The following is a 144,179-nucleotide window of genomic DNA, read 5'->3' on the forward strand; positions in this document are numbered from 1 at the left end:
ACTTCAAGTGGAGGGAGCCTCAACAACCATCACAACAAGGAGGCTTTAGGCAACAACCTCCGGGCTTCTTCACCAAGCCATTCGCACCCACACAAGCGCCTCCACAACCTGACCAAACAAGTTCAGGTAACACTTTAGACAATGGTACACTTCTTAAGTTACTAACGAATTTGTCTCAGGGGCAAGAGAATCAGGCTAAAGCAATGCAAAATCAAGAAAAGAGGGTGGACCAATTGGAGAAGCAAATTGGGCAGATTGCGGAGTTTGTAGGGCAATTCCGAGACCAAGGCAAGCTCCCTAGCTCAACCATTCCAAATCCGAAGGGAGGCTTCGAAACGGCCAACGCAATCACCTTGAGAAGTGGAAAAGAAGTTGGCATTACATCCAAACCATCACCATCAAGCCCCGAAGAGGAGGAAAAATTGAGAATCGAAGAGGAGGAGATAGGCCAACCCACGGCAAAGGTGTTTCACCCTTTGCCGCAAGTTTGTATTGATCCAAACTTGTCTAATTCGGCCAAAAAGAGTAAGAATGTGTCAAATTCGGTTCCGACTAATGTTTTTCCTTTCAATGTGCCTTTTCCTAGTAGGTTCATGCAAACAAAGAAGGAGGAGCAGGAAAAAGACATTCTGGAGACGTTTCGGAAAGTCCAAGTAAACATTCCTTTACTTGATGCCATTAAGCAAGTGCCCAGGTATGCAAAGTTTCTAAAAGAGTTATGCACAACTAGGAAAAGAATTGCAAACAAAGAAGTTGTGAAAGTGAGTGAAAATGTATCAGCGGTTTTGCAACGAAAGTTGCCTCCAAAGTGTAAGGATCCAGGGAGCTTTACTATCCCATGCACAATTGGAAACACGAGATTTAAACAATGCATGTTAGATTTAGGAGCTTCTATTAATGTCATGCCATATTCCATTTATGCATCTATGAACCTTGGTGAGTTAAAACAAGATGGTGTTATAATTCAGTTGGCAGATCGTTCTAATGTTTATCCCAAGGGAGTCCTTGAGGATGTTTTAGTGCAGGTCAATCATCTCATCTTTCCTGCAGATTTTTATGTCTTAGATATGGAGGATTCGAGCGATGCTCCATCATTGCCACTCTTGCTAGGCCGTCCGTTTATGAAAACAGCTCAAACAAAGATTGATGTGGCCAAAGGAGCACTAACAATGGAGTTTGGTGGTGACATAATTAAATTCAATGTTTATGATTCTGTTAAGACTCCTAATGATAGCCATTCTTGTTTTGTTGTAGATGTGTCTAAGGATAAAGGGCCGAAAGGATCCACACTCACTACGAAGGATGTATTGAGAACTACCGTTGGAGAAGAACTTGGAGTGATTGCCCTACAGCCACCAAATATGGCCGAAACTTCAAATAGAAACATTGTTGATAGGGCTGCCACTTTTGAGCCTTCACCACACTATTTTTGTAAGTCTTCAATTCCAATCTCAATTCCTATTTCCACTAATAGGTTGTTACCTTCGTTGATGCAGGAGCCCAATCGATATAAAGGTGGTGGGAGCAGTTACATGGAGTGTCGGAATCGAAACACCACCATCAGGGAGGATCACTATCCCCTCCCATTCATTGAGCCATACTACGAGAAATTTCAAGGAGTATACTGTGGAGGACATAACCCTCCATTCCGTGAGCCAGAGTGAAGAGTGAAAGAAAGTTTCGTCCGGCTGGAAGACGTTAAAGCAAGCGCTTCGTGGGAGGCAACCCATGCAATCAACAAAGGAAGAACTTGGGAATCGCTCCACACTCAGATTTGCGTCCCTAAACCCTTTCCTTTGTTGCTTATTTTATGTTATATGTATTATGTTTTTAATTGTGTCTAAAACATTGAGGACAATGTTTAGTTTAAGTGTGGGGGGGTAACATTCTGTTGTGAGATTGTGTGCATGAAATTCGTAGAGTTTTACCACCTAACATGTCTAAACTTGTTCTTTGCTGTTTTTAAGTGTTTTTAAGCTATTTTAAAGTGTTTTAGAGTGTGTTGACTTAAAAATCCGAAAATACCATAAAAATTTGAAAAATTGTTTTGAAAAACCCAAAAAGAGTTGTTTTTGTGTGTTTGTTTGTGTCGTAGGTCACCTTCCAACGCAATGATGAGGATTTGGTTTTTAATTGCATGATGGTTAAAGAAAGTTACAAACATGGTTGGACGTTTGATATACTCTTTGGTTTATGCTTGGTTGTAGTTATAGTTTACGAATTCACATGTAATCGCAAAAGAAAAAAAAAAATTAGTTTTTGTAACATGCTTGAAGGAAGGAACTTAAACAAACGCTACATCCCTGTGAGACTTGAGCCTAAACGTTATTTGGAGAGTAATAATCTGTGCGTCATTGTTTTCTAAAGTCGTTGCATGATCTCATTATTCTTTGCTTGGTTACTACTTAGAAGGCGTTTTATCACTTAGTTCCAAATGCTAGAACTCATGCCCATTTCATTCAAAGCATGTCATTGATTTGCATAACACATATTCAAGATGAAGTTGTGTAGTGACCACCACAAAAGCCAAACAGCCATGTGCCCTTCACTCATTTTGTGTTTAAGTTTAACCCCGTTGAGCCTTGTGTAGCCTACTGTCTTTGTTAACCCACATTATCTTCACCTAGCCTAGATTAGGACCATCTGTACCCTTGTTCTTGAAGCATAGTAAGCATGAATGAATTCCCTTTGATTAATGTGTGCAGAAAATAAGTGTGGGGGAAAGTGTATTCATGTGAGTTTTTGTGCCATAGGCACGGTTAGAAAAGAAAAAAAAAAGAAAAAAAAAAAAGAGAAAAAGAAAGAAAAAGAAGTGAAAAAGAGTTGAAAAGTATTGTTTGTTGAAGTAAGGGCCCAAAACAATGAATTAGGCCCTAAGAGTTGTTTAAATCTCCCCTGTTTGTCTAAAAGTTGATTTCTGCATTCTAAGGGAATTCTAAGTCTTAATTTCATTACTTTACTTGCCAATGCTTAAAGAACGTTTGTTTATCCCTACCTTTCCTTGTTAGCCAACACCCCAAGCCCCGTTACAACCCTCTACTTCTATCTTGAGTGTTGTGCATTTCAATTGTGGAGTTTGAATTTGGTATGAGCATATGGTGTCACTGGTTCTCGCATCTAAGTAGTAGCATTCCATTCATGAGATCATATCTAAACATGTTTAATTACTCCAGAAATTGCGTTCTTTGTTATAACATATGTGAGTACTAGTCTTTCATGTTCACATCAATCTTCTCACATATAACTAGTGTAGGGTGTGTAGTCAGAAAATCTGAGTGAAAATTGAGTGCATAACTAGTGAGGAATTGAGGGAATTCTCTAAGGCATGTTACTACATTCAAAATGTGTTTTAATTGATTAAATGCGAACTAGTGAATGGTGACTATAATTAAGTATGTGCTCGAGGGGAAGGAGGACTAAAAGCTATGTGTGTAATGATCTTAGACATGTCATGTTTCATTGGAAATCCCTGAGGCAAACGTTGGAAGGTTTAGGTTATGTTTTGTTTGTTTTGTTGCGTTTTGTTTACTTTAGTTGCTTTGTTTTGCTCGAGGACTAGCAAAAGTTAAGTGTGGGGGAATTTGATAGGAGCATATTCATGCGACTTAATTAGCTTATTCTCGTGTATTTATGTTGTGTTTACTTAGTTGTTTTAGTGTTTGAGGTATTCTTCATATTTTATAAAAATTACTTCTAAAATTAATGTAATTAAATAGATTGAGCTTAATTACTAATGTTAATGATTTGTTTTTAGAATTTCTTGGGGGCATTGGATGGGACTTACATTAACGTTCATGCCCTTGAGAGCGATAAACCAAGATACCGATCAAGGAAGGGAGAGATTGCTACCAATATGTTGGAAGTTTGTAATCTAGACATGAATTTTATACTTGTATACCCAGGTTGGGATAGGTCAGCCTCTGATTCTAGAGTACTCCGAGATGCGATAAGAAGACCATTGGGATTAAAAGTTCCCATGGGTAACAATAGATTATTTGTTTATATTAGTAATTTGAATCCTCAATTTTCTTATATATTGTAATATACATTTTTTGGTGTGTTAGGGTGTTACTACCTTGTCGATGGTGGGTACACAAATGGTCCAGGATACCTTGCACCATATAGGGGAGTGTGTTACCATCTCTCGGAGTGGAGAAATAGAAGACTCCCAATTAATCATGAGGAGTATTTCAATATGAAACATATTGCAGCTAGAAATGTCATTGAGAGATGTTTTGGACTACTTAAGATGCGTTGGAGCATCTTAAGGGGTCCATCATTTTTCCCAATTAAAACACAACTTAGGATTATGACAGCCTGCTGCCTATTACATAATCTTATTAGAAGACATATGTCAGCTGATCCAATAGAAAATGAAATCCTAAACTTGGACAAATTTGAAAGTGATGATGATGATGATATGATTGAGACTGTTCAACCTACACAAGAATGGATTGCATGGAGAAACACTTTGGCTATGAATATGTACAATGAGTGGCATGCACTAGTGTGATTTGATTAAATTTTCTTATGTATGCATGTTGTGATTTGGTTATGGTTTGTTATTTGAACAAATAGTGATTTCTTATGTATTGTGGGACAAAGTATGATTCGGTTATGATACTTTATTCAAACAAAGTGTGACCTAGTTATGTATTTATTTAAAAAGTGTGATGATTTGCTTATGGTTTTTATCATTTACTATTAATTATATGCACAATTGATTATATGCTATCTTATTGTGTATGTAATTATTGGAATGGAAAGTGAACAAAGTAGTCAACCAAAAGGAAGTAGAAGGGTTTGGAAACAATATGAAGAAGATACATTGTTGTCCATACTTGAGGAGGCAGTTGTTAAGAATTTGTGAGGTGATAATGGTTGCTTCAAACCCGGAACAATGGCTCAGTTTGAAATAGCTATTAAAATTTGAAATGTTCTAATGCCAATATAAAGGCAGTTCCACATATTGAGTCCAAAATGAGGAGGTGGAAAAAAGAATATGCAATAGTTTACGACATGGTTAATAAAATTGGTTTTGCATGGAATGATGTACAAAAATGTATGGAGGTTGATAGCACTAAAGTATGGCAATCTTATGTGAAGGTAATTCTCTAACATAATACTAGAATTTAACTTTACATATTTGATTACATAAAATGTTCCTTGACATACATTTTAATAGTATTATTGTGTCTACCAAACCATATCCTCTAGCCTCATTCATTATAGTAGCTTAATTAAATTAATGGATGCTTGATTATATCAAGACAGGTTGAAGGGAACAAAATAAGATTATTTGTATTTTGTGGATAGTGTGATTTGTTTTCTCATTGTAGGTTAACAAAGAAGCAGATGGCTGGCTAGGCAAATCATATCCCATGTATGACAGATTGAATGCTATTTTTGGGAAAGACCGAGCAACCGGAGTAGGACCTACAACTCTTACTGAGATGATGAATGAGCCTGAGCAAATTAATGAAGATGAAGATGAAGCTGAAGTGGAGACTAGTTTTCCCTCTATTGCTCGACGTTCTAGCAATTCAAGTACCAAGAAAAGGAAGAGGTCAGCTACTAATGATAATGATCATGCTATGACATTTAAAGAAATGCTTTCTAAAGCAGTTGATAAGTTGGGTGAAGTTTACAAGCTACTTTTGGGAAAGGAGTGCATCCAAAACCTAAGATTGCTTCAGAATTGTCAAAGATGGATTTTTCTATTGAGGATTAAATCAAGGCACTAAATATCCTTTTCGAAAAGCCACAAAATGAGAGGACATCTTGTCTTTGGATGGTGCAATGAAAAAAATCCTTCGTACTCATGTTACTTGGACAAAGTATCACAATTGACATTGGAAAACAACAACAATATATTTTGTTAAAACAACATGCATATCTTTTGTTAAAAGCTGCAGCATGTATATATTTTGGGTACTTGGACAAATTGCTTCTTACTGAAAGTAAAGCAGCAACATGCATATATTTTGGCTATCTGGATAAACTATTTCTTGTTGAAACCAACTTGCATTTGTATATTTTGTGAACTTGGATATGTGGTTGGATTAATCTATATAACGTAACGAGTGTAGTTGTGTTTTGTGAACCTTCTTTTATGTTATTGGAAAATATTTTGAATTTGATGTATGGAATTCACTATTTTTCTTTGTTATTTGAAAATTTGTGTGGTTTTCAATGGGTATAAATATGAGAAAAGTTCAACAAACAAACAAAGATTTGTCATTTTTTTTCCTTCCCTTTTCTTATCTAGTTCAGTACCAAACACAATATAAATAAGTCATTAGTCTGATACTATACCAAACACCCGACTAATTTAGTTAGTACTATCTGGTGGCTATTTATCACAAATAGTCAGTACAGTCCGAGTTGCTAAACAAGGCCTTAATGTACTTATCTTCCACACTATCTTTAATGTAGCACATTTGGGTCACAAGCCCACATTATTGTGTATATTTACGCAGTTAAATATAAAAGGTATGGATAAAATCAAAGATTGGACCAGTTGGTTGCTTCTGCAAAAGTATGGCTAATATGCAATTATAATTTCAAGTTGTGCAAATACTTACATTTGTTCTAACCTTGTATTGGAGAAAATTTTGAGATCTTTGTACATCAGCAAGCTCAATGGGGAAGTTCATCGGCATATCAATTTTTTTTTTTTTTGACAAGCAATAGGTGCCAATTGGGTACAATCTCCAGTGACCAAGAAAATGATTTGGAGGTGAATTTGCACAAACAAGACAACAATAGTGAAACCCCTAAATGGCTACCACATGTATGAGAACTTTGTACATCACCCCTACAAATCTGTCACAAAGCGATATATATAACAGATTTATATTTGCGAATTCCAAATGGTCACCGCCGAATAGTGCAGCCACATAAAGTCATCGCGGAAGTGAGATCACATAAAGTCATCATTAGTAGATGAGACCACATAACTCATCGCTCAAAGAGAAAACCAAATTCAACCATCGTTGAAGCAAGGCTACAACACACATTAGGCGAGACAATAGAACTAGACAAAACTAAAGTAAAGCTAAACTAAATTACTCCAAGAAGGGAATCATAGCACATCACAATCTGATGGGCGGATATAACAACTCAGGCAAAGACAACCACTGTGACACTGCATAAATGAGATCAGAAACATCAACAAGTCAAAACAAAGCAATGGAGCTGCAAACATTTTTTATATCTAAAAGATTCTAGTGGGGTAACCGCCAAAACAGAGCGGCCCAGGTGATGGAACCGTCAAATTTGCTCGCCAAAGGCAATGTAATACTCGACCAAGGTGGCGCTGCAACAAATCTAAGAGTAGAGGCAACACATTTACAACAGAAGTCGAAGAGAGAATCATTATACTGAATCAGTTTGTGGAACTGGCTTCAACCCATCAACAACCTCAATCCAAGCCCAAATCACGAATCAATCCCCAAAATCAAGGAAGAATCCTTGATAATGATAGAACCTGGATTTGGGTAGGAGGCGTGAAGCCATGGGACAGCTGAACATAATGGTGGGTAAGAACAACGGGAAATGGTGTGGTTGGAGCAAAGAGCTTCAGAGAGAATGTCGTTTCCCTTTGAAGTTTTGGAGTTGAGGTCGACGATTTTGACCTGGAACACGTCGAATCGGATCAGCATCTTGACTAAGTAGCGTGCCGCGAAGCCTTGAACTCTAGTGACCACGAACCATTATTCGTCGTCGAACATGGCAGGAGGATGGCAGTGGTTAGTGGAGGTAACAAAATGTAGAAACACTAAGAAAAAGAGTTGGCGGAGCAAATTGGAGGAGAAAGCTGGGGGAAGAAAGGAAAGAAAAAAAGGAGAAAAGGAAGAAGAAAATGATGGGCTGCCACCGACCCCAAGCCATAGCAAGTGGTCGACGGCTATGGCAGTTTTAGGTTAGGGTTTGCTGGGGAGGGAAAGAGGCGAAAGCGTTTTTCTTCTAGGGTTTCTCACTTTCTTTTTTAATATGTAATTTTCATAATATGAGATCCTGGTATGATGTTTTCTTTTGGTCATCGTGTTCAATTATATACAAGAATGGTTGTGTTGGATTCAAGAACCATTGCTTGATGATCTAAGCAAGCGAATTTCTTCATCGTCCATGAATGTTGTAACCATGGTATATGATTGAACATACTGAAGCATAAAATTTAAATAACAGTGATGATCCAAATATGGAATAAGCCTCCAATCTCAACAGTTTTCCAAACTATACCAATTTATAATTACATATAATATGGGTTGGTTGATAGCATTTTTATGCATGCATTTTATTGCACATAATATGTATTGGTCGAACCACCAAAATTTGGAGGTTGCTAATATTTTGATCAAGCAAGCACATGTAAATTTCAAAGCCAATTACACATATAGAGCTTGCATTGCATGTTTAAATTTTATCATAACACCAGTATCCAAATTGTATGCATAAAGAAGGCATACCGAGAATTGTCAAAGATGGATTTTTCTTTCGAGGATCAAATCAAGGCACTACATATCCTTTTTAAAAAGTCACAAAATGAGAGGATATTCTTGTCTTTGGATAGTGCAAAAAATCCTTCGTACTCATGTTACTTGGACAAAGTAATCACAATTGACATTGGAAAACAACAACAATATATTTATTAAAACAACATGCATATCTTTTGTTAAAAGCTGCAACATGTATATATTTTGGGTACTTGGACAAATTGCTTCTTACTGAAAGTAAAGCAGCAACATGCATATATTTTGGCTATCTGGATAAACTATTTCTTACTGAAACCAACTTGCATTTGTATATTTTGTGAACTTGGATATGTGGTTGGATTAATCTATATAACGTAACGACTGTAGTTGTGTTTTGTGAACCTTCTTTTATGTTATTGGAAAATATTTTAAATTTGATGTATGGAATTCACTATTTTTCTTTGTTATTTGAAAATTTGTGTGGTTTTCAATGGGTATAAATATGAGAAAAGTTCAACAAACAAACAAATGTGTCATTTTTTTTCCTTCCCTTTTCTTATCTAGTTCAATACCAAACACAATATAAATAATAGTCATTAGTCTGATACTATACCAAACACCCAACTAATTTAGTTAGTACTATTTGGTGGCTATTTATCACAAATAGTCAGTACAGTCCGAGTTGCTAAACAAGGCCTTAATGTACTTATCTTCCACACTATCTTTAATGCCGCACATTTGGGTCACAAGCCCACATTATTGTGTATATTTACGCAGTTAAATATAAAAGGTATGGATAAAATCAAAGATTGGACTAGTTGGTTGCTTCTGCAAAAGTATGGCTAATATACAATTATAATTTCAAGTTGTGCAAATACTTACATTTGTTCTAACCTTGTATTGGAGAAAATTTTGAGATCCCTGTACATCAACAAGCTCAATGGGCAAGTTCATCGGCATATCAAATTTTTTTTTTTTTTTTTTGACAAGCAATAGGTGCCAATTGGGTACAATCTCCAATGACCAAGAAAATGATCTGGAGGCATAAACAAGACAACAATAGTGAAACCCCTAAATGGCTACCACTTGTACGAGAACTTTGCACATCACCCCTACAAATCTGTCACAAAACGATATATATAACAGATTTGTATTAGCGAATTCCAAATGGTCACTGCCGAATAATGCGGCCACATAAAGTCATCGCGGAAGTGAGACCACATAAAGTCATCATTAGTAGATGAGACCACATAACTTATTCCTCAAAGCAAAAACCAAATTCAACCATCGTTGAAGCGAGGCTACAACACACACTAGGCGAGACAATAGAACTAGACAAAACTAAAGTAAAGCTAAACTAAATTACTCCAAGAAGGGAACCGTAGCACATCACAATCTGATGGGCGGATATAACAACTCAGGCGAAGACAACCACTATGACATTGCATAAATGAGATTAGCAACATCAACAAGTCAAAACAAAGCAACGGAGCTGCAAACATTTTTTAGATCTGAAAGTTTCCAGCGGGGCAACCCCGAAAACAGAGCTGCCCAGGTGATGGAACCATCAAATTTGCTTGCCAAAGGCAATGCAATACTCGACCAAGGTAGCGCTGCAAAAAATCTAAGAGCAGAGGTGACACATTTGCAGCAGAAGTCGAAGAGAAAATCATTATACCGAATCAGTTTGCGGAACTGGCTTCAACCCACCAACAACCCCAATCCAAGCCCAAATCAAGAATCAATCTCTAAAATCAAGGAAGAAACCTTGATAATGATAGAACCCGGATCTGGGTAGGAGGCGCGAAGCCATGGGACAACCAAACACAACGGTGGGTAAAAACAACAGGAAAGGGTGCGGTTGGAGCATAGAGCTTCAGAAAGAATGTCGTTTTCCTAGGAAGTTTTGGAGTCGGGGTCCCAAAACACATCAAATCTGATCAGTATCTTGACTAACTGGCGTGCCGCGAAGCATTGACCTCTGGTGACCACGTACCATTATTCGTTGTCGGACATGGTTGGAAGATGGCAGTGGTTAGTAGAGGTAACAAAATGTAGAAACACTAAGAAAAATAGGAGGCAAAGCAAATTGGAGGAGAGGGCTGAGGGAAGAAAGGAAAGAAAAGAAGGAGAAAAGGAAGAAGAAAAGGATGGGCTGCCACCGGCCCCAAGCCATAGCAAGGGGCCGGCAACTATGGCAATTTCAGGTTAGGGTTTGCTGGAGAGGGAAAATGGCGAGAGCGTTTTTCCTTTATGCTTTCTCACTCTCTTTTTTAATATGTAATTTTCATAATATGAGATCCTAGTATGATGTTTTCTTTTGGTCATCGTGTTCAATTATATACAAGAATGGTTGTGTTGGATTCAAGAACAATTGCTTGATGATCTAAGCAAGCAAATTTCTTCATCGTCCATGAATGTTGTAACCATGGTATATGATTGAACATACTGAAGCATAAAATTTAAATAATGGTGATGATCCAAATATGGAATAAGCCTCCAATCTCAACAGTTTTCCAAACTATACCAATTTATAATTACATATAATATGGGTTGGTTGATAGCATTTTTATGCATGCATGTCGAACCACCGAAATTTGGAGGTTGCTAATATTTTGATCAAGCAAGCACATGTAAATTTCAAAGCCAATTACACATATAGAGCTTGCATGCATGTTTAAATTTTATCATAACACCAGTATCCAAATTGTATGCATAAAGAAGGCACACTGAGAAGCATATATATAAATATGCATGGATTATCATATTTGTTTGAGATTGTTTTGTCAAAATAGTTTGGGTATTCTGACACTAGTGCAAGGGCGTATATGTTGCCTATGGGCTTCATGTTTGAAAGGTAAATTAAATTAAGTTCAAATCCAATTGCCTTGTTATTACAGTTAAGAGATGGGCATGAGATTTCGAATGCTGTTTGACATGCTGAGATGGAATTGGTTCACTTTTAGGTTGCCTCAATACTATTGTGATAGATTGATAGATTGTGCCTATATATATGATTGTGAAAACATATTATTAAAGTTGCGTTGCAAGGATACATATGCTAAGTTTTACATGTATCTATATATGAAAGTAAGTCAACATAAATTTTGACAATTTTTATTATGGCGTGAATAGCATTACAGGTACGACTATTTTGTTCAAGGATGTGTAAGTTTTATGCCAATAATATCACCAGAAATCTGCATGACGAATTAATCGAGTTTATCTACAATTTTGTTTTGTTAACTCAGTAGTCATTTAATTATACTTGACTAGTTAATTGGGTTTGTCTACAATTATGAAGAATTGATGCATAACTTGTTGATTGACTGAGAATGACAAAAAAGTATCCAGTGGCAAGGACAAGAATACTATACAAATGAATGAGGTTTACAGTAATTATGTGATGATTCTCATTTGTATTTTATTTATTCTTACATGAGAATTATGGTTGGTCATGTGATTATGTATATGTTTATAAAGAAGTAGTGAACATATGAAGGCGTGAGGTATGTATTTCATTCAAAGCATGTGACTTAGCATAAGTTTTCAAACTTGTATATAGTTTGTTAGTTTTTTTTTCCCTATGCCTTAAGAATTTAAACAATCCTTTGATCTCAAGGCTAATGTTTGTCAATATATTAGAGATGTTGCTTTTGGAAGAAAAGAATTTTGGTTGTTCCTTTATTTAATTTGGTATTTACACGGCTAATGCATGATTTTGATGCTAATGTTGTAGTAGTCTTGTACTATGGAAAGAAATGTACAAAAGTTAAGGAACCCATTTGACTTACGAAAGCATTTTGGTGATATGACAATTTGGCTTTTGAATTAAAGCGACTGTATTGTTTATACAAAAGTGTTTCTATTTTGAATCAATTAGCTCCATCATGTTCTCTCATATGTCTTAACATCCTTGTGGTGAAAGACTGATATTACAATTCTTATACAACATTTTCTATATGTGTTTAATCTCTTCAAGTATCTCTTTTAAGTAAGTTGTCAGGTTTCTTGAGATTAATTGAATATCAAAGGGAGTCATGAAGGAATTTATAATATTAATGCCATTTGTTGGCAAGACTCAAAGCTTGAATCAGATTATCATAATTGTGTCACTTACAATTAATTAATCCATGTGACGTCTATATTGTTTCAAGCTAGAGTTGATCAATGTCTTGTCAACTAAGCAAGCCATAGAGGCTTAGTTGATGATGGGACTGTGATTTTAAGTTACTTCGATCAACATTGCATCTTAATTAGAATAAAATGGATAATCTTCTTGTCCATAGATATAGATTGTTTCTTTTGTTTTAATTAAGATGGCATAGTATGAGTTTTATTTCACAGGAGCTTGTGAAAGCTTCATCCTGCCCGAAGGTATTGAAGTTTTTTCATGAAGGCAACTCTGATGACATATAATCCAATACTACAAACTAATTAATTTGTTTGCCCGTATGTGTAAATTAATCTAATTTCATGAAATTTATTAGGATAAAGTTTCATGTCATCAGTTACAAATATTTCCACTATGAGCCCCATAATAGGTTGTGGTTTTAAGGCATGGAAATCGGTGGCATAATGATTTATTTTGGTGTTTCTTGGGGGCCCAGGATGCCAACTTTGGTGATCACATACATTAGCAGCTAGCCAATTATCTGCCCCAACACATAGGCATGGCAGACCACTTGGTTCAAAGGATTCACATCCCCAGAAGAAGAAACCCACAACACAAGCCCCTGAAAAACCCACCATGAATCCGACTGTCACTTACTCATACTCATGAGGAAATTCTAGATTATGGAAGTGTCATTGAAAAGATGAATCCACCTCTCGAGAATCGTGATATTTCAGTCTATTATGCTAGCTTAGATGATATTTGGTGTAGAAATGAGATGATTATCGACGATGCATTATCATATGCAGTAGCTACTGAGATCATGTTGAGCGATGACAATGAACCCCGTTCTATTGATGAATGTCGACGTAAAACCGATTGGTTAAACTGGAAAAAAGCAATCCAAGTTGAACTCGATTCACTTGTGAAACGTAAGATGTTTGGACCTATAGCTCCTACTCCTCTATATGTGAAGCCTATTATCTACAAGTGGGCTTTTGTTCGGAAGCGTAAGGAAAAGAACGAAATTGTATATTACAAAGCTCGTCATGTTGCGCAAGGCTTCTCACAACGCTCCAGGATTAACTATGACGAAACTTATTCACCCATTATGGATGTGATTACTTTTCGCTACCTTATCAGTTTGATAGTTTTCAAAAAACTGAGTATGCATGCAGTTAATGGACGTAGTAATTGCGTATCTTTATGGGGATCTTGATACTGAAATTTATATGAAAGTTCAAAGGACTTACGTTGACTATATGAAATATTTCTAAACCCCATAACACGCTCTCAATTCAGCTAAAACTTTCACTTTATGGTTTGAATCACTCTTGAATGATGTGGTATAACCATTTGTGTGAGTATTTGACTAGTTAGGGATATGGAAACAATGAACTATGCCTTTGTGTGTTCATTAAGAAGTCACATTCTAATTTTTATATAGTTGTAGTATATGTCGACGACATCAATCTTATCGAAACTCCTGAAGAGCTTGCGAGAACTGCTGCACACCTGAGGTCGGAATTTAAGATGAAAGATCTAGGAAAAACTTGATACTGTCTCAGTCTCGAGGTAGAGCACCGTTAGGATGGGGTCTTAGTACATCAAACAAACTACACCCATAAGGTGTTGCACTGCTTTAACAAGGATAAAGTGAAGCCTTGAGTACTCATATGGTCGTTCGATCGCTAGATGCAAAACAAGATCCCTTCCATTCGAAGGAAAATGATGAAGAGATTTTGGAGCCTGAAGTTCCTTATCCAAGTGTGATAAGTGGTTTATTGTACTTAGCTCAATGCACTAGACCCGACATCTCCTTCACTATTAATCTTTGGGTAAGATACAGTAATGCACCAACACGCAAACACTTTACTTGTGTTAAAGACATTTTCCGCTACCTTAAAGGTACTACGGATTCGGGATTGTTCTATCCTTATGGATCCTCGAGTGATGATGCACCCTTCGCTTCTCAAGTTGATTCTCGCCTTTTTGGTTATGCCGACGCATGATACTTATCTAATCCGCACAAGGTGCACTTTCAAACAGGTTATGTCTTTACCGTTGGAGATACCGCAATCTCTTGGATATCAACTAAACAGACCTTAGTTGCCACTTTGTCTAACCGTGCTGAAATTCTCGCCTTACATGAAGTAACTCGGGAATGCTTTTGGTTGAGAGTAGTTGTGGGCTATATTCGAAGCTTCTGTGATCTTTACCCATTCGTTAATGTCCCGACGACGATCTATGAAGACAATGCAGCATGCATCGAATAGCTCAAGAATGGTTACATCAATGGAGCTAACACCAAGCACATTGCATCGAAGTTCTTCTTCTCACATCAACAACAAGAGCATCAAAAGATTAAAGTCATGCAAATTCGTTCACAAGACAATCTGGCCGACGTCTTCACTAAATCATTATTGAAGGCGACGTTTCAGAAACTTGTTCAAGGAATTGATATGCATAACTTTCTGAGTTGTAACATTGCTAATTCTCTTTGGAATTGTGTCAAACTCAGGGGGAGTATCTGATATTGTGGTGATGATTCAAGTGCAGCCACCATCTCGCCAACTTCATCATCATGCACGGCCAGATTGGGTTTTAAGCCTACTCCATCGGCAATTGTTGTTTCAAGGGGATCTTTGTCCAACGAATCAAGAAAGTCCTACGCTAATGAATCAAATATATCAATAGAGAAACAAGAATGATCATCTTTAGGATATTTAATAGTTTCAAAAGGATTGAAATCAATAACTTCCCCATCAAATTCCATCGTTAAAGTCTCTTTGAACATATCGATCTTGGTACGGGCTGTTTTCATGAAAGGTCTCCCAAGTAGGATCAGCAATGGTGTAAAATAGGTTGAATCTTCCATGTCAAGCATGTAAAAGTCCGCTAGAAAGATCAAATTGTTAACCTGCACCAAAACATCTTCCAAAACTCCTTTTGGATAGGAATTAGAACGATCGTCCAATTGGATAATCATCATCATTTTTAAGCTCTCCTAGGTTCATAGATGCATAAATTGAGTAAGGCATGACATTAATTGAAGCTCCTAAGTCTAGCATAGCATGTTCAAACTTAGTATTGCCAATAACACAAGGAATTGTAAAACTACCCAGATCTTTGCATTTAGGTGGTAGTTTTCTTTGTAACACCGCAGAAACATTCTCACTTACCTGGACCACCTCCTTGTTCGAAATCCTCTTCCTTGTTGTGCAAAGCTCTTTCAAGAATTTAGCATACTTAGGAACTTGATTGTATCAAGGAGCGGGATATTGACTTGAACTTTCCTAAAGGTTTCCAAAATGTCCTTCCCATTCTTTTCTTTCTTTGATTGCCTAAACCTGCTAGGAAAGGGCACATTTAGTGGAATAGAACTAGAAAAATTCAAATTTGGACTTACCTTGGTGGTGTTGGACGGTTTTGGGACACTAGCGGGCTGTAGCAAGGTTTGTTCCACCCTTGCCGTGGCCTTTGCTCCTTGTTCATCCTCTTCTTGCAGCAGCTTTTCCTCCTCTTGGCTTGTTTTGGACAGTTTTGGGATGGTTCCAACCTCTTTACCATTTCTTAACGTGATTACCTTGGCGGTTTCAAAACCTCCCTTTGGATTGGCAATTGTTGAACTAGGCAATTTACCTTCCTCTCTGAATGGGCCCATGAATTCCGCCATTTGCCCCATTTGCTTCTTCAACTCTCCCATCTCCTTGGCTTAATTTTGATAACCCTGCGACAAGGTAGTTAGTAATTAAAGAACATTATCATTATTCATTGACAAACCTAAATTTGGTTGGGTAGGTTGTGATTGAGGTTGAGATTGTGTGAATGGCTTTTGATATATCCCAGGAGGTGGTGGACGAAATCCTCCACCATTTCCGTGAGTTTAAGGTTGTTGAGGCTCCCTTCACTTGAAATTTGGGTGATCTCTTCATCCCGGATTGTATGTATTTAAGTATGAATCATTCCTTTGCGGATTTTGGCCTTGATAACCTATGGCATTGGCACTTTCCCATCCTTCATTCTCTATCAATTGAGGACATTAATCATTGAGGTGCCCTTGCATAGAGCACATGCCACACACGCTTGGTGTACTTCCTTGCACTTTGGATCTTTCAACAACCTGAGACACAAGCAGAGTGAGATTAGCTAATTGAGATTGAATTTTAGAAATTGCACTTACCTCATTCACTTGTTGTTGCTGTGGGCTGTCTTTTTGTCCAACACCTTCATATCGTTATGCATTCAAGGCTCGATTTGCAATTAAGACCTTGGCAGCCACCGGTGTTTTGTCAAACAAAGCACCCCCTGCTGAGGCATCTAGCATTTGTCTCTCAATTGGAAGGAGTCCTTCGTAGAAATATTGAACTAAAAGTTCTTCCTTCATTTGATGTTGAAGGCATGATGCAACTAGAGTCTTGAAATGTTCATAATATGCTGGAAAAAACTCCTCTTGGTTTTGTTGAATGCCACTAATTTTCTTCCTCAAAAGAATCACTCTTGAAGTTAGGAAGAATTTCTCTAAGAATGCCCGCTTCATACTTTCCCAAGAAGTGATGGTTCCGGGTGCCAATTCATATAGCCAATCTTTAGCCTTTTCCAAAAGAGAGAATGGAAAGGCCTTCATCTTCAAAATGTTCCCATTGACATTGATGGGTGTCATGCATGAACATACCATTTCAAACTCCTTAAGATGCTTGTTTGGATCTTCCATGGACAGCCTATGGTATTTGGGAATGTGATGCAACAAGCTAGACTTCAATTCGAACTCATCGGTCTTACCTTGGGCTGCCATAGGATATTGAATGCATAAGGGCACAACATTGTCTAATCCCGAGGCTGAAAGTTCTTTGATTGTTCGATTGTCCGCCACCATGCTTTCTTCTTCTTCAAATTCAGATTCGAACTCTGAACTTGAACTAGGTGGATTAGGTTCCGGTTGCTTCCTCTTTCTTCTCAAAGTTCGTTCAAAATCGTCGTCAAAATCAAATATGTTTGCACAAATAGGTTAAGAATGACGAGTCATAAACTAGTACCTGAAACAAAGAACAAAAACAAATCAGCAACCACTTTAAAGGGGCACGGCAACCACAAACAAAAAGACACAAAGACACGACACAAACAAAAGGGATTAGCAAGTTTGCTAATCCCCGGCAACGGCGCCAAAATTTGATGTGAAAATTAACTTGACACACAAATTAAACCCTATTTGTGAGAAGTGTAGTATATATGCAAGTAGGGATCATTCTAGACCGGGGATTAACTAGGGATGCTAATCAACACAATTAAGACTCAAAAACACTAAACTAGACTCTATAGACTCAAAACTAACTTAAAACACTCAAAACAGCAACAAACACTCAAAAAGACTCAATTCTAGACCTAACAAGTGATTTTGGCGAAAATAGAACTTAACTTGACTCAAGAGACTAAAAGAAAACAAATTTTGACTTAAATAACAAGACTAAATGAAAAAGGGATTGTTTTTGACGAATTTAAAACTTAAAACAGAAACTTTGCATAAAACACTTTGTAAAAACGAATTTGGGTGAATTAAATGGGTGACGGGCTAGTTAGAGGGTCCTTCTCCACACATGATATATGCATACAAACCAATTTCTAGTTATTATTTCTTTAGACTATGAATGACAACACCCCAAGTTAGTTGTATCGCACAACTAACCATCAAATTTTCCTTATTCCATTGAATTGAATGAATACGCATTACAACCAAATTATCTTTCTCAAGTTCTTTATATGAAACACATAATAAAGATACATATCAAAAGTCATTAAGTTTTGTGAAAATCATAAGCATTGACAAGGCATTCATCACTATGAAACACATGAGACTCATACCAAGGATTTACTTAACACGAGTGTGACTAGTAACCTCTACTACTTGTGAATATAAGTAAATAACTATTACGTAAAACTCCCTTATACTCTAGCATCAAATTCATGCATGCAAATTAAGTGTCGACCCTCAACCAACACACATAAACAAGCTTTAATAACTTAGATAAGGAAATCACATTCAAGGCTTAAGAAACAATAACTGGATGTAATCAATTCATATAAAACATATAATAATGGCTTCGAATTCACCTCTAACTAAAAAGAAATTAGTTCCATATGTTCATCATAATTGAAAACCAAATTAACATAAACATTGAACTAAAACTAAGCATAGAAAGAACCGAGAAACGCTCCACACTCCAATGGCATGCACGTCACTTCCTTGGATGGCAGATTGCACAAGTCCTCTTCTCTTTCCTTCCTTGCTTGCGGCACTAGGGTGATGTGGTGTGAATTGTGGTGTTTGATGGCTGAATATATGAATGAATGAATGAATGAGTGAATGGATAATTGAATGGTGTGGAAAACACTTGTATTTATAGGCTAGGTTTTTCACAATTTTTGAAGGAAAAAGATTGCACATTCCAATGGGAAAAGGATTAAGGTTTGGCATAAACCAAGGGAAAAAGGGATAAGGAATACACGACAAGGATTTGGGGTTTCTAGAGGGATAGTTGTGGCACCTTTTTAGGAGGAAGATAGGGCTTCTAGAAAGGATGTTTTAGGGCAGATTTCATGACCTAAATGGACAAGGACTCACGGCATAGATGTAGAAAAGGGATTTCAACTCCTAAACCTCCAAGGAATGGCCTATATGTGGCACACAAAGGTATTAGGCTTCTAGAATCTGAATTATGTGTTTAAATGTATAACTAATCCCTTCTAAATAGCTAGAATTAAGGCACAAACTGATTTGGATAAGATAAGATAGGATAATGCTAGATTTAGGAAAGGATAAGGTTGGTTAGGATAGGATAAGATAAGGTTGGATAATGTTCCTTATTTCTTGCTCTCTCCTTATCTTCTTTGTATTTGAACTTCTTTCTCTAGATTTGTAGCATTTCCTAGCCTCTCTTGACTTCAATTTCGTCCATCCATTTTGCTCCATAGTTAAGCTATCCAATCCATGCCCAAAACTGCTCCAAATGGCTCCAAAATGCACTTTCCTGCTCCTTTTGCCATTAGGACCTACAAACATATGAAAATAGCTTAAAAGACTATAATAAGTAGTAATTAACTAACTAAATGCAAGTAAACAACATAACTAAATAGCATAAATATGCTCCTATTGATAGGAGCATATTCATGTGACTTAATTAGCTTGTTCTCGTGCATTTATGTTGTGTTTACTTATCTATTTTAGTGTTTAAGGCCACTTTTGTGTATTTTCAGATTAAAAGGCCGAAGTGTGCAAGAAGATGCAAATTGGAGCCTTTTGGAGCGAAAGAGGAATGAATGAGTTGAAGACGTGAAGAAACGATGAATTCCTACCAAAACGAGGAATCCTACTCAAACAAGGTTTCCTATTTTAGGAAAGTTGACCCTAAGTTTCCCGTTTTGGTAACCTATCCTAATCTTAAACGTCCATATTTTCTAGCCACTTTGTAACCCTTTGCCTAGCCCTATTTCCCTTCCTAGCCGCACCTTTATATTTATATTTTAATTTCCTATTTTCGTAAGCCTTTGATTTATTTTTAAATAAGCTAGGGTTAGTTTTCTGAAACCCTACACATTTTTACTTCCTAGCCGCACCTATTATTCAACTATCTTCCATTTTTCTATCATCCGTAGCCACAACCATAATTCCCACTTAACCATCGCATCATCCATTATCCCATCCACCATCCACATTAAGCCATCCACTTCCCATGTTTAATTGTCCATTCCCATTATCCAATTCAAAACCGTGCATTGCCATAATCATTCCCATCATCCGCACTATATCCCATTTTTTATTGTGCATTACCATTAAGCCATGCACTAACCTATAACAAATAAGCCATTATCCTTTCCTTTGGCCTTTAGCTATCCCACCATATCCCACAATTCTCCCATTAATCCGCATTACCTTTTTCCCTTCCACCATCCCTTAAACAATTATCCAATTCCCATCCGTAGCAACCATATGATAGAATTCTGATCTTCCACATATTTTCCCCCCCCTAAGCCGCAACACCACACTTCCACAATCCATTTCAAAACCTCCCGTAGCCTTACCATCCAAACTCCCTGCGATTCTAACCATTTTCCACTTAAAAAAAAATCCAACCTTCCACACCATTACAAACCACCCAACCTCCATAAATCCATCCCTAAACCCGCAAATCATCCACCAACACCATTTAATCAATCTGCCGCAGAAGGAGAAGAGGAAAGAGGAGCTTCGACGCGCACCAATTCACGTGGATTCGTTGGGCGTTCTAGGTGTAATCAATCCTTTGTGCTTTATGTTTAAATTCATTTGTAATTCTCTTTTTGTGAACATGAGAGGCTAAATCCCCCTAGTTAGCTAGGGGGTGATTCGAAACCATGATTATACTTGCAATATGAATTGATTACTTTTGGTTGGGATTTCATGAATGTTGGATTCAATTTGTTTAACCGTTTGATTGATAACTTATTTATGAATGTTTATTAAGAATGCGCGCTTAATTTTCATGCATAAATATGACGCTAGAATATAAGTGAATTTCACCTAATCGTTATGAACTTATATTCACAAGTAGTGGAGGTTGCTTATAAACAATCGCGTTAAATGAATTCTTGGCACGAGTATCATGCTTTTCATAGTTACAAATGCCTTGTCGATGCTTATAATTTCCAAAGAACGTAATGATTCTAACTTGTATCTTTATCATGCTGTTCATATAGAGAACTTGTTAGGAATAATTTGTTTGCGATGCATATTCATCCAATTCAATGATTCTAGGGAAATTTGAAGGTTAATTTAAGCGGACCTAATTAACTTGGAGTGTCGAGTTTCATAATTTATCGAAAGACCAACTGAGAATCAATTTTGTATGCAAGTATAACATGTGTGGAGATGAACCCCTTGGCTATTCCATCATCCATATTTTCATCTCATTCATATTTACGTTTTGCTTTTAATTACAATTTGTCCATTTAATTTAATATCGTCCAAACACAATCCCCCCTTTACTTTATTGTCAAATTAGTTAGAAATCAATTTAGTTTGTGTTTTTAAAGAATTTTGAATTTAGTTTAGTGTTTTATATTGTTTTTACGTTTTTGAGTCAAAAATCCAAGTGATTAACAATCCCTCCTAATCCCCGGTCCAGAACGATCCCTACTTATACTTATACTACAATTGACAAAAAGAGGGTTTAATTTGTGTGTCAAGTAATTCTCGCATCAAATTTTGGCGCCGTTGCCGGGGATTAGCAACTTTGCTAATCCCTTGGATTGTTTTATTTTCGTTTGTTTTTATTTTTCTAGATTCTTAAATTTGTTTTGTTTCTTGTTTTAGGTACTAATTCATGACTCGGAGTTCTCATCCGATTCGTGAACATATCCTGGAGTGATTGAGTTCTTCGTCCGGCTGCAAGACGTAAAAGAAAGCGCTACTTGGGAGGCAACCCAATACAGTGAATAAAGCTTGTTTATTGATTTCCGAGTGATGAAAAAAAAAAAAAAAAAAAAAAAAAAAAAAAAAAAAACATGGCAGAAAAATGGAGTCTTCACAAAGGTTGTGTACTTGAGGCCCCACTAAGTGGCAACACTCTCGGAGCAAGAGGTCTCGGAGCAGAAGGCATCGGAACAGGAGGTCTCGGAGCAGAAGGCATAGGAGCAGGAGGCATCGAAGCGGGAGGCACCGAAGATAGATCATTCAAGGCCTCAAACCTTGGTGGAACGCTGGATGACCCAGGAAAGAGGTGCCTCTGGAAGAAAGCTGCAAACCGTTGACGGTCATCAAGCTCGTCAAGTTTCCTCTTCATGCCTGACGAATAATTGTTGGCAAGCACGTGCAAACTTCGGTTCTCGTACTTAAGCTGTTTGATCTCCTGCTTAAGACTCTCCACCTCCGCCATCAAGGATTCAACCTGACGGGAACGAGCAAGAAGGCGTTGGCCCATGTTGGACACAGAGCCAGCGCACTGAACGCTAAGAGCCAAGGACTCTTGAACGGCCAACTCATCGGACCGTCCAGAAAGCAGCTGACTGTCTTTGGGAGTGAGGAGGTTCCGAGCCACTATCGTAGCCGTTGTGGGATCCGTCATCACAGAGTCCTCATCTGTAAGAAGGCCATGGGAAGATAAGAAAGACGGGCACCATACCTTACCCTGACGAGACGCGATCGGATCACTGCTTAGACTCAAATCTAAGCAAAGGTTCGATGGGTTGGATGAGCTAGCCATTGTTCACGAAGTTAAAAGAGAAGGGGTGGACGGAGTAGATTTTCAAACGGGCCGGAGAAGATTTCTGGGCAATTTTCAAGTGTGCATGCTAGAGGTGATCAATTACCTCTATTAAAGGAGAGGCGTTCACAAATTCAGAATGAAGAGACACCACTCTTCTCGTCAGACGCAATCCCAGCTTTTCAGAAGACGCGTGGAAGGCGAGAAATCAGCTGCACACTTTAGCTGACAAATGTGGGAGACAAAGCCGAAAGCTCCCGGCTTTCCAGAAAGCTCCCGGCTTTCCAGAAAGCGTGTGCATATTTGTCGAAAACTCCCGGCTTTGCAGAAAACGCGTGCCACTTGTCAAAAGATCTCAGACAGAGCCGCATCCGCGTTGCTACGTGTCGTTCAGAAAGCGAAGGGCGTCGTTCAGAAATCGAAGGGGCGACTGCTCAAAAATCGAAGAGGCAAATTCAAAGATCGAAGAGTCGTCACTATTTCAAAAAGCCGGATTTGCGGGATCAAAACGTTTGTCGACAACGGTAAAAGAACAGTACCACCACTTGTTATTGAATTCCCTATATATGTCGACCTTCATTTTTTGGCAAAGCAGAACTGAAGAAAATGCCCAACTCTTTTTCACCTCTGAGGGCGCACTCCCAGCAAAGCCTTTCAAAATACTCTATTCTTTCTTCTTCCCCAAAGATGATACCAGATGCCTAGAGTACAGATAACCCAGGAGGAAACAGCACCACAAATACATGTGCTGATTCATTCACCGCTTCTTCAAAAGCAAAGGTATCTCATATCATCAAGGTCAAAAGCAAAAGTATCTCATATCATGCTCTTTCCCTGTCCTTTTCTTTGTCCTTGTTATTACTTGCATGGCAAAGTGAAAGAAGCAATCAGCCGACACTTGGAGTCTATCTGGACTCTATTCCCTGGTTGCTTACCTAGCTTTGCCGAGCTATCCTCTAACCCTCTTCAATACGAATTGGAGAGATTAAACAAAGAAACAGATAAAAGGAGGAAGCTCAGACCTTCGGGGGAGACCAAAGGAAGCCTGCTACCCAGTTCAAGAGTAGCACAAAGGAAAATCAACGATGGGAGCAGCGCATTTCAAGAGTAAGCCTGTGGAATCACTCAAGATGGAGTCTCACTGCAATCACCAAGGAGAAGATGGAATTTACACTCCACAACCAGATTTGCATCTCTAAAACTCTTCTCTTTGATAGATACATTCTGCCATGTTTAGTATGTTTAGTTGTTGTTTTATATGTTTTCTTTTGTTTGGTGTGTTTTAAGCTTAAAACATTGAGGACAATGTTTGATTTAAGTGTGGGGGGGTAACTAAGTATGTTGATGCAAATTTGTTGGATTTTATCACCCATAACTTCAAGTATTGATCCTTGCTGTTTTAAAATGTTTTTAAACTGTTTTAATGTGTTTTGACTTAAAAATTCGAAAATCCCATAAAAATTTGAAAAATTGTTTTGAAAAACCCAAAAAGAGTTGTTTTTGTGTGTTTGTGTCGTAGGTTACCTTCCAACACAATAATGAGGATTTGGTTTTTAATTGCATGACGGTTAAAGAAAGTTACAAACATGGATGGACGTTTGATATACTCTTTGGTTTATGCTTGGTTGTAGTTATAGTTCACGAATTCACATGTAATCACAAAGAAAAAAAAATTAGTTTTTGTAACATGCTTGAAGGAATGAGCTCAAACTAACACTACATCCCTGTGAGACTTGAGCTTAAACGTTTATTTGGAGAGTTAAAATCTGTGCATTCTTTGTTTTCTAAAGTCGTTGCATGATCTCATTATTCTTTGCTTGGTTGCTACTTAGAAGGCGTTTCATCACTTAGTTCCAAATGCTAGAACTCATGCCCATTTCATTCAAAGCATGTCATTGATTTGCATAACACGTATTCAAGATGAAGTTGTGTAGTGAACACCATAGCCAAATTGCCATATTTCCCTTTTCATTTGTTTTATAGGATTTAACCCCGTTGAGCCTTGTGTAACCTACTTTCTTTGTTAACCCACATTATCCTCACCTAGCCTAGATTAGGACCATCCTTACCCTTGTTCTTGAAGCATAGTAAGCAATGAATTCCTTTTGATTAATGTGTTGCAGGAAATAAGTGTGGGGGAAAGAGTATTTATGTGAGTTTTTGTGCCATAGGCACGGTTAAAAAAAAAAAATGAAAAAGAGTTGAAAAGAAGTGAAAAAGAGTTCTAAAGTATTGGTTGTTGAAGTAAGGGCCCAAAACATTGAATTAGGCCCTAAGAGTTGTTTGAATCTTCCCCATTTGTCTAAAAATTGATTTCTGCATTCTAAGGGAATTCTAGGACTTAATTTCAATACTTTGCTTGCTATTGCTTAAAGAACTTTTGTTTATCCCTACCTTTCGTTGTTAGCCAATACCCCAAGCCCTGTTACAACCCTTGACTTCTATCTTGAGTGTTGTGCATTTCAATTGTGGAGTTTGAATTTGGTATGAGCATATGGTGTCACTGGTTCTCGCATCTAAGTAGTAGCATTCTATTCATGAGATCATATCTAAACATGCTTCTTAACTCTAGAAATTGCATTCGTTGTGAAACATATATGTGAGCATTCGTTTTCATATCTACATCAATCTTCTCACATATGACTAGTTTAGGGTGTGGAGTTAGAAAATCTGAGTGAAAATAGAGTGTATATCTTGTAAGGAATTGAGGGAATTCTCTAAGGCATGTTACTACATTCATAATATGTTTTAATTGATTAAATGCGAACTAGTGAATGGTGACTATGATTAAGTATGTGCTTAAGGGGAAGTAGGACTAAAAGCTATGTGAGTAATGATCTTTGACGTGTCATGTTTCATTAGAAATCCCTGAGGCAAACATTGGAAGGTTTAGGTTGTTTTGTATGTTTTGTTGCGTTTTGTTTACTGTAGTTGTTTTGTTTTGCTCGAGGACTAGCAAAAGTTAAGTGTGGGGGAATTTGATAGGAGCATATTCATGTGACTTAATTAGCTTGTTCTCGTGCATTTATGTTGTGTTTACTTATCTATTTTAGTGTTTAAGGCCACTTTTGTGTATTTTCAGATTAAAAGGCCGAAGTGTGCAAGAAGATGCAAATTGGAGCCTTTTGGAGCGAAAGAGGAATGAATGAGTTGAAGACGTGAAGAAACGATGAATTCCTACCAAAACGAGGAATCCTACTCAAACAAGGTTTCCTATTTTAGGAAAGTTGACCCTAAGTTTCCCGTTTTGGTAACCTATCCTAATCTTAAACGTCCATATTTTCTAGCCACTTTGTAACCCTTTGCCTAGCCCTATTTCCCTTCCTAGCCGCACCTTTATATTTATATTTTAATTTCCTATTTTCGTAAGCCTTTGATTTATTTTTAAATAAGCTAGGGTTAGTTTTCTGAAACCCTACACATTTTTACTTCCTAGCCGCACCTATTATTCAACTATCTTCCATTTTTCTATCATCCGTAGCCACAACCATAATTCCCACTTAACCATCGCATCATCCATTATCCCATCCACCATCCACATTAAGCCATCCACTTCCCATGTTTAATTGTCCATTCCCATTATCCAATTCAAAACCGTGCATTGCCATAATCATTCCCATCATCCGCACTATATCCCATTTTTTATTGTGCATTACCATTAAGCCATGCACTAACCTATAACAAATAAGCCATTATCCTTTCCTTTGGCCTTTAGCTATCCCACCATATCCCACAATTCTCCCATTAATCCGCATTACCTTTTTCCCTTCCACCATCCCTTAAACAATTATCCAATTCCCATCCGTAGCAACCATATGATAGAATTCTGATCTTCCACATATTTTCCCCCCCCCTAAGCCGCAACACCACACTTCCACAATCCATTTCAAAACCTCCCGTAGCCTTACCATCCAAACTCCCTGCGATTCTAACCATTTTCCACTTAAAAAAAAATCCAACCTTCCACACCATTACAAACCACCCAACCTCCATAAATCCATCCCTAAACCCGCAAATCATCCACCAACACCATTTAATCAATCTGCCGCAGAAGGAGAAGAGGAAAGAGGAGCTTCGACGCGCACCAATTCACGTGGATTCGTTGGGCGTTCTAGGTGTAATCAATCCTTTGTGCTTTATGTTTAAATTCATTTGTAATTCTCTTTTTGTGAACATGAGAGGCTAAATCCCCCTAGTTAGCTAGGGGGTGATTCGAAACCATGATTATACTTGCAATATGAATTGATTACTTTTGGTTGGGATTTCATGAATGTTGGATTCAATTTGTTTAACCGTTTGATTGATAACTTATTTATGAATGTTTATTAAGAATGCGCGCTTAATTTTCATGCATAAATATGACGCTAGAATATAAGTGAATTTCACCTAATCGTTATGAACTTATATTCACAAGTAGTGGAGGTTGCTTATAAACAATCGCGTTAAATGAATTCTTGGCACGAGTATCATGCTTTTCATAGTTACAAATGCCTTGTCGATGCTTATAATTTCCAAAGAACGTAATGATTCTAACTTGTATCTTTATCATGCTGTTCATATAGAGAACTTGTTAGGAATAATTTGTTTGCGATGCATATTCATCCAATTCAATGATTCTAGGGAAATTTGAAGGTTAATTTAAGCGGACCTAATTAACTTGGAGTGTCGAGTTTCATAATTTATCGAAAGACCAACTGAGAATCAATTTTGTATGCAAGTATAACATGTGTGGAGATGAACCCCTTGGCTATTCCATCATCCATATTTTCATCTCATTCATATTTACGTTTTGCTTTTAATTACAATTTGTCCATTTAATTTAATATCGTCCAAACACAATCCCCCCTTTACTTTATTGTCAAATTAGTTAGAAATCAATTTAGTTTGTGTTTTTAAAGAATTTTGAATTTAGTTTAGTGTTTTATATTGTTTTTACGTTTTTGAGTCAAAAATCCAAGTGATTAACAATCCCTCCTAATCCCCGGTCCAGAACGATCCCTACTTATACTTATACTACAATTGACAAAAAGAGGGTTTAATTTGTGTGTCAAGTAATTCTCGCATCACCTATCAGTATCCTGAAGTATACTTGCTTGATCTTAATGTACTCTTTTTTCCTATAATTAGGAGCATTTTTCCCACTAGGTTTTTGCTACCTAACTAGGTTTTAATGAGGCACCCACCTTGGGCCGATCATATCTCTAATGACGTCCCGTAGACGTTTCATTTGACTTTGCATTTCTCATGCATTTTTCCTTAGACTATGGATTTTGTCCCTACTCAAGTTTTTGCCATAACCATAGGTTTTTTTAGTGAGACATACTTCCTTATGCAAGTTCCTAATTGAGAATAGCTTGTTCCTAGAATCGGTGCCGACGAGTCATACATGATGCCAAATCTACCTCGAATATTTACATACTCAAGGGGAGTGTTGTAAACTTTCCTAGTTTAAGTGTGATTGTGTAAATTCTAAATTAGATTTAATTCTAATTATTCTTTTCTAAATGGACTTGTATTCCTTGGAGATGAATGATTTCTTTTTCCTCTTATTACTATAAATAAAGGCACTACGTAAGAAGAATAACACATACATTCCTCTAAACAATTCTACAAATACATCTTTCTTCTCTCTTTGCTGTCAGCCCTCTTTCCCTTGTTAAATAAAATTGGCCATAACAAAGGAGATATTCTTACCGAAGCAAGTCAATGCCCCAAAAGATAGAAAACCCTCAAGGACTAGAACTTCCAAAAGACAAAGCCCCTCCAATAAAGCAACCCCACTTCCTCTTTTCTTTCTTTCTCGAACTGAAGTCTCGAACCTCAACTCCAGCTAGCCACGACCACCCTCTCCAGCCTCCCTCCACCACACCGATTGGCTCCAAGCTTCCGGTAACCTTTTCTTTTTGTTGTTATTTTTTTAAATGGATTTTGTTTTGGGTTCTGAGAATTCTTACATACAAAAAGAATTAGAAAAACTCAGATTGTAATTTTGGGTTCAAAGCTGTTTTTAATTTGGTCCACAATGTTATTTTTCTTAATAGGAATTGAATGAATCGAGGTCTGAGCTACTTGGTAGAATTCAAGGGTTGAAGCAGGTGAAACAATTGACAACGACTTTATCTCATCTGATCATAGAATGGTGCTTGTGCTTAATTTGCTTGTTTGCTGATCTCGGTAATTAGGATTTGCAAAGTTGGAGATCAAAGTTAGACACTCAAGTGAAAGTCTACCGCACAGCAAGTGTTTATATAAATTTTTTTTATACATTTGGAAAAGCATGCATTTGGATTCAGTTTATAGATAATCTTGGTGGGATGATTTGTTCTTGCTAATGTATGTGTGGTTAATGTATGCTTTGGGTCCCTGTTCTTTGGAAAGTAAGATGATTTAGTTGGAGGGCTAGTTCAATTGAGGTCTGTCTTTGATCACCGCATCAAAGTTTACCAAAAATTATGTTAGTTGATGTTTGTGTTGTGTTTAGGCGTGCATGGAGAGGGAGGGTGAATTCGTGTGTTTCAACTTTTAATTTGTTTAGAACACTTACAAGTTACATCAACAAACCATTTCCTTTGTTCATATTCTGAAACCTGGACAAAACCACAACTATTGTTGTTTAATTAAGCCAGGCTGCAGCCTGCAAGTGCAAGGTATTTTTAATTGAATTGTGAATTTGAATGTAAATTTGAATTGGATTGTGATTTGTGGATATGTTAATTGGATTTTGAAATTGAATTGGACATGTGAATTTGAAATGGATATAGATAGGCAAAATCGAATTGGATATGTGAAAGTGAAATTGAAACTGAAATGGATTTGTGAATTTGAAATTGATATGGTATGAAATTGGTATGAGAAAGATTTACAGTTTTTTTTTTTTCCTTTCTTGAAGCAATGGATGCTACAGAGCAAGATTTTATGAACCTTAGTGATAGAGTGTCAGTAAAAGTTAAAATGGGAAAACAACCTGATCTTGGAAGTGAAAACTCAGAAGATACAAATACAAGTTCCACAAAGAAAAAGCTTAGAGTGATCAAAGTAGGTAAGTGACCACTCAGGTCTCCTATTTGGAAAACTTTCAATAAATTGACTACTATTTTTGAAGATGGTAAAAGTTGTGCTCAATGTAAATTGACTACTCTTCCTCCTCATCATCAGCAACAATCCAAGCATCCCAAGCAATCCAATCCAACATGGCACAAGAGAACTCATCAGCGTCTGATGATCTTCATCTGAATGTAGATGATTTCTACTTTTCCGCACTCTTTGATGATGAAACTTATGACGAGTCTGAGCCAGTTTCAGATTCCAAGTACGCACAAGAGTTGCAGTTCCAAGAGGCTCTAATGTCCTCTTCTGCAATCACCTCCCAATCAACGCACAATGATGGTTCCTCTTCCTCTTCATCATCAGCAACAATCCAAGCAACCCAATCAATCCAATCCAACCCAATCCATGAAATCCTATTCCCAATTCAGGACACGCAAGAGTCTGGTGAATCGTCGTCACCACAACCATCAACACAAATCCTTTGTGGGATTTGTTTTGAAATGAAAGAGGCTGACGAGATGTTTCGAAACGAGGGATGCGTTCACTCCTTCTGCTCTGACTGCATAACCAAGCATGTAGCATCCAAAATCCAAGCAAACATTCACGTAGTTTCGTGTCCCAGCTTGGACTGCAGGGCTGTGCTGGAACTTGATGCCTGTATGCCAATGCTTCCCAAAGAAGTCATAGAAAGGTGGAATGATGCCCTTTGTGAAGCTATGGTTTTAGGGGCACAAAGACTCTACTGTCCATTCAGTGACTGCTCAACGGTTTTGATGATCGACATCGAAGGTGAGGAGGCTATAAGAGAGTCGGAGTGTCCCATTTGCCATAGACTGTTCTGTGCACGATGTCAAATCCCTTGGCATCCAGGAGTTGATTGTGAGGAGTTTCAGAGGCTTAACGAGAGCGAGCGAGGGAGGGCGGATCTTATGGTTAGGGAACTTGCAAAGCAGAAGAAGTGGAAGCGGTGCCCTAGGTGCAAATATTATGTGGAGAAGACTCAAGGTTGTTTGCATATTACTTGCAGGTCAGTTTGCTTAATTTGGTATTATCTGCACAAAGTATATTAGGCATAGGCAATTGTTGTTTATTTAGGGCATTTTATCTTTAATTGACATAAAAATTTCATCAATAATTCTCTTTATCATCACAATTATGGTATATCTTGTTGAGATTATTATCTAACACAATATAATAGTATCAGAGCAGATTAGCCACAAGTTAAACTTGGTAGCGACACATTTTCTTATATTTGGTTTGAGTGACTCCACATATGATGAGGCATGTCGATAGTGTAGTACTCTACATCGGCAATGGAAGCCTTGCCATTAGTAGTTTTAAAATTCTCAGTCGTCTCCACAAATTGCCAATTAGTTATCAGCTGGATGCACGTTCTAACACACAAGTACTTTTATCCTTAAGAGGATTTAGATGATGAATGCTTTTAGTGATGGAATAAGTTTAATGGGTTAAACAGCTAATTAGTTTTGGCTGATGATATTGAAATACTTTATTTAATTGTGATTAATATAAGGTTTAATGATTTTTGATAGATTACTTGGTGGGAGTTGTGTTTACTGTATATTGTATTTGCAGGTGCCAATACCACTTCTGCTATAGATGTGGAGCAGAATGGACAAGTACTCATGGTGGTTGCCAGTGAGATTAAGTTGCAGAAGGCACTTGGATTGAAGGCGTGTTACTTGTTTTATGATCTAGAACTTTAATTTATATACAGAATCATCAAAAGTGCAGCAATACGAGGGGACTTTTGCTAGTAGATTTGTAACATTGCCTTGAATTCCCTTATTAATGTTATGGAGTTTTCTCTTTTCTTTTGTTTTCTTCTTTAAAAGTTGGGTGACATCTTTGACCAAGTTTCACAAAACCCCGTCTCCAAAATTTTCCTGGAAAGAGGGCAAAATAAAAAGAAATCTGAAAAAAAAAATTCCGGAAAGAGGAGCTGAAAGAAAAAAGACTACCCTTTGATGTCATCTGAAGAATAAGAAAGAAGAGTCTCTGCTAATGATTGGGAAACAGTGGTTAAAATTGGAAGTGAGTATTTCGAAATCCCGGTCGCAACTCTTCATGGTCTATTGGTGTTCTGTTGAGGTTGTATTTTACTAGAAGTATGATTATAAAAGAAAATTTTAAGATTTGGCCGCATAACTGCGTTAATGTGGTTCCTTTTGGTTCGTATGAAGTTTTCAATCCTCTGTTTCTCTTTGGTTTTTGGATCATTTTTCCTCTCAATTCAGAGTTTAATTGAGCTAATCAAAGGAAGATTAGAAGTATGATTACAAGAAGAACCTCTTAAGAGTTGGTTTGGGATTGTAATGCTTTTAAAAAAAAACACTAAATGTGTTTGGTAAAACAAAATAAAAATGTTTCTTTTAAAAAAAAAAAAAACTGTTATAAATGAAAGTAGAAAAGCATGGTTTACCATGCTTCTAAAAAAATGTATTTTTATTCAATGTTCATTTAATGACGATTTCAAATAGCAAGTATACCCCACATGTTATACAAAATTACAATCTTTGCTCCTACATTGTTGTCTTTGAAAATTATTATAACACATTAAATGTCATATCCTTTTTAGTCATTTAACATATTCAAAGCAATTTATATAAAAGTTTACCAAACACTCAGACACCGCTTTTTTTTTTATTATTAAAAGCACTTTTACAAAAAAATTTACCAAACACTCAACAACTTTATTTTACAGCTGTTTATTCTCACAGCACAACATAATCAGTTTTTTATTAAAAGCACAACAATACCAAACTAGCCCTAAAATTATGGATTTGGCTTGCATCAAGAATTTAACAGAATTGGGGTACTTCGAAGGGATTCTTGAGTACAATCGGGTTATATCCTCTTATTAAAATCATGTGACATGTAATAAGAGAGACGCTAATAGAGTGATATATACGCAATTAATTTCGTTAGATTCTCTATAATATTTCAGTAGCTACAACTTTTTATCTCTTACTGAATCAACTGTATTACTTTTGTCCCAAGTAATTGAACCTAAAATCTTGATGCAGAAATTAAATAAATAAAAACAAGGGTCTAATGCTCATAAGTAGTCCTCCAAGTCAAACCTACAGTCTCAATGCGTGCATGAGATGAATATACTATATCAAAAATTAATATGCATGGTGAATCAGTGATGCGTCTCGCTCATCGGCGGACGGCACACTGAGGATTGTCTCACCCAATGGGAAGCTGTAATCACTGCCAGTATATGCAGTTGTTCTGCATTCTTTACCTTTCCAACTATGATCAGCCGGAGGAAGAAGAAAAATTTACTGATATGTGGGTGTCTATTTTTCAAGTATGTGCGTGCCACACTGGAACTGGATGCCTTCTGTACACTGTTCTAAAAATTTCCGTCTAGCACCGCCTAGGTCCAATTTAGATGTAAGGCGGCTGATCACCACCCTGATTAATTCTTAGGCATTGAAAATTAAGAAAATGTGTCTAGACCTGCTTAGGCACCTGCCTAAACTCTACCTGGCTGCCTAAGCGCTAGGCTCCAAACCCCCACTTGACTAGCGGCTAACGTCTTTTAGAAGTTTGCTTCTGTATAGATTATTGGTGACCTGCGGGAGAAGGGTTTGCTTTGATGAATCCACACGCTTTCTTCCAGCTACAATTTCAAAAAGAAGACAACAAAGCAATTTCCCAAATGAGGTATTTTCTTTTTCAGATTAACATATCATTTTATCTATTCCTTTTTACTTTGCTAAATCTTCACTTGAAGCTATATTTATCAAAATGCCATTTATTAAGGAGGAAAAAACACTTGAAGCTATATTTCATTTTCATCTTTTCCTTTTTACTTTGTTACATTATTTGTATTCCTCACATCCGTCTATTAAATCTTTAACTTTCAAATTCTAAATATTTAAATCTTCATCTATAATTATTGATATTGTGTTGGCATGTTAATATGGACGGCAATCCAAACATTGACATTCTATATGTTGTTACAGCAGTGCTCTCCTAAGGTCCTCTTTTTGAGGACCTGTAAGGACCTCTTTTATATTAGTCATAGGATTAATCTATACTAAAACAAAATCAAAACACCAAAATAAATAAAAATAGGGTTCATGCTCAAATTTTCGATGTTGAAGGAGATCAATGCGACCCGATTTCACAGTGCTCTCGGAAAATTAAAATTCACTTCGAAACTACGAAAAGGTATTTCCTTTGTGGTTATATTGATTTCAATTTCTCCCAATTTCTCCCTCCCCGCTGTTGAAAAAAAAGTAGAATGAAAACTGTAATTTAATAGAGAGCACCATTCTTCTTTTAATTGGGTTTCATCTAATGCTCTCCTAATAGCACCATTCTATTTTATATTCCTTTGTGGTGATGGTCCTCGACTCCATTCTTCCTTTTTTTCTTTTTTCTTTTTTTTTTTAGCTTCACTTTTAATTCTAATTACAGATTGTTGTATAATGGAAGAACAATCTTCCCTGGGACGATCTCGAATTGTTAGCGATGATCTTTAAGTGTGGGAGCGTAGCAGTAGAGAGGGAGGGTCGGGACGACGTCCTTGACAAAAGATTTCCTCTGAGATTGAATGGTTTGCAATTTTGCTCCTCTCTTGCAAAGCAGGAAGGAATGATGAGCGTGAAGCCTATTAGCGTGTTTTGATTTTGTTTAGGTGTAATAGGTTTATATAAACTTATAAAATTTTTTACCGTAAGATTAATCATATGACTCATATAAAAAAGATCATCACATGCCCTCAAAAAAAGGAACTTGGGAGAGCATTGCTGATATTGTTAATATATATATTTTTGGCACGTGTGTTGGGTCTCGTCCCACTCCACAAGCAGCGAAGCAAAAGTCAATGGTCAATAGATGGAGTTTGACAGACTGAGGTAATATACTAATATTTAAATAAAATAGAATTTTTACTATTTTTACCCGTTTTCTTAAAATGCTCATAAAGTTTACTAGCCTTGTCAATCTCTGTTGGAGAAAAAAAAATAAAAAATTACGTCCCTATTGCCCTTTATTTACAGTAAACGACAAAATATGGACACCCACTTTTGACAAATGCATAACGAACTACCATTGCCATTTATTGTGAAATTGAAAATATGTGTGCAGTGGAATATGAAGTAAATAAAAAACAATACTTATAAGGTTCGGCAAACATAACACACTCCGATCCGGAATGTTCACTAGGACTCCTAATCGAGTTGTGCTGGCCGACATCAGGAAGGTGACGAAGTCATAAAGTGTGATGATGTGGAAAAATGTGAATAAATTTAAACTTAAGAGTGCCTAAATACCAGAGTACACTAGTGAGTAGGAATGACCTCATTTCACACGTGACATTAGAGCATAAGTAAGTACAGTGGAGTGGATAAGAATTATACCCTCAAAAGTAACCACCTATCCTGAGATTTGCCAAGAATCCTCGTCGATACGAACTTTCAACAATTAAAACCTGGAGGGGCGCAAAACAGAAAGTGTGAGTAGGCAAAAACAAAGCTTTTTAAAAACCATTATCAAAGGTAGTAATCTCTCGCCGTAAAACTTATATAATTTCCCAGAAAATAGAATATATACATATATCGAAACCATACTCAAATTAGCAAAATCCACATATATGCCATGTCAAATATCTCAGCATAAAATATGTAAGCCAGGTGATATCAATCAATGCAAATGATATGTCAGCCGGAGTCACCTAACGTGACCTGTATGGCTCAAATCCACATCTCAACAAATATACCTACACACAAGTCGAAACCACCTAAAGTGATTTGTACGATAGGGCTGGTTGTAAATAAATACGCTCAAGTGCTACGATCACATGAAGACTGTGTGAATGATCGCAAGTCACCTACGAGTCGGAACCACCTATAGTGGTCTATACGACAGGACTGTGTACCTAACTTGGATCCAAGATGAGCATATGGTGCGAGAGGTGAACATCACGTGAAGGATTGTGCCCTAACCACGGGCGGGAGCACTAACACCGGGGTGCAGGTTTATGAGCTCTCAACACATCTCACATAATCATCAATTTACATAAACAATCTACAACTTACCTGGTACTTACATGAGTGTCCACAGCGTCAAATCACATTTATGCATACTATACTAACTCATAATCTACGTATAAATCATGAGGCATGGCATTTCAAAACATAATTCCATTTAAACGCATTTTTTGGGAAAAATACCAAGCATACATATATATACTGAAAACAAAAGCCCACTCACCTAGAGTTCACGCTACAACTTCCTAGCACAACCATAGAGGCGTCACGAACGATTTGCGCCTTGAACAATTATCAAATCACAACTCAGAATTCTTATCAATAAAATATGTAACTTACATAACACACATCCATACGTAGTTAGATTCGGAAGATCCGCATTATACTTCACCTAGAGTTCACGCTACAACTTCCTAGCACAACCATAGAGGCGTCACGAACGATTTGCGCCTAGAACAATTATCAAATCACAACTCAGAATTCTTATCAATAAAATATGTAACTTACATAACACACATCCATACGTAGTTAGATTTGGAAGATCCGCATTATACTTCTAGAACAACATCCTAAAGTTCCATTATGATCCAATAGTTGGATCTCCGCCAATTGCCAAAACCAAGTGGCGGTTAACATTTTATTTTATGAACTTACAAATCCAATTCAGGAAGATCCGTATATCGGATTCCCTATCCGTAAGTTCCTATGGTCCTCAAGTAATATGTACTATAACGTATTAAAGTTTGGTGACGATCCAACGGTCAGATCGTTGATTCACATCTTTACCAAGTAACGTATCTTAATGAATTTAGGTCCAAACGATCAACCTACATTATAAAATTACCAAAACTGAACTCAAGACAACTAATTTAGCCTAAGAATAACATCAACGGCCCCTGGCCACGTGCCGTTGCACACGCCGCCTTGGGTGGCGGTCGGTCGCCCCGACTCGCCGAAAAATCTAACTATTTCCAAAAATCCCAAACTTCATAGAAATGAAGATCTCAATGAGTAGAGCAAGTTTTTTACCTGTAGCCAAGACCAATTTGGCCAGGAAGAGCTTCAATTTCACTCAAACCCACCAGAAACCCTAGAATGAGTGTGCTTCGATTCAACCTCCATACGCGCTCCAACGCCTCCATCAATGCTTGGGTTATGTTCCTTACCTTCAGAGAAGCTGTTTGATGGTGGAGATCGATGAGAAGGGTTGCAGAAAAACAGTGGATTATCGCCGGGTGTCCTTGAAGTCGTCGGCTTCGTTCCTCGCGAAATAGAGGCCAAAACCCTCAGATTTTTAAGTGGAAATGAGAGAATGGTGGTTAGGATTGCGTATGCAGGTAAGGGTTGGGTAGAATTTATGGGAAAAATCGATGGAGAACGCTGGATTTCGCCACCCAAAATCGGGTCTGCTGTCGGGTCAACGAGATGGATTGTCCAGAACCCAATTTGCTGCCTCTCACCTCCTCTCCTTTCCCTTCTTTTCCATCTCTCAGATTGGCCCTCTACTCTTTTCTCCTTCCTGATTCGTTATGTTTTCCCAAATCAATGGGGTTCTTTCTCTTCTCCTCATTCTCATACTCCATCCGCCACCTCCTCTTTTCCTTTCTCAACTAAAATGAAATAAAATAGTAACATAATTATAAATATATATATATATAATAGTAAAGATAACCTTTACAAAAATACTTTTCGGGTTTGTAATTACGTAAAATTTTAATCGTAGCTCCCAATTCACTTCTGCTTGCGCCTATACGTCTGTATCATTAAGTACTTTAGGAATACGCTAAAGGAATATTTCATATCATAACAATGGGTTATCGGTCTTCTACTAGCCTTTTCGTTTCACAAGCATTTCAAATATGCATAACAAACCACATTTGATAAAACTAGATTAATGACTAAAGTTAAAAGCAACAATTGAATCGAAATCATATTTTATAAATAAATGACATATCCACTAAATATCCAGCATGAGAATCTCAGGGTAATAATCAAAACCATATATATTAAAGTCACTTACACACAAGCAATTACAAATTATCAATACTCTTAGTTAGAAGTCCAATAAACATGTAAAGCATGGTCACCCCGAGAATACTTATGGTACCCCATCGTGGATTAACCAAGCATGAACATTCATATACCACACTGCTACATGATGTAGTCGCATCATCACACATCATACCCTATACATCAACATTTATGATTTACAGCATAAGCATACACAGTATCAATTTCACATGACAACCAAATTTCTTGTCATACAAACGTACAAGTTATACAAAACACTTCTAATATGGTTGTCGACTCATTTTTCATATTAGTAATCATACATTATCTTTACTCTCCTTTAAAAGTCAAACACACACTTAAATCTTGGAAAGGTGCAACTTACATGCAAGCCATGAAGTACAAACCCAGGATTTCCTGCTAACCAAAGTAGGCTCGTGTAGCTCCATCAGGTCTTTACTCATATTAATCGTGGTAACATGATCAAAAGTCAACTCTCAGCCAACACAGTCAACAATAGGGTCAACAGCCCTAGTAATCCAATCTGGAAGATCCACACATCGGATTTTTGATTTGTAAATTCCTAAGATCAACAAATAACACACACGTTAACATGCTATAATTTTATAACAATCCAACGGTCAGATCTTCGCCTACTACAAAGATCAAGTGGTGGTCATTTACGAAAGTATGTTTTAACAGCATAATCATAACCAATAGATATTAAAAATATACTCAAAGCATTGAATTTAACCTAGGGAGACAAAGTCAAGTGACTGGTCACGCGACGATCGGCCATCACAACTCGCTGGAGTTTTCAACCAATGCTAAAATGGCTTGTAACAAATTGAAGAACGATAAGAGTGGATCAATTTTTATACTTGAGATGAAGATTAGTTCCACCGCAAGAAAACCCAAGTAACCTCTAACCTCGATTCGCTGCCATCGAAGCTCAAATTGTTTGAAACTTGGTTGGGTTTTGCTGCTAAGGTCGAAATGAGTTGATTCGGTTAGTGGCTGACTTTGAGGTGCACAGAGGAGGACGACTGCCAGGTTGAAAGTTCGTTAAAATTCGAGGTCATGTCACCGTGAGAAGGTGGCTAAACAATAAAAACTTTGGTTGGGTTTTATTCGTGAGGTTGCGAGGAGTGGAACGATGGTGGTGGTAACTTGATTCACCCTCGCAATTGGCTGAAAAATGGCTGGGAAAACTTGCCAAGAAGCAGGTCGACTCAAAGGTTCAGTAGGTGGAAAACTAGTCACACAAATTCGGATTTCAATTTCGGAATCCCCATCCAGCTTTGTTATGGTTGCTATAATCTACGAGCGGTTATCGCTTACAACTCCAATCTGCGAACGGTTGTCTCTTACATGCTTGTGGATTGTGTTTTATCCAAAAGAATTAAGAGTGACCTTGAAATCTACAAATTTTAATGAGTAATTATTAAAATTTAAATTTTGTAACTGGTTAATTAAAGCTCTAAAGTAATGAAAATAATATAAAATTATGCAAATATGATATACATAAGGCTTTTTAGCCAAAATGGTCCTTGAGATTTGCATAACTCCTCACTTTGGTCCCTGAGATTTGAAATCAATAGAATTAGTCCCTGAGTTTGTCCACCATCAATCATTTTGGTCATTCCTTGAAAAATCTCCATTAAAGAAGAATATAATGACCAAAATATCCTTAATTTTGTCAAATCATTTTGGCCTATTGTTTTTTTAAATTGAGGGCATATTTGTCATTTTGATCCTTATTTAACATAATTTTGAAACGGAAGTACCAAAATGATTGATGGTAGACAATCTCAGAAATCATTTCTATTAATTTCAAACCTCAGGGATCAAAGTGATGTGTTATGTAAATCTCATAGAATATTTTAGCTAAAAAGCCTGTACATAAATTACAATATTAAAATCCTGAACGAGGTTTCACAGTACTTGTGTCAATAGACAATAGATGATTAATGAAACTCCACGTCAGCATATGTTTCATGCACGTACCTAGAAAAATTTCTTCTTCCATCACCATGTTGGAATTTGTAGAACCTACATATTCAACCAATAAATTCTTCCATCTTTATCATTACATCATCTAATCATTCACTTTGAGGCGACCAAAAGTGCTTTAATAAGGACTAGAAACCATGAACAAGAAAGAAAAAAAAGTAAAGACTTTAAACCATGACCAAAAAAATAAAAACAACAAAACTTCAAATACTAACTGGAATAAGAGACAAGTGAAATAACAAATTCAGCCGCATCCCAATAAAAACCCTTGCCAATACACAAAATATATTTTGAAGGCAATAAGTATATATTAAGAAACCATCAAGAGGGTGCACATTATATACATGTCAAAAGAAACTAAGAGGTCACACACAGCAAAAGAAATATCGCACAATTTCCCAACTACAAACTCATGAGTACCATACAATTCTTTAACTACCACGAATGAACCACATCTAACCTACAAGAAAGATAACAATCACGAAGACTAAACCTTATAAGTGGTAGAACCATCGTAATGATATCATGAGGAAAGAGTTGCACTACCCTTTGATGATCTTGCAATCATCAGCAAAGAAGAATGCTATGAGTCGCCTCTAATAAAATGTCGAGTTTCCTCCTAATAGCCCTTTTCCATGGGTACATACCAAAAGAAAAACAAAAACGAACCTTAACTCTGAACAATAACCACTGCTCAAAGATCTGAGTTTAATTCGTAAGCCATAGATGTCATTAAGGCTCTCCTCACCATGCAAGGGAGCGACAACAACCATGAAAACTGTTCAGCAACCATAACCAATTGATAAAGATCATTTCAATATAGAAGAAACATGAAAGGAAGAATAAGGAAGAAACCAAGAAAGAATGTTGATGACCCAAAGCAACGGCCAGCGTCAACAATGACCATGGATGTTTTCCTTCAGTTTTAATTTCTCTCCAGACAGTGGTTATGGTTTTTGTATTTTCTAAGTTTGTGTCACACAATGCTCCTATATAAACCATTAATGATAAAAAGTTGTCAGACGCGTATTATTTTAAGAAGACAAAATAAAAAAAGTCTCGTGCAACAATATTTGTTTTTAATTTTCAAATTTCAGTTTCGAAAAAATTTGGTAACTACTTTCATTGTTAGTTTTCGAAAAAATAAACACTCTAAATTAAAAGTGAAAGCCAGGGAGGGTCGTTTGATGAATATTTCATTTTCTGTATTTATTTTTACTTTTTCTTAAAACTAAAAACTTGTTTGTTATTTATTTAAACAAATTTTCTTTAATAGTCCAAATCACTCAGTAGTATGGGAAATGAACGATCAAGATTAGAAGGAGAAAATACTATTTTTACTTGCCAATCTAAATGTAAAGTCAACTACCAAGTAGTCTAGACTATTGAAGATTTACCCCTACTTTAATTTTTTTAGTTAAAAAAATACTGAAAATTGTACTTGGAGTTTTCAAAATTTGAGGGTTGTATAATCATTTCGTTTTTAGTTTTTTGGTTTCATTTATTTGAAAACTAAAAAACTAAGAACTTGATTAGTAAAGAAAATTACTCTTGTGATGATTGCATGATTAGATTTTTACAGTGCTAATAGTAATTTCATTTATTTTTTATTTATTTATGGTTTTTGTTTTTATATTTGTAGATAAAATTGGCTCCTTTAATTTAATCAATGCACAAATATTTACTTTCCATATAACAATGATAAATGTTCTTTATTGAGGAAAATTGATAATTGTAGGGAGACCAACTTTTTAAAACCAAATCATGTGGTTGTTGGAGAAAATTTTCCAGATTCCCAGAACTCCACGTCATATGTGTTTTAGTGAAATTCCAAAGTTTTAACATAGTTGACCACCTGGGCTGCTCGGTTGACTTCTTAGGGTTGACCGTTGACTTTTTATGAAAATTACCATGGACCCTTCTTAGCGTATTTCGACATCCTGATTCTAAATCAACATTCCGTTTTCCCAAATTTGATTGTTTTAGTGGAGTTTTAATGGGCCTCAATATTATGCTTAGGTGCAATTACTATTGGAGACTCCGGCTTTCCTAGTCAAACGGATGCAACCTCGCAAGTATCTGTGAGTGGGTCTTTTCTTTTATATAGTATATATATTTGTTTAGCTTCCATATATACATCTAATAATGAAGTTTCTAAGTGATTTCCATAATTAAATTAACGTTTATAAGAAATGTTGTAATGTTGAGAATTAGGAAGTCATTATAATCCTATGGGTATGTGTACTATTTTGGGATGCCTTAATTATATTTGCGACCATGAATGATATTATGTATACTAGAATAATCAAATCACTATGGCATGACTATATTTATGCTATATGCTCATCGTGTGCTGCATCGGTTTTAGTACTCGCCCAGGGCTAAGGCTAGTCTTTCACATGTATGTTCACATCGCACTGTATACTCACTTTGGATCCATTGTAGATGTCAATCCCGTCCTAGATTGCTATAGGCAATTAGGACTCGTATTTGATTTGCATATCGCCAATCTTCACATGATTGTAGTAGTAGAGCGTAACTCATGATTACACCCAGTCATGTTCATGTCAAAATACATTTGCATGAACTCGTGCATCAGCATGTGTCGATGAGCACTCGACATGATATGTTTGTTTATGCGAGATGATGCGATTACTGGACGTTAGATGTTTATTTACGAAATATTGTGACGTATTGAATTCTTAAGATATTGCAGGCTACGGTAAGTATTTTCATACTATACGTAGTATTTATATTTTGGAAACTATATTTGTTTTACGGCAATGGGTTATGACGTTTTTGAAAAGGTTTTACAAAGCTTTATTTTTCGGCCCACTCACCCTTATTTTTCAACCCTCTAGGTTTTAGTGGCAAAGCCCTTGTGTCGATGAGGATTCCTGGCAAAGTTGGTATCGTAGATCACTTCCGATGGTACATTTCTTATTCTAATTTTACTGTACTTGTGAAATGGGTTCATTTCCGCTCATAAGCGCACTCTTTTATTTAGGCATTTTTAGGTTTAAATTTATTCACATTTTCCATGTCACTACACTTTATGGCTTCGTCATCTTTATGGTGTCGGCCAAAACAGCTCGATTTGGAGTCCAAGTGGACATTCCGGATTGGGGTGTGTCACCTTTAATTTAATCAATGTACAAATATTGAGAAAAACATTGATTATTCTAGGAAGACCAACCTTTTTAAACCAAATGATGTGGTTGTTAGAGAAATTTTTCCAGGTACCTGGAACTCCACGTCATATATGTACCAGCCAATAAAATAAAACACGTGTTACTTTGTTGTGTAATTAAATTTTATTCTGCAAATTCTGAAGCTGTGAGCCCGACAAAAAAATTCCTCCGTCGAACATTACCTTCTGCTGCCTCTCTGGTTCTCGTCCTTGGCTCTAATGGCGTTCCATACCACCCAAAATCCTAATGAGACATCAATGAAGTACTGCAGTTTAGGAACAATTGTTACTAGTTTAGTTTAAGATTGAAAACAAATTAATTCTTAAATCAACCAAGTTTTAGCCAAGAACATCCGAATTCAAATCATTGTGTGGCTCTGGATGATGCTTTTATATAATTACAAGAGACAAGTAAGGGAGATGAAAGAAAAAACTCCAGAAAAGTCATATTCTTGAACAATCATTACCATCGGCTGCCATTGTAGAAAAAGGTATGTAGGCTAAAAATTATATTTGTTATTGATACATGAATGTGGAAAAATGGAAGAGAATGCAAATGGAAGAGAATGCTTATGGAAGAGAATGCAAATGGAAGAGAATGCTTATTTTTTCATTATCTTTCTCTACAAGATTACAAGGATATATATACATGATACAAATGTGTAGGTAGGACAAGGTAGCCGTCCTAGTGTGTAGGTAGGACAAGGTAGGACGGCTGTAGGATGGCTTGACGGCTGTAGGAAGGCTAGTGTGCTGTAGGACGGCTTGACGGCTGTAGGACGGCTTATTCTTCCAATAATAATATTATATACAATTACACAAGGACTCCAACCATATTCCTTATTTGTCTAACACTCCCCCTCAAGTTGGAGAGTGGATGTCAAGAACTCCCAACTTGCGTAACATACCCGAAAACTTTTCTTTCCCAAGAGGTTTGGTAAACAAGTCTGCCAACTGTTGTGCCGTACCCACATGCTTGGTCTCTATTGTGCCATCTACAATCTTATCTCGTATAAAGTGACAATCCATCTCAATGTGACAAGTTCGTTCATGAAAAACAGGATTGGCAGCTATATGTAACGCTGCTTGATTATCATAAAATAAAATTGAAGGACCATCCAAAGGAATGTTCAAATCCTTCAACAAAAAACGAAGCCAAACTATCTCGCAACAAGCACCTGCCATGGCCCTATATTCCGCCTCTGCTGAAGAGAGCGCAACGGTTTTCTGTCGTTTCGTCCGCCAAGAAATCAAAGAACCGCCCAAGAATACACAATACCCAGTAGTCGAACGGCGAGTGATAGGGCAACCTGCCCAATCAGAATCACAAAACGCAGTTAACTTGGTCTGGTTGTCAGAACGAAATAATAAACCTTGACCTGGAGTAGCCTTCAAATAACGAACAATACGAAGCGTAGCATCCATATGAGATATCCTTGGCTCGTGCATAAAACGGCTTAGAACATGCACAGAATAGGTGATATCCGGCCGAGTGATAGTGAGATATATTAACCGACCTACTAATCGTCGATACTTTTCAGGATCCTTGAGAAGTTCTCCTTTATCAGATAATTTTGTGTCATCCATAGGAAAAGCAATGGGTCGTGCTCCCAAAAAACCATAGTCCTTGAGAATCTCTAATGCATACTTGCGTTGAGAAATATAAATCCCTTGTTTGGAACGAGAAACCTCAATACCCAAAAAATATTTTAAATCACCAAGGTCTTTTATCTGAAAATGATCACGGAGAAAAGACTTCAGAGAATTAATGGCACTAGCATCATTGCCTGTAATCACAATATCATCCACATAAATGAGCAAAGCTGTGAAAGAAATACCAGACTTTTTAGTGAACAATGAATAGTCAGCTTTGGATTGTTGAAAACCGGCAGAAATGATGGCACTAGTGAATTTGGCAAACCATTGGCGAGAAGCCTGCTTAAGACCATAAAGTGACTTGTGAAGGCGACACACAAGATTCTCCCCCTGTCGCCGAAGACCAGGAGGAGGAGACATATAGATTTCTTCATGTAAGTCACCATGTAAGAAAGCATTATTAACATCAAGCTGATGAAGAGACCAAGACTGACTAGCAGCAAGAGCAAGAAGACAACGCACCGTAATCATCTTAGCAGTAGGAGAAAAAGTGTCATGATAATCAATACCTTCAGCCTGAGTGAAGCCTTTAGCAACCAAACGAGCTTTGTAGCGGTCAATAGAGCCGTCGGAATTGTGCTTGAGTTTATACACCCACTTACAACCAATGGGAATTTTGCCAAGGGGCAAGGAAGTTAAAGTCCAAGTACCATTAGCATGTAAAGCTTGAAGCTCCTCAGTCATAGCACGTTGCCAATTAGGGTCAGTGGCAGCCTCGACAAAGGAGGAAGGCTCCATAGTCCGACTGACAGAGTTAATGTAAGAAAAATGCCTGGGAGAGTAACGGTGATAAGAGAGAAAATTACAAAGTGGATATCGCGTACCTTGTGTAGAACCGGGTTGCGAAGTCGAAGATGGGTGGGATGGCAGAATCACCTGCGAGCAAACGTAGTCTTTTAAATAGGATGGAGGTTTATGGGCACGGGAAGAGGTGCGGGGAAGGGGAGGATTGGTAGGTAGTGGGGGGGGGGGTAGGGATGTCCGTGGGTAAAAGGGTGAAAGGTAAGGAAGTAGCGGGGGGGAAGAGGGGATGTCGAGAGGGCAGGGGCATGGGAGGAACGGGTAATGGGGCAGCAAGGGAATCTGTGGGAGGCGTGGAAGGGGAGGAAGGTGGAGGAGGGTGAGGCGTCGGGGCAGGAAGGGGTGGGTTATATGTAAAGTCCAGAGGGGGTGGGATGGGTAGGGTAGGCGAATAGGATGGGATAGGAGGGTGAGAAACGGCATAAGGGAAAGTACATTCGTGAAAGATGACATCTCGACTAGTGAAAATGCGGTGGTTGTCGAGATCGTAAAGGGTATAGGCCTTTTGTCCATGAGGATAACCGAGAAAAATGCAACGATGAGCCCGAGAGGAAAATTTGGTGGTAGGAGTGACAGAGGTGGCATATGCCAGACAACCAAAGATGCGGAAGTGGTCATAAGATGGGGTTTTCGAAAAGAGAACCTCAAATGGGGATTTATGATGGAGAAGACGGGTAGGGAGACGATTGATGAGATAAGTAGCGGTAAGAACACATTCCCCCCAAAACTTGATAGGAAGATGGGATTGAAAACGAAAGGCGCGAGCGGTTTCAAGAAGATGACGATGTTTTCTTTCAACAACGCCATTTTGTTGGGGGGTATAAACACAAGAAGTTTGTAAAAGCACCCCATGATCAGAGAAAAAACTACGAAGAGATAAAAATTCACCACCATTGTCAGTACGAATGCATTGGATGGTAGTGCGGAATTGGGTAGTGACATAATTAATTGTTGAGTGTCGGATTTATGTTTCATGAGGAAGACCCACGTAAAGCGAGAAAAATCATCCACAATGGTTAAGAAATAATTAGCACCAGAAAGAGAAGATTGACAATTCGGGCCCCAAATATCACAATGAATTAAAGCAAAAGGGAAAGTTGATGAAATTGAACTCAAAGGAAAAGGTTGATGAGTTTGTTTTGCCAACGGACAAACATCACAAATATGACTAGAATCAAAAGTGCAATTAAGAGAACTAGATGCTAAAGCTTGCAAACGAGTGGAGGAGGGGTGACCAAGACGCCTATGCCAGAGGGAGGAGGGGATGGTAATGATGTTGCAGAGAGGTTGACGGGTGGGGAGAGAATAGGGAAGGGCCACAAGGTAATACAAATCGCCACGTCGCTTACCCACACCAATCATCGCCTTCGAAACCAAGTCCTGCAAAACACACCAAGAAGGAAAGAAGGTTATGGAACACGATAATCCATCTTTAAGTTTACCAACCGATAAAAGGTCCACTCGGAAATTAGGGACACATAAAACATCCTTCAAAGTAACTGAGGAATTTAAAGGAAGAGTGCCGGTAAAAGTAATGGGAGCGGAAGCACCACTAGGCAAAGAAACAGGCGGCAAATGTGAAGGAGAACGATTAACCAAACATGAAGCGAAAGAAGTAATATGATCCGTAGCACCACTGTCAAGAATCCATTGACCATGACGAGAGGTGACAGGTAACAAACCTTGGGCAAAATCAGTAGTGAGCACGGCATTGGCCTGAGGAGGGGTGGTGGTGTCACGTAGAGCAGCTAGAACACGGGAGTGCTGCTCGGCAGAGAGGTCAGGCATGGCAAGCTGCAAGTCATGCAAAGTGGGCTGGGTCCCGTGCACTTGGTGGGTCGCTGGAGTAGAAGAGGAGGCGGGGGCCTGGGTGCCTTGCACGTGATGGGCCTGGGTGAAATTATGGGGCCGGGAAGCAGAAAACCGTGGCTGCTGGGGAGGACTGGAAGGTGCATGGCTGCGGGAAGAACTGGAAGCAGTGGCACAGCGCGGTGGTCACCACGGTTGGCCATGGAGGGGATGGCCAACGGGATAGCCATGAAGTTTATGGCAGGTGTCTCGGGTATGATAATCAAAATTGCAGTAGGTGCAGTGGAGGGGAGGACGAGCAGAGGAGGGACGGGACGGGCCACGAACAACCATGGGAACGGCAGAGAAAGCTGCCGAAAAGAAAATTAGGGCTAGGGTTATAAACCTGCTCTGTATACCATGTAGAAAAAGGTATGTAGGCTAAAAATTATATTTGTTATTGATACATGAATGTGGAAAAATGGAAGAGAATGCAAATGGAAGAGAATGCTTATGGAAGAGAATACAAATGGAAGAGAATGCTTATTTTTTCATTATCTTTCTCTACAAGATTACAAGGATATATATACATGATACAAATGTGTAGGTAGGACAAGGTAGCCGTCCTAGTGTGTAGGTAGGACAAGGTAGGACGGCTGTAGGACGGCTTGACGGCTGTAGGACGGCTTATTCTTCCAATAATAATATTATATACAATTACACAAGGACTCCAACCATATTCCTTATTTGTCTAACAGCCATGGATTTACCTCCTCAATCCACAGGCTTACATGAATTGGGAAATTTTTGAAAAAGCCCAGAAAAGAAAACCAAGAATAAAAATGTTATGAACTGCATATTTGTGATTGATTCGATCACAAGGAGAATAATCAGTTATTTATATTAATCTATTTTAGTGTAAATATAAATTCTATTAAGCCCAAAAAAATGCATACAATTTTTTTCACTTAAAAAATGTTTCAAAAGTTATCATATTTTAACTTTTCGTCCTTGATCATCAAATATTTAAAAAAGTAGTAAGTGATCTTTTACCACAGTAATGTAAATGTGTTAAGCCTTTGCATTATGGTGTGGGTTTAAATTCCGTCGGTGGCTAATCTAACACCTGATCTAACAAAATCTAGCAGTTTGACAAAAAAAAAATATTAAAAGGCCAATGTCACATATGTTATTATCGTCAATAAAATGTACCGATATATTAAGTATACATTTTCGACATATCATTGCATGTTCTCTTTCTTTTTTATGAAAAATGATAGTGGTAGTGAGTTAGATAGTTCACTGTTAAGAAAAAGACAATCCGCCAGTACGAAAAAATGCCACCGTGCATGTTTTCTTTATTAACACATAAACATCCTGCTCAGAATTTCTCTTTTAATTTCTCTCTTAACTAAGGTAAAAGATTATGCATGACATGTGCACCCATTCACTTTGAGGTTCTCCGCATTCCACACGCCACGGGCAATACAAATCTTGCGCCTGTCTTCCATGATCGAAGACAACCCTCTACAAGTTCCATTCAAGTATCATTTACTATTTTTATAGTACTATACTTAAAACTAACATCATTAATAGTACTAGCCTTCATGCACACATTCATGAGTGTACAGAAGACATTTTTTGAATCACAACGTACTACGCGCGACTTATATGTTTTAAATGTATTTATATGCTTGAATTGACAAAAGGAAAATCAAATATTTGAAAAAGGAAAGTCAAATATTTGAAGTAAATGAATAATCTTAGATCATGCTAGAAAAAAAAAAAAAAAAAAAAAAAAAAAAAAAAAAAAACCCCTCACAAACCAATCAAAGCAACTGAATTCACGTAATAAAATCAATCTTTCAATTTCCATCTACATTCTATTGAATTTACATTAAGAATAGAGAAAATAATATTTAATAAACAATTGATTGAATCACATTATTGTTAGCCCATTGTAAGGCTAAGTCCACGCCCTCCTCATTTAGCATAAATAATATCATTTGTTCAAAAAAAAAAAAAAACAATCATTTAACAACTAATTTAATCTATTATTATGCATGTGTGAAAGACCTTTTTTTATAACCGGCATTACACGCCTCTTAAGATGTTTTGAACATGTTTAAAAATAGAGAAAATAATATTTAATGAACAACTGATTGAATCATATTATTGCTAGCCTATTGTGAAGTACTAATTAAAAAATAAATAAACTGTACAAACAAAATTAATTATTAAAAAAACATTGCTAAAATGATGAAAATACTCCTACGTTATTTCGGATTGCTTTTGAAATTTTTTTTTTTGGGGGCATTTTTGTTCAAAAATTTTTGGTGAAACTTGTGACCCCAAAAGGGGTTGTTGGCTTTATATATAAAGTTAATTAATAAAACTACTTCTCATAAATTAATTTAATTAAAACTAATTAATTAATTATAAAACCCCAACCACCTCTTTAACGGAAAGGGATCATCTCTGGATCTTTTCTACCAAATCCATCAAGTCAAGAAATCTGGACCCTTGAAATTTGATGCAACAACTAAAGTTATTATAACTTTTAACGAGGGCCCCTATTTTTAATCGTTTGATCAAATTTTAAGGGCCTGGATCCCTTAACTTGGTGGATTTGGTGGAAAGGATCCGGAGAGAATCCCTTTCCCTCTTTAACAATAAATTTTTACAGGTGCTTAAACACACACTACACGGTATATCATATCATTTTTTTTTTTTTATAATAGAGCGACAATGTTAGTGAGTTAAATAATTAATTGTGAAAAAAAAAATGGAAATTAGTAGAGATCGAACATGCACCAAGGCGCATCAACATGATTGTTTTTTTATCACTACAATAAAGCGTCATGTGCATATGATATATCATTTTATGTGGTATAAATTTATAATAAAGGTGATAGAGTCGATATATATGTTCCACTAAGACTATATTAATAATAAAAAAACAAATTCACATGCTACATTGAGTAAAATATATAATAATGCCACATGACCGTATATTGAGTATACCTTAAAATTACTCCCTTGGCCTCCACACACCATGCAGCTACCATACTCATATTTCACTCACTCACTCACTCACTCAATATTCATCAACTTCACCAACCATAACCTCTTTCTCTCTCTCTCTCTCTCTCTCTCTCTCTCTCTCTCTCTCTCTCTCTCTCTCTCTCTGAAAGAAATTAAAAGAAAGGCTTAGCACATTCAGTTTGTTTGCCATCGCTAACTCTCACTAGATTGGACTGAACTAAGGGTTAGTCTAGTCCCTTGTTTGTTCCCCACTGGAACTAACATTAATGACACTAGCCTTCACTTGCCTTGACTAACCATGGGATTAGCCGGTCTTAGCGAACCCCCTCAAAAACCATGGGATTGCTAGTCCCATTTCTAGAACTGCATATGATGTCTGCATTGTAAGTCTGCAAGCATGATTCTGGGCAACTCTGTTTGCCCACCCATGCTCGAATCTAAAACCCAATACCACCCACAACCTAAATCTCAAAATCCAGCCACCAAAATTCGAAAAAAAAATTAAGCAAGACAATAACAATAACAATCTCAGTAGAAAAATTCTTCCTTATTCCCGAAACTTCCCAGAAATTTCCCAGATAATTTTCTTTTTCCTAGAAAATTTCAGAGAAAAATGGATAGAGAAGGGGAGAGAGTAACTCTGGGGATAAAAAAAGATGGAAAGACGGAAAGGGAGGATGGAGTAGCTTTGCGACGATTTTGCAGGAAAAATGGTTTTGAAGTTTTCTGCAGAAAAAATGGATTTGAACTTTGAAGCATTTTGAAGGAAGAAAGATGGGAGGAAATGAAATAATGGGCGATGAAAGCAAAGAGGAGGAAAGTACTCTCTAGAGAGAGGTAGAACCGTAGAAGAGTGTCTAGAATTTTTAGAAGGAAAAGGTTGAATTCATAATAAAATATTATTAGATATATATTAAATATTATAATATTATAATTTATTGATTATTCTGTTTTTTAGTCCGAAATTACACCAAATGTTTCACTAACTTAGTCTGACTTAGTCTAATCTAAGTCCAGTCCAACTTAGTCTAATCTACTCTCTCTACACGCACGGCCAGAAATTTAGCCTTACCCTATGAAATTTTGCTCGATGGACCATATTTAATTAGTCAGGTAAAGGTGTTTTATCCGACGAACTTTGCAGTTCGTAGGGCAAAACTGTTTAACATTGGGGGCGTTTATTGCGCCGGACTATCTCGGACTGGATTAGCTTCAAGGACTAAGCTGGACTGGCCTAGACTAGACTAAACTGGACTAACTTAGTGAAGCGTTTGGTGCAGTATTGGACTAAGAAGCTGGATAATAACAAATTCTAATATTATATTATTTAATATATAAATTATTAATATTTTATTATGATCTTATCTTTTTCTTCATCTTTTCCTACCATTTTTGTCCCACTCTTTTCCTCTTCTCTCATCGTCCCACCCTCTCCCTCTTTTTTTCCTCTTAGACCTCTCAATTCATGTCTCTTTCTCATTCCTAGTCAAACTCCTTATTGATTCCAGTGTCTATTTCTCTGTCCTCCCTCCCTCTCTAGCTATGTGTTGTTCCAATGGAACCTCACGGCTCCAATTTTCCCAACGAGTAACAGGTTTCCCGATGTGTTTTCCGGCCAACCCTCGTTAAATTGGATGAAGTTAGCACCGCCAAAAAATTCATCACCATCCCTAGACCGAGATCTTAGCTTTGAATGCTCGAATCTGTCATGGATTTGAAGAAGCCCAAACAGGCCGAGACTTCCAGGTCATTTTCCGGCCACATTCGACCACATTTTGGCCTCTATTCAGGTAAAATCGTAATCGTGTCACTTCTAGCTTCAATTTGGTATATTTTATATGAAAGTTGGTTGCGAAATGGATCTGAAAGGGAGTCGGAAAGTTAATGATTGATCTAGGTGACCGGAGATAACGAGGAGTCTGTCGGGAGTGGTCGTTGAGCATGACGAGGACGAGAAAGAGAGGATAGTCTTAGCTAGTCCCATGGTTATTGGGGGGTCTCGCTAAGACCTCTTAGTGAAGGGTTTTGTCCATGCTAGTCCCCTTTAGTCTCATTAATGTTAGTCCCAGCATGGAACAAACACAGTATTGGACTAATAGCTAGTCCAGTCCAGTCCAGTCCAACTTAGTGAGGGCAAACAAACTGTGTTTGTTCCAATACTGTGTTTGCCCTCACTAAGTTGGACTGGACTGAACTGGACTAGCTATTAGTCCAATACTGTGTTTGTTCCATGCTGGGACTAACATTAATGAGACTAAAGGGGACTAGCATGGACAAAACCCTTCACTAAGAGGTCTTAGCGAGACCCCCCAATAACCATGGGACTAGCTAAGACTATCCTCTCTTTCTCGTCCTCGTCATGCTCAACGACCACTCCCGACAGACTCCTCGTTATCTCCGGTCACCTAGATCAATCATTAACTTTCCGACTTCTTTTCAGATCCATTTCGCAACCAACTTTCATATAAAATATACCAAATTGAAGCTGGGAGTGACAAGATTACGATTTTACCTGAATCGAGGCCAAAATGTGGTCGAATGTGGCCGGAAAATGGCTTGGAAGTCTCGGCCTGCTTGGGCTTCTTCAAATTCATGACAGATTCGAGGGTTGGCCGGAAAACACATCAGGAAACCTGCAACTCGTCGGGAAAATTGGAGTCGTGAGGTTCCGTTCGAACAACGCATAGCTAGAGAGGAAGGGAGGACAGAGAAATAGACACTAGAATCAATAAGGAGTTTGACCAGGAATGAGAAAGAGACATGAATTGAGAGGTCTAAAAGGAAAAAAAGAGGGAGAGGGTGGGACGATGAGAGAAGAGGAAAATAGTGGGACGGAAATGGGAGGAAAAGATGGAGAAAAAGATAAGATCATAATAAAATATTAATAATTTATATATTAAATAATATAATATTAGAATTTATGATTATCCAGCTTCTTAGTCCAATACTGCACCAAACGCTTCACTAAGTTAGTCCAATTTAGTCTAGTCTAAGCCAGTCCAGCTTAGTCCTTGAAGCTAATCCAGTCCGAGATAGTCCGGCGCAACAAACGTCCCCTAGGGTCTATCACCTTTTGTATATCTTTTAATGACATCAAATATTATATATAGTCGATAAATTGTATTTATTCTTACACTCGAGATTTGTCATATGAATGATCACATATTGATAAAATCAAAAATAAAATTAAACACTAAAATTAAAAAAAACCTAATATACTTTAACGTTCGTGAAGATGACGTGAGTTGTCATAACCGAAAGGCTTCAGTTAAGATACAAATTACCAGTCAACTAGTCAATACATAAACATATATATACTCATTGAATCGTAAGTATGGCTAACTGATCTGATATAGTTTAACTGTTGTGGGCGTGGCATGAATATCGTGCAGGTTGCATCTTTGCGAGCCGAGCTAGGAATGGTGTAAACTCAGCTGATAAACAGCAGGTTTGCATTTGCAAACGCTCTCCAAATCACCTCGCAGCAGCAGCAACAGCACGATCAGCAGCAGCAGCAGAACATGGCACTAATTCTGCAGCCTGCTTACTAAAATGAGCAGCTTCCCGTCGAATTTCAACATTGAGGCGGCACCGTCTTTGCAGAGCTTCATGGAGCCTCTTCAGATTTCGAGGCTATCCCAAGATGATGAAGATGATGAGGAAGAGAGTCGAGTTCTCTTGTTCGCCAATGATCGATATTGATTTAGAATTTTCTGCCTTTTTTCCTTATTTCTCCCTCTACACAACTTTCTATATTTATCATTAAAATCTTCAAAATTTGCTTGCTATCATCTATATACATCGTTTGTTATGATTAAACTACTCTTTTTTCACCAATCGCTAATACGGGTGCATGGGTAAAAATCTTGGGCTAATTACATTTCACACACTCCATATTTGTGCTCATTTTAAATGGTCACGGCATTTTATTTTCTCACATTACACTATGAGATTTTGAAGTCATATGAATTTATGTTTGTCCATATTTGACCATCTGAATCTCCATTAGGTTGATGACATAGTAAATGTTGAACCCATTTCTTGTTTGCGTAGAAACCACCCTTGGACCATTATGACCAAATTGAAATTGTCCAACTATTTTCCATTTTGGGAGAAGTCCAAGCTTCATGATAACTAGTTTAGGTTCATGTGGTGCAAATATTGCTTCCTCATCAACCCATAAACAAGTGTCATGGCTGCCAAGTCATCAATTTGATGAAGGATTAGAAGGTCAACTTGTGGGCCTGTATAGAATCGAAAGTCATAATATGTAGCACCGGAATCAGTCATCCATGTATTATTTGAAACAAGTGCAAAATTTGGAGATGGCTTACCAATATTACATGTTATGGCTTTCGAAACAGAGGCTTAATCAACATTACCAGCAGCTTCAGTTGGTTGACGACTTGAACTTCATTTTCTGGGATCCTTGCTATGATCCCACCATCCTGGATAACCCACAATCTCATAGCAACGAGATTTGGTTGGAAAGGCCACGTTGTCCACAACGATCACATGTTTGGTGAGGACGGTTTTTGAGCTGCCAGTGCAGCAGCGTCGGGTTTCATTTCAACGGACTTCTTCTCGTCAGCCATGGTCAAAAAAATTTCATATGAGGTCGATAGGGTTCTTGGACTTCGGGAGCATCAGTTGCGGGAAAGGCGGGCCAAAAATTCTTATCACTATTAGACCTACAAACTAAGCTCTGATACCAAATTAGAATTCGTGCACACTTCAATATTATTGTTCTCACTTAGAGAAAATGTATATAGCTATACAACCCTAATCACAATTAATCTAGAAAACATATTAAGGAAAGAAATCCTAGATACAATCAATTACAATATTCACATTCCTATTCTAATATATTCTAACATAACAAACCAACTCCAGATGCACAATAGTTAAGGGCCAATTAAGCAAATCAATGAATTCCAATACATCCATTATATATTACAGTAACACAACTGAACAATTCGTAACATTCCTCCGTTTTGAACCAAAATTTGTTGCTTTGCCAGATTACTTACTATAGAGCCAAAAACTGCGACTAAGTCTGCTCTGATGCAAACATTCCAAGACAATAAGAGCTTCCGCAAAAGCACTTTTAAACCCTTAGACCTTAGCGTAACTTCACCATAGCTAAAAGTAAGATCCTCGTCTTCTTGTATGACTTTTGAAGAAAAAAAGCAAAGGCGTGGGAACAAAGCACCTGAACTTCTGATCAGTGTTGTGGACAAGTTACCACCGTCACACGAATGGTTTATGAACCTTGCTACATTTCCTGCTCTTGTTGCATCGATATTGTATCTTAAACACACCTTTCTGGATGGAAGATGCTCCCTCACTGTTAGACAAATAAGGAATATGGTTGGAGTCCTTGTGTAATTGTATATAATATTATTATTGGAAGAATAAGCCGTCCTACAGCCGTCAAGCCGTCCTACAGTCGTCTTACCTTGTCCTACCTACACACTAGCCGTCCTACAGCCGTCCTATCTTGTCCTACCTGCACACTAGGACGGCTACCTTGTCCTCTACAGCCGTCCTACCTTGTCCTACCTACACACTAGGACGGCTACCTTGTCCTACCTACACATTTGTATCATGTATATATATCCTTGTAATCTTGTAGAGAAAGACAATGAAAAAATAAGCATTCTCTTCCATTTGCATTCTCTTCCATAAGCATTCTCTTCCATTTTTCCACATTCATGTATCAATAACAAATATATTTTTAGCCTACATACCTTTTTCTACACTCACAACCAAACGAGCAGGAGAAAAATTACCACCTGAAGCAAACTCATCATATACTTGTTGCCGCAGTCTTGCTTCTTTTGTTGTCAAGAGTTCACCTTTCTCACCAGAAAAAGAAAAAAAAAATATCAATATCTAAAGTGTTGGAACATATCTAGTCCTTCACACACATAAAAATTCAAGAAATTATTTGCAGAAATATGTTAATCAGCCTAATAGACAGAACCGTATCACAACATTCCAGGGAACAAGCATGGGAAATTCGGAATGGCTGTAACAATTATGATGTAAGTAGATTCTAATATAGGAGTTTTGGCAAGAACTATAATATTAGAGGAGAAGATTGAGCAGCAGCAGCTGAAAGCCATTCATGAACAACAATTACCGCCATATGGTCAAAAGTTATAGCAGTCCATTGTCCCCAACATCTCAGCTGAAGGAGCAGGCAAGAAATAAAAAGGAAGGCCTTCTTAATTCACTCTTGCACTTTCCTTTTTCCTTTCCCCACATCCCCAAAAGTACCCTACTTCGCTCTTCAAACTTGTTTTGTAAACTTTAATTCACTCCCATCATGTTCACTTTCCTTAAAGCTGTACCTATATGTATGATGATCCTGTTGACATCAAAATTTTGGTGAAATGAATGTTGACTAATAATTAAAATTTCAACGCTCAGGTGTCACATAAATTTTACACGTAGGGTGTGACTCAACGAAAAATCGAAATAAAACGGAAAAGTCATCAAATAGGACACGTGTCAATACCTGGCAGAAATGATTTATTTCATCTGATTATTTAAATCCAAAAATCAAGTTTTGGAATTCTATAAATAGGAAGCCAGGGCATTCATTTTGGAGAGGAATGGATATCACACCAAAACCTTGAAGCTTTGAAACTCTGTAGCTCTCAAGCAAATCCCGAAAGATCAAGAAAGCTCTCTTCGTTCTTCGTCAAATCCTCCTTCAAGATGAAGCCCCGACAACCCTTGAAGAACTTCCACCAACTCAAGATCAAGCCCCGACAACCCTCGAAGAAAGTGTTCATCGTTCATCATTCGTTCATCCTAAAATCAAGCCCCAACGACCCTTTGGATCAACAACATCAACAAATCCACAAATCTAATCGTTCCTCAAGATCAAGCCTAAAAGCCCTTGAAGATCCATTCATCACCGTTCTTCAAGATCAAGCCCAAAAGCCCTTGAAGATCCGCTCATCCATCAACCTTCAAGATCAAGCCTAGAAGCCCTTGAAGAAATCCCCACAACCGTTATTCAAAGATCAAGCCTTAAAGGCCCTTGAAGAAGGTCCCACCTGTTCATCCTAAGATCAAGCCCCAACGGCCCTTTGGATCAACAACTTCAAGATCATGCCCAAAAGCCCTCGAAGATCTATTCATCCCTGTTCTTTAAGATCAAGCCCCGATAACCCTTGAAGAAACTTCCAACTGTTCATCCAAGATCAAGCCTCGACAACCCTTGGATCAACAACACGTCAACAAACCAACATCTTATGAAGATCGAATCGGAGGACCAAATTACAAAGAGATTGTAACCCCAAAATCATTAATACAAAATATATTTTGTACACGTGTTCTTGTCTCGTTTGTCATCAGGAATTTCTGTGTTTACAAATTTGGCATGCCTAGTGGGACAATCTCTACCTCTCATCTCTTTCTCCGTTCAAGAAAACCAAAGCACACCTCCAAAATTAATGGCATCAAGCAAGGGACAAGCCGTTCTTACAACCACCAAGGGAAGAAGCCTAAGCACTTCCACCACGAATGGAGCATCCATTGGCGCCACAACCACTCCTCAACATGCCGCTTCAAAGTTGGTACCGCTAAGCGAGTAAGGGGAGCATCAAAGGTGCGAGTCCGTCATCAACCTGACCTTGCTGGGGGCATCGAAGCATGCTGCTGAGGCGCACAAGATGACATCCTAAAATGGCCAATGGGGTTCTTCGTCAGCACCCTGGATGTCTGAAGGAAAGTCGTGCCTATTGGTTGCACAAGTCATGACCATCGGCGTTACCTTTATTGAAGAACAACTGGCTCAAATGAGTGAAGCAATTGCAAGGCTCACAAGGATCACGAAGGAGAAAGACTTGCAAATCACACACTCATCAACCGATTGAAGGCGCAGCATGACGAAAAAGTTGACTGCGACCCGAAGGTTGATCCACTAAAGAGAGAAACCGACGAAGAAGATGAGCCTCTAGTGGAGAAAGACGTAGAGAAGCCAGAGCCAGACCAAGCAATGGCACTCATGGGATCTCTTTCCATCCAGTAGCTTCAAGACATGATTGCCAACACCGTTAGAACACAGGTAGGAAGCATTTCGCTAAATGCACTGCTATACTCAAAGCCATACACGAAGAGTATTGATAGCTTGCGTATGCCGTCAAGGTATCAAACACCAAAGTTCATGTCGTTTGACGGAAAGGGAAACCCAAAGCAACATGTCGCCCATTTCATTTAAACTTGCAACAATGCTGGGACGGAAAGAGACTACCTCGTCAAGCAATTCGTGCGGTCGTTAAAAGGTAACGCTTTTGACTGGTACACTAACCTCGAGCCCGAGTCTATCAACAGTTGGGATCAGCTAGAAAGGGAATTCCTCAACCACTTCTACAGCACTCGCCGCACTATGAGCATGCTGGAGCTAACCAGTATGAAACAGTGAAAGGATGATCCTATCGTCAACTACATCAATAGATGGCATTCATTAAGTCTGGATTGCAAAGATTGGCTTTCTGAAACCTTCGCCATTGCGATGTGCGTTCAAGGCATGCAGTGAGGAGTACACTACATCCTTCAAGGCATCAAACCACGAACCTTTGAGGAGTTAACCACCCGCGCCCATGATATAGAGTTAAGCATCGCCCATCATGGGAAGAAAGAAACGATCGCCAACTGCAAGAACGACAAAGTTTTGGGGCCAAAGGTGGATAAAGTTGTGTGGAAACGCACCAAGGAAGCAATGACGGTCAACACAACTCCAGTCAAAATCTCTACACAAGGCAAGGCGATTCAAATCAAAGCTTTTCATGATCAAGAGATGCGTAGACGCACTTTGAAGGAGCTTGAGAAGAAGACTTATCCATTCCTCGACTCTGATGTGGTTGCCATGTTGAAAGACTTGCTTAACAAGAAGTTGATCGACCTACCTGAGTGTAGACGGTCGGAAGAGATGAATCGTACTGACAATCCAAGGTACTGTAAATTTCACCGCTTTATCAATTATCCAACAAAAAAGTGCTTTGTGCTGAAAGATCTTATCAAGAAGCTAGCTCAGAAAGGAATCATCGAGCTAGATCTTGACGATACGGTGAAGTCAAACTATACCACCGTCACTTCTGGCTCTTTCTACTCAAAATCTTCACCTCAACCATAGGGGGCATGCTTCAAAACCATGTCAATCAAGTCAAGTGAAGTTGAAGGATAGACTCATGTCACTCCAAAGAAAATGCACAAGAAGCATACGTCTCATCCACAAGTTCACCAATTGGAAAAGGGGCAAAGCAGCTCTCGTCAACCTCCAAAGCTACATGAAAGTGTCGAGGATGATGAAATTATGACACGAAGATCGTCCGTTGCCATCACGATGTGCGATTTCTTCCCCAAAGACTTCTTCAATCACTCGGTCAAGACTCTTTGCTATGAAGATTGTAAGGAATGTCTCTCCAAGATCGTTTGACAAATTCACAAAGCTCCTCGTTCGCACGAGCCTAAAAGGCGATAACAAACGCTCCTTGCCTGCACAAGCTGAAACTGCAAACGGCAACAAACGTTCTTTGCCTGCACGAGCTGAAACTGGAAAAGGCACCAAAAGCTCCTCATTCACATGAGCCTAAAAGGCGACAACAAACGCTTCTTGCCTGCACGAGCTGAAACTATAAACGACAACAAACGCTCCTTGCCTACACGAGCTGAAACTACAAACGGCAACAAACGCTCCTTGCCTGCACGAGCTGAAACTGCAAAAAGCACCAAAAGCTCCTTGTTCGCACGAGCCTAAAAGGCGACAACAAATGCTCCTTGCCTGCACAAGTTGAAACTGCAAATGGCACCAAAAGCTCCTTGCTTGCACAAGCTGAAACTGCAAACGGCACCTAACGTTCCTAGCCCGCAAAAGTATAAACTGTGTACAGCAAAATCATCATCATTAAAACCATCAAAAGCAATCCATTGCTCATTTGAACTACGTCATGACTTGATCCCTCCTTAATCGAGGGTACGTAGGCAACTTGAAATTTCAAAACTTCAAGTACAGTTACATCATCAACAAAAAACGCAAACACTTTGAAGAATAAAGAGCAAATTCAAAATGTGAATATTTTATTTCTTTAAAAGGAATGAATATCACACCAAAACCTTGAAGCTTTGAAACTCTATAGCTCTCAAGTAAATCCCGAATGATCAAGAAAGCTCTCTTCGTTCTTCGTCAAATCCTCCTTTAAGATCAAGCCCCGTTGGCCTTTGAAGAACTTCTTCCAACTCAAGATCAAGTCCCGACGGCCCTTGAAGAAAGTGTTCATCGTTCATCATCCGTTCATCCTAAGATCAAGCCACAACGACCCTTTGGATCAACAAATCCACACATCCAACCGTTCTTTAAGATCAAGCCCAAAAGCCCTTGAAGATCCATTCATCACCATTCTTCAAGATCAAACCCAAAAGCCCTTGAAGATCCGCTCATCCATCAACCTTCAAGGTCAAGCCCAAAAGCCCTTGAAGAAATCCGCACAACCATTATTCAAAGATCAAGCCCTGAAGGCCCTTGAAGAAGCTCCCACTTGTTCATCCTAAGATCAAGCCCCAACGGCCCTTTGGATCAACAACTTCAAGATCAAGCCGAAAAGCTCTCAAAGATCTGTTCATCCCTGTTCTTCAAGATCAAGCCCCAACGGCCCTTGAAGAAACTTCCAACTGTTCATACAAGATCAAGCCTCGACAGCCCTTGGATCAACAACACGTCAACAAACCAATACCTTACAGAGTTCAAATCAGATGACCAAATTACAAAGAGATTGTAACCCCAAAAAAATCAATACAAAATATTATTTTGTACACGTGTTCTTGTTTCAGGAAAATTTGTGTTTACAAATCTAACTACATGACTTTAAATCTAAAAGGTCCTGGTCCCCACTCTAATTCAAGCTCCAAATATCGAACATATCATATGTTCTCTTGTCTACCTCTAATGAAGTTTTAATACCATAAACCATATTTCAATCCAACCTACACAACAATGTCATTAAGCAATGAAACAATAGTCGTCCCACTATAAAGAACATCTTTTATCTCCAATCTTCTTTACCTGATTAACATTTCCACCCAAAAAAGAACATCTGAACTATTACTCTTACTTCTCGTGCAGGTTAGACGATTCATTCATAAGGTCTCTGATTTTGATTCATTTGATGTTATGACACTGCATAACTATATATCCAAGAAAATGCAAAGCGCACCAAATTCAAAACTTCCCAACCCAATTCAAGCACATTCTTCCTAATCTCGAATTGCATGTCACAAAAATCAAAACATTAACATTATTTCTTCATGCCTACTTCTTAGTCATAATCAATCAATTCAAAATCAACAAAAACACCAATTATACACCATTAGGACACTGGGCACATACTAAACATAACATAAATTGCCATTGAGATATTCAAATCCCATTTCGCGGAGTTTAAATTAGTTTAAAGTAGAATACTGCTAGTGCTAGTATCAGACGAATAGAGAATTCTAAAATGTGGGTTGTTATAAAAATACATGCATATTCACAGACAAACTGACCGTTTGGCATACAAGCTCCACCCTTTTCTCCTATCCTTCACAATCTTCAACCTCACCTCAATCCCTTTCTGACTTAACCGATTCCCACAATCTAATCCACACCCACAACCCAACCCACACTCTGAAACCACGTCGTCAAACCTACCAAACTTCGAACATGGACATCCACCTCCCTCATCCCCACATGTCTTGCAATCACAACTAGCTGCGACCTCACCCTAGGATTGGCAGAGTGGAAATCGGGAAGAGGAAAGAGGGATTTGAGATGGGTTGTAGAAGAAGAAGGCGTACGGGTGTCGATCGACGGAGTTGTGGAACGGGATCAGATCGAGTTCCAGGGATCGGGAGGCGTCAGAGGCTTGAGTTGAATGCTTTCTTGATGCTCTACATGTCCTGAACTTACACGTTTTACACAAATATTCGGAGGAGTGGTAGGCCGAAAATGTGGCCTTCCCGCTATCAACTCTGCATAAACAAATTATATGTCTTTTCCATTTCCTATATGCTCGCACTGATTGAAAGATGTGGAAGTTGATTTCTTCGAATTGTTTTTAAGAGAACACTATCTCTATATATTCAGTCACAATCGTTCACTAGTTGCAAGCTGTAGAAATCATTATCAGCACCATTCTGAAACCTTTGTTAAACTTTCAGGGGAAGAAGAAAGAGTGCTCAGTTCTCTTTCTCTTCTCTCCTTTTCCTTTTCCCTTTAATTTTCTCGTTTCTCCATTTTGCTTCTTTGCAATAATTAAATACATATTCCAAGCATATATATGTGTGTGTGTGTATATATGTATGTATATGCAAATAATTGGAAGATTAGTTGGTTGGATGATGGATTGCAAAATGTTTACCACTGCAATTTGGAATGCCCAAATTTGTTTGGAACACGAACACTCCATATTTGCCTAATTGAATTGACCTACATGGGACCTTAAATTGCCTTCATAAAGCATACATACTGGGATATATATATTATATGTGTGTGTGTGTGTGTGTGTGTGTGTGTGTGTACAACGTGGTTATGGCCGATGAACATGAGAGATTCTAGAACTTTTGTTGATCCAATTACTGCATTCTTTGTGTTCCTTATTTGTAACATCAGAAAAATGAAGGGGGTAGGATTTTCGACTATTTGCTTCGCTTGGACTTTATGGCTCTGTTTGCTACACCGCATTAGTTTGCCGAATTGAGCTATTATGAGTTAGTCTAAGTTGTATCAAACAGGGTGCTATTTAGCAATCTCACTAAGTGGGACTAGTGCCTCACCTAGTCTCCTTATTTTGACCTTGTTAAAATGAGGGTTTGAACTAGAACCAACCCAAGCGAACACGCCTTATAGGTTTTTTAAATAAAATAGAGCTTACTGTTTATAAAATAGTGTTGGAGTACCCATTCTTTTTTGTTTCACTTGATGCACTTTTTTTTGTTGGCCATGAAAATGGATAGGTAGTTCCTCTTGTTTTGAAATTAAGAATGTTGGTAACCTACTTATTACTTTGGCTGCTAATTGATTAGTTTCAAATGCAAGAAATGATTAGTTTCTAATGTTATAATGTTATGGTTCAAAAAGTGTATAGATGTCGCAGTTGATCACTTGTCGTCGGAGTGTGACCAATAAGCTTCCCGCATTATCAGCATCTACTGCTCCAGGTCGAACACCGCAGAGGTCGATGCATTGAAGGAGGAAGTGACAACTTAAGGGTCAGGTTGCGATCCAGGGCCACCAGATAAGGGCCCAATGCGAGGAGCTAAAGGCCTGTGTTGGGCACGTGAGAGACCTTGTACGAGCCATACAGATGATCGGCATCCAAATCACACTACCAGTACCTGTTCTTGCTCCACCTTCGACCTCTGAGCCACTTCACCTGGAAGACTACTTGTAATTTTTTTTTTGTTCGGACATCTTGTATGTACATTTTCATATATTTTATAATAAAATACTTTTCTTTGGTTAATTAATTATTGTTTAGAATTTAATTACAATATTATTAAAAATTAAAAAAATATATATTTTTGACCAAAACCAAAAAGTGATCTAATCCATTTTGCGCGACGTAGGTTGCGTCGCGCAAAGGCCTACGTCGCGCAAAGTGACTTTGCGCGACTCAGGGACATGCATCGCGCAAAGTGACTTTGCGCAACTCAGGGATATGCATCGCGCAAAGCCCCTTTGCTCGACGTAGTAGGCTGCGTCGCGCAAAGTGACTTTGCGCGACTCAGGACATGCGTTGCCCAAAGCCCCTTTGCGTGACGTAGGTATCTTCTTCGTCGCACAAACCCTTCTGTCACTGCTTTGCCGCGACGGTTAGCGCACGACAAAGGTCCGTTGTGCAAAGTTTTGTGCGACGTTTTTTGACTTTGCGCAAAGTGTTTTTTGTACTAGTGAAATAGACTTCCACCAGAGGTGGTGAAATACTTCATAGATCCAAATGTCGTCGACCCACCAAATATGGAGTTGCTATTCCCACATGTAGATTCGGCTTTGCCTGTAGCATATGGTGTTTTGGGCGTTTTACTGTTTTATGTAAGTGAGATTGTAGACATCGAAATTTCAGTGAAATAAATGTTAGCCAATACAACACTTATTTCACCTATATCATTCCCTCACTTCACCAACAACCTCCACTTACTTCACCTACAATCTCCACTCACTTCACCTACAACCTCCATTCACTTCACCTACATCATCCACTCACTTCACCAAAAAAATAAATGGTGGTGATTCACTCTCAAAGCCTATAAATAGGCTTCTCCATCAAGAGGAATAGGACACCAATTCACAAATACATTTCTCTACTCCCAAAATGGAAGAGAATACTCCCCACACACACAAAAACCAAGACCAATTCACAAATACATTTCTCTACTCCCAAAATGGAAGAGAATACTCCCCACACATCCAAAATCCTTGAAGAACTTCCACCAACTCAAGATCAAGCCCCGACGGCCCTTGAAGAAAGTGTTCATCGTTCATCCAAGATCAAGCCCCGACGGCCCTTGGATCAACAAACAAATCCACACATCTATTCTTCAAGATCAAGCCCAAAAGCCCTTGAAGAAAACCAACTGTTCATTCAAGATCAAGCCTCGACGGCCCTTGAAGAAAACCAACCATTCTTCAAGATCAAGCCCAAAAGCCCTTGAAGATCTGTTCATCCATCAACATTCAAGATCAAGCCCCGAAGGCCCTTGAAGAAACTTCCATCAACCTCCAAGATCAAGCCTCTACGGCCCTTGGATCAACAAATCTACATCTTACGGAGATCGAATCAGAGGACCAAATTTGAGAGATCGTAACCCCAAAATCATCAAACCACAAAAAATATTATTTTGTACACGTATTCTTGTTCTTGTTTCAGGAATTTTTTCCGTGTTCACAAATTTGGCACGCCCGGTGGGAATCTCTACCTCTCATCTTTTTCTCCGTTCAAGAAAACCAAAGCACACCTCCAAAATCAATGGCATCAAGCAAGGGACAAGCCGTTCTTGCAACCACCAAGGGAAGGAGCATGAGCACTTCCGCCACAAATGGAGCATCCATTGGTGCCATAACCACTCCTCAACATGCCGCTGCAAAGTTGGTACCGCTAAGCAAGCAAGAGCAGCATCAAAGGCGCGAGTCGATCATCAACCTGACCTTGCTGGGGGCACCAAAGCATGCTATTGAGGCGCACAAGATGACACCCCAAAATGGCCAATGGGGTTCTTCATCAGCACTATAGATGTCTGAAGGAAAGTCGTGTCTATTGGTTGCACAAGTTCACCAATCGGAAAGGGGGCAAAGCAGCTACCGTCAACCTTCAAAGCTACATGAAAGTGTTGAGGATGATGAAATTATGACACAAAGATCGTCCATTGCCATCACGATGCGCGATTTCTTCCCCAAAGACTTCTTCAATCACTCAGTCAAGACTCATTGCTATGAAGATTGCAAGGAATGCCTCTCTAAGATCGTTTGACAAATTCAAAACGCTCCTTGCCTGCACGAGTTGAAACTGCAAATGGCACCAAACGCTCCTTGCCTGCACGAGTTGAAACTGCAAATGGCACCAAACGCTCCTTGCCTGCACGAGCTGAAACTGCAAACGGCTTGAAACTACAAATGGCACCAAACGCTCCTTGCCTGCACGAGCTGAAACTGCAAACGGCACCAAACGCTCCTTGACTGCACAAGTTGAAACTGCAAACGGCACCAAACGCTCCTTGCCTGCACGAGCTGAAACTGCAAACGGCACCAAAAGCTCCTTGCCTGCATGAGTTGAAACGGCAAATGGCACCAAACGCTCCTGGCCTGCAAGAGCATAAACTGTGTACGGCAAAATCATCATCAAAACCTTGAAGCCTTAAAGTTCTAAAGCTCTCAAGAAAATCCCGAAGGATCAAGAAAGCACTCTTCGTTCTTCGTCAAATCCTCCTTCAAGATCACGCCTCGATGGCCCTTGAAGAAATTTCCAGCACAGTTCAAGATTAAGCCTGTGGAAAATCAACGATTGGAGGAAACCAAAAAATCTTCCAGTCGAACTCAAGATCAAGCCTCGATGGCCCTTGAAGAAATTTCCAGCCCAATTCAAGATCAAACCTCGACGGCCCTTGGGTTGACATCTACATAAAGGGACTTCAAAACGCATCTTCTACACGTGACAAGCACATGTCTACGACGCGCCTTGAAGTGGGGGCATTTGTAGACATCGAAATTTCAGTGAAATAAATGTTAACCAATACAACACTTATTTCACCTATATCATTCCCTCACTTCACCAACAACCTCCACTTACTTCACCTACAACCTCCACTCACTTCACCTACAACCTCCATTCACTTCACCTACATCATCTACTCACTTCACCAAAAAAATGAATGGTGGTGATTCACTCTCAAAGCCTATAAATAGGCTTCTCCATCAAGAGGAATAGGACACCAATTCACAAATACATTTCTCTACTCCCAAAATGGAAGAGAATACTCCCCACACACACAAAAACCAAGACCAATTCACAAATACATTTCTCTACTCCCAAAATGGAAGAGAATACTCCCCACACATCCAAAATCCTTGAAGCTTTGAAACTCTAAAGCTCTCAAGCATCCAACCCCCAAATTCCCAAGAATCCCGAAGAATGGAGAAAGCACTCTTCATTCTTCGTCAAATCCTCCTTCAAGATCAAGCCCCGATGGCCCTTGAAGAACTTCCACTAACTCAAGATCAAGCCCCGACGGCCCTTGAAGAAAGTGTTCATCGTTCATCCTAAGATCAAGCCCCAACGGCCCTTTGGATCAACAACACAAACAAATCCACACATCCAACCATTCTTCAAGATCAAGCCCAAAAGCCCTTGAAGATCCGCTTATCCATCAACCTTCAAGATCAAGCCCAAAAGCCCTTGAAGAAATCCACACAACCATTATTCAAGATCAAGCCCCGACGGCCCTTGAAGAAAGTGTTCATCGTTCATCATCCGTTCATCCTAAGATCAAGCCCCAACGGCCCTTTGGATCAACAACCTCAACAAATCCACACATCCAATCGTTCTTCAAGATTAAGCCCAAAAGCCCTTGAAGATCCGCTCATCCATCAACCTTCAAGATCAAGCCCAAAAGCCCTTGAAGAAATCCACACAACCATTATTCAAGATCAAGCCCCGACGGCCCTTGAAGAAAGTGTTCATCATTCATCATTCGTTCATCCTAAGATCAAGCCCCAACGGCCCTTTGGATCAACAACCTCAACACACAAACACACCAAAACCTTGAAGCCTTAAAGTTCTAAAGCTCTCAAGAAAATCCCGAAGAATGGAGAAAGCACTCTTCATTCTTCGTCAAATCCTCCTTCAAGATCAAGCCCCGACGGCCCTTGAAGAAAATGTTCATCGTTCATCCAAGATCAAGCCCCGACGGCACTTGGATCAACAAACAAATCCACACATCTATTCTTCAAGATCAAGCCCAAAAGCCCTTGAAGAAAACCAACTGTTCATTCAAGATCAAGCCTCGACGGCCCTTGAAGAAACTTCCATCAACCTCCAAGATCAAGCCTCGACGGCCTTTGGATCAACAAATCTACATCTTACGGAGATCGAATCAGATGACCAAATTTGAGAGTTCGTAACCCCAAAATCATCAAACCACAAAAAATATTATTTTGTACACGTATTCTTGTTCTTATTTCAGGAATTTTTTCCGTGTTCACAGAGATGTCTTGATGTTTGTTGGGTTTGGTTCAAATTTAAAATGTACATTTCTTTCTATGTATTGGCTATCACACTGTGCTCTTTCTTGTCCACCAAGTAGAATCTTTAAGCCTATGCCAATGAAAGAGAGAGCTGATTTATTGTGATGTTTCTTTACATTTTTATGTATAATACTAGATTTGATTGTGAATAAAATGAGCATGCTTATTGTTCAAGTTCACTTACCCTGACGATGTACGTTGAAGAATAAGTAGATACTCAGTTCTGTCAGTTTCAAGAGAGGGCATGCTAGTGAACAAATGAACGATAAGTAAATACTCAATTGTGTCAGTTTTAAGTGAAAAAAAATCTGATGACTTGCGTATGCTTTGTGTGAAAAATGAAAATTATGTCATTTTCTTCTAAAAAAATTCTGTCAATTTAGACCTTCTCCAAATGATTTTTTGAGTTTTGACGAATTAGTCAATATTTTGTAAATTGTGATTTCCTATTTGAATTTTACTTTTGTTCTTATTTGAATATGATTACGATGGAGTTAATTGTATGCAGGAAGTTGGGCATTTTGTGGCTGCTTTCCCAAAGAACGTAAAACTTAGCATTCGTTTCTTTATTCCTAATATTGCTCTTGACAGCTTCGGTGCAATAACTCAGGTACCTCTAATAATCCAAGTATAGCAATCTGAAACATGTCCGTTTAAGAAACTTGTCTCTGTTGTTTAGTATACAATCTGAGTAGGAGCAGGTCATTCCCGAATGAATAATGTAAATTTGATCTTTGTAATGCACTTCTTCCCCCTGCCGCTCCCCATCCCAGACACGAGTTACACATTTTATTTAAGACAGTGTTGGCTTATTCTGTTCCGACTTCTGAGTCATGAGTTTCTGACTTTTCCATTTCTCCCGTATTGTAAGTTTGAATGGTTTAGGACTTTTATATTTATGTGATAGTTGTAGCTATAGGTATGTTGTATTTGATGCAGTCGTTTGACCTAGATTTGTGACTACCTTTGCTCGAACTAAGTCATCTGTGCGCCTAGACCCCCTTATCTCCCTCGTTTGTACTTAAAGGTGATTCAGAGAATTTCTTCTCATCGTTCACTGGTTTTGTAGTTTAAATCCATTCTTCCTGATCCGAGCACAAAAGTCAACATATCACTGGCGGGCCCCTTTGCTGGTGCTGCACTGTCATTGTCAATGTTTGCTGTAGGTCTGCTGCTCTCGTCTAATCCCAACGCTACAGGAGAGTTGGTGCAGGTTCCTAGCATGCTGTTTCAAGGTTCTTTGCTTCTTGGACTCATCAGAAGAGCCATCTTGGTTTAGCGTATGTCCTTCCCTTGCCTCAGTACCACTATTTAACTGATTCTTCTTTGTATGTGAGCTACGAGACATCTATGCAATCCTTTTTCATTTAATGCAGCAAAAGTTTCAGATCATTCCACTTCATATATTCTTAGTTGACATGATACCATCCTAAACATGCAGATCAACGCATGCTGCGACTGTTCCAATTCATCCTCTTATGATTGCTGGCTGGTGACGTACTATTTCTTGACAACCTTAATAATTTCATTGCAATGCGTAACATGCTCGTGACTCAAGTTTAACATTGCAGGTGTGGGTTGACAACAACAGCTTTTAATATGCTTCCAGTGGGCTGTCTTGATGGTGGAAGAGCTGTGCATATTAATTTACAAATCTGTGCACTGAATTTCTCTTTTCGTTTTCTTTATTATGATGATTTCATGAAATCTTTATTAATTTGTTTTAGTTGTTTTTTTTTTTCTCTTTGAAGTAGCCTAAGGTAGATAGTTTACAGTGATGATAGCCGTATTCTAATGTGGTTTATGGTATATCTCTCTTGTTGCAGGGCGCTTTTGGAAAAAATGCTCTAATTACCTTTGGCTTAATGACATACACGATGCTTGGATTGGGAGTGGTATGTCTTAACTTTTACGGCCTAAACCTAACATACTAATGCTTGGTTCAAACTTTAAATTCTTGGATTGAGCAGAGTATGCTAACTTTTATAACTTAAACAAAACATGCTAATGTTTGGTAAAAGCATTAATAGTAGTTTTTCCAACTTTTGAGGCTCGTTAAGTTTTAGTCTTCTTTTCCTCCCTTTCAGCTTGGCGAACCTCTCTCACTTCCATGGGGACTCTACGCCCTAGTTTGGTACTGAGGTAATTCTGAAAAAAATAGCTATAAAAAGCTAGAAGTTTTTTTATGTTTAGTAAACATTCAGATTCAGCTTTTTTTCCATAGTTTTGGGTGAAAAAAAGTTAAAAACAAAGCTGCAAAACCCAACTTTGAAAAACCATCTTTTTTCACATCTGTTTTACATTAAAGTTTATCAAACACTAAATACTGCCTTTTTTTCTTGCTTTTTTTTTTTTTCAAAAGCACTTTTAGAAAAAAGTTTACCAAACACTCAGCTGCTTTATTTCACAGCTGCTTATTCTCGCAGCACAGCAGAAACAGTTTTTTTTCAAAGCACAGCAATACCAAACAAGCCCTACGTGCTCATATGCTAGGCTTGCAAATAAGAGTTTATATATTGCGGTTTCATGCTTCAAAAATCCTCTATCTGCTACCGAGAAAGAAAAAACGCTCCATCTCATTGACATTGTTTTGTTTATATGTTTAGAGTAGGGGTGGTTCGGTATGGGATCCCATACCGAAACCATTGTCCCGATTCCCAAACCGAAATTTTTGGGAATCCCAAATTCAATCCCAATCCCAAACCAAATTTTCGGGAATCCCAATTTTCGGGAATCCCGAAATAATTTCGGGATTTCGGGACAAATCGGGAATCCCGAAATGCTTTTGGGCTTTTGGACTAAATTTGACATATTATGTTTTTGGGCTAAAATTTGACATATTATAAAGTAATAAATAAAGTAACAATGTTAGCGTAATTCATGTAGAACCATGAAAGAAAACGAATATAAGGCATGAATTAGAAAAACCATAGATTCATGAAACAACTCATTAAAATTGAAATGATGGATCACATAGCAGTAACAGCACCATCTCCACGAGAAGGGAATAGGAAATTAGAAATTAGAAATTAGAAACCAATACTTTGATTTGGTTAGTTCAGAAAACACATAAGGAAAAAGGGTTTCTGTACAAGTTAAAAGGTATATGCTTTTAGGTCATAAAAGTCCCATGTCTCCACCTCCACACAGAAGGAAATAATTCTCTAATAATAAAAAAATATATATATATATTTAATATTTATTTCAATTCGGTATGGGAATCCCGAAAAAATGAAGATGCAATACCGAATCCCATACCGAAAATTTCGGTTTGGTTCGGGATAACATACCGAAAATTTCGGGAATTTTGGTTTGGGATTTTTTTGGTTTGGGATCGGGATTTTTTCGGTTTGGTTTGGGATTTTTGGGATTTTTTTCCAGCCCTAGTTTAGAGGACTCCGGAGAAACCGTGCCTGAATGATGTATGTAACCGAGGTTGGAACGTGGACGGTAACAGTTGTTTTAGTGGCCGTTTTCCTTATCGTACTCACACTTCTTCCGGTATGGGATGAGGTTGCCGAGGAGCTAGGTATAGGTCTCGTAACTACATTTTGATGTACCATACGCGAGAGCCTTTTTTTTTTTTTTTTTTTTTTTGTTCTAAGTAATTTCGACAGTAATCCATTAGCATAAAGTTTGTGAATTCAATAAGCATTCAATCTAATAAAATTCCATTTTTCGTACTCCATTTTCATATATTTGGAAGCAATAAAGATTGTGAGAGCATGCATACACGCATGTCCGATTGGGCATGCGTGTATTACAAGCTCGTAGAGTTAAGCACCTTTGCCAGGCTCATGTAAGACACGGGGCAAATACGATGCAAGAACCATTAGCATCAAGTCTAGGCCTAGTCACAAGTTGCACTAACCACCCTAATTAACACGTTATTCGAATTAAACAGCTAATTGACTTGATGATCGAAATAATGTTCACAAAACCAACAATGAGCACGTACTACGTATAACTCTATCAAGAATGCTAATGATTGTGCTAAAACAATATACCCCAAGGGTTTTCACATTCAAACTTTTGAGGGTTGCCTCTTAGTATTACGGTTTAGTGATAGGAGCATATTTAGACGACTTAGTTAGCTTGTTTTCTTACATTTATGTTGTTAATTCATAGTTATTTTAGTATTTTAAGCTATTTTCGTGTGTTTATAGGTTCATATGGCTAAGGAAGCAAAAAGGTGCATTTTGGAGCAAAATTGGACTTGGAATGTATAGCATATGTTTGGAGCAAAAGGAATGGACGAAATTGAAGACCTAAAGATGTTAGGATTCCTAATCAAAGAAGGAATCCTAGTGAAAGAAGGTTTCCTACTTGAAGTAGGAAAGTTAAGCCAAGGTTTCCTATTTTGGTTTAACCTTTCCTAATCCTAGATGTCCCTAAATTCCAGCAACATTGAAGGTTTCTTATGCATTTTAGGGCACAAACCAAAGGTCCCTTTTCTCCTAATCTTTGCCGCACCCTCCTTACCCTTTTTCTTCCAAAATCTGCCACATATCTTCCTTTCCCTAGATGTGCCGCACCCCACATTCCCTTATTCCCCCTTTCCTTGCAATAAAACACCTTTCCCTTCTCTCCTAGTCAATGCCGCAACTTTCCTTCCCTTTTCCTCTTAGAATTCTGATTTGTTACCCTTTTCTTGGAGGATTTGGAGTCTTAAAACCTTCCCAAATTAATTAATTCAGGCCTTAACCTTTCTCCCTCTATATATACACAATATGCCGCATAAAATAGCTCTCTCTAGACATCAATATTCATTCTCTCCATTCATTCAGCCATCATCCACCCCCTACCACCATCCAACCTATCCATCCATCACCATATTTCATACCCAAACACCCTTGTGCCGCAACAAAGAAGGAGAAAGAAAAGAGGATAAGCCTTGGACGTTTTGGCCATTCAATCTTGGTTTTCAATGTTTAATTTATATTCTCTTTGTTTTATTGTAAACATGAGGGGCTAAACTTGTTTTAGCTAGGGGAAACTTTGAAACCATGATTATATTTGCAATATGAATTGATTAATTCCAGTTGTGATTTCATAAATTGTGAATGCAATTTACTTAACCGTTTGATGGATAACTGTTTGGGCCCAAAATATTATGATTGGGCCGAGCAGCAAGATGTGCTCAGCCCAAGGTAATGACACATGCTATGGGCCAAATAATGAAACCCGGACCAGCTGGCAGGGTCGTCCAGATCCTATCTTAAGTAGTTCAAATGAATGAGGAAAGGTCGAGGAAATCCTGGTGCGACCAGGATTCTCGACCGGCAAGGGATAAAGCTTCAAAAGGAGGAGAATTCAGAATCCAGTAGGACTAGGATTGTTCGAGTTAAAGGTGAGATGGGACAAGGACTCCCAATCCAAATCAGAATGGGATTCAAGGAGCGAGGTGCTATAAATACAAGAAATTACGCAATAGAAAGGACCCTTCACAATCAGCATACAATTGCCCTGCGCAAAACCTCTCAAACACCTTGAGATTTTTCCTTTTCTTTTCCTGCCGACACACCTTCAGTTTGGATAAACAGCACTGTGGAAGCAACCGGTGAGCACCTTCAGTTTGGATAAACAGCACTGCTGCCGCAGAATCAGCCGACCGAGAAACACCTTCAGTTTGGATAAACAGCACTGCGTCGAGGTCGACCGATTATCTATCTAAGTCTCGGCCGAGAAGGGTTTTCGAACCTTTGTTGGTAGAGGTCATCTAACTAAGCCTTTTCGGCGTAGTTGGGTGTTACGAGTTGCATTGCTCGGCGTATTGGACGCCGAGTGAGTTTATGATTGGATACTCGCAAGTAAGTTTCAGGGTTCGGCATTCCGACGGTCGAACTACGTTTACCATCAAGACATACATCACATTCGAGTACCTGTGCCCATATAGTTTGGTCTCGATTCGGCGTGCTTATACTCTTACGAATATAATCACAGCGACCGAATCAGGGTCCGACGACTTGTGAACTCCGTAGAATTAGTAGCCTTGTCTTCAGGCTATAGAACCCAGAGGCCGAGAGCGTTCCTTCCTCGGTCGCAATCGCAAGATACAGAAGTCAATAGCGCACCCAACGCGACATCACATTTTACTCCTCGGCCGAGCTCGGCCGACGAGTTGGCACGCCCCGCATTCAACCGAATGACGTAGTTAGCTCATTAGTTACTCGGCCTGCGCGCCACGTAGGTTTTGTAATTTTTGTAGTCAACAATAACTTATTCTTGTTTGTTGATTAAGGGTGCACACTTAGTTTGCATGCTTGAATTTGGTGCTAGAATATAAGGGAGTTTCACATAATCGTTACAAACTTATATTCACAGGTAGTTAAGGTTGTTTTCACAATCATGTTAAGTAAATTCCTAGCATGAGTATCATGATGTTATAGTTACAAGTGCTTTGTCAATGCTTATGATTTTCATAGAACGTAATGATCTTTAATTGTATCTCTATTATGATGCCATGTAGGGAACTTTTGAAGAATGCTTTGGGTTGTCGTATGATGTCATCCAATCAATAACTAAAGGAGAATCTGAGGGTTAATTAGTGCTATCACGGTTAATCTAGGGTGTTGAGGTTCATGGTTTATTGAAAAAGCAACTGGAAATCAATTTGTATTCGAATGTATCATGTGTGGAAAAGTATCCTCTAGCTATTTAATCATCCATCGTTTTTCTCAAATTCGTCCAATGTTTATTTAAGTCTTTTAGTTACTTGTTTTTACATTAATTTCGTCCAAAACCCAATTCTCTTTACTTACTTGTTTCAAATCTATCTTATTGAGTGTTTTTGAGTATTTTGAGTCAAAACTAATTCTATTTTCGTCCAAATTGAGTCCTAGAGTCTAGTTTGAGTCTTTTTGATTGTTTTGTGTTGTTTTGAGTCTCTTGAGTTTGTTTTGAGTCATATAAGTTTAGTTAAAAGTCTTTGAGTTTATTTTTAAGTCTAGTTCTGAATCTTTGAGTTAGTTTTTATTAGATTAGCAATCCCTCCTAATCCCCGGCCTAGAACGATCCCTACTTACATCTTTACTACAATTGTCAATAAGAGGGTTTAATTTGAGTGCTATTATATATCACATCATTTAGTGATATTTTTCTTTACTTGTAAGTGAAAGATCTCAGTGTTGTAGACTCGTCAATAGGGAATTAAAAACTAATTTATTTCCGTCACTATTATGCTCCAAAATTAAATCAAATTATTCAGTCATCTTAAGGCGACAATTATTATTCACAACACAAAAACAATTAGACTCGACCTCTTTAAATGTATGCGATTAACCATATTCATATTATGTAGTTTTATCGTGTCGTATCCAAAATTTTCATTCTCGTATTCAAACTGAAACACACACAACACTGCTACAACTTAGAAATTAAAATGCCAATTATCTAAAGCTAGTCAATTCTACTTCACATGGCATTGGACAATAACACAATTTTTTCCGACTAATGACAAGTCCGCTTCTAAATGTAATTGGTTTTCTCAAATCATCTTAAACACAGAATACTGAATGTACAATTAAAGGGATTGTCGTACCTATGGACTCCTGCAGATGGGTAAGAATGACTTGCAGCAGGACAAGCTCTTTCAAAGACCAAATGAGGTGAATGCAGCTGCCTTGGAGCTTCAGGCCCCCTATGTTGAAATAAAAATCAATAAGTTTTTAATACATAACGAAACCCAAATGATCAATGGCTATTTAATCACAGGTGTTTATGCATAACTCAGGCACATTCATGCATCAATAATATATAACAGCACTATATTCTTCTCTGACGTGTCATAAATTAAACATGTGCCACAAGAATGTGATCGCATTGAGATAGATACACACAGAAAAAAAACATAAAACACTAAGTGAAACACATAGTAATGAATTTATATGTTTAATTTACAAAGGTTTTCCTTACCCATGGACTCTTGCAGAAGGGTAAGGTTGACTCGCAGCAGGACGAACTCTTCCAAACCCTAAGGGAAGAGAATACAGCTGCCCTGGAGCTTCAGGCCCCCTATGTTCAAATAAACCAATAAGTTTTTACCAAAGCCAAATGCTCAATGACCATTCAATCACAGGTTTTTATGCGGGACTCAGCACACTCATACATCAACGATATATCACAGCACCATATTTTTCTATGACATATACATTAAACATAAACCAAATAATTTTGTGATCGCATTGAGACTGATAACAAAGACAGAAATCATATAACACCAATTGAAACACTTTTAAGGAATTTAAAAGTTTACAGTTGTTGGTGTTGTCATTACCTTCAACAAAACATTTACAAAGCCGGTTTATTTCTTAAGAAAAATAAAGGTACAGTAGTGAAGCTTGGCAAGTCAGATTAACAATACACATCGGATTCTCCCCCTGGGGGGAAGCCAGTGCTTAATTTCATGGTGAAGTTTGACATAAGTGCATCAAAGTCACTACTAAGCCATAGATTATCCTAGTAAAATACATGAGCTTAACGCTTAATTGAGCAAAACGAGTAGTACTTATCGTAATATAAATCAATTTTCTTCCAATATTAATTCATTCTGGAAATCGAATTTGGCTTCCTAAATTTTGTCATCAACCAAACAGAAAGAGCTGGAAAAAGTAAATCTGTGAAATTCTCGCCAATGGAGCTCAAACTGTCCTAATTTTCCACAATACTAACTTCCCGAAACCTAAAATTTGATTCTAGACGAACCCCTCGATTCCAAAACCCCAGCTTGACCAGAATGACACCAATTTTAGCACTAAATTCTCCAAAAAAAAAAAAAAACATAAAAATCAGCAATGCCAGCAAAAAGAGCTAAACAAATTAAAAACAAAACCCCAGAAAAATTAAAGACTGGGAAAACAAGACTCACCGTTGGAGCCGCAGCTAGAAATGTGGAGGCTTGGAGAAGTGAGAGACGTACTTAAATGAGCTATTATAAAAAACGCTAATAAGAAACGTACTCAAATGGAATACAAACCTGCAAAACTGGAGATGCGAGTTTGTATTTGCTAGAGAACTTGCACAGATTGTTCAAGATTGTGAAGAGGAAAGCTTGCGAACGAGAGGGAGAGAGATGTCTACGGGAAAGAGAGAAGGAGAGATGAGCGAGAGGGAAGAGAGAGGTCTATACGGGAAGGAGGGAAGAGAAAGGTCTATTATACGGGAAAGAGGGAAAGAGGGAAAGAGGAGGGAGGTCCAAACTTAGAAAAATTGAAAAAAACTGCCTATTTTTCACTATTGGACCGCTAAATTTATCATAACTTGCGCAACGTAGGTATACAATTTGACGTCACGCAAAGTGGTTTTGCGCGACGACCACGTTAAGGCGTCGAGCAAGGTTTTTTTTTTTTTTTTTGCTCAATTATTATAAAAATTACTGAAAATGTGACTTTACTCCTTTCAAATTCAAATTTATTTTTACATAAACCCCACAATAATATATTTTTCTAACAAAAACCCACAATAATTTTTTTTTACATATATATCATTCAATTTCTTAAGTGTTATAATTAAGTACAAAATAAATAAATTAAAATCTACTTAGTAAATATATATACCATTGAACTTGATGGGAAACGCATTGTACGAAACTAGTTTCAACGATCTAACCGTCAAACTTGTTTGTATATGCTTCAAGATCACGTACGCCAAAAATTGCAAAAAACAAACATTTAGAGATCAAGTAACGGGACAACACTTTTCGATGGTTATAAACAAAAAAGCACGATTTAACGGTAGTTTTAACTTCGATTTTGATGATTTTTTAGAGCTACACTCCTTCACCCTATATGAATACAATGAACTAATTCGATCTTCAATTTAAAATATTTACAATAGTGGCTACCACACAATCTTATGTTATGAAAATATAAATAAACTCCAAGTGTTAGTGAATGTATCGTTAATGGGATACGCATTCTATAAAACTAGTTTCAACGATCCAACCGTCAAACTTGTTTGTATATGCTTTGAGATCGCATACATCAAAAATCGTAAAAAACAAATATTCAAATATCAAGTAACAGGACAAAACTTTTCAACGGTTATAAACGAAAAAGCACGATTTAACGGTAGTTTTAACTCCGATTTTGATGATTTTTTAGAGATACAATCTTTAACCCTATATGAATATAATGAACTAATTTGATCGTCAATTGAAAACATTTACACAAGTAGATACCACAAAAGAAAAAGGCAATGCAAGAACACCAAAAGAAAAGCAAAAGGGCAAAAAAAAAAAAAAAAAAAAAAAACGCTTTTGCATGACAAAATAAATAAATTCAAATCTACTTACTAAATATATATATCATTGAACTTGATGGGAAACACATTGTACGAAATTAGTTTCAACGATCAAACCGTCAAACTTGTTTATATATACTTCGAGATCACATACGTCAAAAATCGAAAAAAAAAAAAAAAAACATTTAGAGATCAAGTAACAGGACAAAACTTTTCAACGCTTATAAATGAAAAAGCACGATTTAACGGTAGTTTTAACTCTGATTTTGATGATTTTTCAGAGCTACACTCATTCACCCTATATGAATACAATGAACTAATTCAATCTTCAATTTAAAATATTTACACTAGTGGATACCACAAAATCTTATGTTATACTTGATAAAAGTACAAATAAACTCTATGTGATAGTGAATGTATTGTTTTGATGGGAAATGCATTGTACGAAACTAGTTTCAACGATTCAACCGTTAAACTTATTTGTATATGCTTCGAGATCGCGTATGCCAAAAATTGGAAAAAACAAACATTCAGATATCAAGTAACAGGACAAAACCTTTCGACAGTTATAAACGAAAATGCACAATTTAACGGTAGTTTTAACTCCGATTTTGATGATTTTTTAGAGCTACACTCTTTGACCCTATATGAATACAATGAAGTAATTTGATCTTCAATTTAAAATATTTACACTAGTGGATACCACAAAATCTTATGTTATACTTAATGAAAATATAAATAAACTCCAAGTGTTAGTGAATGTATCATTTTGAGGGGAAACGAATTGTATAAAAACCGTCAAACTTGTTTGTATATACTTCGATATCACATATGCCAAAAATCGAAAAAAACAAACATTCAGAAATCAAGTAACAGGACATAACTTTTCGACGGTTATAAATGAAAAACCATGATTTAAAGGTAGTTTTAACTCCGATTTTGATGATTTTTTAGAGCTACACTCCTTGACCCTATATGAATACAATGAACTAATTTGATCTTCAATTTAAAATATTTACATTGGTGGATACCACAAAATCTTATGTTATACTTGATGAAAGTATAAAGAAACTCTAAGTGTTAGTGAATGTATCGTTTTGATAGGAAATGCATTGTACAAAACTAGTTTCAACGATCCAACCGTCAAACTTGTTTGTATATTCTTCGAGAACACATACGCCAAAAATCACAAAAAACAAACATTCAGAGATAAAGTAACGGGACAAAACTTTTCAACGGTTATAAACGAAAAGGCACGATTTAACGGTAGTTTTAACTCCGATTTTAATGATTTTTTAGAGCTACACTCTTTAACCCTATATAAATACAATGAACTAATTTGATCGTTAATTTAAAACATTTACACAAGTAGATATCACAAAAGAAAAAGGCAATGCAAGAACCTCAAAAGAAAAGCAAAAGGACAAAAAAAAAAAAAAAACACTTTGCACGACTTAGGTACACTTGCGTCACGCAAAGTGTTTTTTTTTTGTTTTTGTTTTTTTTTTTTCCTTTTGCTTTTCTTTTGGCCTTTTGCTTATGAGTACAAAATAAATAAATTAAAATCTACTTACTAAATATATATATATATATACCATTGAATTTGATAGGAAACGTATTGTACGAAATTAGTTTCAACGATCAAACTGTCAAATTTGTTTGTATATACTTCGAGATCTATGCCAAAAATCGCAAAAAAAAAAAAAAAAAAAAAAAAAAAAAACCTTCAGAGATCAAGTAACGGGACAAAACTTTTCGACGGTTATAAACGAAAAATCATGATTTAACGGTTATTTTAACTCCAATTTTGATGATTTTTTAAAGCTATACTCCTTGACCATATATGAATACAATAAAATGATTCGATCGTCAATTTAAAATATTTACACAAGTGGATACTAAAATTTCCACTATCGAAACCTAATCCGTGAACTGCAAACTACAACACATAACTATGCATTCCCAAACTGTCCAAAAAATGGAATAATTCAAGAATTAATTGGACCGTAGTCATGTTTTCGCATCCATACACGAAATCCAACTAATTCTCAAACAGAAAACTAAGCTTTTCTTGAAAAAAGTGTACGAAGTTAAGTAGTATTAACTTCGTAAAACAAAAAACAATTGTGTACTTGATGTACAAAAATATGTGCATACAAATAAATTAAATCACAATAATTAATGAAACTAAATAAAATAGATACAAACTATTAATCCTTCTAAACCAAAAAATGGGACGATTCCATATTGACATCACCCAAAATTTCTATGTTCCACAGTTTTAACTTATTGTTTACCCCTTCCACTCCTGCTGGAAAATTATTGTTTAAGGACCTATATAATGAGACCATGTATTATAAATCGTAAAAGGTAGAGACTACACCTAAAATGATTACTAACCACGTAATAGAATAGTGGTTTGACAAAGCTGTAAACTGGCTTCTTCTCTAAATCTCTAACATTCTAGTTTCCTCCTCCCAATTTGGTGAGAAATGAAATCTATCCATTTTTTGAGCACACATCAATCTATCCCTAAATTAGATCAAGTTAACTGAGCAGTTTGCAGTTTCATAGCTTTTATTTCCCTAAACCTATCAAAATCCTTCATACTCTTAGTCATTCATTCTACTCATTCAATTGTTCAAAACCAAAACTCAACTTGTTAAAAATAAGCTAGCATTGACAAAGACAATTAAAGAAAAACATAAATACACAAAAATAAAAAAAATCCAAACATAAATGTAATTAATAAATAGCTAATTAATTAATCAAATAAATACAATACCTGAAGGTGAAGATGGTGAGGGTTGAGAGAGATAAAGAGTCTGAAAGAGAGAGGTTGAGTGTGAAGAAAAAGGCCCCTATGTGTGGTTATTTTAGAAAAAAGAGTCGTTGACTTTGCACGACGCAAGTTCAACTACGTCGTGCAAAGCTGTTTTGCGCGACGTAGGTATACCTGTGTCGCGCAAAGTTGGGAAAAAAAGCTGTAAGCATTCTTTGTTTGGCACCAAAATCTTGTGCGACGCAGTCAACGTCGCGCAAAGTAGCTTTGCGCAATGGACTTTTGCGTGACGAAGGAATGCATTGCGCAAAGCTGTTTTGCGTGACGTAGGTGCACCTTTGTAGCTTTGCGCGATGTTTTGTGTTTAGTGTGCGCAAACATACTTTGCGCGATGAAATTTACTGTGTCGCGCAAGTTTCTGTCGTGCAAACATGTTTTTGTACTAGAATTATCTGTTCAAAATAATGCATGAATATAAGTAGATACTCGAAAAATGAGAAAGAAAGCAATTGTTAGCGGACCATTTATAGCATCACAAAACACATAAAAAAAATGCAAGTTGGCGTACCTGAGATGCAATTCCTAATTCCACAGATGATCGAATTGTTAGAAGGAATAATAAGAAAAAAAAAATAAAAACCCAATGATTTCAATTTTTTTTTTTTGGGTTTTGATTGCATGAAATCTTCACAATGATGCATAAATTCAACTTTACACGTTCCGAATTATACTATTCTGCTTAAATTATGTTCACAATTCTTACATCTTGTGGCAAAGTGATAATTGAGCGAGAAAAGAAAAAAAAAACAGAATTATAGTTTATGCACCTTGACTTGCACGAAGCCACAACTTGAAGCCGTTTAAGCTGTGTTGTTGAGCCACGGTTGTGAACTGTTAAAGCCGAGCCACTCCTTTTCCAAAACCCTAGGACAAAAAAAAAAACGTTGTTTTTGCGTCGTCTCTGTCCTTCATACTTGGATCATCAGTTGAGTCGGCCGTATTTTACCATTGTCAAACTTAGGAAAAGTATCCTGAAGTATACTCATTTGATATTAATGTACTTTTTTTTTCCTACGAACAAGATCATTTGTCCAATTGGGTTTTTTTGCCTGACGAGATTTTGACGACGCACCCATTCTGAGTTGGCCATACCTTTGTGTGCATCCTACTTCCATCCTAAAGATATTAAATTTTGACTAATTACATTTACTCACATTTTTTCTTAGAATATGAGTCTTGTTCTGTACTGAGTTTCAATTTTGTGAAGTTTACTCCTATATGCAGTTTCTTAATTGAAACTAGTGTGTTTTCTATCAGTACTTATGAGATGAAGTATAAGAAAAGCCCAATGGTCACCGTGCCTTTGGGCAGCCAAAATCCAAGCCCTTTTCTACAAGGCCCAAAACATGAAGCCTTCCTCCCTCGCTAAGAAATCTTTCTTCAAAATTTGGAATTAGAAACAGAAAAAATGGAGGAAAATTAATGGAAAAAATTTGAAAATTTTAAGTTTTAATCAAATTAATAAAAGATGTTGTAAATAAATAGTACCAAGAGTAACTTTTTAGAATAAAGATGTTGAATAAAAATAAAACTCCCCAAATGATGGACACTTTTTGGATCAAAGCTTTCCCGGAACGCAGAGAGAGAGAGTAGCGAGTGTGCGATGCAATGGGCTCTTCTCTCTCCTCCGCCATTCTCATTCTTCTCTTTGCTTTCTGTCTCTCTCTTCCGACCCTCTCACTTGCCACCGAACTCAAAGGCATCTATCTTTATATTGTCAATTTTTGTTCAGTATTGCTGGTCGCCGCCTGTTTGCTTCCCGAGAAAATTTTAGGAAAATCAGTGAAATTTTGATGTTTGAGTGTGTGGGTTGTTTACTTATTTCCATTTTAAGAGAGAAAAACTGGCACTTTGACTTGCTCTGCATTTATTTGCTTACTACGTTTTAGTCTCACTTTTGTTGTTTCTTTACTTGTAAGGCAGATAGAGGTTTAGGGTTTCGTTATGCCTCTTTAGGGTTTATTTCGGTTGCTGTATTGCTTGAGGGAAATGTCAAGTTGTTAGCGGGTTAGGGTTTAAAAAATGTCGACTTTTTGGCCTTTAAAGTGGAATGTTAGTTTCAATATTGTAGTTTAGCGTGATACCCTTTTGGGTTTGGTCTGATAACATATGTTGCACCTTACTGCTCGATGTCGTGTTGATTTTGAGTTTTTAATCTGCTATAGCTAAACAATATGTCCATTATAATTTTAGGGATTTGAACTTTGAAGAGTTCGAATATCTCGTGTACTTTGGTGGTTTGTTTGCATATTTGAAACTAACCTTTATCAATGTTAAAATCACAGCTGTTGATATTAAAAACCCAGTACTAGAAGTCATCCCCGCACCTCTTTCTGAGCACTCAGCTGTGCCTGGTTCTAAAGATGTTTTATTTTGTGAACGGGCACGAGTTTCTGGTACATCCAGGTTAAAACTTGGGAGTTATGCAAGTTCACTTAAGATCACCTTGTCTACATCTCTTGTAATCCCGGAGAGGTTGCATAGCAAAACTCAAGTCTGTTTTCATAGGTGAGTGAAATGTCTCATCTTTACTGTGACAATCATTTTGTTTTTTTTAGGATAATTGTGTTTTATTGGTTGAGTTATGAGTGCACCATATGCTACCCCTCCCTCCCTCTCTCCGTTTCTCTTTCCCTTACTCATTTTCTCAAGTTGCACTCTCACACACACGCACACCTTTTTTGTGTGGATTGTTTTGTCTCACTCATGAATTTTTTTACAGGAATAATACGCTTGGATTATGTCAGTGTGTAGAGGATGATTGGAAAATTCTTCAGAAAGGGTTATGGATTTCTGTCATGTCGCCTTATGATGACAGATATGTCGATGTCAAGTTCATTGGCAAAATACCTGGCTCTGTCACCATTACTGTTGAAGAAGGTCTGATAAAAATAAAAGTGTGGCTGACTATAATTGCATATGCTACAATTTGCAGGCTCTGATAGTTATCTATTTTTGTCTGTACAGATTTTCAGAGATGGCGCCTTGTGTGTCTTGCACTGGGATTTACTTTACTATTGTTTGCACCAATTGTCAGCAATTGGGTACCTTTTTATTATAGCAGTTCAATGGTTATAGGAGGTTTTCTGGTCATTATAATCATTCTCTTCCAGGTAATTTTTTGTGTGATTCCGATGTATTTTTGTTTGACTTGCATGCTTTTAGTTTTTCATTGGGTAGTTTGAATTTCAGATCTCCTATGAAACGAATTGTAATTGCAGGATTTTGTGATCATTATCTTTTCACCTGAAGTTTTAGCTTGCAAATTTGTAGGTAATGTTTTGCATCATTGTTTGTCTTTAATCTTTCAGGGAATGAAGCTGTTGCCAACTGGAAGGAAAAATGTCCTCTATCTTACCATATATGGATCAGTGGTAACAATTGGTGTCTTGAAGTTTCCTGTTGCTTCATGGTAACTTATTAACCTCATGTAATTGACGGTACAAGTAATTCTTACAATTTATATGCCTTTGACAGCTTGGAGCAGGATCTTTCCTTGTTCCTCAGTTTTCACTGATGGTAAATTCTGTTCTTTTGAGTTTTGGGCTAAGTGAAGAGATGCATAACCCAGTAAGTATTGGTTCCCTAAATCTTATATTCGCAAAATTCTCATAAATATCTATACAAATTGTCTGCTTCTGAAACTTTCTCTTTGGATCACTTCATTGTCTTGGCTTCTTGTGTTTTTCTGCCAGGTCTCTATATTTTTACTAGTGGGAATTATCCCTGCGGGAGCTGCATTAGGGTACTGGATTGTGAGGGAGTTTGTTGTCTCAAAAGATGGGACAGTAGATGTTGGTGTAGCACAATTTGTCAAGTGGGCTATGCGTATCATTGGAACAACCTCCATCTTGCAGGTGTTCTCTCGCATTCCATTTGGCTGTATTCTTGATATTCGAGTACAAATGTTTGCCTGCTTAATTAAACTATGTGGGGTAGAAATTTGTAACGGTACTTTATGTACCTTGCTAAAATTATTTGATTATGTACCTTGCTAAAATTATTTGAGGGACTTTTTATAGCCGATATGTGTGAAAGGAGAATCATCGGAATTTTTGGATAATAGGGCCATGTCCTTGTGTACTAAGATTTAGCTAGTAGATTATTGGACACTCAATACTCAGTGGACATATACAGCATGTCACTTTCCATAGCCAAGTACAATACACCTAGATTGTGTTTCTTGTCTATTACTTGTCCCTTTGAGGATCAATTTTTAGATCATAGAAACACCATTTATTGCCTGGCACCATTAGGACAATGTTACTTCAAACCTTTATTTAATTTAAATTTGTCTTATGGACCCACAGGCACTTACGACTGAATTGGTTATTCAGTAATCTTATGTTAAAGTAAGTTTTATAATTTGATGTAATTGCCAAAATATTTGGTTATTGATTCTTTTCATTTTCTCAGAGCACTCTCGATACTCCTTTGGCAATGGGCGCTTTGGTTTCTTACTGGATTATCATGAAGTTGATTACTTCTCTGAAATGGCATCGCAAATCGTAAGTCATACATTCTCTTGGTATTACAGAAGTGAATGCATTTTAGCCGAAATAATTTAACTTTTTGTGTGGAGCTATATTTTTTTTGAAATAAGTTTAGATTTCTGGTTAGGTTTTGTATTTGGAAGGTAAACATTAGCAGTCCCTGAAAGCTCAGTTAGATGAATGGATGTGTCCCCTGATCATTGATAAAGGGTTTTGTCACATTAAAACATTTTACCATCATTCCATGCAGTCATCAGTCGGATGCTGGGAGTGGGAGTCCTTGGCTGCAGAACGGAGAACAAGTCAAGGGTAGACAAAGTCGTCCAGGATTTCTTAGCAGGAGTCTATCTGCTTGGTCTGACTCTCCTGTTAAAGGTATTTTTATTTTATGTGCTGTTACGTTTATGCATATTTTGACTGATTTGCCGTTGCAGCTACTTAGTAGTTGTTTTGTTATGTACTTCAACAAAGAGTTTGTGTTGGTTATTTGTTCTGCCTATTTAGAAAAAACTGAGTCGACATGCAAAATGCAGAATATCCATTCCCTTTTCAGCTTTACATATCATGCAAGAGTGTAGGAGTGTATGGTCAGCGTACCATTGTACACTTTAAATTAAGCTATTTGTTTCTGTTTGTTGCACGTGTCATGACATTCATACAACGAGGAGCGTGCCAATGCTCTTAATTAGGTTGGACAGACTTGAAGTCATTATTAGAGATGTCATTTAGGTATAAAGCTAGTGTGTGTAGTATCGCGTTCATCCAAATAACTAACTTTCCCACATTCTTACCTAACCACGTGTTTAATTGAATTTAGTCACATGTATACAAGAAACATGATTCGATTAACTCATATTCAAGGACAATATCAATAAGATGATCCATAACTAAAACAAACACCAAACTGGAATCCAAGAACATAGAAAAATGTTCACAAAGTAAATCAAAATTACTGAGGGTATTCGGCCAACATGGCTATTCATGTCAAAATTCTGCTCTTCCAACAATGTTCGGTGGAGCAAAATTAGTTTCACATGTTGACTATGAGAATGGTACTCCTCAACGACATTGGTAGAGGCACGAACAGGTGCATAACTAATGATCTATTCTATCGAGATGAATGTAGATTCTGTAGGGTTGAGGTTCAGGAATATTATCCCTTATTCTTGAAGTTTTAGGTCTTAGGTGCCAAGGATCACGCTTCGGGCATGATGCCACACGTTGGCAGATCCTGATTTTACCATATGTTGTAAAAACAAACTTGAAATTGGATTGTGAGAGAGATAGACCGACTTGGGTTTGGTAGGCTCCAGTCGAAGCTGGAGGAGTCTGTTTGGTAGGCCTTTGCCGAAGTAGAGTGCATCTCTACCGAAGTAGAGCATGCCCTTCGGTGCATCCCTGCCGAAGCAGGGCATAACCATTCGGTAGACTCCAGTCAAAGCTAAGTCTATACTGTTTTCTCACATTTATGGTAGTAATCAGTTCCAAGAATTTGGTAAACTTCCGCTTTCTACACTATTGTTTTAGGAACGAGTTAGAAACATGGAAGGACAAGAAAAATATTCTCCAATCAAAATTCAATTGGATTTATAAACGTTAGAATCACAATCATTCATCGACGTAATCACGGTGTGCTTTAGACAATATCTTTCATGATTAAACGATCCGTAGAAGTGAGCCAAAGAGCCATGGAATCCTCATTCGGGAGGTAATTCCATTTGTAATGCTTCGGGCATAAGTCTTGGAATGAAGATCATGACGGAGGCTTATTTAGCTCTTCCATGCCATTGTTGGTTACAATAGTTTCTCATCTTCTTGATAGTCAAGTGGAGATTCACGTCTTGTATCCACATAAAGTGGTTTGTGTTAGAAACATCCAAATTGTGGTTTCTGTTAGAAACATCCAAATCAGTGAGATCGAACTTGTGACGGTTCAACAATCCATTGAATGGAGGGAACAAGCTTGTGAATAATGCTATAGGATATAAAATATCCATAAGCATCAAAGTTAGAACATTCGGGTTCTAAGACGTGGTATACATGAAACATTCGGGTATTCTTGGGTGTATTATAACTCTAATAGGATAATATCTAGTCTAAGAGATGTGGTACAATCCCATAAAGATATCCTAGATATGTTAGGATTTACACAATCACATTCCTAATCTAATAGGAATGCAACATTTTTGTTATTTTTATTAGGAAAAAAAGTTTTATTAGTAGCTGCAGGGCAAAAAAATGGTGAAATTATTTGAGTTAAAAGATAACAAAATTAAGTTTTGTTATTCTAATACAACTGTGGATAATTACACACACACACGCACACACACACACACATACATACTAGAGAGATATTCCTATCAAAGCAAATCAATGCCCCAAAAGATAGAAACCCCTCAAGGAAGGAGGGATCAGTACTACTAAAGACTAAACTTCCGGAAAGATAAAAACCCCTCCATCACTTCCTAGAAAGTCATCCTAAAGTTCCCCGGATATTTTGTTACCATTAATAAAGTAACTTAAAAACTTAAAAACAAAAGTGGCATTTATTTTATATAATATATATAGTAGTGGAGATGAAGAGTTGACTTGTAGCGTATCATATGGCACAAGTGAACGCATCCGCGTCTGGTGATCTTCATCTGAATGTAGATGATTTCTACTTTTCCGCACTCTTTGATGATGAAACTTATGACGAGTCTGAACTAGTTTCAGATTCCAAGTACGCACAAGATTTGCAGTTCCAAGAGGCTCTAATGTCCTCTTCTGCAATCACCTCCCAATCGACGCACAATGGCGGTTCCTCTTCCTCTTCATCATCGGCAACAATCCAAGCAACCCAAGCAATCCAATCCAACCCACCACAACCATCAACACAAATCCTTTGTGAGATTTGTGTTGAAATGAAAGAGGCTGATGAGTTTTTTCAAAATGAGGGCTGCGTTCACTCCTTCTGCTCTGACTGCATAACCAATCATGTGGCATCCAAAATCCAAGCAAACATTCACGTAATTTTGTGCCCCGGCTTGGACTGCAGGGCTGTGCTGGAACTTGATGCTTGTATGCCAATACTTCCCAAAGAAGTCATAGAAGGGTGGAATGATGCCCTTTGTGAAGCTATGGTTTTAGGGGCACAAAGACTCTACTGTCCTTTCAGCGACTGCTCAACGGTTTTGATGATCGACAATGAAGGTGAGGAGGCTGTAAGAGTGTCCGAGTGTCCCATTTGCCATAGACTGTTCTGTGCACGATGTCAAGTCCCTTGGCATCCAGGAGTTGATTGTGAGGAGTATCGGAAACTTAACGAGGACGAGCGAGGGAGGGCGGATCTTATGGTTAAGGAACTTGCAAAGCAGAATAAGTGGAAGCGGTGCCCTAGGTGCAAATATTATGTGGAGAAGACTCAAGGTTGTTTGCATATTACTTGCAGGTCAGTTTGTTTAATTTGATAGTAACTGCACAAAGTATATTAGGCATAGGCAGTTGTTGCTTATTTAGGGCATTTTATCTCTAATTGACATAAAAATTTCATCAATAATTCTCGTTATCATCACAATTATGGTTTATCTTGTTGAGAGTATTATCTAACATAATATAATAATATCAGAGCAGATTAGCCACGAGTTAAACTTGGTGGCGACACATTTTCTTACGTTTGGTTTGAGTGACTCCACATATGATGAGGCATGTAGATAGGGTAGTACTCTACATCGGAAATGGAAGCCTTGCATTAGTAGTTTTAAAAATCTTAGCGTCCCCACAAATTGCCAATTAGTTGTCGGTGGGATGCACATTCTAACACACGAGTACTTTTATCCTTGACAGGATTTAGATGATGAATGCGTTTAGTGATGGAATAAGTTTAATGGGTTAAACAGCTAATGAGTTTTGACTGATGATGTTGAAATACTTTATTTAATTGTGGTTAATGTAAGGTTTAATGATTTTAGATAGATTACTTGGTGGGAGTTGTGTTTACTGTATATTGTATTTGCAGGTGCCAATACCAGTTCTGCTATGGATGTGGAGCAGAATGGACAAGTACTCATGGTGGTTGCCAGTGAGATTAAGTCGCGGAAGGCACTCGGCTTGAAGGTGTATTACTTGTTTGATGACGCTAGAACTTTTATTTATATACGGAATCGTCAAAGGTCCATCAGTAAGGGACTTTTGCTTGTAAATTTGCTTCCTAGATATTTGAGGTTGTGTGATGTGTAACATTGCTTTGAATTCCCTTATTAATGTTATGGAGTTTTCTCTTTTCTTTTGTTTTCTTCTTTCAAAGTTGGGTGACATCTTTGATCAAGTTTCACAAAACCCCATCTAGAAAATTTTATCGGAAAGAGGGCCAAATAAAATGAAATCTGAAAAAAAATTTCCCGGAAGGAGTAGCTGAGAAAAAAGACTACCCTTTGATGTCATCTGAAGAATAAGAAGAGTCTCTGCTAATGATTGGGAAACAGTGGTTGAAGATCGGAAATGAGTATTTCGAAATTCCGGTCGCAACCTCTTCATGGTCTATAGGTGTTCTATTGAGGTTGTATTTTACTAGAATTTGATTTGGCTGCATAACTGCCTTATTGTGGTTCCTTTTGATTCGTATGAAGTTTTCAATCCCGTGGTTTTCTTTGGTTTTTGGATCATTTTTCCTCTCAATTCAGAGTTTAATTGAGCTAATCAAAGGAAGATTACAAGTATGATTACAAAAAGAACCTCTAAGGGTTTGGTTTGGGATTGTGATGTTTTTAAAACAAAAGCAGCTTATTAAAAAAATCTGGAACATTAAATGTGTTTGATAAAAAAATAAAATAAAAGAAAGTGTTTAAAAAAAAAAAAACACTGCTATAAATGAAAGTAAAAAAGCATAGAAGCAGAAGCAGGGTCTACCATGCTTCTAAAAAAATGTTTTTTTTTTTCAAAGCATAGTAATCAATGTTCATTTTGACATTTTCAAATGGCAAGTATACCCTCACATGTTTTACAAAATTACAATCTTTACCCCTACATTATTGTCTTTGACAATTATTATAGCACATTAAATATCATATCATTTTTAGTCATTTAACATATTCAAAGCAATTTATATAAAAGTTTACCAAACACTTAGACAATTTTTTTATTTTTATTTTTTATTAAAAGTACTTTTACAAAAAAAAACAAAAATTACCAAACACTCAACAACTTTATTTTATAGCTGTTTATTCTCATAGCACAGTAGAAGCAGTTTTTTTAAAAAGCACAACAATACCAAACTAGCACTAAGATTATGGATTTGGTTTGCATTAAGAATTTAACATAATTGGGGTACTTCGAAGGGATTCTTGGGTGCAATCGGGTTATATCTCCTTATTCAAATCATGTGAAATGTAATAAGAGCGACGTTAATAGAGTGATATACACGCAATTAATTTAGTTAGATTCTCAATAATATTTGAGTAGCTACAACTTTTTATCTCTTACTGAATCAACTGTATTACTTTTGTCCTAAGTAATTTAACCTAAAATCTTGATGCAGAAATTAAATAAATAAAAACAAGTGTCTAATACTCATAAGTAGTCCTCCAAGTCAAACCTACAGTCTCAATGCGTGCATTAGATGAATATATTGTATCAAGAATTAATATGCATAGTGAATCAGTGATGCGCCTCACTCATCGGCGGACGGCACACTGAGGAAGGTCTCACACAATGGGAAGCTGTAATCACTACCAGTATATGCAGTTGTTCTGCATTCTTTTCCTTTCCAACCATGATCACCTGGAGGAAGAAGAAAAATTTACTGATATGTACGAGTCTATTTTTTAAGTATGTGCGTGCCTCATTGGATGCATTATGTACACTGTTCTACAAATTCCCGTCTAGCGCCGTCTAAACCCAGCCTGGGTATTAGGCGGCTGATCAACAACCCGATTACTTTCTAGGTGTTGAAAATTAAGAAAGTGTGTCTAGACATCTTTAGCTGCCTGCCTAGACCTCACCTAGCTGCCTAGACGCTAGGCCCCAACCTGCCACCTGATTAGCGGCTAGCGTATTTTAGAAACTTGCTTCTGTATAGTTTATTGATGACCTGCGGGAGAAGGGTTTGTTTTGATGAATCCACACGCTTTCTTCCAGCTACAATTTCAAAAAGAAGACAGCAATTTCCCAAATGAGGTATTTTCTTTTTCAGATCAACATCTCATTTTCATCTATTCCTTTTTACTTTGCTACATCTCCACTTGAAGCTATATTTATCAAATTGCCATTTATTAAGGAGGAAAAAACACTTGAAGCTATATTTCATTTTCATTTTTTCTTTTTTACTCTGTTACATTATTTATATTCCTCACATCCGTCTATTAAATCTTTAACTTTCAACTACTAAGTATTAAAATATTCATCTATAATTATTGATATCGTATTGGCGTGTTAATATGAACGGGGATCCAGACATCGACATTTTATATTTTGTTAATATAGTTACTGATATATTCTTGGTATGGCAATCACAATCAGTATAGTGTTTAGTCTCGTGCCACTCCACAAGCAGTGAAGCAAGTTTGACAGACTGAGGTAATATTTAAATAAAATAGAATTTATACTATTTTTACCCATTTTCTTAAAACGCTCATAAAGTTTACTAGCCTTATCAATCTCTTTTGAAAAAAGTAAAATCATCACGTCCCTACTTTCCTTTATTTACAGTAAACGACAAAATATGGATATCCACTTTTGATAAATGCATAACGAACTATCATTGCTATTTATTGTGAAATCGAAAATATATGTGCAGTAGAATATGAAGTAAATAAGATACAAGGTTCAGCAAGTGTGCTTAGGCCGTCTCCAACTGAAGGATCCAGAAGGATAGACGGCCGAAAATTGCTCGAAAATCGTCTTTAACCGAGGGCTAGGCCAGAGGGCTCGTGGACTCCACGAAATCTAAAAGGGCCAAAGGCCTTACTTGAACTTCTTCATCAAACTCCTCATCTTCTCGTCTTATTTGAGCCCATTTTTCTTCCAATTTGGAATTGGATGAGGACCTTCAATTGGAATCCGAAGAGGATCCAAAGTTAGAATTCATTACAAACTTGAATTGAAAGAGATTGAATTTAAAGTTGTGTGAATTATAGCCCAATATCCACCCTATTTATAGCCAAAAAAAAAAAAAAAAATTCAAATCCAACGGCTAGCTGACGTCACTTAGTCGTTGAATTTGAATTTAAGTTGTAGTTTTTAAATAATAATTTATGTTTGGCCTTATGACCCTTGGTTGGAGACCGTTTTTTTGTGACATGGCTAAAACAAGCCCTATGGCCCTTTGGCCCTTTGTTGGAGATGGAGGCAAATATGGCCTTGTAATGTTCATTAAAATATTAATATCCTGGAGGGCCAGAGAGCTAAAACGAGCCATTTGGCCAGCCCTTCGTTGGAGATGACTTTACGTTCTTGAGACAGTAGTAGTACTTTTTCTTATTATAAAATAAAATAAAAAATGCTAGGAGAACGCATTTGTGTACCACGTTTTATCTTTTTTTTTTTTTTTTAACATTTTTATGCCAAAGACTCTAAAAATGCTTTTTTGTTTAGAATTATAAAATGTTATCGTTTGAAGCATAAGTATACACAATATCATATTGAAAACGAAAAACAAAAGAATGTACTAATTGTGTACATCGCTGACCAAGTGTGACATTGGGAAACTAGGCTCTCAGTGTCTTCAAGCTCCTCCACAGTTAAGAACTCGAATCGACGACAAATCGTACTTATCTACATCGGAAAACTTGGCAATCGCCAACACGATCAGCGGCATAATTGGCACAAAACTAACTTTTTACTTGTCGATCAACCCCAACTGAGAAACAATCTCAAACTTATTCATCATTAAAATGGCAAGCCCTAGCTCTAAGCCCACAAAGCAACACTGAGTTCAAAGAATAAATATGAAAAAGCGGCAACACGAACAAAACGACGCTTGTCACAAACCCCCTTGTGCGTTAGCATCACCTGTAAGGAATACATTCCTTACGTATACACCACAGTCAAAGATCTCTCAGACATGGTATGAAGTCACAAACACAAGAACATCAACTACCAACATAAAGATAAATATGAAAGACATACCTGCAGCACTAGATGATGATGCCATAATAACCTATGAAAATAGTTATCCTTCTCCTCTTTGCAATACCACGAGTGCTCTCAAACAATAGGGCTTTGACACAGAATAAGCATCGTATCGCGAGAGCAGTGATTAACATTTATGTACTCAATGTTCTCCTTACTGATCTTCTATTAGAATCAGCATAGAACACAAACATCACAGTTTGAATCAAACATGTGTATAAATACCATCCTAATACGCACATGAGTCCTTAAAACCTGGACTGCATTCAGAACTAGTAATCCTACAAGAAACATGTTTACTTAAAGCTTATTAACAAGACTTCTTCATATCAAATCCAGACACTATAACCAGCTCCGATGTCATGTTCATACTCATACTCTAATATTCTCCCACTTAAGTATGAAACTTGACAACCAATGCTCCAACAGCTTTTCAAAGTCTGATGAATGACTTATTCAAACCTTATCTCAAAAAATTTGTGTTGGTTGTCTTTGATGATATTTTGATATTCAGCAAGACTGGAAGAATCACTTGAATCACTTGCAGGTTATATTGGGAATTCTTAGAGATAACCAGCTCTATCTCAAGAAATCAAAATGCTCATTTGAACAAGCTTCTGTAGAGTATGTAGGGCATATTGTATCCCATGATGGTGTAGCTGCTGACCCTTCTAAGTTGCAGGCAATTCAAGAATGGCCTATTCCCAGAATTGTCAAAGAATTGAGAAGGTTTTTGGGACTCACTGGCTACTACAAGAAATTTGTGCCAGGATATGGAAAAATATGTCAACCTTTGTACAATCTCACAAGGAAAGATGGTTTTGAATGGAATTCAAATGCTATGTTAGCTTTTGAACAACTCAAGTCTATCATGGCCTCACCACAGGCTCTCGCTCTCCTAGATTTTTCTAAAACTTTTGAGTTAGAATGTGATGCATCTGGATGTGGTATTGGTGTTGTTTTAGATCAGGCAAGAAGACCTATAACTTTCACTAGCCAATCCCTAGGTCCATGAACCAAGCTCTTTCTACATATGAAAGATAATTGATTGCCATAGTACATGCTGTGAAAAAATGACAACATTATCTCCAAGGAAGACACTTTATTATTAAGACTAATCATAACAATCTCAAGTACTTCTTAAACCAGAGGGTAAACACTCATTTTCAACAGAAATGGGTGTCAAAATTGTTAAGGGTATGACTATGAGATTTAGTACAAGCAAGGGCCTCAAAATGTGGTAGCTAATGCACTTTCTTGACTTCACGGTACACCACAGTTATAAGAGTTCCCCATCTCTAATGTAGGCACTGACATGGAATGCACTGCTATTTAATATCCATATTTTGGATGGATGGATGAGCTGAGAAGAAGTAATGAGCAAGATGTGTGGATTGCTGAGAAAAAAAAGGAAGTGATTCAGGCCACCCAAAATGGCTCTGGAAGTTCTACATTGGGCAAGTACTCCATTGATAATGGGTTCTTGTGTTACAAACAGAGAATGGTCTTAAGTCTTTCATCTGATTGGAGAAATAAAATCATGGAGGAGCATCATTCAACTCCTGTTTCTAGACACCAGGGAATCTTAAAAACCTATCAGAGAATTAAGAAGAGTTTCTATTGGCAAGGAATGAAAAATGACATTAAGAAGTTTGTTGTTGAGTGTGGCCCTTGCCAGCAAAACCAAAAACTATCTCACCTTCTGGATTGCTGTAGTCACTACCTATTCTTCATAGGGGTGGGCTGACATTAGCATGGACTTTATAGTAGGCTTGCCTAATTGCAAAGGAAAAACTGTGATATTGGTGATTGAAAGGCTCTCAAAATATGTTCATTTTGTGTCGTTGTCTCATCCTTACACTGCCACTGTAGTAGCACAGCTTTTTGTAGATCCATCTTCAAGTTACATGGTATGCCTAACTCTGTTGTCAGTGATAGAGACCCCATTTTCATCAGTGTATTCTGGAATAAGCTCTTTAAATTGTACAACTCAAAGTTGTGCATGAGTTCAAGGTACCATCCACAAAGTGATGGTCAAACTGAGCTGATGAATAGGTGTCTAAAAACCTATCTTGGATGCTTTGTGGGAGGTTAACCAAAGAAGTGGGTTCAATGGCTCTCTTGGGTTGAATGATGCTTCAATACTTCTTATCACACTTCCTCCAAGTACAGTTCATTCAAGCTGGTTTATGGATATCCTCCACCCCATGTGATTCTCTATGAAATTGGCACTGCAAGAATAAACACTGTGAAGCACGGGTTAATGGAAAGAGATAGAATCTCATTTGTGCTAAAGAAAAATTTGGAGCTAGCTTAGAATAGGATGAAACAATACAATGACAAGAAGAGAACAGAAAGACACTTCACGGTTGGTGATTTTGTTTACTTAAAGCTGATACCATACCAGTTGCAGACTCTAGCACCCCACAGTTATCACAAGCTACAACCAAGATATTATGGACCCTATGAAGTGCAAGATAAGAGTGGAGATGTAGCTTATAAGTTTAAGCTACCAATGGGAACCAAAATTCCTCATGTGTTTCATGTGACTACCTTAACAAACAGTTGGGCGATCACACCAGTGCTCAAACCATTCTGCCTCAGGTCATGGAAGATGGATTGGCTCAAAATAGTCCAAAAGCTGCGATAGCTAGAAGAATTCACAGGAAGGGAAAATATGCAGGTGTGCAAGTTCTGGTGTAGTAGCAAAGATCGGGAGGAGAATGATGCTACTTGGGAGGATTTTGATGAATTCAAGGCCAAGCTTCCTGATTTTTCTCTTTGACCCTTGTGGACAAGGTTTTCTTAAGGAGGGAGTGTTGTTATGAACTGTATATTTGTGATTGCTTCGATCACGAGGAGAATAATTAGTTATAGCTAAAGGGTTAAATTGTAAGAGAATCGAGACTAAATTGTGATGATTTGGGACATTTGGGTAGCCCAAGTATTGTAGGGAGTTGTTTTAATTAGTTTGTTAAAGTTGTACAGCTGACATTCACACACTGGATTGCTAGCTAGTGGTATATCTCTCTCTCCACTTTCATTGTAACGGTTAGATTTGAATTAATAGAAAAGAAATATTATATCCAACTTCATCTTCTTCCTTGCGTTGCCGCCATAGCTTCTTAGCTCAGGTTGATTCCCAGGTAAGGATTCTGATTCTAACAAAAAAGCTACTGAAAATTGAATAATTAAAGATGGAAGAGGAGACACCGCAGAGCAATTTTCCAGATCCCCTTTTTCCTTCTTTCAGACCATAAACAAGAAGACATAATCCAAAAGTTATTGATGGTAGCGAAAGCAAATGGTTGATGGAGTTTCTTTTTTTTTTTTCATTCTGAGCCCACCATTTCAGAATATTTCTGAAGCAATTAACCTTCAAAACGGAACAACTACGTGTTTCGTTTTTATTGGTCCGGTACAGGTACAACGTGAAGCGACCGGAATCTGGAAAATTTTTTGGTTGTTGTTCACGATTGAATTATTGTTTAATCAACATGTTTATTGTATTTTAGTGACACATTATTTGATTTGAAAATTTAATTTAAAATTTCGATCTTTCTAACATTACTGCCACGTATAAATCTCCTAATACAAATGCTTAACAAAAGATATTAAATGCAATAACTTATATTAAAAATATTTGAACAAAATTAAGTTTTGTTATTTTTATTAGGAAAAAAAGTTTTTTTAGTCGCTGCAGGGCAAAAAAATTGTGAAATTACTTGAATTAAAAGGTAACAAAATTAAGTTTTGTTATTCTAATACAATTGGATAATTATATATATACATATACATATTAGAGAGATATTCCTATCAAAGCAAACGAATGCCCCAAAAGACAGAAACCCCCTCAAGGAAGGAAGGACCAGTACTACTAAAGAATAAACTTCCGGAAAGATAAAAACCCCTCCATCAGATGACCTTCTTCGCTAAGTTCGTTGTAAAAGCAACCCCACTTCCTAGAAAGTCATCCTAAACTTCCCCGATACTTTGTTACCATTAATAAAGTAACCTAAAAACAAAAGTGGTATATATATATATATTTTAGGGGAGATTAAGAGTTAACTTGTAGCGTATCATATGGCACAAGTGAACGCAGCCGCGTCCGGTGATCTTCTTCTGAATGTAGATGACTTCTACTTTTCCGCACTCTTTGATGATGAAAATTTCGACGAGTCTGAGCCAGTTTCAGATTCCGCGTACGCCCAAGAGTTGCAGTTCCAAGAGGCTCTAATGTCCTCTTCTGCAATCACCTCCCAATCAATTCACAATGACGGTTCCTCTTCCTCTTCATCATCGGCAACAATCCAAGCAACCCAAGCAATCCAATCCCACCCGATCCATGAAATCCTATTCCCAATTCAGGACACGCGAGAGTCTGGCGAATCGTCGTCACCACAACCATCAACACAAACCCTTTGTGGGATTTGTGTTGAGATGAAAGAGGCTGACGAGATGTTTCGAAATGAGGGCTGCGTTCACTCCTTCTGCTCTGACTGCATAACCAAGCATGTGGCATCCAAAATCCAAGCAAACATTCACGTAGTATCGTGCCCCGGCTTGGACTGCAGGGCTGTGCTGGAACCTGATGCTTGTATGCCAATGCTTCCCAAAGAAGTCTTAGAAAGGTGGAATGATGCCCTTTGTGAAGCTATGGTTTTAGGGGCACAAAGACTCTACTGTCCTTTCAGCGACTGCTCAACGGTTTTGATGATCGACAACGAAGATGAGGAGGCTGTAAGAGAGTCCGAGTGTCCCATTTGCCATAGACTGTTCTGTGCACGATGTCAAGTCCCTTGGCATCCAGGAGTTGATTGTGAGGAGTATCGGAGGCTTAACGAGGACGAGCGAGAGAGGGCGGATCTTATGGTTAAGGAACTTGCAAAGGAGAATAAGTGGAAGCGGTGCCCTAGATGCAAATATTATGTGGAGAAGACTGAAGGTTGTTTGCATATTACTTGCAGGTCAGTTTGCTTAATTTGGTATTACCTGCACAAGTATATTAGGCATAGACGGTTGTTACTTATTTAAGGCATTTTATTTCTAACTGGCATAAAAATTTCATCAATAATTCTATTTATCATCACAATTCTGGTTTCTCTTGTTGAGAGTATTATCTAACACGATATAATAGTATCAGAGCAGATTAGCCACGAGTTAAACTTGGTGGCGACACGTTTTCTTATGTTTGGTTTGAGTGACTCCACAAATGATGAGGAATGCCGATAGTATAGTACTCTACATCTGAAATGGAAGCCTTGCATTAGTAGTTTTAAAAATCTTAGTCGTCTCCACAAATTGCCAATTAGTTTTCGGTTTGATGCAAATTCTAACACAGGAGTACTTTTATCCTTAAGACGTAATAGATGATGGAATGCGTTTAGTAATGGAATAAGTTTAATGGGTTAAACAGCTAACTAGTTTTGACTGATGATATTGAAAAACTTCATGTAATTGTGGTTAATGTAAGGTTTAAAGATTCTAGATAGATTACTTGGTGGGAGTTGTATTTACTGTATATTGTATCTGCAGGTGCCAATTCCAGTTCTGCTATGGATGTGGAGCAGAATGGACAAGTACTCATGGTGGTTGCCAGTGAGATTAAGTTGCGGAAGGCACTCGGATTGAAGGCGTGTTACATGTTTTATGATGCTAGAACTTTTATTTATTTACAGAATCATCAAAAGTCCAGCAATACAAACGGACTTTTGCTAGTAGATTTGCCTCCTAGATATTTGAGGTTGTGTGATGTGTAACATTGCTTTGAATTCCCTTATTAATGTTATGGAGCTTTCTCTTTTCATTTGTTTTCTTCTTTCAAAGTTGGGTTACAGAGCTTTCTCTTTTCTTTTGTTTTCTTCTTTCAAAGTTGGGTTACATCTTTGATCAAGTTTCACAAAACCCCATCTTGAAAACTTTCCCGGAAAGAGGGCCAAATAAAAAGATATCTGAGAAAATGCCAAGAAAATCCGAGGAGTTGAAAGAAAAAGACTACCCTTCGATGTCATCTGAAGAATAAGAAGAAGAGTCTCTGCTAATGATTGGGAAACAGTGGTAAGGATCAGAAATGAGTATTTCGAAATCCCAGTCGCAACCTCTTCATGGTCTATTGGTGTTCTATTGAGGTTGTATTTTACTATAATTTCATAGAATTTGATTTGGCTGCATAACTGCGTTATTGTGGTTTCGTTTGATTCGTATGAAGTTTTCAATCCTCTGTTTCTTTGGTTTCTTGGATCATTTTTTCTCTCAGTTCAGAGTTTAATTGAGCTAATTAAAGGAAGATTATAAAGTATGATCACAAAAACAAACTCCAAGATTATGGATTTGGTCTGCCCCAAGAATTTAACAGAATTGGGGTACTTCGAAGGGATTCTTGGGTACAATAGGGATATATCCCCTTATTTAAGTATCTTTTATCACGTGACATGTAATGAGAGATACACTACACACGCTTAATTTCGTTAGATTCTCTATAATACTCGAGTAGGTACAACTTTTTATCTCTTATTGAATGAACTGTATTACTTTTGTCCCAAGTAATTAAACCTAAAATCTTGATGCAGAAATTAAATAAATAAAAAAACAAGGGTCTAATACTCGTAAGTAGTCCTCCAAGTCAATATCTACTGGAACCTTATATGATCATCCAACTTGTCCGACGAGAACTCAAGAATCCAGCTCCTTGAAACTTAATTCGCAGAAGCTAATTAAAATGGAAAGCCAAATCTACAGTCACAATGCGTGCACTGCATCAGATGAATATACTGTATCAAGAATGAGCATAGTGAATCAGTGATGCGCCTCACTCATCGGCGGACGCCATACTGAGGATTGTATCACACAATGGGAAGCTGTAATCACTACTTGTGTATGCAGCTATTCTGCATTCTTTTCCTTTCCAACTATGGATCAGCTAGAGGAAGAAGAAAATATTTACTGATATGTACGTGTCTATTTTTTAAATATGAGTGCATGCGCCGGTGGATGTATTTTGTACACTGTTTTAAAAGTCCCCGCCTAGACCTCGCTTAGGTGCTAGGTGGCTAGCCATTGTCTCGATTAATCCTTAAGCGTTTGAAAATTAAGAAAGGGTACCTAGACCACCTAGGCATTAAGCCCCAAATGAGGTATTTTCTTTTTCAGGTCAATAGTTCATTTTCATCTGTTCCTTTTTACTTTGTTACATCTCCACTTGAACCCATGCTTATCAAATTACCATTTCTTAAGGAGGAAAAAACACTTGAAGCTATATTTCATTTTCATCTTTTCCTTTTTACTTTGTTACATTATCTGTATCTCTCAAATCTTATTATTAAAGTTTGTGCTCCGACCTTTCCTTTTGTGAAGATTAATGTGGATGCGAGCTGGTCCAAGGCCTCAAAGATGGGCTTTGTCGGAGTGATTGTGCGGGACATGGAGAGCAAGTTTGTGGCTGCAGCGCGGTATGCTTTAAAAGCTCCTTCTGCTGTTGCTGCGGAGGCTTCTGCGCTGCTGCATGGGTGCCAACTCGGTGCAGACTTGGGTGTAAGGTACGTCATTCTAGAATCGGACTCCCTTGAGGCGATTTCTTGTCTCTCTAGCTCGTTGTCCAAGGGAAGTTGGGAGGCTTTCCCTGTGCTGGCCCGGGTCAAGCAGTTAGGGAGAAATTTCCTTGATTGCCGCTGGTCTTGGGTGCCTAGAAATGCTAATGGCGTGGCTCACGAGATTGCGTCGTTTGGTTTTACGGAGATGTGTGATGTTGTGTGGGTTGATAGGCCCCCATCTTCGTTGGTCTTTGTGTTGAATAATGACGAACTTCCTTGTCCTCATTAAGTTGGGTGTGGTGGTGCTGGGGGTGACGCCTCTACTTGGTGGAGGGGTCCTTGTGGGTTTCCCCTTGTCACTGCTTGTTTCTTGTATTGGTTTTTGCCTCTCTGTAGGCCTTTTATAATATGGGTTTCTGGGCATTCAAAAAAAAAAAAAATCTTTAACTTTCAACCACTAGATACTAAAATATGGATATCCACTTTTTCTTTAAACAAACAATATTATCTACCTTAAGAGGAGATAATGGGTTTAGCCTTATAATGGACTAGCAATAATGTGGTTCAAATTCGCCTTTAGCGAAAATCGAATCTAAGTCATCTCACTTACAAATAAAGACGAATATCACTACACCGTAATTTGAAATAGCATGGATGCCTTACTTTCGATAGATGCCTAACAAACATGTTCAAATTATAAAAAAGGGTTTTTATTATAAATGATCCTTCCATCACAATTCTGTTAAAAATTCTGTTAAGTACTGATGTGGCACATAAATGGTCACCATGAGATTTACGGGGTTTTATCACAAATAGTCCCTGAAATTGACCCACATCATCAATACGGTCTCTGAAATTGAAAATCAATCAATGTAGTCCTTAAAAATAGGTTTCGCATATTAATATGATCCATCTGCCACTATTCTATATAAAAAAAAAAATTTGTTATGTGCTGATATGGGTTTAATAATTAATTAAAAAAGTTGTCTAAATACCCTTTTGCACAATGGAATTTTTTTTTCTTATAGTAGGACCTATTCCGAAGAGATATCCCTTCCATAAATTCTCAAGGGCACAAGGTTTAACTAAGGCCTAAGAGGGGGTGTGGAAATATTTTTCAACCAACAATAGACGTACCTTGGTTATAACATCATTATCTCAAGGCAGTCCTCATCGTTCTTTACATCACCAGACCACCAGGAAAGCGCCGAATAAGCTCTTCAAGATTAAGGTTGTGAGGATATTGACCGCCTAAATATTAACGATGATGTCCCAGAAGTCGTGCCAATGGGCGAAGCCATCACCAAAGGTAATCTCGATCTAAGTTCAATTCGGTGAAGCGTGTCCAAGTGTGTAAAGATGCGTGTATTTGTATTTTCTTTTTTAGAGAATAGAGAGTGAAGGATAGAGAAATATGGATTGTGATTGAAGGTGATTGCAAGATTGGGTTTTTTGGTTGACAATTTTTTTATTAACTATTAAATTATTAAGCCTATTTGTAATTTTTTTTAATTTAATTAGACTTGTGTGACCCATTTATGTTTCACATTAGCACATAACAAAATTTTTGACAGAATTATGATGGAATGACTACATTTCATTTGAGACTTACTTGCGGGACTACATTGATCAATTTTCAATTTTAGGGATCATTTTGATGTCGCGGGTCAATGTCAAGGACCATTTTGATGTCCTAGGTCAATTTTAAGGACCATTTGTGAGAAAAAAAAAAAAACTTATGAGACCCATTTATGTGCCACATCAGCACTTAATAGAATTTTTAACATAATTGTAACGAAATGACTACATTGATTTGTGACACCTATTTTCAGGGATTACATTAATTGATTTTCAATTTCAAGGACTATCTTAATGGTGATGGTCAATTTCAAGAATCATTTGTGATAAAAATCCTATAAAAATAACAAAATAAATAGAGAAATGCTAAGAAGACTATGTGAAACTCTCAATGGACTCATCGCCAACATTTATCGTGCTAACATTATAAAATATTGTATCAACATTATAAAATTAGTTCATACATAATCACATTTTGAAAAAATCTCCTTAGCATCCTAGAAATAAAAAAATTATCATTTAATATTATACTGTAATAAATATACCAACACAAATGGTCTTAAATTCTAATAATATAACATTCAACGAGAGTTTGAAACGAATTTATTCTCGCAACCTTAAAGTTGGATATTACCAAATTCCCTCCCGACAGTCCACACCAGAGGATATGGTTGCGTTAATTTGTGGCGCCAAACCATCACACACTCAGACCCCAACTCTCAAAGGCATAAAGCACGCAAAAATTCAAAGCCCACAAATCCTCAAAGCCATGATTCTCTGCAGCTGCTACCCATTTCTCTCCAAATCCCCAATCTTCTCCCTCCCATTTCCTCCCACCACCAAAACCCCATTCCCCATTTCCTCTCTCTGCTGCTCCACAACCCCCTCTTCCGTCCCAGACCCTCAGACCGACACCAATGACACCATCAGCGACGGCAGCGGCGGGCCCAACAAGAAGCGGCTTTCTGACCAGTCCTCGTGGGAGGCCAAGGACTCCGAGGGAAACGACTACTTGTACAGGTTGGGCAAAGAGGCTGATAACATGAACATCGCCGTCGGTGCCCGGGCCGGCCTCGTCGACGACCTCTTCGTCGGAAAGTTTCTCGGCCGAGACTCCGATATCGTGTTTGATTATCGGCAGAAGGTCACCCGGTCCTTCCAGTACCTTCAAGGCGATTATTATATTGCACCTCTGTTCATGGTATGATCATGTTTTGCTTGTTTCTGATTATTTGGTTTGTATTTGATTCAATAGAAATTGGAGCAATGGTCCTTTAAAGCTTCCATCCAAACTAAACGGTTTAAAGGGGCAAAATATGGATAGTTCTTCCGGACTTAGCCAAAAGTACTAATACTCACGAATTTTTAGTTCAGGACCAAAGCTCCAATTGAACTAAAGTTAAGGACTATTGCTCCAATTATCTCGTGATTCAATTCTTGTGAAATTGATTAATTTCTGATTCAACGGATTTTAAGATGCTAATCCAATGATTAACTGCATTGATTCTGTTGGAATTAATGCCATTACTTATGATTGAATGCGCGATTGGTGGGAATTTTGATGATTTTTCATTATGGGTTTGTCAAGTTAGAACATATCCATTGATGTTTTTGCTTAATTTTTATGTCTTAACTCTTATGAATTTAATCTGACAATTTCTGGTCAGTGATTTTATGTTTCTTTTTTGTTGCCTTTCTGTTTCACAGGATAAAGTTGGTAAGTTCTATGAAACTGGGCAAAAGATTAAAATAAAAATGTCATGATTCAGGTCAGAGCAGTACAAAAGCTTGGTAAAAATCGCTGTACTTTTGTCACCTTCCTCACATGGTTTTTCCAATACTTGTTTGCAGTCATTTTGGTGGCCATGCTATGTGTTTGGACATTTGTTTTGCAAATTTGAACAAAAATAAAAGTTTATCTGGTATTTGATCAGTTTGCTTAGGGCCGAATCAAAATCCTTGTCTTTTCGCATATGTTATTAGTAGCTAAGATGAAAGGAAGGTTATATTAAAATTTTCTAATAAGATTAATTTGTCCATCCACCACCACACCTTGTGCAATAACGGTTCATTGTGCATGTCTTTGTCACAAATTTTGAGTGGAATATTTTTAATATTAATAGCTATGTTTACACTATAAGAGCCTGTACCAGATACCTCCAGTTTCTTCATTTACACTTAATGCTTTCCCTCAGGGGTCTAGTTATCAGGATTTTTATTCTCATGATTTGTGTTTCCTTATGGAATCTGTAATTGAAAATTTCTTTTTTTACCATTGGAAACTTTCATGTTTTGTGCAGCTCATCAAAGACACGAGGCTATAGTTATTTGTTGTAATCTTATGTGCGTGTGTTGTTTTTCCCAATGCAGTATGCCATATTGCGAAGAACTACCTTGCTCCTCTTCTAAATACTAAAGTTCCATTAATCCTAGGTATATACAGTAACTATAATCTTTACCGGCTATTCTTTGCAGGTTCTTGTTGAACTTTTGTTGATAGTTTTCATAAAGCTTTTTGGTTCATGCTAAGATTACTCGATCATGTTTCATTTTTTTTTCTCTTCTTGGAGTTATCAATCTGATTCTTAAGATGTTTTGACAAATTACTACATATTGAAAAGTCACATTCATTCCTTTTGTAAAACTGGTCGTCCAACTTTTTGTATGTGGTTACTTTTAGAATCTTACTTTAAAACTTCTCTATCTCCTAAGTCCTAACCTACTTTTTTAATATCTTCTGAATGAGTGATAATGAGTTTAGTCTTTCGGGGTGACACATTAACAGGATATGTCCTCTGAAAATTTAGCATTTTATCATATAGGTATTTGGGGAGGAAAAGGGCAAGGAAAATCATTTCAGACTGAACTTATATTCCAAGCCATGGGAGTTGAACCTGTAATTATGTCCGCCGGGGAATTGGAATCAGAAAGAGCAGGTAACTTTCTACGATTATAAAGTTACTTCCTAAAATTTTTGCTGTTTTCTGATTGTAGAATTTCCCACAATACATATCTTCAATTGAATTTGTTCATTTCTTTGGGAACTCCTTCTACTGATCTGAAACAAGTAATTGAGCTGGCATACTGCAAGGATAATGGAAGATTTGTTACCCTGTTTATAATTTCTTGTAGAATCAGGCTTTATATAATCACAAGTTCCACTGCAGGAGAACCGGGAAAATTGATACGGGAACGCTATAGAACAGCTTCTCAAGTGGTCCAGAACCAAGTTAGAAGCTCTACTACTTTCACTGTTAATATATGTATGTCTGGGATTATGCAGTTAAATAGTGCTGTTTGACGTTGCCATGCAAGTTTATCCATATGTATGTCTTGGGTTGTGAAGTTAAATAGTGCTTTTTGATAATTTTCATGCAATATTTCTTTGGTTTATGATTCTATATTTTTTTCTCTGTTATTGAATTGGGTCTGCGAAAATTACCTGACTTCTTTAGAATAGTTAAGACAGAGGGAGGGAGGGAGATGCGCTCTCCCAAAGTATGAAAGAAAGCACGAGCAGAATCAGTTCCTTTTATCTTCCAAATCCTCTGGACAATAGGCCTGCCAAAGAATTGTTTTGCGGGTAGTAGTAATACCTTCGTATTCTTTCTATAAGAAAGTAGATGCTGCATTAAAAGATTAACTCAAAGACTAGCGCATTCAATTTTTCTCTTCTCCTGGTGTATGTCATACATTGATGCATATGTGTCCGACAAAGCTTCTTTAAGTCTCTTTTAGACACTCCATGCATAATATGCGGAACCATCTTGAAAATCGGTGATTACGCCTACAGGATTAATTTAGCGAGCTAAGTTTTAAGATGAAATTTATGTTTTAGACTTTAAAGTATACTGACAAGGCATTGCGGAAGGGTATTTAAGACTACCAAGTCGCCAGAAACTGAGCGAGGTTGCAGAGTTTTGATATATTTGTGAAAATCTACGAAGAAGTTTTTTAGGTGCTTTATGTTTTGTCCTTTTTCTCCTCAATGCTAGGGATGAAATTCTATGCAATCATGACAGTGTTTGAAGGGTTAGTAGATAGAAGGACATTGATAATGCAAACTGGAAAACTAGGGATAAGTTACACCATATAGAGAAATTTAGAATTGGGACATGAAGCAAAGAACTACAACAACAACAAAGCCTTTTCCCACTAAGTGGGGTCGGCTATATGAAAAACTAGGGATAAGTTACACCATATAGAGAAATTTAGAATTGCGACATGAAGCAAAGAACTACAACAACAACAGAGCCTTTTCCCACTAAGTGGGGTCGGCTATATGAATCTTAGAACGCCATTGCGCTCGGTTATGTGTCACGTCTTCCGTTAGATCCAAGTACTTTAAGTCTTTTCTTATAGTCTCTTCCAAAGTCTTCCTAGGTCTTCCTCTACCCCTTCGACCTTGAACCTTTATCCTGTAATCGCATCAACTAACCGGAGCGTCAATAGGCCTTTGTTTCACATGCCCAAACCACCGTAACTGATTTTCTCTCATATTTCCTTCAATTTCAGCTACTCTTACTTTACCTCGGATATCCTCCTTCCTAATCTTATCCTTTCTCGTGTGCCCACACAGCCAATGAAGCATTCTCATCTTCGCTACACCCATTTTATGTATGTGTTGATGCTTCACCGCCCAATATTCCGTGCCATAAAGCATTGCTGGCCTTATTGCTGTCCTATAAAATTTTCCCTTGAGCTTCAGTGGCATACGACGGTCACACAACATGCCGGATGCACTCTTCCACTTCATCCATCCAGCTTGTATTCTATGGTTGAGGTCTCCATCCAACTCTCCGTTCTTTTGCAAGATAGATCCTAGGTAGCGAAAGCTGTCACTCTTTGGTACTTCCTGATCTCTAATCCTCAACCCTAACTCATTTGAGCCTCTGTTTGCACATGAAGCAAAGAACTGCCATTCTAATTTGTCGCCACATGCACACTGTGTCAACTCTGCTGCTTTTAAGCTGGAATCGTTCTTCAAGGGCTACGATTCTAAGTATCACCTCTTAAAATCCATTTGAAAAGTAATTGAGAGGATCTGTTCAGCTAGAAGATGGGGGCTGTTCTCCATCAGATCTTTGACCATAAATTGAAGATGGAGGCTGTTGTATGGAACTGTTAATTTTATTGTCTTCTTGGAACTGTTAATTTTATTTACAGATGACAACACAACAAAATAGTTGTTTATTACAGTCTATACATGTTTGGATCGTGCTAATTATGCTTCATTGTTGGACATCATTTGTTTCATACTGTCTTTACATTTCTATGGATTTTTAATTTTTCTTGGCTATTGCAGGGCAAGATGAGCTGCTTGATGATCAATGACATTGATGCTGGCCTTGGTAGATTTGGTGAGAACTGTTTAATTTAGACCAGAAATTCAATAACTTACAACGAGAGAAAGGAAAGCATTAGGAACATAAATATGATAGTGCCAACTTTTTCTTGTAATTTTCTTTTGTTGGGAAAAATCAGTTATGTATGGTGTTAGTTATACATTCCCAACATTAGTCATTGGTGTAGGAATGATTGAATTGACCTTTTAGTTTTCATTCATGTTTCACTTTCAGTGATGTGTTATTGTCTATTTTTTTTCTAGGCAACACTCAAATGACAGTCAACAATCAAATTGTTGTCGGAACATTGATGAATCTTTGTGATAATCCTACAAGAGTTAGTATTGGACAAGACTGGCGAGATTCAGATATTACAAACAGAGTTCCTATCATTGTTACTGGAAATGATTTGTCAAAAATATATGCTCCCTTAATCCGTGATGGAAGGATGGAAAAGTTTTACTGGTATGTGATTGTTTAATGAACTTTCATTTTCATTTTGCTGGTTTGTGATTTTTAACAAAGGATTAAGAGCTTTTAATTGGTGATTTGCATGGATAAATCAATTTGCTATGACATCTAGCTCCCCTGCGTTGGATGAAAACTTGATGTTTGTTATGAAGTGTTTTAAATATATCCAATTTCTATCTTCAAACTTGCACACGAAAAGGAGAAGTTGATTTGGAGATTTGTGCCTTAACCATTCATGATGGCATGCAAAATTTCTTATTGATTTTCCTCGTATCAGTGCGAATCGTTGTTAGAATAAAAATCAAAATATACATTGGGACCTTTCACATTGAAAATTCAATCAATTTGGTCAAGAAAATCCGTTACCTTCTCATCCATGTTTGTAGGCAGATGGATGCCTTTAACATGCGTTTCCCAGTGAAGTGATTTCTTCCTCATGATGGGCAATAAATCACGACAAGATAGTGAATGACATGCCTCGTATCCATTTCAGACACCTTTTCTTGCCCTTTTTTGCCTGTTCGTGACTCTGTCAAATGCACTGGGCTTTCTTTCTGTAAACATTTGACTAATTTTCCAAAATTACTGTGCTAAATTATTGTTAGAAATTAATGTAAACCAAATATAGTTCTTGATATTCTGAAATTGATTTGTTGTAGTGTTATTCTTAATTAAATTCTTTTCCAATTGACCACATTGTATCATTTATTATTGTGTTATGTGTCAAATGCTATTGTATGTTTGATATTTCCTTTCCTTTTCTCCACGATATGTAACAGATCCATGTGACCTTTGTTTGATATTTATCTGAAACAGGCAGCCTAACCACGAGGACATTATTAATATTGTTCACAGAATGTATGGGAAAGATGGCATGTCTAGGGATGAAGTTGTAAGGATAGTGGACACATTTCCTAATCAAGGTATCCCTCTGTTATCGTCTTCTATCTAATCACGAAATCAATGCCTTTAAATTTCTTTTGAGCAAACAAATGGAATTTCAATTTCTGGATGTCATGGATTCACCAAAGGCTGTTGATCAAATTTGAAGACTTCTGCATTCTACTTTATTTCTTGTTCTTATTTTTATTATTGTTATTGTTATTGTTATTATTGCTGTTGTTGTTAGTATTATTATCGTCGTGGTTACTATTGTACTATTCTTATTCTTCTTCTTTTGATGATTGGGCAGCGCTAGATTTCTATGGAGCTCTAAGGTCTCGAACATATGACCGGTCAATTTCTAAGGTATATGACATTCCCGATTTGAAATTTGTTAGACCATTGCAACAAGTTACCATGTCAAATGCAAAGATTCATAGTGTATCTGTCATTAAGCAATTGAATCCATAGTTTTACCCATTGGCATTTGGGTATAGGATATCATAGTGCTCATTTTAATTACTGTGGAGGATTGACATGATCTCCGTAGGATAAATAATGCCTAAATTGTTGCTGAGTCTTCATATCTAATGCCTAACCTGCTGAGGATCATTTATAGTTTTTAATGCTCCAGCTTCTCGAAGTCTTCCTGCCTAACTAGTTGATGAATAGCCAACAAACGGAATCTCAAAAACTTAAACAGGATAAATCATGTTGTAACCTTTACTGTCAAAGATTTGAGGGACTAAAATGATGAGCCACTAATTAGCACAATAATTATAAGAAACAGAATTTCATATTTCATTTGGATCGTAATTATCTGTCATACAATAACTCTGAAAGGCAAATGCTATCTGTAGATAAACTATTAACTATTTTTTTTGCTTTTAAAAGGAAAACTTCCACAGAATTAAATAGGAGAAAAATTACAGGAAATTCATTAGCAAAACAATTCATCAACAAATGTGGACCCCTTGCTCATAGAGAGCAAAGTGAGCCAAAACGACCAGCGACCATATTACTCTCTCTTGGCTTGAAAGTTACTGAAATAACCAGCAATTTAGCCAAGACAAGCGTAGTATCTTCTGCCAGATTCCCTCCACCAACCAACACTCATCAGCAGAATGACAAAATTAGCCACACTCAAAGAATCCGTTTCACAATCAATGAAAGGAAGGATGCATTTGTAGCGGAAAGAATGCCAGCATAAAGAGCATGCAATTCAGTCACAAGGATAGACACATTAGCAGTTGGCTACCAAAGCACCCATCAACTAACCTTGTGCATACAAACTACAACACCAACACCACAAAGACCCAAACTAGGATCAACAATCCCATCTATGTTCAGCTTAAACCATCCCCTTGGCAGTGCCTCCCAGGACCCTTATAGGTGATGCATCCCCACCCCAACGGATCTCCTATTTGCTGTCTGGAACTCCCACAAGTCTGCTCCATGTTGATAAATTACCTGGGCTGGTCGTGAATGTCCTTCATGCATCACCATGTTCTTTTCACCTCCACACAACCCACAAGATGTTGGCAGCTAGACAAACACTAATAAGAGAAGGAGCATCACCATTAAGTGGCAAAAACATCAAAGAAAGCCTTAGTCCATATCTCATGTGCAAACAAGAAATTAGTGAACACAAGTTTCCCCTCTTAGGTACACCTTATACAGAGCTGCATCCACAAGTTTACTCTCAAGTCTTCACAGCTCTCCACATAAAATTGATAAGCTTCCCAGGAATTTTAGGCTTCCAAAGATGTTGCCAATATAAACTTAACAATGAGAGTTCTAACAGCTCAAATCTTCCTGTTCTGATTTAAAATTGGTCTGGATTTGCTTGTTTCTCAACATTTTCTGATACTAGAAGTCATTTCATTTCTTGTAAAATTTTCAAATTATTTATATGCATTTATTGTCTTAACTAATTTCATTTTCCTCCTAGTGGGTTGATGATATCGGAGGTGTTGAAAGTCTGGGAAACAAACTTATAAAGGGAAGGAAAAATGACAGCCTTCCTGTGTTTACTCCTCCAGAGGTAGTATTATCAACTTTAACCGATGTTTGCTTTCCAAACCTGCATCCTATTAAAACGTTGAAAAGTTTGATTGATATGATTGTTCGTTTTGTACATCCATCAGTGAACTGGTTATACTTTCGCCATCTCAGATGCAAAATGTAAATAGATTGAAGTATAGTGCAACAAATTTCTGTTGTTTTATAAAATAAATAGGCATTTAATGATCTACCTTGTCTGGTTTTAGAAAACTATGCAACATATTTGAAGCATTTTTATGCGTCTCGTAACTCATTTGGTTGGAATAAAATTTCTCTAGTAGGATTAACGCATTGAGTGGGTTTGCCTCTCCCTTGTGCAGCAAACAATGGAGGCTTTACTTGAATCAGGTTATTCTCTGATCAAAGAACAGCAGTTGATAATGGAAACCAAACTTTCAAAGGTATACATGAAGAACATGGACGATTAGAAATGGGGATGCCATTGTTATGTCGTCCCATAATGCTTTGTTATGCACGGGTGAGTTCAATGTTTCTGGCTTCTTGTGTTTGCATAATTGGAATTGTACAAATGTTATGGTCTGCCTTTGTTTCACCATAATCTCCGAACAGGAGAATGTTCGATAATCTCTAATGTTGAACCATGTTTTTCCTCACGTGGATCACCAAATATTGCTTTCTTCTATGTTTCTGCTTTCTGGACTGTTGGTAATGTTAGTGTATCAACATATCATAGGTTTATGACAACTCTTTTAGCAGCAGATGCTCAAGACCTTCTTCTTGAACTGCCTGCCAAGGCCGACAACACCTTGCGAATCAGATTCGGCTAATAAACTAATGCTCAAACGAATGATAATATGAGGATCTTTATTCGATCGCAGTTGGATATCTAAGTTGTTCTATTTTTATTCATTTTTGGTGGATGATCGTGTTTGTCGAAAAGAATCCAAAAGCAAGTCAGTGAGAATCCCAAAACCGTATCTTCGGGATGCCTTGAAGTTCTTTCTGTTTATAAAAAGAGGAACCTCTTTAGACGCTTCGGGTCATTTTTGGCTTGAACTGAATGTCACTTGTCCCTCACTAAATTCAGACAGAATATGTGCTTCAAATTAGGTCAACTTTGGCCCCTTGTGGACACACCAATGAGAGCAATGTGCCCCCTAATTAAGAATCTTGGACAACAAGAAAGCTAGATGAATGGCGCATCGAGGGGAAGAGAAATTAACCTTCACAAATATAGAAGAAAATTTAAGGATCTGCGAATCTTCTATAACTAATTATTTCTTAAGCTAAGATCTTTGTAACTTTGTAACATGGAATCAGTTCTTTAAAGCATAATCAAAGACGATCATATCAAAAAAAGACTGATAGCTTGGTTGATTAAGAACATTGATTATGGCAGTTTAGGTCTTGATTCTGCAAAAGCCACCATCTCTAAAGAATTACAATTTTTTTTTTAATTATTTTTAAAATCTGATTAAAACAGTTTTTATTCTGCTTACATGGTACCAACTACCAAGGACGTCAATACGTGGCCATTCATGTTTTGGTTTCAATGTTGTCAACTTTTTGTCCCCCATTATCTATTTAAGTATGCAGTATTATATATTCAGATTATGTAAACAAAAATTCTATATTAAATTTTCATGTGACTTTGAAAATGGAGTATCCAAATTGTATTTATCAAATCACGTCATAGTTTTTAACTGACTCAAATCTGAGGCTGGTTTAATTTTTATTATAGCTAAGGATAATGATGACGATAATTATGAAATTTATCTACAAGCGATTTTCAGATGATGAAAAAATTAATGAAAATTAATTATGACATTTGTATAATTAAATGATGTCACAATAGAAACGGAATGCGGAATTTCCTCCTTATTGGGAAGTAGGAACGTATTGTCCTACAACCAATATGTATTGATACATATATGACACGTCATTTAGTGAACAAATTTAACTGAATAAATTTTGTAATATTTTTTGTCAAGGGTTAGCGTTTTATGTCAAGAAAAATGCTAAAAGAATATACACGACGATTTGTGCTATCTGGTTTCATTGGCTATGGATTAATCATTAAAGCATGGATGCCTTTGATAAAGAAAGATGCTTAAAATTAATTTTTTTTTTAATGGATTTTAACTCTAAAATGATGTGGTTCTGATTAATCGTGTGCTTAATATGGGTTTAAGGTTAATTAAGAAAATGATATGATTAGCTGGGATGGCATCACTTGCCCTTCAGCTCCTTTTCATTGCTCAAGAATAAACCCAATGAGGAAAGTAATAGAGCATGATTGTGTCGAAATTTCAAATTTTCAACACCATTGAGAACATGAAAGATGCTTCATCATCATCCTTTTGGTTGGACAAACCATATAATATATGACTGGTTCTAGCAGTATGGTTCTCATTGTTAAAACCATTACAATATTCTCACACTATCTAATTGAACTCTCTTTTCACCCACACATGTATTTAATCATCTGTTTTATATTTATAAGTGCTAGGGTTGGAGCGACACAGTTTTTCTCATACGTACAAACTTATGGGTCGTGTATCCACATGACCAACACCAAATCCTTCTTATTGCAGATTAATCAAGCATGATCACCTCTTATGACTTTATAACTCTGCTGACTAGAAGAGGGGGTCAAACTACAACACCAATCGACCTCGAAAGTAGTGATCACATGATAAATATTTACAAGGTCATGATCTCATGTACCACGTTGCTACATGATGTACACATACTCAAAAACAGTGATTGTTGATACAAATTCATCATGTCATGATCTCATGTACCATGCAAATAAAAGGCGACGACTTGATGTATTAAGGCATTTTTCCAATTTACCAAAGTACTCAACTTAAAACTCCTCTGATTTCTTTGTTATAACTCAAGATCACTTACGCACTCGTGCGATTGAGAACTATCCATCTAGTCCCAAATCAGACCCAAAAGGACAATTTGATTTTTTAGTCCCTCAAAGTCAAGTATAATCCTGCTTAGTTTAAATATGAGAATTCAATGAATGAAAGTTAACCAAGTTCTCAAAATCATTCATTAATGAAATAAATCTATAAAATTTGAAGCAATAGTTCACCAAAATACTCCTGTTGCGTAATTAATTCAAACCTAGTTTCAAAGGGAGTTGACAGTTAGGGGCAACGCGTCCATCAAGGAGAAAAACTTATATGGGGCTTAACGTGACATTGGACAATGCCTAATGACACTACGACTCAATCAAAATTTAACATGTGGTAAGATTTTTAATTATGATTTTAGAGTTATGTTACCTTTTAAAGATTTCATAATTACATAAAAATTAAATATATATTATAAAGATTAGTAAAATTAGAAGTAGACTCCAATCACCCAACTAGAGCAATCCTCCATCATTTGAGAATTCACCCCTCCGGCACGGATGTCGGTATCGCTTGACTAAACTTCGAGGTAATAAGCTTTATATTTTCCATTCTCATAGATTTTCTTGTCATGGCTAGCCTAATTCTTTGAAAAATAAAGGTGAAATATTTTGTGTTTGCAGAAAATGATTCATCATTGAAAAAAAAAATTAAATAAATAAAACGAATCTTACCGGATTTATGAGTGTATCATGTCTCCGAGTTTGGGATGTGAGATTTTTATGATTCAATCTTGGTACAAATTTTACCGGATTTATGAGTTACGATTTATGGCTTATGATATATGACGATGATGATTTTGTGAACGTTGGATTTGTTACTACTTATCTTGCGGCACGCATACAACCGTACAAACTTAGAGCATTGTACCACGTTCACAGCCATAAGACACAACTTTCACATGTATGGTTATATTTTCAGCTTGTCCATATTATGGACATGTCCTTCCACCTTACACTAGCTATTGCTAGTATATGGTTATATTTTCAGCTTACATGTGTATTGGGGTACTACATTTATATTTTTAGTTTGTCATCACTTCAGAGTTTTCTTAGTAATGGCATGTTTATACATTTAGAATATTGTATCACGTTCTCGGCCGTAGGACGCAACTTGCACATGTATGAGTATTTTCAGCTTGTCCACATTGTAGATATGTCCTTCCAGCTTGTCATTTGTCTCGAGATTACTCAACAATATGACATGCTTATATTATTCAATTTCCGCTAGTTGTGGCTAGTGGATGATATTGTATAGCATGCCATTGGTAAGTAACAACTTAGTATATATGTAACGATTAGTTCTCAGTGTCTATTGGAATCAATAGTAGTTAACGTGAGCATCTTTGACATCAAGGCATCCTTTCAAGCAATGACACATCCTTATTGAGTAGGATATCTACTCAGCTTTACCCATAAACTGGTATTAGACAACTGTGCTCTGAACTATTATTGTATTTGTAATTGAGGGTCAGAGACGCATTAAGTGGGGCCCTTAGGTGATGTGTTGATATAAATGTGATTTCCCTACAGGTATTTTAATTTAGGCTTATCTGTATTTTAAGGGAAGTTTTGCCAAATTTTTGGTAAATTTTATTTGTTATCATTAGTTATATTTTCATGCGTCTCATGGCTACATGTGATGTCCAGCACGCCTCGATTTTGGTGCCTATGGAATCTAGGTCGGGGTGTGTCAAGTCATCTTTGAGAGTTAAGCTTAATACCATATATTAAAAATGAGATATAATTAGAGTCATTGTCCCTGAATTTTAGCTTAATTGGAGCTTTGATCTCTAAACTAAAAATCCATAAGCTGGTCCTTGAACTTATTATAATGTGATGCAATAGTCCTTTGGGCTAATTTCGTTAAAATTTCCATTCATTTTTTACCCCTGTAAACTCTCTACTTTGGATGAAATTTCTAACAGTGTTAATTAAAATAGATTAATGCTATTTAGGGACCTATTTTTAATTTAGGGCCAAAGCTCTAATTGACTCAAAGTTCAACGATCATTACGTCAGTTTTCTCTAAAAATTAAGAAAAATAATAGCAGATCTAGTTCTACCTTAATTAATGAGATCATATATATTAAAAAATATATAAGATATGTTGTGGCCTATATTTAACTGATAAGGGAAGGGGGGCCGACGGCACAGAGAAAATATATATAGAGAGAGAGATGTGTTTGTAGGATTGTGTAGAGGATGTGTTATTCCCCCTACGTAGTGCCTTTATTTATAGTAATAAGAGAGAGAAGAAATCCTACTCCTCCAAGGAATACAAGCCCTAATAAAGAAGTATAACTACAATCAAATCTAATCTGGGATTTACACAATCACATTTAAATAAGAAGTTTATGACACTCCCCCTTAAGTGTGTAAATATTCAAATAGATTTGGCATCATGTAGAGGTTGAGGAAGTCGACTCGTTAGCACTGATTCTGAGAACACGTTATTCTTAAATAAAGTAGGAACTTGCATAAGGAAGTAAGTCTCACAAAAAATCCTATGGCTATGGTAAAAACTCGAGTAGGGACAAAATCCGTTGTCTAAGGAAAAATGTGTGAGAAATGCAAAGTCAAATTAAACGTCTACGGGACATCATCAGGGATATGATCAACCCAAGGTGGGTGCCTCATCAAAACCTCGTTAGGTAGCAAAAATCCAGTGGGAAAAATACTCTTAATCTTAGGGAAAAAGAGTACATTATGATCAAGCAAACATACTTCAGGATACTCCCCCTGAGTTTGACATAAGTCGAAAGAGAACTAGCAATGTTACAACTGAAAAAGTTTACGTATACTAATTCCTTAAACAAGCTTCTGAAACATCTCATTCAGTAGTGATTTGGTGAAGAGGTCGAGCAGATTGTCTTGTGAGTGGATTTGCATGACTTCAATCTTCTAATGCTCTTGTTGTTGATGTGCGAAGAAGAACTTCGTTGAAATGTGCTTGGTGTTGTCTTTTTTGATGTAACCCTTCTTGAGCTATTTGATGCATGTTGCGTCGTCTTCATAGATCGTTGTCAAGACATCAACGATAGGGTAAAGATCGCAGAAGCTTCGAATATGGCTCATAATTGCTCTCAACCATAAGCACTCTCGAGTTGCTTCGTGTAAAGCGAGAATTTTGGTATGGTTAGATGAAGTGGCAACTAAGGTCTGTTTAGTTGACCTCCAAGAAATTGCAGTGCCTCCAACGGTAAAGACGTAACTCGTTTGAGAGCATGCCTTATGCAGATTGGATAAGTATCATGCATCAGCATAACCAATAAGGTGAGAATTGATTCAAGTTAAAGAGGGTGCGGCATCACTCGAGGATCCATAGGGATAGAACGAACCCATATCTGTAGTACCTTTAAGGTAGCAAAAAATGTCTTTAACACCAGTCCAGTGTTACGTGTTGGTGCATTACTGTATCTTGCCAAAAGATTAACAGCGAAGGAGATGTCGGGTCTAATGCATTGAGCTAAGTACAATAAAGCGCTTATTGTACTTAGATAAGGAACTTTAGGCTCCAAAATCTCTTCATCATCCTCCTTAGGATGAAAGGGATCTTGTTTTGCATCTAGCAATCGAACAATTATATGAGTACTCGAAGGCTTCGCTTTATCCTCGTTAAAGCAACACAACACCTCCTGGGTGTAGTTCGATTGATGCACTAAGATTCTATCCGAACTATGCTCTATCTTGAGACCGAGACAGTATTGAGTTTTTCCTAGATCTTTCATCTTAAATTCTGACTTCATATGTGCGGTAGTTCTCGCGAGCTCTTCAAGAGTTCCAATGAGGTTTATGTCGTCGACATATACTGTAACTATCACAAAACTAGAATGTGACTTCTTAATGAACACATAAGGGCATAATTTGTTGTTCACATATCCTTGACTAGCTAAATACTCACTCAAATGGTTATACCACATTCTTCTAGAATGCTTCAAACCGTAGAGTGAATGCGTCAGCTAAATTGAGAGCGTGTTTCGAGGTTTGGAAATATTTGATCCAGTCAATGTAAGTCTATCGAGAACTTTTATATAAATTTCCGTATCAAGATCTCTATAGAGATACGCAGTTACTATGTCCATCAACTGCATACTCAGTTTTTCGAAAACTACCAAAATGATAAGGTAGCAAAAAGTAATCATATCCATAACGGGTGAATAAGTTTCGTCATAGTTAATCCCAGGGCGTTGTGAGAAGCCTTGCGCAATAATACGAGCTTTGTAACACACAATTTCATTTTTCTCATTACGCTTCCGAACAAAAACCCACTTGTGGCCAACATGCTTCACATGTGGAGGAATAGGAGCTATAGGTCCAAACACCTTACGTTTCGCAAGCAAATCGAGTTCAACTTGGATTGCTTGTTTCTAGTTTGACCAATCGGTTCTACGTCGACATTCATCAATGAAATGAGGTTCAATGTCATTGCTTAATATGATCTCAGTAATTACTACATTGTCGACGATCATCTCATTCTACACCAAACATCATGCACGCTAGCATAATAGATCGAAATCTCACGATTCTCGGGAGGTGGATTCGTCTCTTCAAGGACGCTTCTGTAATCTAGAATTTCCTCATGAGTTGGATAGAATGAGTAGGCGACAGTTGAATTCATGGTGGGCTCTGTAGGTGCCTGTGTTGTGGGTTTCCTCTTCTGGGTCTGTGAATCCTTTGAACCAAGAGGTCTGCCATGCTTCTGTGTAGAGGTAGATGATTGGCGAGTCGCTAATGTACATGGATGGGTCAAAGTGGCATCCCAGGCCTCTAGGAGGGAAGTCTATCGTTCATTTGGTACATCTATCTTTGCAAGCACATTTGCAGCTAGAATATGTGATTTTGTCACTTACGCTAGATCGGTGAAGCATCTGGCATGCTCACGCTCTGAAGATCTAATATGCGATGCACTTCAGTTTCAAACTGAGCGATGCGTGGATTTAAATGAGACAAAATGGGAGTCGTTCACGATAATTTACGTCGTTCTTCAGGAACGTTAACATTCTTATCTCCTCCTAATGACAGGAAGATTGTCTCATAAAAGTGACAATCTGAGAAATGAGTTGTAAACAAATAACCTGTCAAAGGTTCTAAGTAATGAATGAATAATTGAATGAGAATCAGATCTGACATAGATTTCCATTATTCGATGAGGCCTCATTTTTATACGTAATGGCGGCGAAATCGGCACATAGATTGCAAAGCCAAAAATGTGCAGATGTGATATGTTGGGTTCGTATCCGGTAGCCAACTGAAGTGCGCTATATGGTTGGGTTACAACAGGTCTCAGTCAGACCAACATGGATGCGTGCAATATTGCATGGCCTCAAGCAGCGATTGGGAACTTGGTATGTATGACTAACGATTGAGCAATAATTTGTAAGTGCTTAATGAATGCCTCTGCTAGGACGTTCTGGGTGTGAATATGGGGTACTAGATGTTCAAATTCAACCCCAGCCGACATGCAATAGTCATCAAAAGTTTTAGATATGAATTCTCTAGTATTATCCATTTGAATAGATTTGATCGGATAATCAGGATGGTGAGCCCTGAGCTTGATAACCTGAGCCAATAGTTTGGAGAATGTAGAGTTCCTTATGGACAACAAGCACACGTGTGACCAACGTGGGAAAGCGTTAACCAAAACCATAAGATATCTAAATGGTCCGCAGGGAGGGTGAATCGATCCACAAATGTTCCCCTAAATCCTTTGTAGAAAAATAGGAGGATTCGAATGAATCTTGACATAAGAAGGCTTAATAATAAGTTTTCCCATTGAGCAGGTTTGACATATGATTCCTTGAATCAAACCTAAGCTTCGAGTTAGTGGATACATGTGTGATGATTTGAGGATACGGTGTATCGTTATTCATCCAGGGTATCCCAAATAATCATGTCAAAGTGTAATTTCGTGCGCGATTCCAGAGGTAGGGCCGGCCATATAGTGGCTTTCTATAGGGTGTATGGTCGTAGTATACAGACTACTCGGGATACACTTCATCTTCTCTAGAATATGCTTCTAGCCATATTCGTTGGAAGTTATGCATAGAAATTCAACTCCATTTTCTACATAGGTTTCAGCATGGTAATTATTATCTCTAATGTCCTTGAAACTCAACAACGTTCTTCCGGAACGCGGAGAATAAAGTGCCTCATCAATGGTCAAAATTGTACCATTAGACAACATTATACGTGCCTTACCGTATCCTTCGATTAGGTTGGATGGATCTGAGAGGGTTGTCAGAGATGCATTTTTAGGTACCATTAGACAACATTATTTGTGTGAAATAGATGCGTTCACACAAAACGATGTGCGTGGTTGCACTATTTGCCAGACAATTAACTTTCCCATTAGTCATACATAGAATAAAATGAATTTGAATCGGTCACATGCATAAAAGTTCTAAAAAAAAATATCCATTCAAAATAATTTTAAGTATTCAAGGATGGTAATTAATTAAAAACTTATTATCCAAAAACAAATCACCAAAAAATAATCCAAACATAAAGGAAAATTGATCAAGAATTAAACCAAAAACAAGGGGGGTTCATCCACTATATGGAATTCGGCCCCATCATCTAAATTTCAACTAGAAAAATAGTTTATGTCTAGAATTCTAATCTTCCATAGGGGTGGTATCCTCCTGAAAGTTAGAAACCTCCATCTTGGTACTCTTTGGTTCATCCATTTGCAGAAAGTTTGATTCAAACTTATTATGACGAGAATGATATTGAGGTACAATCTTCTAGGGAGCTCGGCAAACACGGGACCATTGGTCCTTGGAACCATAGCGATAACACATGTCCGCATCCATGGTTTCAAGTGCTTTGCCGTTATTCTTGAAGTTTGGGGCCTTGGGAGCGAGGTTAGGGTGTTTCTGGGCTCGGTTTCCTCCCTTAGGTGGGCCTTGGCTCTGTTGACCTTGACGGGGTGGCTTCTGGCCACCTTTACCACACCTATTTTGGCATTTTGGGCGTTTGTTTGTGCTATAGTGTGCTTCAGGCATAGCAGTTACCCATGTAGGTCGAGCTTGATGATTTTTCATCAACAGCTGATTCTGCTTTTCAGCGAGAAGTAAAATAGAGATCAAATTTGAAAACTTAGTTAACTTATGAGCCCTACATTGTTGCTATAGGACAATATTAGAAGGTCGAATAGGTCTTATCCAGAAGAGCCTCTTCGGTCATGGTCTCGTTATAGAATTTGAGAAGTGATCAGATTCGACAAACTTCAGAATTATATTCATTCACAGACTTAAAGTCTTGGAAATGCAAATACTGCCAGTTATGTCTTGCTTCAGGCAAGAAGATGTCCTTTTAGTGATCAAAATGATCAACCAAGGTGACCTAAAGTGCTCGTGGATCCTTTTCAGCAAGGTACTTTATTTGTAGTGCATCATGAATATGTCTTCGGATGAAGATCATGGCAATGGCTTTCTCAGCTTTGCCAATCGGGTTGTTCGTCTCATCTTTAGTGGCGGGATGCAAATTCTTTGCAGTGAGATGGAGCTTCTCATCTTTGACCCGAGTTTGTTCAAAATCGAGACATGTTCCTATCACAAAATAAATGGACAAGAAGTGGTTAGTGTAATGGAGAAAAAATCAATCCATTCACATAAGAGTAGAACATTCAAGTTCTGATAGACATGTATTGGTTTAAATTTACATGAAAAAGCTTCGAGTTTTCATGGGTGATGTTTTTAAGGAAAACTTAAGGTTTTCAAACAAGTCATATTTCTAGAAACTTCAGGTTTCAAAATAATTATGAACTTCAGGTTCATATATTCCTACAGACAAACACAAATAAATAAATATATATATATATGCAACAATAAAATATGCAAATAGAACTTTAGGTCTATAATTATAATTGAATTAATTATTTGGACTTCGGGCCAAATTTAAAGTGTGGGTGAAAAATTATAAAACCAAAAGTACCTAAAAAATAGGCAATTAAAATTCGGGATCCAAAAACATGGACCAAAGCCCACTGGTGGGCTGAGTGAACTGGTATTATGAGGTCCATGGCCAAAACTGGGTTGGGGTAGGCACGGGCCTAGCATGTAGGCAGGCACAACATTACAGAAAACGAGATGCAGGTGCAAGCCCAAAAATATAGGCCCAAACGGGCTCTGATATGGTGCTTCATGGACACGGATGCACCTGTAAGGGCTGGGATTCGGTGTGTCACAGGCATATGGGACATCATAGCCATATGGGCTAGTGTCATGCTTGGGCCGAGCTAATGGTTTGAGCCACTACAGGAGAGCCCAAAAAAGGAACAAAAAAAAAAAAGTATTTTTAGGCCGAGAAAAACAAGGCCCAATTGGGCTTAGGTTAGAACCAAAAACACCTTAGTTGTAGCTGGGTGCGCTCGCAGGGGAAGAAGATCGGTGCCACCACTTCGGGCTGCTATGTTTTGGGACAAAAATTCTTGGGGAGAGTTCGTGAGCCAACGGGGATCACGAATCTGAACGGAGATAGAGAAATCTCAACGTTTTAATCAAAACCCTAGAAATTCAAATCGAAAAATTGAAAAATCCGACGAGATTCAATAAAATCTCGATCAAGCGTTGTTGGGGGCGAGTTGCAGGTTGTCAAAACGTTGACCAATGGTTGAGGATTGGCTGCAAGCTAACCTGTAACGAATGGGTTATGGGTTTGAACCTGGAGCCCATGGGTTTGGTGGTCTCGTGGCCCGATATGGTGTGGCTAGGGAAGCCAGCAGCTCGCGGTGATGACGGGATGGGTTTTGAGAAACCCTAAAAAAATCTTTATATTTGATGCAATTCATGGCAATATCAAATTCACATAATTCAATGGGTTTTGAGAAACCCTAAAAAAATCTTTATGTTTGATGCATGAACATATATTTGATGCAATTCATGGCAATATCAAATTCACATAATTCAACAATTATGGATATAATGCATATCAAATTTATGTGTTTGTAGGGTTGTGTAGAGGATGTGTTATTCTCCCTACACAATGCCTTTATTTATAGTAATAACAGAGAGAAGAAATCCTTTTCCTCCAAGGAATACAAGTCCTAATAGAGAAGAATAACTAAAATCAAATCTAATCTAGGATTTACACAATCACACTTAAATAAGAAGTTTAAAACAAGATGTATTTTGTAGACAAACATAATTGAGAAGCCTTCGAGCATTTATAAAGAAGATGTAAAAGTTCCAAGTAAACATAACGCTAAAAGAAGCAACAAAACTTTCTCTAACCAATGCTTCATTTCTGATGTGGAATAGCATCTTGGCTCTTACCGCCTAATTTGACGTCTTAGTCAAATTGAGCTTTTGACTTTTATAATAGATGGGCTCTCACCACTAGCGGAGCCACACTAGGGTCATTGAGTTCACATGACCCCAATAACCCAATGTTTTCCTTCTTGTTTTTTTGTCTAGACCCCTGCTAGTTTGGGAAAGAAATGGTTTGTAGGTGTGAGTTTTAGCTTTTTGTTTCTTAACCAGTCTCTTTTTTGCTGCTGCTACTTTAATTTTCTCCTTTCTTTCCTCTATCTTCTTCTTATGTGGTGCAACTTCTTCTTAATTCACATTTCCAATGTCCTTTACGATGTGCTTAACTCAAATTCTTATTAATTGACCAAAAACAAAAAAAACAAAAAACTCATCTTATTTCCTCTTCTGTCTTGGACTGCATATTTCCTGGATGTATTGACTTCTTGATTCGTGGTTTATTGTCATGTGTGGTGCTTGATGTTTTCTTTTATTTTTGAGTAAATTGTAGCAATGGTCCTTTAACTTTTACTCAATTAGAGCAATGGTTCCTCAACTAAAAATCCATTACTATTGGCCCCTCAACTTTAACCCAGTTGGAGGAATGGTCTCTCAACTTTAACCCAATTGTAGCAATGGTCCTTCCAACATAACTCATTTTGAAAAAATTATGACGAAGTTGACGAAAAAGACCATAACTACACATTTTGATGAGTTGAGGGACCCCAATTAGCAATGATCCTTCCAACATAACTCATTAAAATTCTGATGAAGTTGACGAGAAAGACCATACATATACATTTTGATGAGTTGAGGGATCAATGGTAATGTATTTTTAGTTGAGGGACCATTGCTCTAATTTGATTAAAGTTGAAGGACCATTGCTACAATTTACTCTTTATTTTTTGTTAGCGCTTTAAGGATAAACAAAGAGTATGACACTACTACATGGACAAACTATAAAAAAAAATTATTTTTAATTTAAGACTTGCTTATCATGACCCCAATGTTATCTAATCCTGGCTCCGCCAGTGGCTCTCACCCAATATTGAACTTTGGGAAAGGGATCCGCTTCAGATCCCTTTCACCAAATCCACCAAGTCTGGGAATCCGGATCGTTGAAATTTGATTTAACGGCTACAAATAAAGGGCACTTTTAAAAGTTATAATAATTGTAGCCATTGGATCAAATTTCAACAGCCCGAATTTCCGAACTTGGTGAATTTGATGAAAGAGATCCGGAAATAATCCATTTCCTAAACCTTGGGCTAGTGCAAAAATATGAGTGGCTATCAATTTTTAATATTTATGAGTTGAATAAATACACCTCAAGAGTAGATAAAAATGAAATTTGAATTCAACATAACGGTTAGAACAAAGGGTTAAAAAAAGATCAAATTACCACGTAAACCATTAAATTTTGTAACATGTTCTTTAGATATGCTTTTAATCTTACGTAAAAGTAAAGATTATTAAAGAATATAATGAACAGTGAGCACTACAGAGAGAGAGAGAGATGTGTGGTTCTTATTGGAGCTTATAAGACAAACTGGAGGGCGTATCATTTGTTCTTGCGGGTTTTCAAAAGAGCACTAGTGGGTTTTCAATAGCTCTCTGAGTTCGAAGTCTCCCTCCTCTTGAGTCCCTGTAAAACATTTCTTTGTATCATATCCTAATTGATTCGAGAGAGAGAGAGAGAGAGAGAGAGAGAGAGAGAGGAGAGGAGAGGATAGGAGAGAGAAGGTCTGGCAGGGAGAAGGAGCATATCAGCAGCAATTAGAGGGAGTAGCGGGAAAAGGAAAGGAAGAAAGAAGGTAAAAGTGATAAAAGCAAGGTTGATGGAGTTTTGGGGCAAGATGATCTTCCCTGTCCGCCGTCTCTGGCTTGCCGTCTCTACCCGCGTCAAGGATCGCAAAAATGGTCACTCACTCACTTCAATATTATATTGTTCAGTTTTTCTTCTTCTTTCTAAATTTATTTATATATATATATATATAGTGTTGTTATATTCATAATTTGCTGCATATGTATCCATTTATTTCTGCACTTGGAAAACCTGGAGGTGGATGGTTAACAATTTTCGTACTAGATTAAGCTTCATAATTCATATATATTGATAGATGCTCCCCACTTTTTTATTCTTTTTTTTTTATTTTGTTTATTTTTAATTCTATCCTTTTCCTCATCTCTGTTTTCTTTTTATGTTTCCTTTTCAATGCGTTCATAAGAAGCATATTTTCGTTTCATTCCTCCTTGTCAAACAAGTGTTCCTCTGTTTTTTCAATTTTTTTAATGGAAAACAAAACTTCTAGAAATAAGTATTTTTTTTTTATATTTTTTTTATCATCCCACAATAACCAAAACTTCTAGAAAATGCCACAATAAAATCTAATCATTGATGATTACACATCATCAAGTTCTCTATTTTACCCGCAAAGAGATCATCTTCGGATCTCTCTCTAAATTTTAGGAATCAAGTGATTTGTATCTTTGAAATTTAATTCAGCAGTTAAAAGTAAAAAAATTAGTAAACACTTTTAAAAGTTATAATAATTTCTTTACTTTTAGATCAAATTTCAAAGGTTCGGATCATTTTATTCTTAGACAAAAGTATATTATTGATGATTACACAACAATAGATTTACACTAAAGATGCAAAATTTAGATTGAATCACAACGGTGAGTTACAATAAATTGCTATTAAACTCTCATTCTATGGAGTCGTATGTAGGATTTTTGACCTAGAATAAATGCGAAGTGAAGAAATTATACAAGAGTGGGGTAATATTTTCTAAGTCTTGAATCCTCCATGAGCTTATAGCCATCTCCGCCCTAAGCGAATGAAGAAGGATTTTGAGTGGATGATATAATAGATCTAGTGGGGAACTAGTGGAGGATACAATACAGTTTAATTTTGTCGGTGGTTGTGATTGGGTAAATGAATCAATTTGTGTGCGCCAAAAACAAATAACAACGTCAAAATCAGTGCCCAATCTTGAATTGTATTGTAGTCATATAAAAATCCCAACCGCCAATAGTAATTCGATTACTCTACATGTACAATACAAAACACTCAATGAGTCTTACCCTAATTTTAGGACCACTTTAATAATTAATTAATAAGTAATGGTAAATGGAGCTAATTGTTATTTCATTTAGGTCAGGAGTAATGTTGAGTAATGTTAGGTAGACCAATTTTTTAGTTTATATTTATATAGTTTAATCGGATAAATGATTTATGTGGTAGATAATTAGGTATATGATGAGCGTACATTATAATTTATGATTTAAATTGATAGTCTTCTTAACACATTAATCAACAATTAATAATTCAATCATCAACCATCATTTTAGTTTACATCTAGTAATAAAGAAACAATCAGCCCCCCCCACTAATTTTTTTTTAATTTTTAACCAACTTTAAGCAATTTGAGAAAACAAGTTTTAATTCCATCACTTGGGAACTCTCCAACATACCAACCAATGATGAATTGCACCAAACGTTTCGCAAAGTTATTATTATTATTATTTTTTTTTCCTTTTTAATTTCTTGCAAATAGGCTCTAAAAGAGCCAGAAAAAAGGCATTTCTAAATCTGATTTAGTAACATAAATTGAAAATTAATTTTCATTTTACTAGCCTAATATTTTATTTTTTTTATTTTTTCGCCTTTACTATTAACAGGTTTTTATTTTTTATTTTTCTGTTTATCTCCCTTTCGAACTCAAAGTCTCAAACGCTGGTTTTCCTCTCACTTCCATACATCTATTTGCCTATCCGTTAAGTCTGTCACTGATTGATAATTACAAGGCATAAATTTGATGGGACAAACTGCGCCACTTGAATATATACTGAAGGACTAGTCATAAAGATAACTGATGTATGGAAATAGTAGAAAAATCAACGATTGGGTACAAAAGTTAGACAAAATAAACCTTATATACTAACATCAGAATATTTGAAAACTTGAGAGTAATAAAGTAGAAATTACGATTGAACGATCCCATCGCAATTTTGTTACACTAGAGTAAACATACTAGTAAAGGACCAATTCCTTTCATGAAACAAACTATTGAGTGGCGCATAAAATTAAAGTAAAAATAAGGAAAATAGTTTGAAAACTTTGAGTTTTAACGATAATGACAAAATAAAGGGTAAAGTGAATAACACCAGGATTGACTTTTTAGTGTAAAAATATGATTTTTCATTAAAGTGAACAATACCGTGAGTTTATCATTAAAACTCTCTAAAATTAATGGTTAAATCTTATATATGGGGATGTACAGGACTCTAATAAACCTTTGCAACAGCTAAATCTAGCATAAAACTTGAACCATTGAATATAACGCATCATTGTGACTGACCCACATAAGAGAGACAAAAGAGTGTTCTAATTAGTGATTGACTCCTGCCATACAAAGTGAAAGACATACTTTTTGGGACCATTCCATTTCCTTTTGTCCAAGTCAGAAAGTAGTGGGACTCTGGTGAGTGACCAATCTTCTGCTTCGTGGCTGAGGCCTAGAGATAAGATGAACATCTACATCTATACTGATGCAACTTTGCCGTCGAAATCACCAAAGCACTGTTAATTATTTTGAATATATTCTAGATGTGCTCGTTTGCAAATATTTTAAAATGATTAAAAATATTTTTAATGAAAATGTTTTAAAACTAATCTTTAATAAAAATACAAGTGAATTCTAAAAAAATATTTTAAATGCTTTTAAAACTCAAAAATATTTTCTCCAAAAACATTTTTCAGTAATTTGAAAATAATTTCAAACGACCTTTAGAAAGGCTGTTGAATTTGGATGGATAATGCAGGTGGTGGGCTTCTGAAGCTTCACGATGATGTGCAAACGTGTGGGTATCAAGATGTGCAAGTGATGTGGCAGATGCTGAGTAGAGAAACAACAGACAACCATCCGCCCTCGGCCAAACGCAAACACCAAAGACCCTTCTGGAGAATTTTCGAGTGGTCTTCTAGCAATACTAGTAGTAAAAAGTCAGCTTTGTGATCTGAACACGAAGAATTTTGAGTAGAAGTTTCTTCTCATCCTTAAATAGTCAAGCATGAACAACATTTGCAGTTGCAGGCATGGCTTTGGCACAGAACTGTTGCATGTGTAAATATAAATAATATTTTACCTGAAAACCAGGAAAAAAAAATAAACAACAATAAAAATGCCGAGCAATATAACAGCATATGTCTACTGTGCCTTCCGGTTCTGATCAAAGAAAACTATGTAGGAATGCTAAAACATTTGAATTAAACAATTCAAACAACGGCAAAAAATTGTAATCTTTAAACCTGATATCAGTTACAGCCAGATAGGCGTGATAGGCAAATGTGAATGTAAATGACTTTCCATCAGTGTTTGTATTTCGGATGCGAGATGTCAACATCAAATCCCCTCCAGGTCCCAAAGTTACCCTAAGGCGAAATTCATATCTGCAAGTAATTGCAATTACATCATTACTTAACCAAGGAATAATTAGAATTCACCAAACAAGTATCCAGCAACAAAAAATGTGTAGTGCTATTCACACACCCATTTTTACTTCTCACACACCCTTGTTAAGTTTTGTCCATTGACCTCCTTCAATTCATTTGATCCGATGGCCGAAAATTGAGAGGCATGTGTGAAAGGTAAAAATGGATGTGTGGATAGCATCACCCTAAAAAGTATGGATAAGAGGAGTTAACATATTTAAAATCTAACACTTCATAGATCATAGAGTTAGTATTTTAATTAACTGATTATGCAAGATAGCTACATAACCATATATGACGTGTGTGTGTGTGTGTGTGTGTGTATACAAGAGCACAAACTGTTCCAGCCACTAGGGAAACAATGGCAGGCTACCTTAGTGTTGGAAATGTGCCCTAAAATATCCAACCATGAGATGATCCTTCACTGATATTTCACACATTAAACTAATTTAGTGTAATCTACAGGCAAAAGTTATTGTTTAATGTCGTCTCGTTAAATGTTGTACACCTAAACAATAAGTCCAAAGAATATGTAATAAAGAGAATGTAATTTGAAGAAGTTAAGAGTTATTAGACCTACCCTTTTTTTAAGCATATCCTAAACGTTCTTGATCATAGGATTATCAATAGGGTATTGACAATCCGATTGGATGAGTATGTACTATGTCTTCTTTGAATAGAGAGTAATTGGTCTCTAGCAATTAGTGTGCAAGACACCAAGGTAAGTGTGTAGGTACAATACATACTATGTCTTCTTTGAATAGAGAGTGATTGGTCTCTAGCAATTGGTGTGCAAGACACCAAGGTAAGTATGTAGGTGCTTAATAGGGAGTGTATTCACTGAACACGATCAAACTGGAGCTCTCGTGCTAATGTCATATGAGAACTCACTAGTTGGGATAATGCTAAGTAATTCTTTGACCTGAGACACCACAATTGTCTTGTGGGTACATCTTTGATCATTTGACAATGTGTCATAACCCCAAGATTTGCTCCGCGCATTGATGGGATCACTAATTTATTCACAAAGGCATGTGAGTGTCCTTCAAACTGTTGAAAGAGAATACTCTATGATATGATTCAAGAGTCTTTGGCGACAACAAATGAATATGATTTCGGAAGTACATTCCAAATCGCATTTACAGTAATCATATAGACAAGAGTATCACATTTGATAGTAGACCTAATCAACCAATGTCATAAAGAGTATCAATATCGGGAAGGATCGTATTGCATTATAATTCCAAACTGAAAAGGTTCTCCACCTCTTCTGCTTAGCTTGTGTACCCATGACTTACTGCTAGGTGTCACTCATGGCTGGTGGAAGCCCTTAAAGATTGGCAATCACTAATCTTTATCAAAGGGAGAGTTGAAAGAAAGTTTCAATCCACATCGATTAGTAAAATTTGTAATTGCCCACTGCCTCGCTAATTAGAACCTAATGGATCGTACACCGTGTAGGGTAGAGATTAAAAAAATAACATAGTTGAGTAAGAACAATTAAACGGTTTAATTGTTTATGGCTAGTATTAATTAATACGTTAATTAATCAAACGAATAAGTTCGTATCTAACCTTGAGTTAGTATTGGGCTTCACGGCCTAATGGGCTTCAAACCGTCAAGCCCATTAACTTAAGTTGTATGACAACTTAAAATCAAAAGGCTTAAAAGCCCAGTGAGTATTAGAGGTCAGCCATCCTTATAGAGAGAGAGTGTGCAAGACTTTCTCATTTAATCACTTAAAGGAAGTGCCTATATAAAGAGAATTATAGCCTAAGCCTCATTAGGATTCCCAAGAGGAAACTGAGAGAAACAACTCTCTTTTATCTCTGGGAGGCCGGCAACCAAGGAGAGGATACTAGCATCTTCTTATCCCTTGCTGTGGAGACTTAGAGGCTATGGAATGAAGGCCATCAGCAAAATCCATGGATCTAAGGAGACAAGAAGCAAAGGAATGAAACCCTCAATTTGGGTGATTAGCATTTGCAAATGCAAAGAGGATCTAGAAAGATATACTGGATTCTCAACTCTCTCTTGTTGATTTGAGTTGAGTTATGGTTCACCACACTACTAGGCTTTGAATTTCATGGTTAAATTTATTTTTGAGTGCATATGTACTAGCTTCTGCTCTTTAACAGTTATATGCTCATTGTATGTTGCTCAAATGATCTTAATTAGCGAACATTTTCCTATCACTTAGTTTAAGCAAACATGCAATTATCAACTTTAAGTAAAATACCTGTGAGGCCAGATCTTTGCATCCTCGTCAGAGGGTTTGAGGATTAAATCAATGAAAGCCTTGTTACCGCTGTTTGTTGGGAAGGGCGGGGGATCATGATCAATACTCGAAAGCCTATTCCTTGCAAATCCATGTTGTTCAAGAGAACCATGACTTCCAAACTGCATATGAACACTATTTATGTTCAAAACAAATAAATAGGAAAGTAACCAAAGCAAATGAAAGTAGAGATAGTGATGAAGGCCTCCTACTTGAGGAAAACATATTGGGATTCCACCACGGATAGCCTTAGGAGACTTATAAGTAGCCTGCAAGAAGTAAGAATTTATATTAATAAAGGTGGGAGAAAAAACTCACAGCTATGCTAGATCAGTAAGCATTAGATACTAAAACCAAATATCAGACATGGGAGGTGGAACTGACATATTCTCAACACCCATTCTCCTAATTTCCATCATCTGAGTTTGGTTCTTTTAGTTATATGTCCTCTCGAAGCTACAATGAGGTCTCTCTCTTTTCTACTCATAATAAGCCCGGAGTACCATGATATGGCTGCAACAGGATTACCATGCAAGCTTCCACACAAAACTCATCTTCCTACTGCTGCGAGACACTTCCCCATACTTCATGTCTTTCCAAAATCATTCCCTCTAACCTTTTCGATTTGTCTTCATTATCTTAGAGCTTTACAGAAAAAGAAAGGCAAGAGACAACAAGGCAACAATTTGTCAGAGAATAGGTGGAGGTCTGAAGCGCCATCGTTGATTATTTACTTTCTCAAAGATAAATAGTCTATGAAAAATGGACTTTATTTATAGTTTATAAAAAGGAAAGGAAATAAAAGGTCACAGAAAAATGGTGAATGGGAAGATAGCATTTTCCAAAGCCACCCAACTTCCAATTTTCGGTAGCTGTTTCTTTTTTAAAACATGTGCTTCTTTTTTTAAGTTCAAACATGCAATTAAAATTTATCTAAAATTGTATTAGCATGAGGATTAATAATTGTCTTCGTAGTTTGCTCTATAATAGCATGCTCCATGACCTTTACCAAATTTCAGAGTTATGGGCTTTATTCATTTCTCACTAATCAAACATAACGAGAATATAATGGACACTGGCCTAGTATTTGATCCAACTTTTATTGTTTACTTTTCTTATTGTTTCCTAAGAAGATAATTTAAAGTAGATTAAAGTAAGCAAGAGATAAAGGAATTCAAAAGACAAAATAAAGAATCTGTATCTGCCATAATGTTACAATGTTCAACCAATACGACAACTTACATCTCTCTAAAGTCATAAACATTCAACCCTAGAGAGTTAGGATAGCAACACACACAAGAAGCATTTTTTATGATGGCAACAAATATGAAGCACCTTTATGATGGAAACCCTACATACGACATAAGATAATCTGTACTGAAATCTGATACCTTGCTACAAACGAAAAGCAAATCCTTCCCATATTCATTTTTCCATGATGTAACTTGACCCCCATACAAATATACCTGTTTCAGAAGTATAAACAATGTTTGTCAGTAATCTTTCTGTCCAACCCAAGAAATGTTGCACAAAACAGAGAAAGAACACCCAGAGAGACTCAAGGTAAAGCCCAATATTTGAAGAATACATGAGATTGAACAAGGAATACAATAAAAAAATTCATTACTACATCAATCTAGTCAAGGAAACAAATACTTTTTCTTCTAAATAACAAAATGATAAAATTACATAAAGCAACACTGTCAAGACAGTATTAGTGGTGCTATTTGAAATGGCCTCCAGCACGTTAGCAAATCAATGAAAGCCTGCTTTGCTCATGCACTAGCATAGGAATACAAACAGAGAACAAAGCCCAGAAAATATTCATCTTCTGTGGGAAATTAGAAATAAAAAGGTTTGACAACCAAGGGGGTTCGAGGACCCATAAGTAAAAGGCCCATGACTTTGCAAATATCTGTACATAACGGGATAAAGAGTAGTAACTGGTGATGCACTTTCTTGTTAAGCAAGAAAAACTTCAAATTAATTCAACTACTATCCTTTTTTACCTCTCATGACTTCCCTTTTATTTCCTTACATCTTTTTCTTTTGTTATTCATCAGAGAAACTACTATTAATAGAAGTGGTGTCTCACATATTTGTATAACTGAGTTCACTGCAGAGAAACTAACAAGGCATTCAACAAAATCCCATAACCCATTTATAACCAAAAAAGAAGAAAGAATCTATCCTGAATTGAATGCCATAAGATGTTTCAAATCCTTTATCTACTGAGGACACTAGAAACTGAACCCGGAAGCGTGTTCTCAGTTGATCCATTACTCTTCATCATAAAGAATCCCAGTAGGAATTCCATCTCACCATAACTTCGGTGTAATGGTTTCATACTCAAAGTAGCACACAGCTAGTGCTAATATGTACTTACGTAAAAAAAGAGAATATTCAAGAACATAATACACTTCGAAAAAAGAAGATTAGAACAATCTCAGCTAACGAACAGCTACCTCGCACAACGAATAAGAAATTTCGAGAAACCGAAGCTAATCATAATTAAGCAAAACGTCAAAACAGCCATACAAGTGCAAGAAAATTACATAGTTGTAATTTTAGCTTTCAATTTTTCCTTTTCAATGATTCTATCTGTTATTGTTCATACAAATTGTAATGCTATAATTACACACAAAGTTCATCCTATATCCAAGAAAACTCAGTTAATATAAAAACCCGGAGACAATTTTACATAAATTAAATTGAAAATTTGGTTTCAAATGCTAATAAAGACAGAATGCAACAGCATTCCCTAGACAAAGGACAGCTGAAATAATCAAGAACCAAATAAATCAACGATAATAAAACGAGGAAAATCAGAATGGTATAAGGGAGCAGAAATGTTGAAGAACATGAAAAAGGATCGGAGAAAGAGAAGGGTTGGTGGTTGGTGGTGGTTGGTACCTCCGCGGAAGAGCCTCGAACCTCTCTGAGAACGACCTTGTCAAGGCCATTCGGGCCCTTAAAGTGCTCCAAAGCGCCCTCTCTCTCTCCTGGACGCCGGAAGACATTACTCGCTCTCTCGCTCTGCAATTTTGAAATCCTTGCAAGTTGCAACTGTATGCCTCCATCTGTCCCTCGTATATGTTTTTTAAATTCTACAATAAAGTATCTTTTTCCTCTTTCGGTCCAAAACAAAGGGCAATCTTTATATCTTCTTGGGTGATATTGCGATATTCTCTCTTTTCACTCTTTCGGCCCAAAATCACCCTTAGATTCAGCACGCTCTTTTTAAGAGCTGAGGATTTGAGAGATTGTAAGAGGAGGCTATCTTTTATAAAATTTAAAGGTTTATATTTGTTTTCTGCTAATCAAGTACGCTTAAAATATAAGAAGATATTTGAAACGTTCACGAAACATGAAAACATTCCTCATAATGCACAAACCCCTCTATGTTTATATTTTTCATACAATATATATATATATATATATATATATATATATTGTATATATATATTGTATATGTTCATATATTTGTCAACATATAGCTTTGTTTCATGCATTACGTAATTAAATTAGTATGTGGAATTGTGAGTCAAAGCATATTAATAAATTAAAAGCAATTTGGGGTTTCCTAAACCCTAGAAATTTCAAAAAAAAAAAAAAAAAAAAAAAAAAAGGGGAAAGAAAATTGGACATGGTGCGGCACCATTGTCGTGGCACCACCGTCAGCAACCCATGCACAGTCGCTGGCCTGAAACCCAGCTGCATGGACCACGGTAGTAGCCCTTTGGGCTTACCACTCCTGCACGCAGTAACCAGGCTTTGGCCTAGGGTTCTTTTCGACGGGCCTGAAGCCCTGAGCCCACCAGCTACTTGGCTCGACTCGCCAGCAAGTTTTTGCACTTGCTAGGCCTTGATTTTGTCCTGGCCCGTAACCAACCTACCAACCTAGTAGGCTGGGTTCCTTCCCCTGGCCTAATGACTAGGCTCCAGCTTCGGTTGGGCGCTAGCCCACAAGCCAGCTTCGGCTGGGCTTGTCCCTGCGCGCCCTTTTGGCCTAACACTAGCAACCTTGGTTGCTGGGCTTACTTTGTGCACTTGGCCTGTGGGCTGCCTTTTGCAACCATCCAGCATCAGTGGCTAGGCAAAGATCACAATTTCAAGCCAAACCATTTAAATTGGCAAATCAAATATAAGAAATTCCAGCAAAACCATTGGAATTTCAAATCACAATCACTGGTAAAATCACTTACCATTATTGGCTATACACACCCGTCACCATACTTCCCCTTTAGAACTCGGGTGCCAACATAATCCAACCTGATAACGGGCCCTGCGCCCGATTACCCTTACTTCAATCTAACCATAACAACACGAAGTAGGGTAACGAAGGTGTCCATTTAATCCTACACCCCAGAACCAAGTACCCTCCCTACGGGATATGGTACAAGTCTGGCCATGTAGGCCTCCAGAGGTTTAGGGGATCGAAACCCAAGGCAGTGCGCGGTGCCCCTAACTCCTAGTAACTCTCAATCTATAAGTGTCTATTTCCAACAGCTATACCACATAGATTATCCCACAGGAGTAGCCCCAACCTTGTAACACCTTCTGAAGGTTTAAGGGGTTGAAACCCAAGGGAACCTCACAGTCCCTTTCATTCTTAGGTCATCAAAATCATCTAGGGAACCTGCATTCAAAATCCCCAAGAACCTGCACTCACAACCATACATGTGAGTGATTCAAAATACATATATGTATCGCACATATCCATAGAAATTATGAAATATTACAGCCACAATGCAATTCATAATTTCCACTCATAAAACTCCATAATCGCCATGGAAATTGCACCCTGCCACATGCGTGAGTGGTCCACCATATATATATATATGTATATATATATATATATATATATATATATATATCACCTGGATGCCATTTATTTCCCAACAATTATGAAAAGAAATGAAGATCTCAAAGAGTAGAGCAAACTTTATACCCGTGGCCAAGTCCAATTTGGCCGGAAAATGCTCCAAATTGACTCAAACCCGCTGGAAACCCTTGATTTGGGTAGTTGTCGATTCGTCACCACAAAGAACTTCGTCACCTCAACAAATACTTGGGCCTTGCTCCTGGGGTTGAGATGAGTCTTTTGGCAGTGGTCATCGACGGTGAAGCTCATCGGAGCCATCGGAAAAAGATTGAAGCCGCCCGAAAAGTCGTGGGTTTGGGGCTTCGAACTAGCATTATGGGAAAGAAATTGGGAAATCTAACACCACAGAGATGTAGGGCTCGTTAAGGGCTTTCCATGGACACCAAGATTACCTAAAACGAAGTTTGTATGGAGGAGATATGAACGGGTCAAGTTGGCGGATTAGGTGGAGAAACCGGGTTGGCCGATTCTCTCCTTCTCACTTCCCTCCTTTCCCTCATTTCCTTTCTCCCTCATTGGCTAGTACCATTCCTCATTTTTCTCCTTTCTCTTTTCTCCTTCTCATCCCAACTGTCCACGTGTCATCACAGATAATGGCTACAGAGATCTGGAGCCATCCAGATCAAGCCAAAATTACAAAAATGTCCCTAACTTTAAACGTTAATAACTCTTTCGTTATAACTCCGTTTCACGAACGGTTTTTACCTACAAGCTCGTGAGATCGTGCTCGATCCAAATATGCCAAGAAATATGATAAAATATATGAGGATAAAATACGTCCTCGTATAATTATGTTTAGTCAACGGGGAACAAAAAAATCAAAACTCTCATCAATAGAAAATCAAAAGGAAAACTTGAAATTATATACCTGAAGCACAAATGGTTTGCAAACGTGTAGACTGAGATGAGTGCCAGACTTGCTTCAAGGCGCCTAAGGACTTGTGCCTTCATTTCCTCTGTGGGCTAGGGTGAATATTACCAGGGGATCTGGTGAATCCTTGAATGGTCGTCCCTCTACTAACCAAAAAGAAGCCACTGATGCGGATAAAAAAACGATAGGGTGGAAGGTTCCTATGAGAGATTTGGCAAGTTGCGTAGAGATGGAGATGGAAAAGGAGAAGATAGCACATCCCAAATTGAAAAAAAAATGTGAAAGAGAGAGAGAGAGAGAGAGAGACGAACCTGATTCGCTTGCTAATGACAGACGCGAAGCCGGGAAGGACAAAGCAGACTTTTTCCTATAGCAAAGTGTAAACAGTATGGGAACCAAAGCAGAAACCGAGGGCATTTCCGCCCCTTTAACGGTTGGTGAATAGTGCTCACTCTCACATTATGAACAGTGCTAATTTGTTGAGCTTTAGTACATATAAACTTTTATACCGAACTTTTAAGAATTGTTTGGTTTCGAAAACCAAATAATTCGGAATTTTCAAGTTTGGCTTTTCTCAAGTTGGGCTCAAATTTTTCGGATTGAATCCGGTTTTCTTGGATTTCTTTTCTGCCCTACAAATAATGCTAGAAATATCACATTTTGATATCACATTGATAAGCAAAGTGATGTAAGCAGTAAACATATGATTGCTATGCAAATTTTGCACTTCTGAGCAGTTTAGACCCAAGTTAATGTAATGAAAATCTCTCGGTTTTTCAATCAATAATAAGAAAAACCTAATCAAAATTAGCTTTTTGATAATAATCGCAGATGGACTATTTTAATTTGTCCTGTTTGTGTACTGGCAAATGGGTGGGTTATTTACAAATAATTTGAAAAACAAAAAATCAGGAGGCAACAGACCCAAAAGATAGCCCAATTGAAAATATAAATAGAGGCTTTTTTGGGGTACTTTTTTATTGCTAAATATGCCCATTCTCAAACACTCATTATTGCTAGGTTTTGTATCTTACATTGGCAGTTGATTTATTGATTTTACGATTACAAAGATGGAGACATAATTATACATAACTAATAACGACGAAAATCTCTTATTCATATCGCACACATAATATTCTATATTTTCTTCTTTTATCCATAGAGTTCCAAAGATAAGCGAGGTTTGATGAGAACATTGAGTGGAGCTGCCTTAAGGTTGGTCATTCCAAAACTCTCTGTCATATCAATTGGTGCACTGGATGGGTTTGAGATTTCAAACGCATGCAGAAAACTAGCCAATGTAAATTGCACCAGTTGAAGACCAAATACCAAACTAGGGCATGATCTTCTACCACTTGAAAAAGGAATAAACTGAAAATGGTGACCCTTCAGATCAACATCCTTGTGTGTGGTAAGAAATCTCTCTGGCTTGAACTCGAATGGCTCAGGCCAATTTTTCGGGTCAGTTTGGATCTTCCAGAAGTTTGGGATGAACCGGGTGCTCTTTTGGATATGGTAGCCAGCAATGGTGCAATCTTTAGTGAATATACGCGGCCCTGATAATGGTCCTCCTGGGTACAAACATAATGTCTCCTTTACAATAGCTTGGATGTAGACCAAGTTGCTTATATCTTCCTCACTCACAAACTCTTTGTTTGCCTATTTTGGTGTCCAGTTCGTTTAGAGCTTTTTTCATAACGTGAGGGTTGTTCTGCAATAACGATATTGCCCACGTCATTGCCACCATGGTGGTATCGCCACCTCCTGCAATAATAGTCTGCCCAAGGAATATTTGCTTGATTAACATTTATATATTCTTTAGGCGTTAAAGGGATTATCTTTTTAAATCACATCTTGTAAATCAAAGAATGTAATGATTGATATTTGAATTTCATTCTTTAAAGAAAGAATCTAATCATCAACCGCCACATCATATGATGTACACATACAGTCTAACAAGATAATCTATCTACCATCAAATATATGGCATGAGTCATATATAAAATTGGAAATCATATGTTTTCAAAAAAAAAAAAAAAAATTCTTGTCTAATATTTCATTTTCTTTTTATAAACCATGCAATTAGCTTATAAGTATTGTGCCTTTGGTGCTGCAAAATTAATGAATTATATGTACGTACCAAGCTTGTGGCTTTGGTGACCGTATCAGCATCAAAACTGCCAAGGTCTGCACCATCAAGCACAGAAAGCAACGCATCTATGAAGTCCTGTTCTGCTTTTGCATCACCTTTTGCTCTCCTCTGCTTATGCTCTTCAACCCACTCTGCAATAATGGCGTGCAATTCCGTTGCACTTTTCTTCATTGCCTTCTCATGTCCACCCCAATCCAACCACCGCAGATAAGGAACCGCATCACCCAACAAAAACATGCCCAGATAATCAAAGAACTCCCTCAATGCAGTCTGAACCCTACGCGCTTCCTTCTTCTCATCCCCAGCGGCAGCCACCAAATACCGCTTTCCGGCCACCATTGTAAGAATAACGTTCAGCATCATGTCCGCAAACCATTGCTTTAGCTCTACAACCACTCCATCTTTCGAGCCCTCCTTTTTCTTTGTACTCCAAAGTTCGTGCAATTCTTTTAAGAAAGTAGCCACTTCCGACACTCGAACGTGCTTGAGCAGCTCAACGTTCCGGACTGAGAGCAACTCCAAGGTAACGATCTTGCGAATTTCTCGCCAATAGGGTCCAGGTGGTCCGAACCCAAACATGGCATAGTTGTAGCTAACGTGATCTACAACCACCATCTTTGGGCGAGAGAGTATGCTCAAGTCGTTGGTTGTGTAGCATTCTTTTGCGATCTCACTGCTGCTTATCACCAACGACGGTTGGACGCCAAGGTGGACAGTGAAAATGGGTCCGTACTTGTCCACCATGGCTCCCAAAGTTATGTGAGGAGGTGTGGAGCCTCCGAGCGAATGAAGGTGACCAAATATAGGCCATCCACCCTTGGCTTCTGGTGGTGATAACTTGCCCTTGTGATTGGCAGCTCTCCATCTTCAAGATAAGTAATAGAACACGATGATTACTGTGAACAGACCAGCAGTGATAGAGTTTGCATAAGGGAGAGAATCCATTTTTGCAACTATCATTAGAAAGCTAGAGGCAAAATGATTCTTACTGAACTGAGTAAAGGCTTAAGTTGATTTATCGCCTTGTCATGCACACACGTATTTATAGGAGTAAGTAGACCTGTAAACGGGGCGGGTTCAACCCGACCCGTTAATTTAACGGGTCAGCCGAACCCAATCCGTTAAGTTAACGAGTCTTCCGAATTCAACCCGTTAAGTTAACGGGTCACCCATTTCTTCCGTTTCACCCGTTAACTTTTTTTTTTCTTTTTTCTTTCGTTGTTTCTCTTGTCCCCCTCTCCAGATGCTGAATTGATTATCACAGAATATCACAACCACCCAATTTCTTCCACTCTTCCACTCTTCCATTCCCATCAACCTTCCTTTTATTCCTTCAGTCTCTTAGTTGTTTCAGTGAACTGAAGTCAATCCCTTTCCCCATTCATCTCTTTCATGGATTTGGGTTTCTGATTTCCTAATCGAAAGGGGCTCAAGAGGCAGATACATATCAGCGGTGGCGACGGCGGCAGCTGAGAAATCAAGCTCCAAAGGCCAAGCATGGTGAGTTCAATGGTCATATTCAATTTAAAAACCTCACCTTTTCGATTTTTCTGTCGGAGACCCATTTGAAAACAATGCACCAATTCGCCACAACTCGCTACAAAATCTCGTCTTTGCAGGTTTTGCACCACTGGATTGCCAAGTGACATTGTCGCCGAAGTCGACGACATGACCTTCCATCTTCACAAGGTCATTTCATCAAACACCTGGAGAGCACATTCTGCATTTCATCTCCTTCCCCCACCAAAAACTTCTAGGAGACAAAGTGAGGGTTTCATTATTGACTGTTGAAATTACACAAAAGCCCTCAATAACAGGTGTTAACGGGTTTCGCGGGTTCACCCAAAATGACCCGTTATTTAACGGGTGTTGAACGGGTTGACCCATTAACGAAACCGCATCGACCTTAATCGGTTCCCATTTTCGGTGGCTAAACCAAATCGCACCGACCTTAATCGGTTCCCAAAATTTTTAGGGTGCGGTTAACCAAACCGACCCGCATATATTTAATTTTATTTTTGAATCATAATTAATAAGTGTAATAATATAAATGGTTAGTTATTTACGAGTTATTATGTTTCCACTACATGAAAACAAAACCCGGTTAGTTTAAGAGTTTATTTGGGGAATAACAGAGGGAACATTTAGAGAAGGCAGCAACTGCTACTTTGGTGCTCTCCTTGGGCTGCTTCATTTGTGATTTCTTTAAAGCAATTACTCATATTGGTACTACGTTATGTAGCTTATGAAAGACTTTTCTCGCTTGTTAATGACATGATTGATTACTTTTCAAAAATACCTTCTTCTTTTTTTGGAAAAAACAATATTTTCTACACTAAAGGAAAGGGAATGAGTTTAACCTCATAATAATTTAGCAAAAATGTTGTTCAAAAATACTGTTGTTTATATTCTATCTATCTATCTTTACAAAGTCAAAATATAAAAATAGTAACACATTCAAAATACTTGAAATTACGCTTTCCTTTTTAAAACTCTTCAAAATGACAATTTAATTAAGAATGACGTGATTGCTTACTTTTCTAAAAGTACTTTTCAAAAGATAGAAAAATGAGACATTCAAAGTACTTAGGCCATCTCCAACCGAAGGGTCCAGAGAGCTAGAAGGTCAAAAATAGTCCGAAAATCGTCTCCAACCGAGGGCTAGGCTAGAAGGCCTCACGGAATCGGAGAGGGCTGGAGGGCTGGCAAAAATAATCAGCTTTCCTGCCGGTTATAACTGACAGGAATGCTTAAGAAAAAAATTCAAATGCAATGGCTAACTAACGTCAGCAAGCCGTTGCATTTGAATTTTTTTTTTCATTTACAAATTTTTTCCTATAACTTCTATTTTTTTAAATTCTATTTTTTTCCTATAACTTTTATTTAACAAAATTTGTTTCTTTTTTTTTTAAATTCCATTTTTTCCTATAACTTCTATTTCACAAAATTTGCTTTATTTTATTTTAAATTCTATTTTTATCCTATAACTTCTATTTCACAAAATTTGTTTCATATTTTTTTCCTATAACTTCCTAAGCCATTATACAACATTAAATTAAATTAAGTAACATGAAACAACATTAAACAATATGAAACAACATTAAATAACATTAATCAACATACAAATTATACAACATAAAAAAAAACATTTAACAACATGAAACTTAAATAACATTTTAAAAAAACATTTAACAACATAAAACTTAAACGCCCACTCCATGCTTCTTTTGGCCCAAAGATGTGCAACAAGATCCTGTTGTAGGTGCTTGTTTGTGGCACGAGAATGTATCATTCTATAGCACCTCATGTACTCATTTATAGAGATACTACCAATTCTTGGATTGAAAGGCAAATTAGGTCCATCATATATTTTTACACGAGCCCTTCTTGACCTATTTGGATCTTCTTGGTCGTCATCGGACTCTCCATCAATATACCCATCTCGCTCATCCTCCACTATCATATTGTGTAATATGATGCAAGACATCATGATGGAGTCGAAATTTTCTCGACTCCACCCTCTTGCTTCCACCGTGCTTGTAGAATATCGAAAGCTTTCCGGTATGCCTCTTGGTGTAAGGTAAACAACTTTTCTGCGTCATTCCTAGGGTTTAGAATTACTTGGACAAGTGTCGCCCACTTTGGGTAGATGCCATCTGCCAAGTAATACCCCATATTGTGTTGACGGTTGTTAATGTAGTAGTCAAGTTGAGGTATTTTACCTTTCGTCAAGTTATTGAAGAGAGGTCAATGCCCAAGAACTGTAATGTCATTTTGGGATCCAGGGACTCCAAAGAAAGCATGCCAAATCCATGTGTCATATGAGGCAACCACCTATAACACAACAGTTGGTTTTCTCGACCTTCCGCTAAAGCCTCCTTACCATCCAGTGGGACAGTTCTTTCAATCTCAATGCATGCAATCTAATGACCCTATCATGCCCGGAAACCCACTGTCTTCAGCTTTGCGAATGAGCCGATTCAGATGTTCTTGATTTGGCTCGCGGAGGTACTCGTCTTTGTAAACCTGAACGATTGTGTCACAAAATTGTTCAAGAGTATCAAGGCATGTAAACTCAGACATACCATAGGTTTCATCCATCGAATCAGCTAGGGAACCATAGGCCATCATTCGGAGTGCAACAGTAACCTTCTGATGAGGTGAGAAACCATGGCGGCCTGCTCTGTCTCGCTTCTGTCGAAAGTATGGATTGACCTGCTGGACATCACGAAGTAAACGCTCGAAGACATGACGCCTCATCTGGAAGCGACGTTTGAAATCCTCTTCTGTGTACATCGAGTTGGGGTTGAAGTAGTTGTTCATCAGATTGGCATGCGATATCGCTCTGTTTCGTGATTTGTAAAAGCAACCAGCATTAGGGCCACCCTTGAGGTTGTTTCTCAGTTGGCTGACACACCATGGCCGCAGCCATGGCTGCTGCTATGTTTTGTTTATTGCGCCTTACTTGAACTTCTTCATTAAACTCCTCATCTTCTCGTCTCATTTGCGCCCATTTTGCTACCAATTTGGAACTAGATGAGGACCCCCAGTTAGAATTCGAAGAGGATCCAAAGTTGGAACTCATTGCAAACTTGAATTGAAAAAGATTGAAT

At 37.5% G+C, this 144,179-nt stretch overlaps 6 protein-coding genes, 2 long non-coding RNA genes and 3 pseudogenes across 16 annotated transcripts; 6 read left to right on the forward strand and 5 right to left on the reverse strand.

The window, feature by feature from the left end:
• The first annotated feature begins 28,554 nt into the window (after positions 1-28,554).
• On the forward strand, positions 28,555-31,708 carry LOC103955109 (E3 ubiquitin-protein ligase RSL1). 4 transcript variants are annotated; one of them, XM_009366984.3, is made up of 5 exons: positions 28,555-28,715; positions 28,868-28,921; positions 29,716-29,865; positions 29,982-30,900; positions 31,470-31,708. In XM_009366984.3, the coding sequence occupies exons 3-5, from the start codon at positions 29,718-29,720 to the stop codon at positions 31,534-31,536; spliced, it is 1,134 nt and encodes a 377-aa protein (XP_009365259.2). In that variant the 5' UTR covers positions 28,555-28,715; positions 28,868-28,921; positions 29,716-29,717; the 3' UTR covers positions 31,537-31,708. The 4 variants fall into 4 exon arrangements, with proteins under 4 accessions (XP_009365259.2, XP_048432745.1, XP_009365258.2 ...); XM_048576788.1 differs by lacking the exon at positions 29,716-29,865; XM_009366983.3 differs by lacking the exon at positions 28,868-28,921 and having other exon boundaries at positions 28,592-28,715.
• A 23,460-nt stretch (positions 31,709-55,168) lies between these two features.
• Positions 55,169-63,041, reverse strand: LOC103955144 (annotated as a pseudogene).
• Positions 63,042-63,544: 503 nt separating this feature from the next.
• On the forward strand, positions 63,545-70,337 carry LOC125473640 (probable zinc metalloprotease EGY1, chloroplastic). Its single transcript, XM_048576753.1, has 8 exons — positions 63,545-63,633; positions 64,359-64,491; positions 68,705-68,806; positions 69,266-69,474; positions 69,635-69,688; positions 69,768-69,832; positions 70,018-70,091; positions 70,284-70,337. The coding sequence occupies exons 1-8, from the start codon at positions 63,545-63,547 to the stop codon at positions 70,335-70,337; spliced, it is 780 nt and encodes a 259-aa protein (XP_048432710.1).
• Positions 70,338-75,541: 5,204 nt separating this feature from the next.
• LOC103940345 lies at positions 75,542-77,328 on the reverse strand. Its single transcript, XR_007255474.1, has 3 exons — positions 77,171-77,328; positions 76,111-76,209; positions 75,542-75,824 (listed from the first exon to the last, which is right to left on the reverse strand). It is a non-coding gene; the product is annotated as an uncharacterized LOC103940345 (long non-coding RNA).
• A 5,479-nt stretch (positions 77,329-82,807) lies between these two features.
• On the forward strand, positions 82,808-90,034 carry LOC103955106. Of its 4 annotated transcripts, none has more exons than XM_009366980.3 (11): positions 82,808-82,976; positions 83,563-83,785; positions 84,000-84,157; positions 84,245-84,390; positions 84,589-84,651; positions 84,755-84,847; positions 84,973-85,134; positions 85,694-85,785; positions 86,021-86,145; positions 88,480-89,200; positions 89,768-90,034. In XM_009366980.3, exons 1-11 carry the CDS (start codon positions 82,886-82,888, stop codon positions 89,832-89,834), a joined length of 1,941 nt encoding a protein of 646 aa, XP_009365255.2. In that variant the 5' UTR covers positions 82,808-82,885; the 3' UTR covers positions 89,835-90,034. The 4 variants fall into 4 exon arrangements, with proteins under 4 accessions (XP_009365255.2, XP_009365256.2, XP_009365257.2 ...); XM_009366981.3 differs by having other exon boundaries at positions 88,486-89,200; XM_009366982.3 differs by lacking the exon at positions 88,480-89,200.
• Positions 90,035-97,915: 7,881 nt separating this feature from the next.
• LOC103955105 (E3 ubiquitin-protein ligase RSL1-like) lies at positions 97,916-99,682 on the forward strand. The gene is made up of 2 exons (XM_009366979.3): positions 97,916-98,843; positions 99,412-99,682. The coding sequence occupies exons 1-2, from the start codon at positions 97,960-97,962 to the stop codon at positions 99,476-99,478; spliced, it is 951 nt and encodes a 316-aa protein (XP_009365254.2). The 5' UTR covers positions 97,916-97,959; the 3' UTR covers positions 99,479-99,682.
• Positions 99,683-103,618: 3,936 nt separating this feature from the next.
• On the forward strand, positions 103,619-113,160 carry LOC103955104 (ribulose bisphosphate carboxylase/oxygenase activase, chloroplastic). Of its 3 annotated transcripts, none has more exons than XR_007255473.1 (12): positions 103,619-104,184; positions 104,691-104,700; positions 105,354-105,416; positions 105,806-105,919; positions 106,151-106,212; positions 108,289-108,343; positions 108,592-108,793; positions 109,616-109,722; positions 109,992-110,047; positions 111,633-111,725; positions 112,066-112,223; positions 112,647-113,160. XR_007255473.1 is itself a non-coding variant. In XM_009366977.3 (11 exons), exons 1-11 carry the CDS (start codon positions 103,651-103,653, stop codon positions 112,171-112,173), a joined length of 1,404 nt encoding a protein of 467 aa, XP_009365252.2. In that variant the 5' UTR covers positions 103,619-103,650; the 3' UTR covers positions 112,174-112,359. The 3 variants fall into 3 exon arrangements, 1 of the variants encoding a protein (XP_009365252.2); XR_007255472.1 differs by having other exon boundaries at positions 112,440-112,735; XM_009366977.3 differs by lacking the exon at positions 112,647-113,160 and having other exon boundaries at positions 112,066-112,359.
• A 12,096-nt stretch (positions 113,161-125,256) lies between these two features.
• LOC108867777 lies at positions 125,257-128,981 on the forward strand. The gene is made up of 2 exons (XR_001953767.2): positions 125,257-125,803; positions 128,711-128,981. It is a non-coding gene; the product is annotated as an uncharacterized LOC108867777 (long non-coding RNA).
• Positions 128,982-128,993: 12 nt separating this feature from the next.
• On the reverse strand, positions 128,994-134,693 carry LOC103955103 (annotated as a pseudogene).
• Positions 134,694-138,566: 3,873 nt separating this feature from the next.
• On the reverse strand, positions 138,567-140,753 carry LOC125473630 (annotated as a pseudogene).
• A 2,722-nt stretch (positions 140,754-143,475) lies between these two features.
• Positions 143,476-143,862, reverse strand: LOC103945793. Its single transcript, XM_048576754.1, has one exon. The coding sequence runs from the start codon at positions 143,860-143,862 to the stop codon at positions 143,476-143,478; it is 387 nt and encodes a 128-aa protein (XP_048432711.1).
• Positions 143,863-144,179: the final 317 nt, after the last annotated feature.

This window comes from the organism of the source record quoted next, unplaced genomic scaffold (assembly GCF_019419815.1).
Source record: "Pyrus x bretschneideri cultivar Hongxiangsu unplaced genomic scaffold, Pyrus_bretschneideri_v1 Contig90, whole genome shotgun sequence".
In the NCBI taxonomy this organism is placed as follows: domain Eukaryota; kingdom Viridiplantae; phylum Streptophyta; class Magnoliopsida; order Rosales; family Rosaceae; genus Pyrus; species Pyrus x bretschneideri.

Coding starts and splice junctions, on each gene's coding strand:
- LOC103955109 (XM_009366984.3), top strand. CDS start 29,718: ATGGATGCTACAGAGCAAGATTTTATGAACCTTAGTGATAGAGTGTCA. Junction 29,866..29,981: donor GCTTAGAGTGATCAAAGTAG/GTAAGTGACCAC, acceptor CCTCATCATCAG/CAACAATCCAAGCATCCCAA. Junction 30,901..31,469: donor TGTTTGCATATTACTTGCAG/GTCAGTTTGCTT, acceptor TTGTATTTGCAG/GTGCCAATACCACTTCTGCT.
- LOC125473640 (XM_048576753.1), top strand. CDS start 63,545: ATGTCGCAGTTGATCACTTGTCGTCGGAGTGTGACCAATAAGCTTCCC. Junction 69,689..69,767: donor CCTCTTATGATTGCTGGCTG/GTGACGTACTAT, acceptor TTAACATTGCAG/GTGTGGGTTGACAACAACAG. Junction 69,833..70,017: donor TCTTGATGGTGGAAGAGCTG/TGCATATTAATT, acceptor TATCTCTCTTGT/TGCAGGGCGCTTTTGGAAAA.
- LOC103955106 (XM_009366980.3), top strand. CDS start 82,886: ATGGGCTCTTCTCTCTCCTCCGCCATTCTCATTCTTCTCTTTGCTTTC. Junction 85,786..86,020: donor CTGAAATGGCATCGCAAATC/GTAAGTCATACA, acceptor CATTCCATGCAG/TCATCAGTCGGATGCTGGGA. Junction 89,201..89,767: donor TGTTTGCATATTACTTGCAG/GTCAGTTTGTTT, acceptor TTGTATTTGCAG/GTGCCAATACCAGTTCTGCT.
- LOC103955105 (XM_009366979.3), top strand. CDS start 97,960: ATGGCACAAGTGAACGCAGCCGCGTCCGGTGATCTTCTTCTGAATGTA. Junction 98,844..99,411: donor TGTTTGCATATTACTTGCAG/GTCAGTTTGCTT, acceptor TTGTATCTGCAG/GTGCCAATTCCAGTTCTGCT.
- LOC103955104 (XM_009366977.3), top strand. CDS start 103,651: ATGGTTGCGTTAATTTGTGGCGCCAAACCATCACACACTCAGACCCCA. Junction 106,213..108,288: donor CTCAAGTGGTCCAGAACCAA/GTTAGAAGCTCT, acceptor TGGCTATTGCAG/GGCAAGATGAGCTGCTTGAT. Junction 108,344..108,591: donor TGCTGGCCTTGGTAGATTTG/GTGAGAACTGTT, acceptor TTTTTTTTCTAG/GCAACACTCAAATGACAGTC.
- LOC103945793 (XM_048576754.1), bottom strand. CDS start 143,862: ATGTACACAGAAGAGGATTTCAAACGTCGCTTCCAGATGAGGCGTCAT.